The sequence below is a fragment of the Mesoplodon mirus genome, assembly GCF_964341445.2.
Source record: "Mesoplodon mirus genome assembly, chromosome: 4".
Lineage (NCBI taxonomy): Eukaryota > Metazoa > Chordata > Mammalia > Artiodactyla > Ziphiidae > Mesoplodon > Mesoplodon mirus.
Window position 1 is genome coordinate 156174848 of NC_138979.1, and position 140341 is coordinate 156315188.

General features: G+C 46.1%; 1 protein-coding gene across 4 annotated transcripts; it reads left to right on the forward strand.

Annotated features, from left to right (window-relative positions):
• The first annotated feature begins 27450 nt into the window (after nucleotides 1–27450).
• SUSD6 (sushi domain containing 6) lies at nucleotides 27451–121130 on the forward strand. Of its 4 annotated transcripts, XM_082618657.1 has the most exons (7): nucleotides 27451–27745; nucleotides 47008–47133; nucleotides 70392–70597; nucleotides 110029–110226; nucleotides 111201–111339; nucleotides 114845–115263; nucleotides 117216–121130. In XM_082618657.1, exons 3-7 carry the CDS (start codon nucleotides 70477–70479, stop codon nucleotides 117239–117241), a joined length of 903 nt encoding a protein of 300 aa, XP_082474783.1. In that variant the 5' UTR covers nucleotides 27451–27745; nucleotides 47008–47133; nucleotides 70392–70476; the 3' UTR covers nucleotides 117242–121130. The 4 variants fall into 4 exon arrangements, with proteins under 4 accessions (XP_082474783.1, XP_082474782.1, XP_082474785.1 ...); XM_082618656.1 differs by lacking the exon at nucleotides 47008–47133; XM_082618659.1 differs by lacking the exons at nucleotides 27451–27745; nucleotides 47008–47133 and adding an exon at nucleotides 27777–28122.
• The last annotated feature ends 19211 nt before the right edge of the window (nucleotides 121131–140341 follow it).

The following is a 140341-nucleotide window of genomic DNA, read 5'->3' on the forward strand; positions in this document are numbered from 1 at the left end:
GGAGCCTGTCTTCCTTGCTTTGGTACAGCCAGAGGTCAGAGTCCTGGGCAGCCCAGGGGATCAGGCTAGGACACGCAGGTGTTCTGTTGCCAGACAACACGACCCGGCCCAGCCCAGGGCAAAAGGTGAACTTGACATCAGCCCTGGGTGAGGTCAGCCAACAAATGGTCTGTGAGCCTCAAAAGGAAAAGAAAGATCACCAAGAACAGAACCAGGCTGCTTTCATTTCCTTTTCTTGACTAGGTTGGCCGATCAGGGCAACACTGGCAATCAAAGGCAAGGTCCTGGACATCCTTTGTGGATGGGATGGGGAAGCGTGTTCCCGGTCAGACTCCAGCCTTCTGCTGCCATCTCTAGTGGCAGTGCCCTCCCGAATGCTGTTCAAGGGTTTTATCCACAACTTGGCTGTAGACGGGGTGATCAAAGATGACACTAATCTGGGCAGAGAAATAATAAAAAATAACTAACTAGATTTATATGCCAGGAACTTTTCACCCTGTCACATAATTTTTACTTTTTAGTTAATGGTCATAGTCCTGGAGAAGTGGGGATTATTACAGTCCCCAGTAGGCAGATGAGGAAGCAGTTTTAGAGGGGCTAAGCAAAATGCCCAAGGTCACACAGCTAGCAAGTGGTGAGATGGGCTTGGAAAACCCTTTAAAGCTCACATCAGCACTGACAAACTGCATTCATTCATTTGTTCATTCATCCATCCATCCATCCATTGAACATACATTTATCGAGGTCCTTCCACGTGCAGTATGTGAGGTAAAGCAGACAAGATCCCGCTCTCTTGGAGCTTACATCCTAGTGGAGAGAACGGGTATAAAGGAGTAAACAAATTAAAAAGATGATTTCACAGAAGTGCTATAAAAAATGAAGTGGGATAAAAGGAGAGGGCCACTTCAGGTTGAATGGTCAGGGCAGGTGTCTCTGAGGAAGTGACATCTGTGCAAAAAGGAACCATGGTGGGGAGGACCTGGGGGAAGACTCCAAGGCGGAGCGGGTTTGGCACCTTTGAGAAACAGCACCAGACTTTACTGGGTACCAAGGGAGCTGTGATTCTGGACTGAGTTTCAAGAAATTGATTAGGATACGTGTAGAGTCTCGTACCTGGACTCAGCACAGCAGCTGCCTAAGTCCGGGAGACTGCCTAAACTGGGCTGGCATGAGAGAGGCTAGAGTCTCAGCTGATCTGGTAGAGTCAACATAATGTGAAGTTGCTCTGAGGAAAGAGGGGTAGAGTCGGGGGATGGGCCCTCTGCTCTTGGCACTGGTCAGACCCTGCCTGGACCCTCACAGACAAACCAGATTGTCTTACCTCGATGATGGCCACACTGGGGTAGTGAGCAGGATGGGCCAGAAAAACCATTTATCCCAGGTGGAGATGTCTGGGGCGGCATAAGAGCTGTTTCCAGAAAAACCTGGGGTCCATGGGAAGGAGTTTTAAGGGAATCCGATTTCTTTTTCTCTTTTCTTTTCTGCTGATAAAATGAATCTGTGCAGACATTCCCTAAAGTAGAAAAAAAGTATAAAGAAGGAAAAAAACCACTTTTAATTCCGTTATCCAGAGGTAATCATTGATAACATTTGCCATAACTCCTTGTAACACTTTTTCTAGGCTTTACAAGATGTAGTGAGAGCATACTGTGCAGACACACAATTTTGTTGATGCACGCATGTGTGTGTCTGTGTGTGCGTGTTTGTGTGTGTATACACGTCTAGAGAGCAGTGAAGCGGAGTGGTCAGAGGGTGGACTCTGGGGCCCTCGGCCCGGGCTTGAATCCTGGCTCTGCCCCTCATCTGATGTCTGACCGTGAGCAAAGCACTCCACCTCTTATCCCTGTTACCTCATTTGTAAGATGAGGATAATATTAGTATTTGCCACATAGAGTTGTTTGAGGTGTAAACTAGCTAATTACTTGTATACACTAAAAAGAGTGCCAGCACATACCAAAGTTACATAATGTTTGATAAATAAACACCACCCTTCTTTTGTTTAACCTTATGTCATAAACACTATACACTGGCATCAGATGTTTTATGTAAACGTTTACTGTCTGAATAAAATTCTATCACTTGGGCTTCCCTGGTGGCACAGTGGTTGAGAGTCTGCCTGCCGATGCAGGGGACACAGGTTCGTGCCCTGGTCCGGGAAGATCCCACATGCCGCGGAGTGGCTGGGCCCGTGAGCCATGGCCGCTGAGCCTGTGCGTCTGGAGCCTGTGCTCCGCAGCGGGAGAGGCCACAGCAGTGAGAGGCCCACGTACCACAAAAAAAAAAAAAAAAAAAAAAAAAAATTCCATCACTTATTTTTATCATCGTTTATTTAAACGCTCCCCTGTTAGACATCATTTATCTCTAATGTTTCACTATTTATAAATGTGCCAGTGATTGTGCCAATCATTTGGTCTATATTTTCAATTAGTTCATTTGGATAGAGTTACAGAAGTGGAATTACTGGGATAAAAGATGTGGACTTTTTGGGGTTTTTTACTTTTTATTGTATTAAATTTTTTATTTTTAGACGGGAAGATGTACAAGTAGTAAAAAAAAAAATTCAGACGGTATAAGAATATACAGTGAGAAGGAGGTCTACCTGAGACTCCTGTCTCCCAGTTTCCCACTCAGTGGCACCAAAATTGCTTTCTTGTGCATGTTTCCAGAGATGATGAGTGTAACATCAGATATATGTCTATATAACCCACATTTTTTTAGAAAACTAAAATTGGTATACTACAAACACATCTTGCCCTTTTTACATAGTATAAATTAGAGATGTTTTCTATCATTACATAAAGAACTTCCTCATTCATATTAATAGTTGCATAGTATTTCTTGTTAAGCATAGACAATAATTTAACTAGGGATATGGGTGTTTTAAAGGTATTTGATGCATATCAATGAATCAGCAGAAGTGAGCTCTGGTTTACAAGAGAGAAGTCCTATAACCCCGGCTAATTAGTGGAACCAGAATTAAAATCCAGATCACCTCAAAGCCATGCTATCTCTGCAAAGATGTTCAAAGACTAACAGTCCTGGAGAGGGAACCAGTTGTGGGAGAATGCCTTCCTCATGCCTCCCAGAGAAGATCTGACTGAAAACGACTCATGAGATGTAAGGACTTCCGTTTAAAAAAAAAAAAAAAATGTTCGGATACCATCCAGATAATTGAATCCTTAGAGCAGGTGCTTGCAATGCAGAGCGGAGGGCCCGTGGCTGTGTGAGAACGGGCTTGCTCTACCTAAAGGCACTCACGTTCAAACACATGTATAGACTATGTTGAGCAACGTCAGCTTGAGACCTTCAAGGTGGCAAAGAGATCAAACTGCAAAACAGAGCAAAAACAGCAAGCTCTGTGTGGGCATGTGGCTGGCTGTCTGGGTAGGTGGACACGACCTCCATCAGAACCCTGAGTATCTTTTCTGAGGTCTGAGTCTTCTTGCAAATCCTCTCAGGTGTAGAATGGAGAGGAAGCAATGCTGGTGAATGCCTTCCCCAAGTGGCAGGGAGAGTGGCCTACAGAGGACATTCCTGGGGGGACAGAGCCTATCTCGGTCCCATCCAGGGCCAGCTTCCTGGGCATGAGGCCTGTGCAGTCTCCCAGGGTCCCACATTTAGTATAGCTCTGCCCTTAGTTTAATGGTTTACTGTTTTCAACTTGAAATTCTTAATTTTTGACCAAGGGCCCCCAGATTTTTATCTTTGCTCTGGGCCCTGCAAATTATGTAGCCAATCCTGTCCCTCTCATTTATAGGAGAGTGGTGACACAATTTTTGGCTGCCTTAACCCTGCAAAGGCAAGACCGTGGATCTGCCTGGAAGGCTCCTAGGCCTCCTATCTTGGAGCAGAGTTGTGAGCGCAAGAGTGCTTTGCCTGGAGATAAAGGGGGAAGAGGGCGGGAGGAGGTGGACAAGAACCCTGGAAAGGTTTTGTGCCCTGCCCGCCCTGAAATCCCACCCACTTTCTTCGCCTCTTCACAAAGGTGAGGTACCCAGGGGAAGAATGTGGTCAGCAGCCAGCACACACCGATGCACTTAGGGTTTGAGCCTGGCTGTGTTTTGGTCTGATCCAAAACCTGAAGGGAAAGGGCTTGGGTGCCTGCTCTGGGCTGGACTCTGGGATAAGCACATTATATTGAAACATGCACTGTACAGACAATATTACATCTCTTTTACCAAGGATGAAACTGAGGCTCCATGGGGTTAAATAACTGGCACAAAATCTCAACAGTATAAAAGTATAACAAACAAGGAAGAGGAATCACTTCTAATCCCATGATTCAGAGGCAACCACCGATAATATTTGGTAATTTCTAAATTAGGAGCTATCTCTGGAAAGATACACAAAAGTCACTGCAATTGTCTCTGCGAAGAAGTGGTGGGAAACCGGTTTTACTTCTCACCTTGGTACCTTTTGAATTTTGTACCATGTACATGTAACATAAAAAAGTATTATTTTATATAAATAATAGTAAAGAGTAGGCTCTTTGAACTTTATAAGAAATAAATTAGAAGTCTTGTCATTTGGATTGTTTGGAGTATATAACATGTGGTTTCTTTTTAAATTAAGCTCATCCACAGTGTGCTTAAAGTGTGTTTATAAAACTTGCTTTAAATATAACCTCCCCGAAGCAGACCTCAATCTAAGCAGGCACTCCTGTGTCGTTTCAACGTGGCTCTGGGCATCATCATAAAAAGTCAGCTTCCCATAGGCCTCTTTTCCCTATGTGCTCACCTTAGAGTTAGAAAACCCATATTCCAGTTTTGGCTATCGCACTTATGGCTGTGTGACCTTGAGTGAGTTACTTAACTTCTCTAAGGAAGAAGAGCCTTGCTCTCTCCCTAAGTAAAATAAGGATACAGAGCCACAATTCCTCATTCATAACTGCAAAATCCCAGAAATTCTAAAAATTGAATTTTCCCCTAGGTTTGGCTATAAAAACTGGTTAGGTGATGAAATCTGACCTGGGCTGATGTGAGGCCATTTATAGTTTTATTTATCACACTTAATGTGACTCAAACATTTCACTATGGAAAAGTTAATGTGTGGGCTACATAGTGCTGTACCAGACCCCCAGTGGGGGTATTCTATAACACGCAGTATAAGCTCCATATCACCTTTATAAAATCCAAGGAATTCTGACTTCCAAAACACATCTAGCCCAACAGTGACAAGAAAGATAATGTATAAAAATAGCAGGGCAGATATTGCTAATTGCTTACCCAATATCCATTCTTATTGTCTTGCTTAATATAGAACCCGGATTGATTTTATTAAGCATAGAAATGTGCCCAGCTAAAGTACTGCTTTCCAGTCTTCCTTGCAAATAAAAGTGGGCAATGAGATGTAATTGGAAGTGGTTGGGTGGGGCTTCCAGGAAAACACCTCTTTTCTCCTGGCCTGTCTTCTTATTTATTTATTTATTGAAGAATAGTTGATTTACAATGTTGTGTTACTTTCTGGTGTATAGCAAAGTGATTCAATTATGCATATATGTATCTATTCTTTTTCATATACTTTTCCATTATGGTTTATTACAGGGCTCATAGTTCCCAGTGTTATACAGTAGGACCTTGTTTATTTTATATATAGTAGTTTGTATCTGCTAATCCCAAACTCCTAATTTATCCCTCCCCTACCTCTTTCCCCTTTGGTAACCATAAGTGTGTTTTTCATGTCTGTGGGTCTGTTTCTGTTTCATAAATAAGTTCATTTGTGTCATTTTTTAGATTCCACATATATAAGTGATATCATATGGTATTTGTCTTTCTCTTTCTGACTTACTTAATATGATAATCTCTGTGTCCATCCATGCTGCTGCAAATGGCATTATTTCATTCTTTTTTATGGCTGAGTAATATTCCACTGTGTATATGTACCACATCTTCTTTATCCATTCACCTGTTGATGGACACTTAGGTTGCTTCCATGTCTTGGGTATTGTAAAAAGTGCTGCTATGAACATTGAGGTGCATGTATCTTTTCAAATTATAGTTTTCTCCAGGTATGTGTCCTAGTCCATCTTCTTACTGCCTGAATATGGATGGGATGGCTGGAGCTACAGCAGCCATCTTGAGTGTGTTTAAGCTACAGTTTGACATCTTTTAAAGGTAATACTAACTGAAGCAATGGCCTAATAAAAAGTCTGAAGGCTTATAAGTGTCAAGAAAGTCTATAAGAGCACAAAAGAAGAGATGTGGTACCCATGGAGATGTTCTGATGATGTTAAGGACAGCCCAAAGGAAGGAGTGAGCTGGTATCCCCTCAGCTTCCATTTGAGCCTGAGTTCCTGCCATGGGAAAGAAGCACTCAGGAATCTTATTGGTGTTCAATTTTCCAACCAATGATGATAGTTTCAGGGAGAGAAGGATGAGGCCTCTAGGGTGGGAGTATAAGAGCCCAGGAGGGGCCCTTGGCCCCCTGGAGGACTTGCAGAAAATGATCAGTCAGTGGTGATGGGCTTTCATCTAATCCTGTTCCTGAACCCAACAAGTCCTGAGAGGGTCAGTCTTATGAGGGTTAGGGTGGGGTGAGGGTTGGGGGTTGCGAGAGCCTTGTCTCTGAGTGGTTCTGGGGAGGACGGCACGTCTGGAAGGCTAGAGTCAGAGGGTGGAGCCTGAGGCACGCTGCAGGACTGCTATGGTCGGGGGAAGCCTAAGACATGGTTCACAAAGTGAACACTCATTGCTTCCACAAAGGCTACCGAGGGGCCCACTGGGAAAGGACAGGAGGGCCCTTGGTGCTGGGACCGGGTAGAGGGGTCTAGAGGACCTTCTGCAGGGCTCTGAGACCAGAGAGACCATGGGGATGCTGGGACCCTGCGTTAGTTAATTGTTTGAGGTCATTGGATTGTTCATGATGTGGTTTTCTCTGCAAAATTCCTGTGACTTCTGTCCAATTACTTCTTGTTTTTGAGTATCTGTGTCATCACTTGTCACAAAAGCCTTGTCCTCTTCCAAGCCATAGTACAGAGCAATACTTTAGAATAATCTGTGAAGCTGGGGCACCCAGACAGCAGTACTGTAGACAGAGTGTCTTTGTTAATATGATTACAAAATATTGAAATGTCCCATAACTGGATGAAAAAGTGCATTCATAGATGCTTCTTAACTCCAAAAGATAAAACGGTGCATTCAGAGACATCCTTCGTAACTCCAAATTCCACGCTATACTGCTAGAACTGACAACTGTTTATGCCTGAAGGTTAGTATCAAAGTTGAATGGTGAAAGTGTAAGTCACATCTGTTGACTCCTCGGGGTTGTACAGAGCCTGCAGGTGCTGGGTGGAAGGTCCTGAGCAAGTGTGTGCAGGCCTTCCTGCCTTCTCATCTCTGGCCTCCTTCCTCCATCCCCAGCCCTTCCCAGCTCCATGGAGATCAAAGCTGCTCCCTCGGGCATACAAAGCCATTGCTGGAAAAGCCACAGCAATGCAGCAGCTCTTTGATGACTGGGGCTGGGAGTGGTGCCAGGCCAGAGATTTCGGAAGGGAAACCTTCCAAAGGCTGGATTAAGCCTCTGGAGCAGATGTTGCCTGTGGATCGCCAGCATTCAGAGAGCTGAGCGGGAGGTAGGCATGGATGGGGATTTGGCCGGCTCACAAAACTGTTGAGCAAAGCCCTGGAGACACTGTTCCAATGGACAGGCCGAGGGAGGGTCAGCTGTCAGGGTCCCCAGGAGAGCCCCGCTCAGTGCCTCAAGAGACTGGAATTGCAGTGACTCATTTCAGACAGAAAGAAAGGGCACAGAACAGGCATTCCTACGAGCACCTCCCCGATACCATGCCCACACGGTACTCCATGGATATTCCTCCTTCTTGCAGCTTTACACTCAGCCTCCCCGTTTGTAAAATGGGAACAACTTAATGCCTGAATTTTGCTTTCAGCAAAGGAGTCAGGCTTTGAGAAACAGTAGGAATAATGTAGGCACCATATCCATAAACCATGTGTTTTGTACACGGAGCCCAGAGCCTCAGACAGAGCTGATCTTGCCCTTTGGAATAAGTGAATGAGGGACCAGAGAGGTATGCCAACCGGAGGACATCTCTCTCCATGGGCATGTTATCATGCCTGAAATTCTACCACTGCCAGTCGGTGGAAGTGGGTGGCTGAGTCAGGTCAACAACGACCCAAAAGGTGAGGCCAGGAGGCCTAAAAAGATGTGGTGGAAGATACACTTTGCTGACAGTGCTCATCCGCTTAAGGGCAGCTTTGGGACAAAGACGTATTATTCAACCGTGTGCATTGGACTTGAAGTCAGGTAGACCATAGTTTGAATCCTGCTTCTGACAGTTACTGGCTGGGTGACTTTGAACTTGTTACTTGACTTCTCTGATTCCCCATTTCCCATCGCTAAAGCAGGGTATTGATTTCTGCCTCACAGGCTTGTGATTGTGAACACGCTCTCTTACTGAGACCTTGAGCACACGTGTAATTTATTAGCAGTGGCAGCCCCGAAGTGTCACTGGCATTGCCGGTGCCGGGACGTTCTGTTAGCCGAGGAGATTCTCTCTGCTGTGATTGTTCTTCTCAGCCCAAGACCCCTGCTTGTTCTGGGGCGGTTACTACAGAAGCTGTGGTGACATTCCCTGCAAGCTGTTGAGAGGCCGGCAGCTTGGATTTCACCAAAGCCTTAAAAGGTATTTACATTTTGAAGCTGGTTTCCCTTTGTCATATTTTTTCCATTTATTTTCAGCCTTAGGGAAAAGGTTTTCATCTTTCTGAAATTAATCTTTCTCTGGAAGTATTTCTTACCGCCAAGGAAGATCTAGGCCTGCCCCCAGACACATTTGCAAAGAGAGCAGGACAGAGAAGGAAGAGCTGGAGAAAAGTTGGAGTGAAGTCGGGAAAAGGAATGGTGTGAGAGTAGCAAATAGAGAAAGTGCAGGAAGTCAGAGGGCAGAGGAAGGGGGCCTTGAACCTGGAGGGTCTCTCCCTGAGTAACTGTGGGAACCAGCAGTCCCCATGGACATGCTTTCTCCCAGGGACTCCTGTCCCCACCAGAGCAGCCTGCTTGCATGGAGCTGTGCAGGGGATGCTTATGTGTAGATTCTAAAATCAACATCTCAGGACTTCCCTGGTGGCGCGGTGGTTAAGAATCCGCCTGCCAGTGCAGGGGACACGGGTTCGAGTCCTGGTCCGGGAAGACCCCACACGCTGAGGAGCAACTAAGCCCGTGTGCCACAACTACTGAGCCTGCACTCTAGAGCCTGCAAGTCACAACTACTGAGCCCATGTGCCACAACTTCTGAGGCCCGTGAGCCTAGAGCCCGTGCTCCACAACAAGAGAAGCCACTGCAATGAGAAGCCCGCACACCACAACGAAGAGTAGCCCCTGCTCACGGCAACTAGAGAAAGCCTGTGTGCAGCAACGAAGACCCAACTAAGCCAAAAATAAAATAAATTAAAAAGACACAAAACAAAACATCTCATTTGCCCTCAGGGTCTTCTAGCTCTCCTTTCCATATGCCCTCCTGCTGCCACTGAGAGGCCCATGGATCCTGCTGGTAACTGCTCTCACTAAGCCCCCTTTCATTCACTACCTATCACTACCCTTTGTGGGGTAGGCTTCCTGGGTGTGCCACCTGTGTGGTTATACCAGGTCCTATGCTCCAAAGAGCATTAAATCTGCCTTGGTTTTTTGTTTTTTGGCCGTGCCGTGCAGCTTGCAGGATCTCAGTTCCCCAGCCAGGGACTGAACGCAGGCCCCAGTAGTGAAAGCCTGGAATCCTAACCACTAGACCACCAGGGAACTCCCAAAATCTGCCTTGGTTAATGCTCTTCTTCTGTCTCCATCTTGAAATTCTTAATAATTTATCCTTTGAATTAGATAACTGTTTTGTAAGTGAAATCCAATGGATCAATGGAGCACACATGAGACAAGACAACAGATTGGGTAGGCAACAGGAACACAGAACAGTGGGCTTAGTGGCCCCACGTGCACATGCATGCCTGGCACAGTCTGGGGCACCACTGGGCTCCAACGTCGCTGGGCCAGACCTGGGCTCAGATTGGTGGCAGTGACAGTGGTGGCAGCAACAACCACAGGACTGGGGAGGGGCTCTACAGGAAGGCAGCACTAGATACCCCACTGGGAGGCCTACTTGTGTCCCTGGAGTCCATCCTTGCAGTGTCTGTACAAAAATTAACTCTTGGATCTGAGCTCCCAGACAGGAATTCCTGGCCTTCAGGCAGTAGATTTTGTCAGTAAATTATTACAAAATAAAAACATATATATAGACATTGTAATAGAGCATATCAGGGAATTATTAAAATTCTTCAAGGAGTTTAGAATCTTTAAAGACTACTGAAAAATTGCAAAGCAAGTATTCACAGGCTTAGAAAGAAGAATTAGATTTAAATCGAATTGTCTCATTCAATGAAGAAGAACACTGTATTCATATGAAGCTTGGATTAAACCAATCATTAACAAGCAAGACAATTTCAAAATTAATGTTTCTTGTAATTGAAGATACAATGAAAGAATGAAGAAATAGGTGTTTTAAATTATATGCAAAAGATGAAGCCACTTTCAGTTTCTTATATGACCTCAAGATACAGGAAATGTCAGAAGAAACATTAAAAGGCCATTGTGTAAGTTTACATTTAAAATCAAATTCAGACTTGCATGAAACTGATTTGTATGAAGAATTAAATCTGCCTAGAAAAATTTTTCCATGAGAATCTTCAGCTCTAAATGTACTAAAATTTATATTTTGAAATTATTTATCAGAAATGTATTCACAGCCCATAAAATACTCTTAACAGCTTCAGTAACAGTTGCATCAGCAGAAAGCTCCTTCTCAAAATAAAAAAATTATTGAAAATATTGCAATCTTACATTTGCCAAGAGCAACTAACATCACTCTCCATTATACTGATTGAGCATAAAGTTGCTAAAATTTTACAGTTTTATGACCTAATAAATGAATTTGCAGAAAAGCAAGCCAGAAAATTTTTATAATCAATCAAGATCTAACACTAATGAAGTATTATTATATACTGAATTATGTAAAATAAGTTACCAAAAATACATTTTTACAATTTGTGTGTTTATGTTGTTACTCATGTATCTCTATTACCCCTCGTAGATTCTACAAGTAATAAAAATATTTCAAAGGCAAAACCTTTATATTCTAGTACCTTTAGTGGCACATTTTTCCTGCTCTTTGAACAGGGGCTCCCACATTTTAATTTTGTACTGGACCCACAGATTATGCAGTCTGCCCTGCTCGGTACCTTGAAGGCTCTCTAAATTCCAGCAAAACCCATAGACATATAAACTCTTACATTTTTTTTTTCTTTTTTTGCGGTACGCGGGCCTCTCACTGTTGTGGCCTCTCCCGTTGCGGAGCACAGGCTCCGGACGCGCAGGCTCAGCGGCCATGGCTCACGGGCCCAGCCACTCCGCGGCACGTGGGATCTTCCTGGACCGGGGCACGAACCCGTGTCCGCTGCATCGGCAGGCGGACTCTCAACCATTGCGCCACCAGGGAAGCCCAACTCTTACATTTTAAGAGTTTCTCCAGACTCCAGAGCAGTGGTTCTCAACCAAGGGCGATTTTGTCCCTCAAGCAGGGGACATGTGGCAGTATCTGGAGACATTTTTTGTCGTCAAAACTAGGGGGCTGGTACTGGCATCTAGTGGGTGGAGGCCAGGGATGCTGCTCAGCATCCTACAATGTACAGGACAGGCCCACAACAAGGAGTTTCCCAGCCCACAATATCAATAGTGGGGCTGTTGAGAAACCCCGATCCAGTCTCCAAGTGTGATTCTGGACCAGCAGAACAGCATCCCTGGTGGGTTGTTTGAAAGGCAAACTCTCAGGCTCCATCTCAGACCTGCTAAATCAAAATCTGCATTTTCACAAGCTCCCCCAGGTGATTGGTGTGCACAGAAAAGTTTGAGAAGCGCCAAGCTAGGGGCTGTGAATCTCTTAACGGTGTATTTTAGACATGTGGGAGGAGCTGTCTCTGACGCTTCAGTCATGCCAGGTCAGGCCAGCCCTGCAGAGACCCTAAGGACCACACTGTTCCTGCCACTTTCTTCATGCTTCTTGTTCATCTCCCAAGCCCCAACCCCAGACGTGTGACGGGTAGGCCCAGGTGCAAGGACACCATGAGCAGCGTCTGGCGGCACCTCAGCCCAGGCACTCACTCGGATCTTGACCTCGTACCTCTGTCAAACAAGTACGCACAGAAAGACAGCAGGCTGGTCTCAGACCTCGGAACTTTCAAGTGCTGGCCTGACTCCAGCTGGTCCCAGGCCTCCCTCTGCTGCAGTGGGCCCGAGGGCTCTGCCCCATGCCTCCATGTCTTAGCGACTGGTCTGCAGGAATGCCCCTGCTTTCAGAGCACCGTTTCTTCCTCCAGTGACAGGTCCTTTCCCTCTTTATTTGCCTCCCGCTGAGGGTTCAAGGCTCACTCACCTGCCCATCCTGGAGGCTTTCCGTTTTCCTCAGGGTCCCCATAGCTACCAGCAGACAGATCTGTGACAGTGGCCCCAAGCTCCAGGGTCTTCAAGACAGGGAAGGTAAATGAGGGCCAGCTGGAGACTGTGGTATACGCAGAGCCCCCGACCAGACAAACACATGCAGGCCCAGCATGTACAAAGCTTTGGACTTTTAAAGAGAAGCAGGAAGTCTTGCTTTTTATGTGAAATCTTCTCCTTTTCCAATACTGGTGACTAAATAAAAAATTAAAACAAACTGAAGGCTGACCACATCCCTCTACAGGAGGCTAGAATCTCCGATAGACAATTTGCTAGTCTATGTGAACACTTACCATCCTATGTTGTCATTGTCTGTGGACATTTTTGTCTTCCCACTCAGCCTGGTGGCAACTTGAGGGTGGGACCTGGAAGAAAGTAGTCCTTAACACATATCTGGTGAGTGAACGAATGAATGAATGAATCAGTGGATGCTGCTGCTACTTCTTGTGCTACTTCTTGTGAGCCCTGGTCATCCGGTGGGTTTAAAGCCATGGTTCATTATGGGCAGTGTCACTTCCTAGGGGTTGTTTGGACACCTGTGAGGGTATTTTTGGTTGTTATGATGCTTAACAGCGCCATTGGCATTTAATGGGTGGGAGTGGTCAAAAGGACAAAAATAATATTTAAACACTTACTTTGTGCTCACTGTGTGCCAGGCTCTCTTCCAAGCACTTTATTGAAAAGAACTTATTTAATCTTTACAACAGTCTTACAAGCTAGGTACTGCCATCATACCCATTCCACAGACAGCAGGGTGGGTGGGGGGATGCCAGTAGGTCTGCAATGGACGGGACAGCCCTGCACGTCCAAGAACCACCCTGTGTTCCACAGCTTCTTGTTTGCCCCACTGGATGTTTATGCAGGAAAAAAAGCCCCTTTGTATAACAATCAGAAATACAGCAATCACAACAATTGCAGGAAGAGTGTGCTTTATTTTTCAGCACTTTACCAAGAGCTCACCATTTCAGAAAAATCATGCAACAGGCGGCAACAACACTCAAGGCATCTGAGTCACTAAAACTACATACCTACATCCATCTGTGTTTATGGTTACCAAAGTCATGGTGATTCTAGGGGCAAGCATTGGATTGATTTGTTTTGGTTTTTTTTAGTAAATTTTTTATTAACTAACTACATACTTCAAAGAAGTGAACAAATCATAAGAATATACCTTATGAACTTTTGCAAAACGAGCACTTGTGTAACCAGGACTCGGGTCAAGAAACAGAACGTTCTCAGCACCCCGGAAGTCCCCTCGTACTCTCTTCTACTCACAATGCCCCCCTAAAGGTAACTACCATCCTGACTTCTAACACCTTCCATTCATTTTGCCTATTTATCTTTGAACTTTATATAAATGGAATCATGTAGTGTATACTTCTTCTGTGTCTGGCTTCTTTCAGTCAAGATTATGTCCGTGAGGGCTTCCCTGGTGGCGCAGTGGTTGAGAGTCCGCCTGCCGATGCAGGGGACACGGGTTCGTGCCCTGGTCTGGGAAGATCCCACATGCCTCGGAGCAGCTGGGCCCGTGAGCCATGGCCGTTGAGCCTGCGCGTCCGGAGCCTGTGCTCCGCAACGGGGAGAGGCCACAACAGTGAGAGGCCCGCGTACCGCAAAAAAAAAAAGATTATGTCCGTGAGATACAGCCACATGTTGTGTGACTTGGAAGTTTGTTCATTCTTGTCACTGCATAGTATTCATTGTATGAACATACCACACGTGTTTATGCCTTCTGCTGTAGGTGGACTTTTGGGGTGTTCCAGTTTTTGGCTATTGCAAATAACGGTTCTGTTAATACTCTTTTTTTTTAACATCTTTATTGGAATATAATTGCTTTACAATGGTGTGTTAGTTTCTGCTTTATAACATAGTGAATCAGCTATACATATACATATATCCCCATATCTCCTCCCTCTTGCGTCTCCCTCCCACCTTCCCTATCCCACCCCTCTAGGTGGTCACAAATCACCGAGTTGATCTCCCTGTGCTATGTGGCTGCTTCCCCCTAGCTATCCATTTTACATTTGGTAGGTTCTCCCCTAGGTTCTTCATAACCATTTTTTTAAGACTCCATATATATGTATTAGCATACGGTATTTGTTTTTCTGTTTCTGACTTACTTCACTCTGTATGACAGACTCTAGGTCCATTCACGTCACTACAAATAACTCAATCTTGTTTCTTTTTATGGCTGAGTAATATTCTATTGTATATATGTGCCACACCTTCTTTATCCATTCATCTGTCAATGGACACTTAGGTTGTTTCCATGTCCTGGCTATTGTAAATAGAGCTGCAATGAACATTGTGGTACATGACTCTTTTTTTTTAAACATTTTTATTGGAGTATAATTGCTTTACAATCGTGTGTTAGTTTCTGCTTTATAACAAAGTGAATCAGCTATACATATACATATATCCCCATATCTCCTCCCTCTTGCGTCTCCCTCCCACCTTCCCTATCCCACCCCTCTAGGTGGTCACAAAGCACCGAGCTGATCTCCCTGTGCTATGCGGCTGCTTCCCACTAGCTATCTATTTTACATTTGGTAGTGTATATATGCACATGCCACTCTCTCACTTCATCACAGCTTACCATTCCCCTCCCGTGTCCTCAAGTCCATTCTCTACTAGGTCTGCATCTTTATTCCCATCCTGCCCCTAGGTTCTTCATGACCATTGTTTCTTTGTTTTTAGATTCCATATATATGTGTTAGCATACAGTATTTGTTTTTCTCTTTCTGAATTACTTCACTCTGTATGACAGACTCTAGGTCCATCCACCTCACTACAAATAACTCAATTTCATTTCTTTTTATGGCTGATTAACATTCCATTGTATATATGTGCCACATCTTCTTTATCCATTCATCTGTCAATGGGCATTTAGGTTGTTTCCATGTCCTGGCTATTGTAAATAGAGCTGCAATGAACATTGTGGTACATGACTTTTTTTGAATTATGGTTTTCTCAGGGTATATGCCCAGTAGTGGGATTGCTGGGTCGAATGGTAGTTCTATTATTAGTTTTTTAAGGAACCTCCATACTGTTCTCCATAGTAGCTGTATCAATTTACATTGCCACCAACAGTGGAAGAGGGTTCCCTTTTCTCCACACCCTCTCCAGCATTTATTGTTTGTAGATTTTTTGATGATGGCCATTCTGACTGGTGTGAGGTGATACCTCATTGTAGTTTTGATTTGCATTTCTCTAATGATTAGTGATGTTGAGCATCCTTTCATGTGTTTGTTGGCAATCTGTGTATCTTCCTTGGAGAAATGTCTATTTAGGTCTTCTGCCCATTTTTGGATTGGGTTGTTTGTTTTTTTGACACTGAGCTGCCTGAGCTGCTTGTATATTTTGGAGATTAATCCTTTGTCAGTTGCTTCATTGCAAATATTTTCTCCCATTCTGAGGGTTGTCTTTTCGTCTTGTTATGGTTTCCTTTGCTGTGCAAAAGCTTTTAAGTTTCATTAGTTCCCATTTGTTTATTTTTGTTTTTATTTCCATTTCTCTAGGAGGTGGGTCAAAAAGGATCTTGCTGTGATTTATGTCATAGAGTGTTCTTCCTATGTTTTCGTCTAAGAGTTTTATAGTGTCCAGTCTTACATTTAGGTCTTTAATCCATTTTGAGGTTATTTTTGTGCATGGTGTTAGGGAGTGTTCTAATTTCATTCTTTTACATGTAGCTGTCCAGTTTTCCCAGCACCACTTATTGAAGAGGCGGTCTTTTCTCCATTGTATATTATTGCCTCCTTTTTCAAAGATATGGTGACCATATGTGCATCGGTTTATCTCTGGGCTTTCTATCCTGTTCCATTGATCTGTATTTCTGTTTTTGTGCCAGTACCATACTATCTTGATTACTGTAGCTTTGTAGTATAGTCTGAAGTCAGGCAGCCTGATTCCTCCAGCTCTGTTTTTCTTTCTCAGGATTGCTTTGGCTATTCGGGGTCTTTTTTTTTTTTTTTTTGTGGTACGTGGGCCTCTCACTGTTGTGGCCCCTCCCGTTGCGGAGCGCAGGCTCCGGACGCACAGGCCCAGCGGCCATGGCTCACGGGCCCAGCCGCTCCGCGGCATGTGGGATCCTCCCAGACCGGGGCACGAACCCGCGTCCCCTGCATCGGCAGGCGGACTCTCAACCACTGCGCCACCAGGGAAGCCCTCGGGGTCTTTTTTGTTTCCATACAAATTGTGAAATTTTTTGTTCTAGTTCTGTGAAAAATGCCATTGGTAGTTTGATAGGGATTGCATTGAATCTGTAGATTGCTTTGGGTATTATAGTCATTTTCACAGTGTTGATTCTTCCAATCCAAGAACATGGTATATCTCTCCATCTGTTTGTATCATCGTTAATTTCTTTCACTAGTGTCTTATAGTTTTGTGCATACAGGTCTTTTGTCTCCTTTGGTAGGTTTATTCCTAGGTATTTTATTCTTTCTGTTGCAATGGTAAATGGGAGTGTTTCCTTAATTTCTCTTTCAGATTTTTCATCATTAGTGTATAAGAATGCAAGAGATTTCTGTGCATTAATTTTGTATCCTGCTACTTTACCAAATTCATTGATCAGCTCTAGTAGTTTTCTAGTAGCATCTTTAGGATTCTCTATTTATAGTATCATGTCATCTGCAAACAGTGACAGTTTTACTTCTTCTTTTCCAATTTGGATTCCTTTTATTTCTTTTTCTTCTCTGATTGCTGTGGCTAAAACTTCCAAAACTATGTTGAATAATAGTGGTGAGAGTGGGCAACCTTGTCTTGTTCCTGATCTTAGTGGAAATGCTTTCAGTTTTTCACCATTGAGAACAATGTTGGCTGTGGGTTTGTCATATATGGCCTTTATTATGTTGAGGTAAGTTCCCTCTATGCCTCCTTTCTGGAGGGGTTTTATCATAAATGGGTGTTGAATTTTGTCGAAAACTTTCTCTGCATCTATTGAGATGATCATATGGATTTTCTCCTTCAGTTTGTTAATATGGTTTATCACATTGATTGATTTGCATATATTGAAGAATCCTTGCATTCCTAGGATAAACCCCATTTGATCATGGTGTATGATCCTTTTAATGTACTATTGGATTCTGTTTGCTAGTATTTTGTTGAGGGTTTTTGCATCTATGTTCATCAGTGATATTGGCCTGTAGTTTTCTTTTTTTGTGACATCTTTGTCTGCCTTTTGGTGTCAGGGTGATGGTGGCCTTGTAGAATGAGTTTGGGAGTGTTCCTCCCTCTACTATATTTTGGAAGAGTTTAAGAAGGTTAGGTGTTAGCTCTTCTCTAAATGTTTGATAGAATTCGCCTGTGAAGCCATGTGGTCTTGGGGTTTTGTTTGTTGGAAGATTTTTTTTTAATCAATTAATTAATTAATTTTTGGCTGCATTTGGTCTTTGTTGCTGTGTGCGGGTTTTCTTTAGTGGCAGCAAGCAGGGGCTACTCTTCATTGCAGTGGCTTCTCTTGTGGTAGAGCATGGGCTCTAGACATGCGGGCTTCAGTAGTTGTGGCACATGGGCTCAGTAGTTGTGGTTCATGGGCTCTAGAGCGCAGGGTCAGTAATTGTGGTGCACGGGCTTAGTTGCTCCGGGGCATGTGGGATATTCCTGGACCAGGGCTCGAACCTTTGTCTCCTGCATTGGCAGGCGAATTCTTAACCACTGTGCCACCAGGGAAGTCCCTGTTGGAAGATTTTAAATCACAGTTTCAATTTCAGTGCTTGTGATTGGTCTGTTTATATTTTCTATCTTTTCCTGGTTCAGTCTCAGAAGGTTGTGCTTTTCTAAGAATTTGTCCATTTCTTCCAGGTTGTCCATTTTACTGGCATATTTTTGCTTGTAGTAATCTCTCATGATTCTTTGTGTTTCTTCAGTATCAGTTGTTACTTCTCTTTTTCATTTCTAATTCTGCTGATTTGAGTCTTCTCCCTTTTTTTCCTGATGAGTCTGGCTAATGGTTTATCAATTTCGTTTATCTTCTCAAGGAACCAGCTATTAGTTTTATTGATCTTTGCTATCATTTACTTCATTTCTTTTTCATTTGTTTTTGATCTGATCTTTATGATTTCTTTCCTTCTGCTAACTTTGGGGGGTTTTTGTTCTTCTTTCTCTTACTGCTTTAGGTGTAGGGCTGGGTTGTTTATTTGAGATGTTTCTTGTTTCTTGAGGTAGGATTGTATTGCTATAAACTTCCCTCTTAGAACTGCTTTTGCTGCATCCCATGGGTTTTGGGTCATTGTGTTTTCATTGTTATTTGTTTCTAGTTATTTTTTGATTTCCTCTTTGATTTCTTCAGTGATCTCTTGGTTATTTAGTAGTGTATTGTTTAGCCTCCATGTGTTTGTATTTTTTACAGATTTTTTCCTGTAATTGATATTTAGTCTCATAGCATTGTGGTAGGAAAAGATACTTGATACGATTTCAATTTTCTTAAATTTACCAAGGCTTGATTTGTGACCCAGGATATGATCTATCCTGGAGAATATTCCATCAGCACTTGAGAAGAAAGAGTATTCTGTTTTTTATGGATGGAATGTCCTATAAATATCAATTAAGTCCATCTTGTTTAATGTATCATTTAAAGCTTGTGTTTCCTTATTTATTTTCATTTTGGATGATCTGTCCATTGGTGAAAGTTGGGTGTTAAAGTCCCCTACTATTATTGTGTTGCTGTCTATTACCAGGGGAAATTAAAAGAAATATTCATAGTGCACCTCAGGGGAGGTGATGGAACTGACGTACTTTGGGGGCATCAAATCTTTTTCACACACATTCCCTGGTAAATGGAGAGTCTCTAGGGTCTGGCTGTCTCTTAGGGGTACCCCACATATTCTCTGCCCTCATTCATCTACTGGCTTTACTGTTGAGTGTATCTAACCCTAGGCCACCTATGCTGGGTTCACTGTTCCTACATGGCAGCTTCTGCAGACACACGTGCTGGTAAATGTTTAACAACTTGTTCTGGGAGTCAGGGTTGATTTGTAGTGTTTGCTAATTTCTGTGGTGTAAGTACTTCCACCATGTCTAATTTCAAGGTTTTAATGAGATGTTGTTGAACCTGGAATTGGGAAGAGATTCTAAGTAATATAATATTACACAGTATTTCCACCATACGTACACAATAGATGTAAATAGACTTGAAAGCATAGGTAAAAGCACAATGTAGTACAATTAGGAACTGATAAGTTTGGGTATTTATTACTTTAAAACATAATTTTTTTAGTGTAATGTTAATGCCATTATTTATTTATTTATTTTTATTGAAGTATAGTTGATGTATTACAATATTATATAAATTTCAGGTGTACAACAAAATGCTTCACAATTTTTAAAGATTATACTCTATTTATAGTTATTATAAAGTATTGACTATAATCCCTGTGCTCTACAATATATCCTTGTAGCCTATTTATTTTATACATAGTAGTTTGTATCTCTTAATCCCCTATGCCTATATTGCCTCTCTCTCCTTCCCTCTCCCCACTGGTAATCTCTAGTTTGTTCTCTATATCTGTGAGTCTGTTTCTTTTTTTGTTATAGTCACTAGTTAGCTTTATTTTTTAGATTCCACATATAAGTGATATCATACAGTATTTGTCTGACCTTTTTTCACTAAGCATAATACCCTCCAAGTCTATCCACATTGTTGCAAATGGAAAAATTTCATTCTTTTCCATGGCTGAGAAGGAATCCATTGTATTTAAATACCATATCTTCTTAGAGGGTCAAGAGGAACAAACTTCTAGTTATAAAATAAGTATGTCATGGGAATATAATATATAGCATGGTGACTGTAGTTAATAATATTGTATTGCATATTTTAAAGTTCTAAGAGAGTAAATCTTAAAAGTTCTCATCATGAGAAAAAAATTTTTGTAACTTTGTATGGTGACAAATGGTAATTAGACTTATTGCGATGATCATTGTGCAGTGTACACAAATATCAAATCATTATGTTGTACACTTGAAACTAATATAAAGTTATATGTCAATTATACCTCAATAAAAAATAAATCCACCTCTAGAAAAAAAAGTACCATATCTTCTTTATACATTCAACTGTTGAGGAATACTTAGGTTGCTTCCATATCTTGGCTGTTGTAAATAATGCTGCTCTGAACATTGGGGTGCATGTATCTTTTTGAATTAGTATTTTCATTTTTTTCTTCAGATAAATACCTAGGAGTGGGCTTGCTGGGTCATATGGTAGTTCTGTTTTCAGTTTTTTGAGAAATCTCCATACTGTTTTCCTGCACCAATTTACATTCTCCCAAAGCTAAAATTTATTTCGTTTTACATATATAATTTAATTTTTAATAAAGGCCATGTTTAACAACTGGGGCACAAAAATCTTGGGAATTTTATAGTTGGTTCTTGAGAGACAGCATGAGCAGGCTCCAGCACAACACTGCAGGTAACTGGCTCTGGTCTCCCTTTAAAAAAATCACATTTGGGGGACTTCCCTGGCAGTCCAGTGGTTAAGACTCTGTGCTCCCAATGCAGGGGGCACGGGTTCGATCCCTGGTCAGGGAACTAAGATCCCGCACGGCGAAGCCAAAAAAAATACCCCCACCAAAAAAAAAAAAATATCACATTTGTTTTTTGCAGTGCACGTTGCAGTTGCATTCTGTAGGAGGTAAGCAGGCCTGGCCCTGCTACTTAGTAACTGTAGCCTTGGCCTTATCTTTAACCTCTCAGTACCTCAGTTTCCTTCTACGAAATGCGGATAACAGTATTAGTACTAACTTCACAGGTTACTGCAGGGATTAAATGAGATCACGTAGGTAAAGCCATTAGCACGGTGCCTGGCAGACAGTATGGGGTACTTAGTAAATCGGCAGTGGCACCAGAGCTTCACAGCCCTGCCTCTGCCTCCCAGGCCCATCTGAAGGGAGGGGGCCACTCCATCCTCATCCACCTGCTGTCAGAGGTAGCAGAGCCAATCACACCACCAGCCTTCCCACCATTAAATCACTTGAAAATGAATGGTCAGGACAGACTTGAGAAAGAAAGGGAATGGGTGTCAAGTGACCAGGAGCAGCAAGGGTGGAGGGCCACTTGTGTCTGGAAGGACCTCAGGACACCACTGCCCCCAGGGCCTTCCTCCTTCCCTGCTGCCAGCCCCCCAGTGCCGCTGCCCAGCCCTCGGGCCAAGGCCAGGGAATCAGGATGGCTGGCACCTGTGCAGGCAGCATCTTGGCAGTTCCCATCTGAAGACACAGCAGGTAGATGCTCTCTTTGCTGCCTTGGCTTATCTTGAGTGTAAAATGGGGCTGATACTTTTACCCTGCTTACCTGGTCTGTGTCAGAGATACGGATGTCATCAAAGACTTGTCAGTGCTTCAGAACAACAGGAGGGGTTGGCTCATCCCCTTACACACGCCTGCTGACCGGGCAGCCTCAGGTATACTTTTTCCAGGGCTGGGCTCACGGTTGGGGTGAGCAGGGAATCACAGTTGCCGCTCTGGGAAGCCCCGCTCTGACCCCTGACCTCTGCAAAGCCCCCGGAGATCGGTGGCCAACACGGACTGGGCCACCAAGCCTGACTCTCACAGGTTCCTGACACGCTTGGGGACAGGTGCCACGGTTGGCGCACGCCCACCTGAGCTCAGGGTCTTCCTCCCCTGCAGTGGTACCTGCCCTTCATCTCTGCGTGCCCAGCCTTGCTAGCCCACCCACCTTGGATGCTGACTTGCTGTGGTGACGGTGGCTTGAATACCTCCACCTCCCCTGGGGTCAGATGGGTTTACTTGTTTACTTTGAAGGCTGCCCAAGGAATCTTTAATCAAAACAAGAAACCCCATGCTAATTCCCGCCTCAGGTTAGGCAAGCCAGAAGTCTGCTGCATGCCTCAACTTCCTTACAGGTAAAACTGGAGGATGATAATGTCTCACTTTATGGGGAGGATGTGTGGATAAAATGAGCTGGTGTGCGAGAAAGTCCTTTCAAAAAGATCAAGAAATATGTAAAGGGCTTCCCTGGTGGCGCAGTGGTTGAGAGTCTGCCTGCCGATGTAGGGGACACGGGTTCGTGCCCCGGTCCGGGAAGATCCCACATGCCGCAGAGCGGCTAGGCCTGTGAGCCATGGTCGCTGAGCCTGTGTGTCCAGAGCCTGTGCTCCGCAACGGGAGAGGCCACAACAGTGAGAGGCCCACGTACCGCGCAAAAAAAAAAAAAAAAAAAAAAAGAAATATGTAAAGACCATTTGGGTCATTATTTGCTCTTTTTAAAAATTGGGGACAGGAGAAGGCATATGATTTATTTGAAAAAGTGTGACTTTTTTTTTTTTTTTTAAACCTGGGACCTAGTAGTATCTGCCCAACAAATTAACAAATTAGGGCTTCACATTTCTTTTTCTTATGAGGTCTGGTTATTTTTTTTTTCCTTTTACTATTTATTTATTTATTTAGGCTGCACCAGGTCTTAGTTGCGGCATGCAGGATCTTCGTTGCAGCATGCAGGATCTTTAGTTGCGGCATGCGGACTCCTTAGTTGCGGCATGCAAACTCTTAGTTGCGACATGCGGGATCTAGTTCCCTGACCAGGTATCAAACCTGGGCCCCCTGCATTGGGAGCGCAAAGTCTTACCCACTGGACCACCAGGGAAGTCCCGAAAAAGTGTAACTTTTGGAACAGACGAGTGGATTCTGGTTTTGCAATGCTATGTAGTTTCTGATGTCACAGAAGTCTCTCAGAGACTGTTTCCTCACGTGTAAAGTGGTGTTGACAATATTTAACTTGAGGGTGTTGTCAAAATTAGTGGTTACATGTATAAAGTCCCTACCAAGTATCTGGTACACAGTAAGTGCACAATAAATAGTAGCTGTCATTCCTGCTGTTATATGTAATAGTGATAACAACAGAGATACCAAGTACAATTGACCCTCGAACGACACGGGTTTGCACTGCTTGGGTCCACTTACATGTGGATTTTTTCCAGTAAACATTACAGTACTATATGATCCCCATTGGTTGAACACAGGGATGTCAAACCGTGGATGCAGAGGAACTGCATAAAGGTGGATTGACTAAGTTACAAGCGGATTTCTGACTGCAGAGAGGTTGGTTCCCCTAACCCCACCCTGTTCAAGGGTCAAGGTACAAATTCTGAACCTTTTCTCGCTTTCGTTTTCCGGGAGCCATGCTCCTCTTTCCTGCCCTCTAAGTGGTAGAGGCACAAGCTCTTAGATTCCTGGGAGAGGGAGAAGGAATACCGTGCCCTCTGACTCATTCCATGGGAGTGACTGATTCTTCCTGTTTTGCCCAGGACTGTACTAGTTTTAGCACTGAAGTCCATGTCCCTGGAACGCCCTTTGCCCCAGGCAAACTGGCATGATTGATCACTCTACTCACCATCGACCTGGGTCTAGCCACCAAGCCATTTTCCAGTACCTAGATTTAGAGTATAAAGATTTGTACTGGGGGCTTCCCTGGTGGCGCAGTGGTTGAGAGTTCGCCTGCCAATGCAGGGGACACAGGTTCGTGCCCCGGTCCGGGAAGATCCCACATGCCGCACAGCGGCTGGGCCCGTGAGCCATGGCCGCTGAGCCTGCGCGTCCGGAGCCTGTGCTCCGCAACGGGAGAGGCCACAACAGTGAGAGGCCCTCGTACCGCAAAAAAAAAAAAAAAAAAAAAAAGATTTGTACTGGAAATCTGGATGGACCTAGGAATATTAGCTTGAAGAACCATCTTAAGCCCTTTTAGTACAAGGCAGGGGCTATATAAATAAGTGAAAATTAAAAAAATAGCACTGGCCTTAAAATTTATTATGCTAGGTGTAAGATACAAAAAAATCAATTATGAAGACCACATCTTGTAGGATTCCATATACAAAATGTCCAGTATAAGCCAATCTGTGGAAACAGAAAGTAGATTATTGGTTGCCTAGGGCAGGGGTTGGAGTGGGAGGAAATGGAGAGTGATAGCTAACGAGTATACAGTTTCTTTTGGGAATCATGAAAATGTGCTAAAATTGATTGTGGTAATGGTTGTACAGCTCTGTAAATATACTGAAAACCATTGAGTTGTACATTTCAAATATACAATTATATATTTAAACTGTGAGTAGTATGGTGTGTGAATTGTATCTCAGTAAAGCTGTTAAATTTTCAAAAATATTTACAAATTTTAAAACAATTTTTTAAATTGAAAAAAAATCAACTGTTCCTCCCACTTGAGAATCTCTAAACTTAAATTATTCTTAACTCTCATCTTGGGAATTATCTCTTTAATGACCTAAAAATATTTAACCTCCGCCAGGGAGTACCATCCCCATTTTGCAGGTGAGACGAGCAAGGCCCAGAGGCAGAATGTAACAGGGGCTTTTGCTCAGCTCTATAGAGGAGGCCAGTGGAACCTGGCAGGAGGGGATGTGGCGGGAGAGGAGAGGCTGGGGAGCCAGCATTTACAAAGGGAGAAAAGAGATTCACCCCTGACCCTGGCAATATAAAGCAGAAGGAAATATGTGCTAAACTGAGGATCATCCAAAATGCCACAGAAGAGCAGAAGGGAAGCTCTAGAAAGGTTGCAAAAGGTGACTGGGGAGGGCATTCCAGGCAGAGGAAACAGTGTGGGCATGGGCTCTGAAGTGTGAAAGTAGGTGGCTTGTTAGAGGCGTGCAGGTGGTGTGGGGAGGCTGGAGCGTGGGTATGTGGAGGGATGGAGAGGATCTGGGCCAGACTGTAGGGCGCACAAGACGGTCCAAGACATACTCCAAGTTTGATTTTGTTCTGTGGACACTGGGATGTCCAGGATAAGATTTTTAGATAGTAACAGATTTGCATAGGGTCTCAGACGCCATTTTACAATGTGAGGTAGAGGGTCTTGCATGAAGTCACCGATCAGTTAGTGGCCAAACTGACTGCAAACTGACTGCAGAACTAGGGGCTCCAATGCCTGGCCTAACCCATCTTCCATCATGCCAAGCTGCCTTCTAGGATGATTTGCCCGCTTTTCTTTTCTTCTTCTTTCATCTGTCTTCTCTAACTCCTCCCTAGCCCTTCCTTTGCTTCCAACCCCCTTGTTGCTTTCCTGGCCCTTGGGTCCGCCTGGGGTGTTCCTGCAGCCGACAGCAGGTTGGTGAACTCTGTTGCAGATCCAGGCAGATCTAATGTTTGCTTTCAACCCCCTTAGTGGTCTGGGCAGTGAGGCCCCAGTAGAGGAGGAAATGAGCAGGAAGGGAAGGTGTCCAGCTTCTGCAGTGAGTCTGGACCTAGGAGATGTTAGAAAACAAAATTCAACCAAGTAAATTTGAAGATCTAATTGGCTTTATTCAATGATTCAGGAATCAGGGAGCATCCCATCTAGCAACTAGAAGGGTGCTCAGAGGAGTTGTACAAAATGGAAGGATTTTATAGGAAGAAGGCTGGGACAAGGGAGCTATTATTAAAAGAAAAGAAAGGATCATTTTTAGGCCCGAAGGTCTTCTTTTTTTTTGGTGGGGGAGGAAGAGAACTGCCAAGGGTTCCATTATGCAAATTGCCTCTTCCTCCTCTGGGGAACGGAGAGGGTCCATGTGACAGCACCTCATTGGTGCTGACCAGAAGATTCCAAACTGGTCAAGATTACATTTATGGTGAAGGTCAAAACTGCAATTAGGTTAGGTAGTAAATCTAGGTTTGGTATCACGGGCTTTAGCACAAGTGACGCCATTTTGGGCCTGTGGGTTTTCTCTTTAACAGAACTCAAGGAGGAAAGAAGGCAGAACAAAGACAGGCTTATGGAAGAGGCAGCAGCAGCCATAGGTCCTGTGGGCCCCAGAATGGGAGGGTTTTCTTCGGATGGGTGTGTGTGCATGGTGGTGGGGTCGGGCGGGGCGGGGGTCGGCGTGACACCCTGCTTGCTTTGTTTGAGCTACCTCAAAAATTCAACCAAAAATTCAATTCAATTCACAGCACTCTTCCAGAGAACCTGCTAGAACTAGGCTATGTGAGAGGCCCTGAGAGGGTGTCCAAAGGGCATCAGAAAGGAGAGCCTGCCTTACCCAATCTGCAGCAGAGGCTTAAGTCTCTGGGTCCGAGCGCAGACTCTGGCACTGATTCTCAAGTAGGAACGCCTCAACATTAATGGAGCTCCTCTGAGACAGGCACTGTTCAAGGCCCTGGGCCACAAAGTCAAAACCGTTGTCATTAAGGGGTCACAAGCCCTGTAAATACATACAGAGGACGTATCTCCTAGGGCCGCAGTGGGATCACTTATAGATGCTGTAGCTATAAAGTCCACAAACTAGCATATGTTGGAAAATAGCCCCAGGAGGCAAGGCTCAGGATGGGAAATAAAGTTAGGCGTGTGGCGGGGTTCTAGCCCGGACTCTGCCAGTCCGCACTCTGAACTTCAGTTTTCTGAACCTTGAGATCCGTCGCGTGCTTTTAGTGTGCTGAGGAATCCCTTAGGAATGCTTTTTAAGGTAGATTCCAGAGTCCAATCGTAGCTTTTTCGAATCAGAATGGTGGGACGTGGGACTCTAAGTCTGCATTTTTACACCTGCACCCGGGGACAATTTTGAGGTTGGTAGGCTTTGCAACCTAGTTTGAGGAGTACCGCTTAATAGGGAGAAGTACCGCTTAGCGACAGGCCTGGCGAGGGATTCCTTAGCTAAGAAGGCAACAGGAATGAAAGCGCCTTGTCGACCGGAGAGCAAACCAATTCTTTGCAAATAATAGTAATCCAAATAATATCCGAATAATCCAAATAATAATACAATAATAATAGTAAAAGAACTGGAGAGTGCAGCGCAAAGGCACCTCAGTCTGAATCTGTACCACTACCCGGTCCACTCTAGCAGCGCTGGCGTGACGGTGCCTTTAAGAACACCCCCCGCCCACCCAGTCTCGCCTCCCGCGGGGCGTGCGGGCCGACCGCCGGCGCTTGCGTGCTTCCAGCCGTCGACCGGCCGGGGCTTCCCAGCGGGGCGGTCGCGGCAGCGCGACGCCGGCGCTGGTTGCGTGCGCGCCTGGCCCCGCCCCTCGCCCTCCCCTTCCCCTCCCCCTCCGCGGGCCTCCCCCGCCCGCGCGGTACAGCTGGGCCGGTGACTCGCGTACTGCTGCCGTTGCCTCCGCTACGGCCGCCGTGTTCCATTCTCCTAAGCCGGCGACATCCTCGTCCCCTGCCTCCCGCCTCCTCCTCCCGCAGCTCCAGCCAGACAAGGGCACACGGGGTCTCGCCAAGACCCAAGAGGGCTGCGGGCGCGCGCGGGCGGCGGAGCGGATCCCTGCGCCGCGGAAGCTGCGAGCGTTCGCCTCCCGGAGGTCGCCGCGCCGTTCCCCGGGTGAGTTGTCACCGCGGCCGTGGGGCGGAGGGGCCGGGCATTGTGTCACTGGCGCCCTCGGCCGGCTGTCAGGGGCGCAGGACCGGCGCACCGCCCGGGAGGGACGTTGGGGAGCCCGGACGGCCGCCCCGCGTCGGCTGCTCTCCGCGCTTCCTGCGCCGGCCCGGCTGTCACGCCGACGCCCGGCGGCGAGGCCGGTGCCGGCGTGGGCCGGGAGGGCGGCGGCGGGGAGCTGTGCCGAGGCCGGGAGGAAGACTGGCCGGCCGGCTTGCGGCCGGGAGCTTGGTGGCCGGAATCGGGGCGCGCCGCCCGGGCCTCGCCGGACGTGCGGCGTCGCGCTCCGGCTCGGAATTCACGGTGGAGACCACATTTTGCAGGTCGCTGGGAGGTAGTCACAGGCTGGCTGTCTTTAATACTGTTACTGCTTTTCCGTCAAGCCAACTAAAGCTGTGGGTCCTGTGCTGGGGCAGGGTTGGCTTAGCGATGGTGGACTTCCGAGGGCACCTTGGAGCCCGGGTGTGCGAGCGCCAGAGCTTTCTGGAGCCCCCGCGCCTCGTCTGGTCTTTAATCTCAAAAACTTTTCTTAGTATCCGAGCTGAGACGCACCGAAACCACTTCCTGTTTATGTATGTAGACTTTCTTTTTTCACTTCTGGGTTTTAGAGACAAATACTGGTGTCGGTCTGACCCTCCCACAGGGTTGTGACCGTGGGGCTGCTGAAGTGGGAGAAGTTACCTGTAAGGAGGTCAGGAGGGGGAGGTGGTTTTGGGGACTGTAAGACCCAGGAGAAAAGAGGCGTCGAGAACAAATCTCCAGCTGGTTTGAGGGAAGTTCAGCAGTGAGGCCTGATGCTGCTGTTCCCATAGAATGTCCCCTGGTGGCAGGCGGCTCGCTGGGCATTACTGCTCTTGCTAACTGGGCTTGTGTGTGCTCTGTACAGAGGTGCAGTGAAACTACCCAGTTCAATTAAACCGTAGGTATTTTACACCCTTTCTAGGTCTGCAGAGGTGACGAGTGTCTTTCCATCCTTTACACTGTTTAATTCACTTCTGTTCTTTTCATTGCTCTGATTTAAAAAATATGTATGAATGGGGTGAATGCATACATACACCTTTTCTGTTTTGGGAATTCCACACCCAAATTGTCACCATCTAGTGGAGGCTAGTAGAGACATGTGCTTGGCTTTGAGTTTTGAATTTTCTGGGCTTTCCATTTTTAGCTAGATGCATATTCAACCAGAAATGAAAATTTTCAGAGTTTGGGGCGTGGGGAGTACATCTACCTTCCCCTCAGTAGAGGAGATATTTAATAATGAAAAAATAATAGCAATAACAGGGGAAAGTTCTTGAGGACTTACTGTGAACTGAGTTTTGTGCCAAGAACTTTACTTTCTTGATCTCATTTACTAAACAACAAACTTTTGTGGTAGATTTTGTCATTATTCTCATTCTTTCAGATGAGAGCAAAGCCAAACAAATAACTTGCCCAAGGTCACAAAGGTATCTCATAGTAGAGCCCTCGCCCTGAACTACTAGATTATACTGTTAATTTCTAGTTTGCTTACCATTTGGTAAAATTGAAACTGGAGTCTTTCTAGACTCTTTCCAAAGCACTACTTGCTCAGGCTTTCTCAGATCATGTGCATCCTTATTTCTTTCTCCAAGGTACACATTTATGGTATGTTTGCACAACATTCGTGTGTTCATTCATTCTTTTTTTTTTATTTGGTACTCACAAGTATTTGTGATACAGACTATATGCCGGGCACTGTGCTAGGTATTGGGGTTACTGCAGTGAACAGGACAGAACCCTGCCATTTCTTACGGAGTTCATGGTTTTTAAGTCAATTTATTTTGGTTTATGTTGTTAATTTTCATTGGTGGCCATTTGCTGCTTAAGGAAGTCCTGACCAGTGCGTTAAATAGAGAACAATACTGATACCAGTCCTGATAAATAGAACTCCCTGTCCACAGGGTGGTCTTTTGGGTACTGTAGTAGAAATGGCATATGAAACCAAACCTTACCTACAGCTAGACGGGGACAGGTCCCTGAGTGCTCAGACTAGGACCTGCCTCTCCTCTGCCCTGCAGTGCTTAAACCCGAAGAGCAAACCCACTGTCACATGGCAGTTCAACTTATTTGCTGAGGCTTGCCTTCTCAAAGCCCAGAATGTGGGCAGATAGAAAGAAGAGGAAGAAAGGTAGAACGAGGTTTTACAGATGCAGGCTGGCAGATGAAGAGACCTCAGCACTTTGTCTGCTTTCCTGGCAGGTCTCCATTATGTGGTGACTGAACTTGTGCTCTTATGTAATGGTGCATCTCCTGGCAGGGGGTTTCCTCCTTGCCGTTCCCAGGGCAGCAATTCCTATAGCTACCTTCCTCCTCCATACACACACATATGCACCGTCCAAAGGGAATCATTCATCTGGCTTCTTAAAAGTAAGAACTTATTTCAACTTTATTGCTCCTCAGCGTTGTTTCACTTCCTCTATGCGTTTACATCCTCCAGAAAAAAACTTGCCATATGTTTTAAATCTTTCCTAGTACTCTCTTTCCGCATTCTTAGCTCTTCTGATAGCCAGGTAACTACTGGTATCTGTCTGTGGGCTCAGAGAATTACAGTATTTCTTTAAAAATTAGTGAGCCACGTAATCTTCCTCGTTTCCGTACCAAAACAAGTGAACTGGGGAGAATGTCTTTAGCAGAGCCTCTTGCAGGCAGGGAAGGAAGGCCAGAGAGCACATGTGCTTGTCTTCCCCTCTAGTTCCCCATTTCCTCAGGGACGATTCACTGAGAGGCAGCAACAGGGATGTGATTTCTGCTTACAGGCCTGAAATGCCTGCTTGGAGGCCTGAATGTCTGCAGACCCACTAGGCCCAGTTGTGTAACTGCCATGCATGAAGCGTTTTACTGAGCTCCTAAATGTGACATGTGATCTAGCGAAAGCTTCCAAGCAGGATTCGTTTTCCCTCTTTTCATCCACCTAGACAGTAAGGAAGTCTTGTGTAGAGTGCATTCCCTCAAGCAGTAGGAGAAAGATGGGAAGGAACAAGGAGAGGAAGAAGCCCAGTGCCTTTTTTTTTTTTTTTTTTAAACTTCGAAAGCAAATATTGCTGTGGTGCAGACTTGAGTGTTGAGGATTAGGACACCTGCTTGTATGATAATAGAGACTGTTTCCCCTGGTTTCTCCTCAAGATGGCTTAAGTCTAGGGGCCACCCACATATCCCACCGTGGTGAGGCTTCACTTAATGGGAATGGTTTTTAAAACATTAGTATTTTTAAGTTATGTTGCCACATTGCAGGAAACTTGGAAACTAGAGCAGTGAGAAGTGATACCTGTAATGTGGTAGGGCTGTTTCCCCATTGGTGGGAATGAAGGTTGCAGCTCAGGGTTGGGGCTGGGGGTGTGTGTGTGTGTGATGAGTACTTGAAGGTGCTAACAGCTGTGGATCTGAGACTAATGACAGTTTCAGGACAGCATGGGGGTGACCATCCTTGAGCATCAAGATGTGTTCACTCCTGCCCCGGCTAGGATTCAGGGCAGCAGCCGTTGTTCCCTTAGATGGCTGTAAGTTCCGTGTATCCGTGTGAAACCTTTATCTGAAAAAGTAGAGGTACTGGGGAAAGGGGCACCTCTTACAAGGGTTAGGTTTTAGTGGCAGAGCCTGTCGGGCACCTGTGGATGCTTCCTTTTTCTTGTGCTCACCTGTGTCTGTGATGCTGTTCCTTTTCTTTCCCTTTTAGTTCTTTGGCCTAGAAGCCAGCAGGATTCCTCTATTTGCTCTCTCATCCTCTGGTTCTTACCCGAGTGTGGAAGTCTCCAGTCTGTTGGTAGGCCTCTCAGTGGTGCCGAGTTGGGTCACTTCAGCTGTGAAAGGCCACCTGTGCTGCTGTCAGGGCTAGGGGACAGTTGAGTCTCCGTGAGGGACTCACGGAGCAGAAAATGCAATAGCAGAAAATGCAGTGATTGTGGTGAGAACTGAACGGGTTTCACAGACTCTCGTGTTGCCTGTGATGTATTCTCCCTCCCTGGCTCTTACATCTCAAAAAGGAAAATAGCCACACTTGAAGCATCTGAAGCCGCGTGCCAAGAATTCACGCAGTACTCCAGAGACAGGATATTACTGAAGCATTTTTCTCAAGCAGAAACAGATGTAGCTCCCTGTTTCTGTCGCCAGTGTTGGTGGACCCTTAAAATTACCTGATAGCAGTGTGCCCTTAAATGTATTCTCCCTTCCCACACACACGTACCATTATTATTATTTTTTTTTTGGCAGAGCCCCATTGCTTGATTTGGGGACAGGTAGCCTGGGATTCCTGATGATAGTAATAGGTTCTCAGTGGGTTTGCAGACGGCAGAGGTGGTGACTGACAATTCTTTATTACTCAGAAGAGGATCTTCTGTGGTGAAAGATTAAATGACTCAGGATTCTTTCCTCCTGTAGTTGGAGATTGGACACAAAACCTCAGAGGACAGACACAAATAGGGGCTTTTCCCAACTTCCCCTTTCTTTCTATCCTTTTTTAAGGAGGGGGAAAGTCTAATTTTTCCAAATCCAGCCTCCTGCCAGCAGTGACTTGCCTTCACCCACAAAAGTTTAAGAACAGAACATGAGTTGCCCTGTGTGTAGACTCTCCTTGCTGAAATTTTGGCTAGACTAGGCTTTGGTTTCTGACAAAGCCAGGAAAATGAAACTAGCTTCTGGGAATAGGAGAGGGGGAGTGTTTATCCCACTCTTCGTTCTTTGAGTTGTTCTTAGTTGATCTCAATAACTAAGTGGATGGAAGTTTAAAAAAGGGAACTTGAAAAAGAGAACAAGGTGGTTTTGCTTATTTTGCATTTTAAGTTGCAGTCAAGGCAAACTGAGGGAAGACTGACGGTTTTGTTTTGTTTTGTTTTTAATCATCAATACACTGGGACAAGATTACGGAAAGCTTGGGAAATAGAGCGGGGGAACCACTATGATTCTACCAACCTAACACAAACATCATTTCCATGTATTCTACTTTTTCTTTTAGTTGGTAGTCCTTGTAACATTCAATTATGTATTTTGTTTTTTTTTTTTCATTTAACGTTATAGCATAAACATTTTCCTATAATAACACATAGCCTTTATAATTATTTTTAGTGGCTTTATAAAATTCCATCAAATAGATCAGCTGTGATTTAAATACCCTCTCTCATACATCTAGATTATTTCTAAGTTTTCTCAAGGAGATTATTTTTTTGGAGGGGTGATTTTATTTTGTCATATGACATTTTTTAAAAACAGCTTTAAGACATAATTTATATATCATAAAGGTCATCCATTTAAAGTGTACAAGCAGTGGATTTTAGTATATTTACAGAGTTGTCCAGCGATCACCATAATCTATCTACTCTAATCTTAGAACAGTTTCATCACCCCCAAAAGAAACTCCATTAGTAGTCAGTCCCTATTCCTCTATAATCCCCCTAGCCCAGGGGCACCACTCATCCGCTCTCTATAGTTTACCTATTTGGACATTTCGTTTGAATAGAATCATACAATATGCGGTCTTTAATGATTGGCTTCTTTAACTTAGCCTGATGTTGCTGAGGTTTATCCATGTTGCAGCATATATCGCTACTTCATTCTGCTTTATTGCTGAATAATCTGTTGTTTAGATATATTACTGTATTTTGTTTATCCATTCATCAGCTGATGATCATTTGGGTTGTTTGTGTTTTTTGGTTATTTTGGATAATGCTGCCATGAACCCATGGGTTTCATGTAGACATATGTTCTCATTTCTCAGGGAGATATTTTAAAAGCTGCATCCATATTTCTACTTTGGAGTTAACGTTCTACTTGGTTATGTAGTTTGTTTGGGCAAGAACAGTATAGTGAAATCTCTTGGTCCTGTGGTGTTGAGGGTATTGCCCTGAATTAAGACAAGGTGCTACATACACATATACATATATATATATATATATATATATATATAGGTATATGTATGTATATATATACACGTGTGTGTGTGTGTGTGTGTGTGTGTGTGTGTGTATAGTGTTTAAGAGGTTTGAACTCTCCAGTAGCGTTGTTTCCAAATCTTTGGTGCGGAACTTTAAACAGTAGTGAGACTACTGGGCATATACCCTGAGAAAACCATAATTCAAAAAGAGACATGTACCAAAATGTTCATAGCAGCCCTATTTACAATAGCCCGGAGATGGAAACAACCTAAGTGTCCATCATCGGATGAATGGATAAAGAAGATGTGGCACATATATACAATGGAATATTACTCAGCCATAAAAAGAAATGAAATTGAGCTATTTGTAATGAGGTGGATAGACCTACAGTCTGTCATACAGAGTGAAGTAAGTCAGAAAGAGAAAGACAAATACTGTATGCTAACACATATATATGGAATTTAAGAAAAAAAATGTCATGAAGAACATAGGGGTAAGACAGGAATAAAGACACAGACCTACTAGAGAATGGACTTGAGGATATGGGGAGGGGGAAGGGTAAGCTGTGACAAAGTGAAAGAGCGGCATGGACATATATACACTACCAAACGTAAGGTAGATAGCTAGTGGGAAGCAGCCGCATAGCACAGGGAGATCAGCTCGGTGCCTTGTGGCCGCCTGGAGGGGTGGGATGGGGAGGGTGGGAGGGAGACGCAAGAGGGAGGGGATATGGAAACATATGTATATGTATAACTGATTAAATTTGTTATAAGGCAAAAAATTAAAAAAAAAAAAAAAAAACAGTAGTGAGAGCTGACAGATACATTAGTGCCTGGATTCAGTGCACATGTACTGCTTCTTTAAAAAAAGGGGGGGTGTGGTTTCAGCATGAAGCCTCAGTTGTGTCTTTTGGAGAGAGTGTTACCATGAACCCCACAGAGCCTTCCTTATCAATGTAACTTATAGTTCTCAGAAGTTTTCCCTTATGAAAAATTCCGTGCGAGGGTTCTGTGCACCTGCTTGGAGGCTGCTGCTAGACTGGGGAGTGGCATGCTTGCTGAATAGAGAGCCAGCCCGTGAGGCGGGGAGGGAGAGGGGCTGTGAGTGGGGTTTAAACGCAGGCCTGAGAAAGAATGTTCTTTAGAACGGCTCTTACGGCTCTTACTGGTGGACCTTAGTTGCACCCGAGGTTTAAAATACAGATCAGGCCAGACACAAAGAGGAACAGATGGTGCTGCGGGGAGTGTCACTTCCTCTACAGATTAATCTACCCCTGGGTGGTTTTACATCATAGCAGCCTCAGTACTGAAATAGTGCAGTGCCTCCTTTCACTCTTGTTCTAATTGGAATTCCTAGCATTTGGAACCAATAGCTGGTCTTGCTTTTCCTGCTCCTAGATCCCTCCCAGAAGCTCTTGAAAGTGTGCATGTGTAGGCCACCTAAGGGTCAGAGAGTCAAGATAGTTCTACCTCAGAAACACATGGGACACAGGGCTCATGCCCTTTGTCCAACAAGCCAGACAAAAACTAGGAAGTTGAATCGTCTTCCCCTGTACCTGTTTCAGGTTCCTTCACCTGGAGCAAGTCCAAGTACCAGTTTTTCCAGAAAGTTCCCTCGTGTGTGTGTGTGTGTGTGTGTGTGTGTAAATGTGTATGAATGCAGCCATAACTTCCCTGCCACTGTTCACTGCCAAAAGTTTTAGATTTGGAGTGGGCTCTACCTGTTAATACAAATTCTGTTCCCAAGTACTAGGAGTCTCAAAAGGCTGAGGAAGGAGACAGGACTCTTATCTGAAGATTTGAATGCTTGACTGTAGTATCCAGATGTTACCAAAACTTCTTGCACAGCAAGCCAAGCATGTGACCAGAGAGAGCTCATGAAATGCTAGGGTTGGGAGGATGGGACTCCGAGGATGGTCTCATTTTACAGCCTCACTTTATAGAATAGAAAAATGGGAAATGGTTGCTCAGAGCTCATTTTCCTAAGTGATGACAGGGCCAGGGGAGAAGCCAGGGCTGCAGATTCCTAGTCTGGTACTTTTTCTATCCTAGTGTGATCAACTTCTCTTCTCTGGGCCTGTTCCAGGAAAGGGGATTGGAGCCCAGAAGGGTATGTGGTTCATATCGTTAGGAACAAACTCCTATCCCTTCTGTGATTGTGGTTTTGAGTCTAATAGTGAAATTACAAAAGGGAATGAGTCTTTAAATTCAGTTCTTAAGAAGAACTGTTCTTACAATGGGAGTTGTGCTTAGGCTGGGCCTGCTTAACTCTTTTATCTCTGTACTGTGCTTCCTTACAATTTAGAAAACACCACCTGACTCCAGGCCAATGGGATGTGGTTCCTGAGTCATTTTCCCCTTTGGGTCTTGCTCACCCAGGTGGGACAGTGGCAGGTAGGTGCTGGTGGCATCCTAGGTGTAGTAGGACTGCCCAGTATTTGAGAACATGCTGTCTAGGATGGCTGGTGGCCCCTCCCTCCTAGCAGACCGAAACCCTTCACAACTGTGGTTCTGATATCCTCAGGTTTATTTCATGTGGGTCAGCCACCCTTCCAGATGCAGTGTGAACACACGTCTCTAACTGTGTCTCTAACCAGCCAGGAAGGAAATAGACTTCTTGGGTTGAGGTGTCATATATGCTAGCTTTCTCCATCCCAGAAAGCCAGTGAGCAGTTTGGTGTTCAGTGGGTGTTGTTCTTTCAGTTGGCATGCTCAGGACATTTTTAGAGAATTAACAAATGGTATGTTGGCTGGTGCACACTTTTATCAATCCTTGATTCTCATCCACTCCCAGGCAGACACTCTGCCACGGGAAGGCCATCTACCTCCTCGTTTCAGTCCTGTGAGAATTTTGCTTGTGACACAGCAGGATGGCAAGAAGAACAGGCTCTGGGTTGCGTAAGAGTTCATTGGTCCATCTTATTTTCCCCTTTACACGCGCCTTCAAGTTCTCATAATTTGTGAGCTGAAAATCTGGTTGGGCTGTGATGTCAGGCTGGTGGGAGGTGGGTAGAGGGTTGCTGCAGAGCAAATTGCCTTTCTCTGTAGAGCAAGCTCGGTCTAGGAGTTTGGTGTGAGGATTCCAGTTTTCCAGCTTTACTTAACTAGCCAGTTTTTAATGTGGGAATGTTTTCTGACCCTGGAGTGTTTTTTGGGGGGGTTTTTTGTTTTTAGTTTAGAGAGAAAAGCGGGTGTGAATTCAACAGTGAGAAATTGGGAGAAGGGAAATAGGTAGGATCAGTGGTGTGAGTTCCTTAGGGAATCTTTTTCTGTCCGTTTCCTTCAAGCCTCAATTTTAGATACGTTAATTTGTGTCTCTTCCTGATACATCTGGCTTTATAACTTGCTGGAGGCAGTAAAGGACCTCGTACACTACTGGTACAAGTAAGGGTCCCAATAAAAGCACATCCCCGTATGTTTTACCATCTGCGTGTAGGCTCAGGTTCTAGGCTGAGACTGGAGGTTCCCTGAGGTCAGTGACTGTCTCGTCCACTTCTTTCTACTCAGCTCCTGGGTTAATTGACTGGTTGAGAAGGATTGACCCGGTATAGAGGATTAAAGTAAAAAGGGTGAGAGGGCAAGGTGACCTTGAGTCCATAAGCCTTGATGACAAGGAATGTAAGAGTGGTATTATTGATGAAATTCTAAAAAGAAACATTTGGAGGGAGGCTTGGTTTGAGTGAAAAACAAATATAAACAAGGTGATAAAAAGCTGTTAACATTCACCAAGTTTACTCTGACTGGTGGCAGGAAAAGAAGACAGCTCAGGAACCATGGAGGTGGGAGGTGGGAGGAGGAGAAGGAAAGAGAGGGTATTGGCTGTTGTCCAAAATGTTTTAGCAAGGCCAGTCAAAAACAATCTATAGGAACCCTTATGAATTTTGATCCGAGACCAGAGAGTCACCCCTTCTAATTTTCAAGTGCAGGTCTTTGTTTCTGGAAAACTCTGTCATTCTTTTAAAAGCCTCAGGAGGCATCAGTCATACCCTAAAGCCAATTTACACGTGTGCATCTACTGGTTTGGCCTTTTTTACATATATGTATGTTATCCACTGTGAATCTGGTTGCAGGCAAGGAAGTAGTTAACACAGGATGGCTTGTTTCTGTTTGTTCTCCAGAACTGAGCTCTTCTGGGGGCGGTTCCTTGGCTCCTGGAATTACAAAATATAATTGTGTGGGTCATCTCATTTGAAGGTCTGTGAATGCTTTTGAAAAATCACATCTTTGAAAGAAGGGCTGCTCCCTGCAAACACTGACGGTTTTTCTTGGGATGTGTGTGTGAGTGACAGGGAATGAACCGATTCCAGAGCCTTTGGTGTTGGTAAAACTTTCTGTGGATGGTAACAAGTAGATGTTTGTTAAGCAGTGCATCTGAACTCATTTATTAATAGAACAAGTATTGGATGCTCTTTCCCATATAATCATCTCCCCACAGGGATTCTTTGCAGCACAGTATAACCAAGGTTTTGAATTGTTCTCCTGTGTTTTGGTTAATCTTTTCCCCTCATAGATGTCAAACCCCTTGAGGAGGGAAGGGGTGGTTTAAGTTTCCTCTTCATTTACTTATGTAGGTTGGGCATTCATATTAACAGCAATAAAGATTTATTTATTTTACAAAGTGCTTTCACATAAGAAATCAGATAATTACTGTGAGAAAGGTTTCAGTCCCATTTTACAAATGGGAAAGCCAAGGCCTTTGGTAACCAGTGGACATTTAGCATCCACTGTGCTTGTAAATAGGGATGCTGAGTCAGCCATGGCTGAGGCTGAATCAAACATTGGTATCCTGCTGGGAAATAGGGAAGTTCTTGGAATTGCAGACTTGATAAATTTTAACTTGTGCGTGGAAAGCAATGTAACAACCCCTTTCCTCGTCCCTACCCCCATCTCAGCATAGGTACTCTAAAGGTCGGTATGTTTTTGTGTACTGATGGGACAGAGATGTGAAAGTGTGTGTAATTAGAAAGGGCAAATTTCATCTCCTAACTAAGGAAAAAGCATTGCCATAGAGTCTGAGAAGGTTTTTACTTTTATTTTTTGGAGGAGCTGGGAGGCCACAGGGGCAAAACCCTGGTATCTAGAAACCCATGCAGTTTCCAGGTTATTAGAGGTCCATTTGGGGGTGAGCCAGAGCAGAACTTCTAAGTTCCTTGGGTTCTCAGGGCCCTGTGATGGGGATTTTGAGGGCTCTGCAGTCTGTATCAGTATCGTTGCAGTCTTGTTCTATCTTTCTGCAGGTGTGTTCTGACTCTAGGCACCAACTGTGGGTCGGGGCCTTCCTGAGATGCCCCCCACAGCTGTTTCCAAAGGCGGACTGTCTTCGCTTCAGTACTCCTAAGAGCTCCTGAAGAGTGTCCTTTTTTGCTGACGGGGGATCCAAGGTCTCCTGTAGGCCTGGCTTGACCTCCTCTTCCCCATTGTCCTGCCCTTACTTTCAGAGGCAGAAGATGAGCCTGTCTGGGCAGTGAGGAGGTTGGAGGTGAAGGTCCTGCCTCATCCAGGACAGCTTAGATTTGAAAAACACAAAGCAGTGCCAATGTTCCTGGGGCAGCGTGTGCTCGGACAGCCTGTCTGCTTTTTCCATTTGGTTGGGAAAGTGGAGAAGTGAGGCTGGCTGTGGGCCAGGCAGAGCTTCCCCCTTTCCTATGGTGAATGAAAATGGACGATTGTTTCAAGGAGTGGGTCCTGAGTGGGAGGCGGTGGAGGAGAGCGGGCCTTGGGATCAGACTCGCCTTGCTTCCCGTCTCGGCTCAGCCACTTCCCAGCTGTATGACCTTGAGCAAATTTAACCTCTCAGATGCTCAGTTCTATCGCTTGTAAAATGGCGATGATAATATTACCGCTACCTGTCTCTAGAGGGATAGCTACCAGAATATTAATGATTACCTGGGGTGGGAATTCTGGGGTGATAAAGGGTAACAGGAAACTATAACTTCTTCAACTTTCTTTTTGTTTCATTGAATTTTCACTATTGGCATGTATAACTTAAATAATTAAAATTATGTTGAAAAGTAACCCCTCATGGGATTGTTAGGAAAATCAAATAAAATGGGATAGTTAAAACACTAGGTTCAGTGTCTGACAAGTAAAAGATACTCATGGCAGTTTATTTGGGGAAGAAGTGGTATTAATTAGTATTTGACCCTTGCTTTTAGTAGTGTTAGATTTTCTGTCTGGCTTGTGTACTTTGGATAAGTTTCTTTGTTAAGCCCCAGTTCTTAAACTGAAAATGGGGGTTAACATCAGTATCTACTACATAGGGGGGTTTGGAGGAGACATGGAAAGCAACTAGCCTGGTACCTGGCCCATAGTAAGTGCTCAGTAAATATTATCTGTTATTGGCTATTATCCTCTCAGTTACCCTGGAAGTGAGGTGGGAGTGACGCCCACTTTAAAGTTACAGAATGTGAGGCACAGAGTAGTTTAGGACAAGTGTCCTGTCTTAAGGCCAAGGGCTGAGTTAGCAGCAGAAATGGTGATGCTGATGCTTGTGTGGCCTGTTGGCCCAGGTAGCAAACCAGGGAGGTCTCACCGATGGGCAAACACGAAGCACCAGCCAGGTGCTGGATGTGAAACATGCTGCTGGTCTGGACAGCGGAGATTATTGAGCGTCCGAGAAGGGGAGAGTCCAGTTTAGGGCCACATCCTTCCTCTTTCTGCCTTTCTAAGGCAGAGGGACCGCATCCAGATTGACAAAAGGGAGGGGCTTGTTTCCTCTTGCTTTTCTTTCACATCCTCCTGGCTTGTCAGGTGGTGGACTCCTGACCACTGCCCTTGTTGTGGGTTCAGTTTTCTCAGCTCCTCCAGTCTGGCCTTCTCTGTTAAACTGCCCTGCTGCTGGAGTCCACGCCCACAGCCTCCCAGCCCTCCTCCTTCTGTCCTGGAAGGCCAGCACAAGGACGCTCAGCTTCTCTGGGGTAGGCCTGTTTCCACACCACTTTGGTACTGCTGGTGGCTTCCTACCTGCTCCTCAGCTAGCTGCCTGTCTGTGCGGCTGAATGGGTGAGTAGAAGCCACACTTGGTGGGAAATCAGTTTTGAGCTTCGCTGTGGGCTCCTGTTCTGTGTATTCACATTTTGAGAAGAAAAAACGCTGAGTGATTTCTGCCCAGCATTGTTTTCAGAGAGTGAGAGATTCTCATCCCCAAACCCAGTTGTGAGGCCAGAGCTGATTATGCCCCAGTTTCTCACCTTCGGTTTGTACTGCATGCTTCTCACCCTTGCCTTCTCAGTTCTCTCTTTACCACATGTGCCTTGCTCCGTCTTCACAAGGGTCATGAAATACCAAAAATTGGTGAACAATACAGGCAATACAGTGCTTAAAGTTTTACCGACCCAGGTTTGCTTAGTGGACTAGAAGAAGGAGTGTGCCTATTTGAATATTTATTTATTTATTTGGCTGCATCGGGTCTTAGTTGTGGCACGCAGGATCTTTGTTGTGGCATGTGAGACCTTTCGTTGCGACGTGTGGGCATCTCTCTAGTTGTGGTGTGCAGACTCTAGAGTGCGCAGGCTCAGTAGTTGCAGCACGTGGGCTCTCTAGTTGTGGTGTGCGGGCTCCAGAGTGCATGGTCTCAGTAGTTGCAGCAGGCGGGCTTAGTTGCCCCACGGCATGTGGGATCTTAGTTCCCTGACCAGGGATCGAATCCACGTCCCCTGCGTTGGAAGGCGGGTTGTTGACCACTGGACCACCAGGGAAGTCCCAGGGGTGTGCATATTTGTACAGGCTCTTGATAGTTTTTATCCTGTTTTCGTGTGTTTCAAATACACCTTTTTCCATTTGTGTTTAGTGGTGGCTGGTGAACCTTGTAGTCCATTTTTCTTTGGGGTATATTCTTGCTGTAGGTGTTGGGTTCACATTTTATGCTTAATTCCCCATCAGGATCTGAAGGATAGGCCTGCTGTTGAGGCACCACAAACCAAGTCATTGCACCTTGAGACAAGTCTGCTCTGACTCCCAGGCTGCTTTCTTTTCCTTATTTATGGTGGCCTGAAGACCTCCATGAAGTGCATCAAAGTGTTTCCTGTTGGCTTGGCAAAAGGAAGGTACTTGGAGGAGCTTAAAGACCTCGTGGAGGGGACCCTCTTACTCTTAGCTAATTGAAAAATAAGACTCTTCAGTGGAGAAGCTGCCCTCCCACCTGGTTTATGAAAGCCCCTCTGAAACACAAGTTGTTCCTGCTGTTTGTCATGTTTCTGTAGTATTTATCGGGTTTTTGAAGACAGACTTGCTTCAATTAATTCTGGTTATAAGGGTGATGCCTGGAAGTTTTGGAGGAGGTACTTACAGAAGAGTCAAGCTCCGGGCTAATTTCAAGTCTAATCATGAACTAGCAGGAGCAGCCTTCGGGCCCCAGGGAGGGAGGGGTGGCCACTGCCTTGGAGCTGTCATGGAGGATGCCACCTTTTGGGAACCAAACTGTAGGCAGTTCCTGGCCTGTGTGAAGTTGTGCCTGGGGCTTATCAGAAATGAACCAGATGGTGTTTCTAGCAAATCTGGCAGATGTTCTTGCTGTCAGAATTGATTTAAAAATTTTACATGTAAATGTGGAATTATGGGAATTTTCCTTTTGGGGTTTTTAGTTGCATGTGGAAATGCTACCCTTACCTTACAGAGGCCTTTATTTATCTCCTGCTTCTGCCACAAGTGACTCTCAACTCCGTGTCCTCCCATCCGCTCTGGTTACTTTTCTCATTAAATGGGTCATTTGTGGTGGGGGGATAGAAGGTGACCAGTTCTCTCTTTATTGTAATTTGAAGGTTGCTGATGGGACCATGTGCCCAGAATGTGCCTGCTACACAGATAACATCGGGGACTAAAACGTTCCTCATTTGAGTCACTCCTTTGAGTTGAGACCTTTGGATGTAGCAGGTGTGATACCTAGAAAGAGTGACTGTATCAGGGTCACAGAGCCCAGGAAAGAAGGAAGAAGAAGAATCCCGTGGGGAGTGGGACAAGGCAGGAAGTATTGAGTGCACGCTCTGTGCCAGGCCCTGTGCGAGGCCTTGTACCTAGGAGGGCCTGTCTCCACTTCATGGATCAGAAAACCAAGCTCTGAAAAGTTAAGTACTGTAAGTAACTGTGTGCAGCCCGAACCAAGGTTGGGAGGATTCTGAAGCCTGTGTTGTTTTCATGGCAGATAAAATACATGTGCATTAGGAAGTTGTTGGCATGGAGGATGAGGTGGTGAGGGAGGCAGAAAACAAATGCCTGGAGAGCGGAGGACAGGGTCAGGTGGGGAGCTGCTGGGGGGCCGCTGGGGAGTGAGTGGTGCTGGGTGCAGGATGCGGAAAGGGGAGGTTGCTTAGCAAAGTGATCTGAAGTGGAAAAAAAAAAAGGGTTACGGTATCACTTTGAGGGGGTGTACCATTGGATGATGGCAGCTCTTCCCTGAAGGAAGTGCCATGGAGTTTGTTTGGGGTCTGGAGGGCCAGATAGACTCCGTCTTTAGGCCGGTGGCAGTCGGGCCCCACAGGAAGCCTTTTAATCCCTGGTGTTTATAGACTGGCCTGTACTCTACTCAAAAGCAACTCCCATTTCAGTTAGTGAAGGCAGCATTATTCGCCTTTGAAACACCGCATTTATGGATCCCCATTTGGCCCGGCGGGAGGGGCTGGGTAACGCCGTGTTGTATTATCCTGATTCCCTGCTGCCTTCGAGGTTGTGCAGGGACAGTTCTGCCATTTCCCTCTAAGTGACCTCTGGCTGCTCCCTCTCCTGCAGCTGCTCCTTTTCCTCTCGGGGATGAGGTGGGAGTCAGGACTAGGAAATTAGCCCTCTTGTCTCTGTATTCAGGGTAGCCAGGAATTCCCTAGAACAGGGACTCTGACTTGTTCCCCCGCTCCTTGCCTTAAGGCTGGGGTTGCTCTGTTTATAGCATGGCTAGCCCTTGCTGTAAGCCTTCAGTGCAGTTCAGCCTTGATTTACTGACGCCTGCTGGCATGTGTGTGGGGAGTGGTATCCAAAGATGACGGAGATGGGTCTCTGACCCAGTGACTGGGACTAATGAGCAAACAGCTCATGAGGAACAGGCCAGGTCAGTTCCTTTTCCTTATAGCAGGAAGCATCCATAAACTTCAAGTCCTGCCTCGCTTAAATGGTTATTGTGAGGGCTGATTGTAGTAATAGTGAATTGAGACTGCTTCGAAAATATAAAACTCTAGATTCATGCAAAACTTTCTTAGTATTGCAAGGTGGAGGCATAATAAAAGATAACACGTTTTGAGTGCTTTCTGTGTGCCAGGCATTGTTCCAAGTGATTTATATATATTAGTTTGTTTAATCTTCACAGCAACTTCGGAGTAGGTTGCTTATATTATACCCATTTTACAGTTGTGAGAATTGATGCCAAAAGAGGGTAAAAAAACACTTTCTAGGATGGCACAGCTGGTAGGCAGCAGCAGAAGCAGACAATCTGAAGTCTTGGCTGGACTGTGTGGCCCCTGTGAAGACGCTGAGGAAATCAGAGAATAGAGGGGGTCCCACCTCAAGGGGAGGCAACAGCCAGGACTTACCCTCAGAGACCAGAAAGGATCAGGGAAAGGTCACTGGTGCCCAAGAAAGCACTAGCATTTCTGTACAACTTAATCAAATTACCAAAACCGTTTCCGAACTTGGAGCCATCTTTCTTGGATAGTAATGCAATTGACATAGATAATTTAAGCCAGAGGAAGGACAAAACTGGTGAGCTCACATGTGTGGATGGACACTTACTAACTCTGACTAAAACACAGAGAGGCGAAACCTTAAAGCGAGTGCATCTTTATTCAGTTTACAAATGAGCGCAAAGACCTAGGCAACAAGCTTTGTGTTGGGACTTTGAAAAATCACACATTAAAAAAAAATAACTCTTCCTCACTCAGCCTTTTGGTGTTGAAGTTTCTATTAAGGATATCTGAATTTCGTCATTAATATGCAATGTTAACTGCATCTTTGGCAGTTATTTTTCAGAGGAATCAATCTCATTTTGGGGGGCAGCTTCTAGCCAGGTTATTTCAGATGTGGAAGATTAGGGGCACATGGCTTCCTCAGATGATGCAGGTCTGTAAAGAGAGCTTTGGGAATTGAAGTCTCTGAATTCCTGCTTCCCTCCACTCCATTCTATCAACAGCTTTCTTCACACGCGGTGCCTATGACTGAAAGTGATTATCTGTCTCATTAGCGGTTCAGGGGAATTAGCCATCAACATCTAATGACCTAGTTCTCAAATCCTGCAGTGGCTTCAGAAGTTTCCTAGAGGGGCTTCCCTGGTGGTGCAGCGGTTAAGAATCCGCCTGCTAATGCAGGGGACACTGGTTCAAGCCCTGGTCCGGAGAGATTGCCACGTGCTGCAGAGCAACTAAGCCCATGTGCCACAACTACTGAAGCCTGTGTGCCTAGAGCCTGTGCTCTGCAACAAGAGAAGCCGTCACAATGAGAAGCCTGCGCACCACAGCGAAGAGTAGCCCCCGCTCACCACAAGTAGAGAAAGCCCACGCGCAGCAACGAGGACCCAACGCAGCCAAAAAAATAAATAAATCAAAAAAAAAAAAGTTTCCTAGAATACCCCAAAGCAGTGTTTCTCAATATGTGCTTCAGAATCACCTGATCCACCCTCTACCTCAGGAATCCTTCCCTTGTTGGGGCCCTAGAGTTGGTCTGCATGTTAAAATACTTCCCTCTGCTTAGGTTCTGGAGTAGAGCTGGGAAGCCAAGTCCAAGCCCAGTCAAGAGGATGTAGAGCTGCAGGCAGCAGTATGAACCATCTTCAAAGCTTCCTGTTTTCTTTTTAGAGTGAATGGAAGCTTTGCCTCTTATTCCGTAACATATCCAGGATAATTTCAATATTTAAAATGAATTACATTATCTAACATGGAATTGATTTGAACCTCTAGCGAGATTATATGCTTTGGGGTCAGACTGCTTAGTTTGTAAACTTGCTATCTCTGTGACCTTGGACAAGTTATTTAACCACTGTCCAGAAATGGAGGTAGTAGTAGTACCTACCTTTTAAGGTTCTTGTGAAGATTAAATCAGATATTAGATGGAAAATGCTTAGATTCCTGTACAGTGATTAGACAGTCAGGTTCCAGGTAGTAATAACAATGTTGTTATTATTGTTATTGTTTTTATTATCCTGAGGTTTCATGTTACTGGGAGTATGGCCGCCCCAGTTACAGAGTAGAGTCCTGCAGGGTAACTAAACATCCCTCTCCCACTGACACAGCCAAGCCACTGGCTTATGAAAGGCCTTTTGCCAACCATAGGAAGCCTAAGCCAAGCACTGGGAAAAAGCTTTGTGATAACATATTCTCAGCATCCCAGTTTTAGTTCTCCAAGCCCCTGTGTGAAGGGTGTGGGTGACTGTTCTCAGGCAGTCAGGATATGTCACAGGTGGGAGGGAAGCACTTGTTTAGAAAATGTCAGAGAATCCACCAAGTTGTCTTAACCAATAACTGTTCTTCATTCAGTCTGCACTCTTTTTTCCCTCTTATTCTTGTTTAATGGTTAGGAAAGGGGGCTAAGTTGCACTTGCTCTTTGTAATGGTACACATGTCAAATTCATTTCCGCCATCAACTTAACTTGTTTTCAGAAAATTTAAGAAATCACAAGTTCTACTTGTCTCTTGAAGAAAGAATAGGAAATACAGGTTACTTGCAATCACGGAGGGAGAAAATCAGCCGTGATTTTTCCTTCCGGAGGTCACCACTGTTCACCTGTTACTGTGCTGCTTTTGTCTAGGATGATCAGGGATGGCAGTGGCTGGCAGGGTGTCAGGGTTCTGAGGAGGGGCCACCTTTTTGGGAGCCAAGCTGGCCTTCCTGTGGCTCAGAGCCTTGCACTGGGCAGCTCTACTTTGGGATGAGCACTTGGCCCGTCCTCAAGTGTCGTCTCCCCTAGAGAGCAGTTACTGTGGAAGGCCAGCTACTTGTTTCCATTGATTCTGGTTACTCCATGTGTTTGGGGCCCACTTCATGCTGATTCTGCCGTCCTGACTGTGTGCTCATTTTTCACGTAGCCAGGTGGGGTGGGATCTTGGGCCTCTCTTCTCTGTAGGAACTGGTACTGGCTCTCAAGGTTGATACTTTTCCATCTCTTGCCTCTGCCTTGCTAAATGTCGCTGGGGAGGCTCTGTCTAGGAGGAAAACTCACTGGGTAGGGAGAACACTGCCTCAAGGCTTTTAAAATGTAATGCTTCCTCCCCCTTTTCTCCTCTTCCCAGAATAAGAGCTGCCAATAAAACTTTAGGGCAGGATTATTGAGATGTGTTTATTACTGTTGTGATGGACAAAGGAATTGTCAACTCCTCATCGATCTCCTTTACCCCCTTGCAAATGGGAATTACAGGAAATCACAACTAGCATGAAGAACGGTGTGTGGATGGGAAGGATGGAGTGTGTGACCCTCATCCCAGAAATGGGCAGAATGGTGGAGCCGACTGACCTTAGCATTAGGCCAAAGCATGGGCTGAAGGTATGTCACCATCTGGGAACTGAAATCCGAGTCGTCCTGCTCTCTGACTTTGTGTCATCGTGACTCCCCTCTTATGAGCCCCTCCCGTCTAGTCAGTAACCAGCTCCTGCCATTTCTTTCTTCTGTAGGTGTCTGTCATCACCACTCTGGCCCAGACCTTATCATCCTGTCTGGCCTCCCAGGCTACTTTAGTCTCTCTTGCCAGGTTCATGTCCGGTTAACATTGTTCTTATCTCAAGTGAGACTAGGTAAGAGAATGCAGCCCTATGTGTGTGGGAGGTCATATTACCATCCCTTCCCATGGTGGCCGTGCTCCTTGAGGGCGAGGACCGAGTATTCTGGTCCCTCTCACATAGTAGGCCTTTAGTAAATGCCCGTTGAATTAGATTAGGTCATGTTTCCTGCTCGAGAACGTTCATTGGCTCCCCACTACCTACTGATCCAAAGCTGAATTTCTCTGCTTGTTTCTCATAGCTGTACAATCTGGCCTTATTGTAAGTATTTGGTTGAATACTTAATACTTCGCGGAATAACCAGAGTCTGCTATGTGATAGATACCAGGAAAACCGTAAGAATTGTGCCTTGCCCTGGACGGTCTCAGATGGATTTTTTTTTTTCTGTTCTTCCCTGATTCTTGACTTCTTTCCCCACCTCTACCTTCCTAATTTATCATGCTTACTTAAGCCTTCCAGCCCCAGAAGTTCTCTCTTTCTATCTCCATACTTATTCAGCACTCAAGGCTTTCAGGTCAGATCTCCCTTCCTTCCTTTTTACGGCCCTCTTTAATTGTCTTGGTTCAGATCCATTTCTGTATCTTTTTTTCTTTCCATGATTCTGTCCATAACTCTCAAGTAGTTGCTGTTCTTCCTTATTTTCTAAAATTCATACCTCACGAATTAGTGGTTGTGTGTGTGTGTGTGTGTGTGTTTTTTTTTTTTTTTTTTTTTGGCTGCACTGCGCAGCATGTGGGATCTTAGTTCCCAGACCAGGGATCGAACCCATGCCCCCTGCAGTGGAAGTGTGGAGTCTTAACCACTGGGCCACCAGGAAAGTCCCGACTCAGTGTTTTATTGCACCCACATAGACTACTGAAATAGATACCCTTGCCTTATTGTGTGCCTTGATTGTTTGCTGTCAGGGTAGGCAGCTTCTCCAGCTCCACTGAAAGTTCCTGGTGGGCCAGGCCCTGTGCTTTCTGTACGTTTTGCAAGCTTTATATAGAGGACCGTCAGGAAATGATGGTTCACAGAGTGGACAGAGGTGAAAGGTGATCTGACAGTGCCTGGGGGTGGGGTTCCTAGCGGGATTCTGGATGGCCTGGCGCAGAGCATGGGCTGGAGGCTGGAAGACCATCGAGGACTTGTAGGGCTCTGGACACCCCAGACCTGAGAAAACGGAAATGTCAGAAAGAGTCAGGCTTGTCCCCCAGGAGCTTGTCTCACTCTGAGATTCTCTTGAAAACCTGGCTCACATGGAAAATGTGTTCATCCTAGAAGTTGGCCGGTGTTCTTGGGGAATTGTGGTGAGGCCAGATGCACGTGTGACGAACCCTCTCAAAAGGAGGGCGTGAAAGGTGCCTGGCCACAGGGAAGCTTGTAGCTTAAGGGAACAGACCATTAGGGGCAACGGTGAGCAGACATGATTTGATTTATTTGTATTAATGGCGTTTGTATTGAGTCCTCTGGGAAGTTTAGGGATTTAAATATATTCTGTAAATATGTTTTTTTCTTTGCTTTGACACTGATGGGGCTTATGGCTTATGTTGCATTTTTCCTTCTAATAATAGCCTCTTGCATGAAATTAAAAGCAGTGTCTTCCTCTTCTGACTTGGGCAGAATTATAAGTGTAGCACTGACTCCCTGCCCTCCTTCCCCCACTCCCCTTTATTTCTCAGATCCAACTAGGACTGTGAAAACAGGTTAGTAACATTTATGGGCTGGGACCAGTTTCAGCCAGCTAAATTCCCTGTAATCCAGTCTAAATCTGAGGGGCACACCTAAACTTCCTGGAATTCTAGGTAGGAAGTGTGGTTACGGAGGCAAAGCCATTTAATTGTAGCTTGTATGAAAATAAAACCAGCTTGAATTCTCTTCTCACAAACTTTCTCTGAAACACTTCTTTAGATCTTTTATTTTTGGCAAATGGGTTTTGGGGTGGCAGCCTCATTACTTGTGATGGAGCTGTATAATGAGCCAGTGGGTGATTTCCCAGAATCCTGAGCCTTTGAAAACTGCTGTTCCTTTTGGGAAGTAAGAACTGCAGAAGCCAGGCTGCGCCTCTCAGATTTATAGCCTCTCCCCATTCTCTCTCCACTAGTCACTACTGTGGCTTCAGTCTGCCTAAGAACATAATGGCTTAAATTTGTTTAAATGTTTGTAGCAGTTTGGTAATGAAGTTTAGCCCTTTAATGATTATGGTGATGATGATAACAATAGACAGTAGCAGGTAGACTGAGTTGTGAACTGCTTCTTTTAAGGTTCCCAGGAAGAAAATCACTACCTCACTTTACATGTCAAGGTCTTAGTGTTGAGTAGGGGAGGCAGCATAGTGGAGTGTAGGGAAATCATCTGCCCACGGGTTACCCTTTAGACAAGTACTTTGAAGGAAGTTGTGTTTTTCTGTTTGGAATGGGCTGTGTTGCTTCTTCTGAGAAGCCTTTTAACAGTAGTATAATTGTTCCTCTGGAACTCCTAGCAGGGTTCTTTGTCTGCCCTCTCCCGGGTTTACAGCTGCTTTTTCTCCCTAGGGGAGCAGTCGTCTGTTTTAAAAAGCGAAGAGAGAAGACCAGAAGTTCTCTGAAACAGTGAGGTTTGGAAGTCAGAACTGCATTTGCCTTTCAGGAGGGCAGGTTCTAAAGGGGTGTGGTTTGGGCGGAAGTAAAGGAAGTAGTGTCCCCGTTCCCTACCCTTACTGCACACCCCACGCTCCTCTACCCAGAGCTTCCTTGTGGCGGCTGTGAAGGAGTTTGGGGTACAAGGTGCCCATTATGGCCCTTTGTTGTACTGGACCAAACATTGCTTTTCAGCTCCTGAGTAAGTCAGTTTTTCAGGCAGGTTACTTTCTGGCCCTGAATATCCATGTCCAGGGTCCTGGGCTGGTGTTGGCCCTAAAGGCCAGGATGAGCCTATGGTGATAGCACTGGAGTGTAGGGTCAGAAGCAGCATCTGAGGGCGTTTAGGGCAGGAAAGATTTCTGATCATTAGGATGCTTTCATTATACCAGTGCTTCAGGGCCTTGAAGCTGGCGTTTGCCAGGCATCTAGATGAGGTTAGTCAATCAGCTTGACCTCAATGCCCCTTAGCCTCTTTCCACCCAGTTTTTACCAGATAGCTGGTTGTGGACATGCATCTTTGTTTTATAAGAAGAGGAATTCTGCTTTGCAGTTGCATAACTGTGTCTTCTATTTAGGTTCTGTAGAGGGTTACATTTGAAAAGCTAATGAGTGTTTTCTTCCACTGGGTGCGCACACTGATCCAGAGTGGGCTGGAGGCTGGGGGACCGTTATGGAGCAAGTGCTGTTGAAGGTGGATACTGAGGTGACAGTAAGGGCAGCTGGTGTGCCGAAGCTCCAGTGGCCTGGCTCCCTGGCTGATGGCCCATCCCCCAGGGCTGGGTCAACTGAGGGGGCTTCGGCTTCCCTGAAATGACTGCTTCTTACAGCTAGGTTAGTGTGACCAGCCAGAGGAGAGGGTGGGTTTCCTGGGGAAGAGGGTGGGAGGGTCTTAATGAAGCCAGTCTGGTTTGGCAGTAACTCAGACTCGCCTCCGTTTCTGTGTTGGCTGATAATTCCCCTCAGCTCTCAGAGCAGCCCTTTTTCGCTTACACACACACACACACACACACACACACTTCTTGGAGACTAATCACACACACACACACACACACACACACACACTTCTTGGAGACTAATGCTGGACTTCCTACAGAATTACGAATGGGCAGCAGCCATTCCTTGGGGGCTCAGAATGGACAAGCACAGTGAACAGTGCTGGGGCTGGCACTCTGTCTGAGGGGGCTCAGTGGTTAGACTCTGATCGGGAGATATTTGGGGAACCTTGTTTATTAGTGAGAGTTGGGAGAACTTAGTTTGGTTCAGCCACTAACAAGCCCTTTGTCCCCCAGGGCAAGTCATAATTCGGCTCTAGGCCTCAGTTTTTCCCTCTTAACACGGATAGGTTGGACTTTAGGCTGTACTGTGTTAGGACCCCAAGACAGACCCATGAGTCTGCTCCTTGTAAAGAAGGTGACCAGAGGCAGCAAAGGTGGGTGCAAGAGAACCTTGGATAATGCTAGAGTTGTTTTTGAGGCTCATCCCACTGTGGCAGAGCATTGGGTGACATTGCTACCCCACCCCCAGGGTGCGTTTTCCAGAGGATGCGTCCACCTGGGTTTGGGCCTGGACCTTGCCCTGCTCCTCCCCAGCTTCAGCCGTGGGGGAGGGGCGGGCAGGCACGTGCAGATGGCTGTCTCTGCCAGCTGCCTGGGGCCGGGCCATCTGCTGCTTACGCCAGCGGGTGGGGTGAGGGGCGAGCAGCAGCCTAATCTCCTCCACTACACTGACTTCTCAGCGGAGTCCAGCCCCCCTGCCCCCCACATTCTCTCCTCTGTTCCAGCGCTCTGTCGTGCTACCCTTCAGCATGGTCTTGCTTTGTTCCAGCTGCCCCCACCCCCAGGAGAACCCTTGCTGCGTTTTTGTTTACTCTGTGTGTGTGCTTTGCCCTTTAGCCCGTGCCCCAAGAATCTTTCTGTAACGTAAGACAGCAGCAGCAGCAAAAAAAAAAAACTTCAGAAATGAAACTTTGGACCCCTGTTGGTCTCTGTTCAGATGCACATGATGAATCTCTTCCCATCAGAGTTTGTACCTTTGGGTTCACCTTCCCTTTTTCCATCCCTCCTCCTGGGGAATCTTTGAACAGCAGGGGTGGGCTGAATCACTCTCAGAAAAGCTCTAATTTGGCCTGTGCTTCAAGCCTAGCTTCTTTCTCCCCTTGTGTGGATGTAGGAAAGAGGCAAGGAGGAAGGAACCTGTCCCCATGACTCTTGGTGACTCTGGATTTGGAAGTTCTGAAGTGTGTGTGTGTGTGTGTGTGCGCACGCGCGTGCACGCATGTGTGTACATGTGCACAGGGTGTGCAAGGAGGTGGGGTTAGGATAGAATGTGGACAGAGTCTTGAAAGTCATCTTTACAAGTGAGGAGATGACAAAGCAGAGAATAGAAGGGCCGTATACCCGAAACCAGGACTTCTCAAACTTTAGCATAGGCGTCGCCTGGGGAATCTTATTAAAATGCAGATTCTAGTTCAGTAGATCAGGGATGAAGGCTGAGATTCCTGATAAACTCCCAGGCGATGCCGGTGCTACTCTTCAGTGGCCCTAGCCTCTTGCTCCTCCTCCAAACACTGGTGAAAAAGATTGACACGGGAAAGGCAGGAGGGAAGCTAGTAAGGACTTTCATATTTTAAACCTGAGGGCCCGGGCTGGACTTGCAGCCAGTGTTTGCAGAGCCCTTTCTGGGTTGCTCATACCTGAGCTCCAGGCTTGTCTGGACCTCCCCTTGGCTGGGTTCAGTTTCCACAATAGAAGAACCTCTGTCCTTCAGCGGGTGGATGTGCATACTCACGACTAAGCTGGATCCTTCCCCTTTCCCTTTGGCTCATGATAAGGCCAAAGCTAGCATTTCAAATAGAGCTGGAAGAACACTTAAGTCATCTTTTCCAACCTCTCTATTTTACAGAGGAGGAAATGGGCCCAGAATAGTTTTGTGACATGTCCAGCCAGTATCAAACAGCTAGTGGCAGAGATGGGGTGAAAACCCAGAAGTCTGAACCCTTAAGCTCCTCTCTCGAGGGCCTGTAAGCCTGCATTAGGGACAGCGGGAGGATCAGGGGACAGGTGGTAGGACTAGAGGCTTCCCAGTGGTGTGAGGGAATTTGCAAGACATGCACATCTACTGGCGTCTGCTGCAGCTCAGCACTGATCCACTCAGGCCAGGGTTCTCAGCTGCAGCACGGTTGACATTTGGAGCCAAATTCTTTGTTCTGGGGGCTGTCCTGTGCATTGTGGGATATTTAGTGGCATCCCTGACCTCTACCCTCTAGATGCCAATAGCACCCCCCAAGTTATGACCATCAAAATGCCTCCAAATGTTGCCAGAAACCCTGGGACTGGGGTGGAGTGTAAAAGTGTCCCCAGTTGAAAACCGCTAGTTCAGGCAGTCAAGTATTTTGGGAAGGATGGTCCCACTTGGACACCTATACTGGGTTTTTTTTGAGAGTGTGGTGGTCTCAGAGTTAACAAAGAAAACATAAAAAACAGATGGGGCCCCAGCTTTCTCAGGACCTTATAGTTTAGTGGGGAGACCAGACCAACCAATGCCCAGAACAGATAAATTGCCATTTTAATGGTCCCTCCAGGGTAAAACCCCAGGCTGGACTCTGAAGAATGGGATGCCAGCCCAGGTGCTTAATGAGGAGGAGACTGTGCTAGCCTGGGCTGGATCGCATAGCTAAGAATCGAGTAACTCATTCAGCTCTTGAGTTACTCTTACCTACTTCTCAAGGAGCATTCTTCCATTCTGAAAAAACCCTTTTATCTGAATCTGTAAAGGCCAGTCAGACACATTAACCAATAGAAGTGTACACCTGAGGAGAGGGAGGCCTCGTCAGGCCTGATGCTGGTGAGCTAATTCATTCCTTCATGAGATTTACTTTTTTATTTCTTGATTTTCTTCTGCTATGGGATGAATCCTCTGATAGACCTTTCTTGTCTCTTTTCCATTGTGTTAAGGAATATGACTACATAAGAGCTATAGTCTGTAATGTTCTGAGTACACAGGTATAAAATATGGGTAAAACATGGCTCTGTATGAACCTAAGAGTCTTTACCCCTTTTTACTCTTCATAGGGTACTGTACTTGCAAATGTTTATAAGGCCACTGAGCTTCCATCTTGTGCTCAGCACAGGCCTCCCTGAAAAATATTACTGCAGAGCACAAAAAGCATTCATGATGGGAACTTCATAGTTCTTGTCAACTTTTCCTTAACCAGTGTCAGACTGAATTTTTTCCCCAATGCTTTGAACATGATGCTCCATTGCCTCCTGGGTTGTGTTGTTTATAACAATAGACTTGCTGTAATTCTTTGTTCCTCTGAATGCATTGTCTCTCCTCCTACCCCCTCATGGCTGCTTTTAATATGTTCTCTAATGCTAATTTTCATCATTTTGATTACAGTGTACCTTGTGTTTTCTTTTTGTGCTGCTTCTTGGGATTTGATGAGCTTCTTGAATCTGTGGGTTTATAGTTTTCATCAAATTTAGAAAAATTGCAGCCATTGTTAAAAAACCATTTTTGTGCCTACCCATATGCCCTCCCCGTGCCCCAATTATATATATGTTAGGCTGCTTGATATTGTCAACACTTCTGACTGATGTTCTGTGTGTGTCACTTTGGACAGTTTCTATTGCTATGCTTTCAAGTTCATTAATTTTTTTCTTCTTCAGTGTCTAATCTGTTAATCCTGTCCTGTGTATTTTTCATTTCAGATATTTGTATTTTTCCCTCTAGAAGTTCAATTTGAGTCTTCTTTTTGTCTTCCATTTCTTTCCTCATCATGCTCATGCCTTCCTTTTTTCTCTTGAACACACAGAGTATATTTGTAATAGAGATTTGAATATCTTTGTCCACTAACTCTGTCATCTGTGTCATTTCCTTGTCCATTTCTATTGTTTGATTATTCTCCTCATGTGACCATATGTCATGGTTATAATTTCCTGCCTCTTTGCATGCCTGTTAAATTTTTTAAAAAAATAAGTCAATTTATTTATTTATTTTTGGCTGCATTGGGTTTGTTGCTGCGCATGGGCTTTCTCTAGTTGCGGCAAGCGGGGGCTACTCTTCGTTGCGGTGCGCGGGCTTCTCATTGTGGTGGCTTCTCGTTGCGGAGCACGGGCTCTAGGTGCGCGGGCTTCAGTAGTTGTGGCTCGCGGGCTCTAGAGCACAGGCTCAGTAGTTGTGACGCATGGGCTTAGTTGCTCCGCGGCAAGTGGGATCTTCCCAGACCCGGGCTCAAACCTGTGTCCCCTGCATTGGCAGGTGGATTCTCAGCCACTGCTCCACTAGGGAAGCCCTGCCTGTTAATTTTTGATTTGAAGCTAGACATAGTTGTGTGTTGGTGGGTGCTGGAACTTTTTGTATTCCTTTAAAAACTCTTCAGCTTTGTTTTCAGAAGCAATTCAGTTAGTACTTAGAATTGGTTTGATCCTTTCAAGGCTTGCTTTTCAGTTTGTTAGGGTGGGTCCAGAACAGCCTTTAGTCTAGGGCTAGGATGGTCCCACTGCTGCGGTCAAACCCTTCTGAAGATTCCTTCCAATGCCCTGTGGATTAGGAGATTTTTTCCACTTTGGCCGGTGGGAACATGTAAATTTCTGGCTCTGTGTGAGTGCTGGGGGTTATGCTGCCTGTTTCTTTCCTTTGGTTCTTTCCTCAGCCTTGCTAGTTTCCTCAAACACCTGCACAGATCAGCATACTGAGCCTCTGCAGGTCTCTGCACTTTTTTCTCTTTACAGCTCCCTCCTTTCAATTACTTTGCCCTGCACATTCTAGCTACCTTGGCTTCCCCAGATTCCCAACTCTGTCTCTTCAACTCATTGAAATTGTTGAACACTTTCAGGTTTTTTCTCCCTACTCTGTGACCTGAAGACTCCTTTAGGGGATTGGCTGGGGCACTAGAAGGACTCACTGCATTTCTTCCCCTTTTTTCAAGCATCACTGCCCTATGCTGCCTATTGTTGAATGTCTGCTACCCCAATTTCATATATAAGGAAACAGAGGCTCACAGCAGGTAAAACAGTACGCCTAGCACCCCTGAGAAGCAAGAGGCAGAATCAGGATTAGAATTCCCTTTTGTATGACACTAAAACTCACACTGTGATTGATTCTGTAATTAACCGTTTCATTTCCCTCTTCTGGCTCCAGCTTATTTCCCTGTTTTGTCCTTGACACTTTGGCTATATATCTCCAATGTGTTTTCACTTTTTTACCTCATTATAGTTATTTGTGTATGTATCTTATCTCTCCCAGTAGACTATAAACTCTTTAAAGGTATGAGCTTTCCCCCATCTTTGTACCTTTCGTGTGAAGCTAGGGTAAGTAGGTGCTCACTATATGTGTTGAACGAAGTCAGTAAGCTTCTTAAGAAACGTGTGTGTTGGGAATGAGGGAGATATCAGATTTCCTTATTAAGTTATGCTGTTTCTTTTCTTTTCTTTTTTATTTTTTAACATCTTTATTGGAGTATAATTGCTTTACAGTGTTGTATTAGCTTCTGCTGTAGAACAAAGTGAATCAGCTATATGCATATATATATCCCCATATCCCCTCCCTCTTGCATCTCCCTCCCACCCTCCTTATCCCACCCCTCTAGGTGGACACAAAGCACTGAGCTGATCTCCCTGTGCCATTCAGCTGCTTCCCACTAGCTGTCTATTTTCTATTTGGTAGTGTATATATGTCAGTGCTACTCTCTTACTTCATCCCAGCTTACCCTTCCCCCTCCCCGTGTCCTCAAGTCCATTCTCTGCATCTGTGTCTTTATTCCTGTCCTGCCCCTAGGTTCTTCAGAACCATTTTTTTTTTAGATTCCATATATATATGTTATGGTATTTGTTTTTTTCTTTTTGACTTACTTCACTCTGTATGACAGACTCTAGGTCCATCCACCTCACTACAAATAACTCTGTTTTGTTTCTTTTTATGGCTGAGTAATATTCCATTGTATGTATGTGCCGCATCATCTTTATCCATTCATCTGTCGATGGACACTTAGGTTGCTTCCATGTCCTGGCCATTGTAAATAGTGCTTCAATGAACATTGTGGTACATGACTCTTTTTGAATTATGGTTTTCTCAGGGTATATGCCCAATAGTGGGATTGCTGGGTCGTATGGTAGTTCTATTTTTAGTTTTTTAGGGAACCTCCATACTGTTCTCCATAGTGGCTGCATCAATTTACATTGCCACCAACAGTGGAAGAGGGTTCCCTTCTCTCCACACCCTCTCCAGCATTTATTGTTTGTAGATTTTTTGACGATGGCCATTCTGACTGGTGCAAGGTGATACCTCATTGTAGGTTTGATTTGCATTTCTCTAATGATTAATGATGTTGAGCATCTTTTCATGTGTTTGTTGGCAATCTGTATATCTTCTTTGGAGAAATGTCTATCTAGGTCTGCCCATTTTTGGATTGGGTTGTTTGTTTTTTTGATATTGAGCTGCCTGAGCTGCTTGTATATTTTGGAGATTAATCCTTTGTCAGTTGCTTCATTGCAAATATTTTCTCCCATTCTGAGGGTTGTCTTTTTGTCCTGTTTATGGTTTCCTTTGCTGTGCAAAAGCTTTTAAGTTTCGTTAGTTCCCATTTGTTTATTTTTGTTTTTATTTCCATTTCTCTAGGAGGTGGGTCAAAAAGGATCTTGCTGTGATTTATGTCACAGAGCATTCTTCCTATGTTTTCCTCTAAGAGTTTTATAGTGTCTGGCCTTACCTTTAGGTCTTTAATCTATTTTGAGTTTATTTTTGTATATGGTGCTAGGAAGTGTTCTAATTTCATTCTTTTACATGTAGCTGTCCAGTTTTCCCATCACCACTTATTTACGAGGCTGTCTTTTCTCCACTGTATACTACTCTTGCCTCCTTTGTCAAAAATAAGATGACCATATGTGCGTGGGTTTATCTCTGGTCTTTCTATCCTGTTCCATTGATCTGTATTTCTGCTTTTGTGCTAGTACCATACTGTCTTGATTACTGTAGGTTTGTAGTATAGTCTGCTGTTTCTTTCTTATCTGCTGTGTTTATCACAGTCTCTCTTAACGTCTTCTAAGATGATACCTGGACTTTATGAAGTTCTTCATTTGATACCTCTGCCTGAACTTTGACTACTTTGAGATAACTTTTGAGTCTGTATTTGGAGATTTAAGGGAGTATTCCTTCTTGTGAGTTAACCAGATTCCTTTCTTCTCTGGTCCTGACTTAGAACCCCACGTGGAGAGAACTGGAGATATGGTTGGAGCTAGACCTAGAGCATGCAGGCATTGGTGGAGGGGCTCTGTACAATGAGAGGGTCATGTAAGGGCAGAGGTGGTGCTGGGGCGTGGGACTAATCAAAGGGGAAGGAACAGTAGGCAAGTTCCTGCTTCTCATTTTTGCTTGGGGCCTTGCAGTCCAACCTTGACAACTTACAGGAAGTTTGGGTAATTTGTGAGGAGGAGGACGGGAAGAGTCATGGTTTGGTTATAAATTAGGAGGCTTCTTGGAACTTATACAAGATGGAGAACAATTTGGAGCCAGAAGGCAGTGTCTTGTTTGTTCTAAATGTGTACCTCACTGGGGCTGTTAAGCTTCAGTAGATGGAGGTGAAGAATATGCCTCTGGAATCCTGAACCTTAAGGGAAAATACTCGGCTGAAATTTGAGTAGAAAGGAGGGAAATGGCAGAAACCGAGACCATATTTATGGAGCACCTTAAGGCCTGAGAGACACTAAGTCCACTTCTCTGGCCCTGCCATTAGGTTGACTGTTTCTTCTCACTCATGAATCCTACAGAAGAGGTAGTAGTTTTGGAAAAGGGGTGATGGGGTGGAGAGGCTTTTGTTGTTGTTGAACATTAAGGAAGCAGGCAGGTCTTAAATATTCATCCCCAGCGTCTCCACAGCTTTGGCAACCATAGTGTGTATGTCTGGGTGCCCATTCGGAGGGACTCTCCATTGGGTTTGGGAGGAGGGTGTCTCGGAGCTATCTGGGCAGTTCCAGAAGCTTTAACTGAAATCCTTGGGTTAACTGAGAAAGTACAACTCGTAATATATTTGGAGCCAGAAGCCATCATCCAGTGTTTCTTCTCCCTTCTCTTCCAGCTCCACCCACCCCCAATTGTTTTGCCCTTATTGTATCTGCTTTCTCACTTTGAATTCATGTTAAAGTCAGCATGATCTGCCCTCACCACTCTAATAAATGTGCTCTTGAGGAGGTCCCTAGTGATATCCTAGTGGCCAGATGCAGTGGGTGTTTTTTAGTTCTTATTTACTGGACCTTTGCTGCATCTGCCACTGTGCCCCCTCACATCCTCCTTGAATCACTCTGTCCCTCCCTTGGCAGCTGTGATGCACAGGCTTCTGGTTTCCTTGTGCTTTTTGGAGTGTCTTTCATGGTCTCTCCTTCCTTGATACGCCACTTTAAAAAGTTAGTGTTCTCCCCAGGATTCTGGCTTGACTCTGTCCTCACTCATCTCTCTCACCTAGGTGAGCTCATCGTCTATTTTGCATGGTTTCAGCCATCACTTTCAGGCTAATCACTCCAGGGCAATACCCCAAGTTCGGAGCACTTTGCAGATTTTGATACTCATTTCTAACTTCCCTGCTAGACTTTTCTACCTGGATATCCTTGAAGTACGTACAATTCAACCCACCCCCAAATAACCTGAACTACATTCATCATATTCTTCACCAAAACCTGCTTGTCTACACCTGTGTTGTTTCCCTCCTGTGGTAGCTTCTACCATTCACACAGTCACAGGCCAAAAGCCTAGGTGTCGTCCTTTATCGTTTTCACTCATCCCATCCTATTAGTTTCTGGCATCTTCTACAGCCTTTGGCACATTATGGACCCTGAATGAATAAAAGAAAACGCTTATTAATTTCATCTGAATTTAACTACGGTTTAGTGCTTTGGCTTTGATAAATCCAGACATCTCTGATGACACTCGTAACTTTTGGGGAGGGGCATTTGATTTTTGACCACATTCAAATTATATTAAGGAGAAGGCACTTTTTTGTTTAAAACAGGAATACCTTGTGGGGGGATTAGTTATTATTAGAAGTGGGTGGATGAGCCACACGCTGTCTTTTCGGGCTCCCTAAGGAGCTGCTCGCAGTTAAAGATGAGGTGGATGCAGTCGGATTGCGCTGGCCCAGGAGGGTGTTGTCCTTCATGACCACGGGAGGAGAGGCAGCAGTTGTGGGTGCACTTGCCATGTGCTGTGGCGTTAATGTGAGTCCTAGATGGACGTTTCCCTTGGGGAGGGTAACATGCCCCCTTCACGCTCATTGATGGATTTCCTTAATTGTATTCTGGTGTTTCTAACATGAACATGGAGGATGTGTCAGTAACTGTCATGCTTCTCCAAGTTGATCTCCCTTCCTTTCCACCTCACCCCCCTAAAAAAAAAAAAAAAAAGAAAAGAAAAGAAGGGAAAAAAATAAAGAAAAGGAGAGAGTGACTTAAAGAATCATAGGATTTTGGAGCCAGAGGAGTTCTTCAAGCAGTGGTCATCTAGCTCAGCCCTCCCGTGTTCAGAGGATGATGACAGTACCGATAGCTGGTGATGACTATCACACCATTTTCGATGACTTGCTGGGTGCCAGACACTATACCAAGTGCTTCATGTATATTTCCCGTATGACACCTCAATAGCCCTGTGAGGTAGCTGCCGTTACTGCTATTTCATAGATGAGGAAACTGAGGTCCAGAAAGACTGGAGAACTGGATTGGGGTTAAGAGGATGCTGAAGCAGCTATTGTGCAGAGAGATGAAGCATCTTGCTTTTCCAAGGTCCGGGTTTCCAGTTAGAGGCAGAACGTGAGTAGAATCCAAATCCCCTGACCTTGAACTCAGTAAGCCTACATTTTTGTTTCCACCTGAGAATTCATTCTCTGTGGTCATTTTTGTCTCATCTCTCGCTCAGCCCCTTTTAATTACAGTGAAATTGAATGAAGTCGAGGAAAAAGTAGAGTTGGGGTTTTTGGTGACTTTTTACAGTTTATTTTTAAATAGGCAGCATTCCCAGACTGACTGGGAATCTAGCAGAAGGCCTGAGAACCAGGAAGTGACACAGACCTGTTTATACCCTTCCACTTGGGAGCCTTTGGAAAGCGATCCACAGAGACAGTAAAAAGTAAACACAACTGCTTCAACCAGTTTTCTTGGGCTTGCTATTTTTGACCTGGAGGAGGTGTTTCCTACACAGCTATGAGTACATACTTTGAAAACCAAAATCTAGCACTGAAACATCCCCTTGAGTGAAGGTATATAGACAGATATTTATTTCCTGTTACCAGACAGCAGCATTCAGTGACTCTTGGCAGACAAAATAATCACTTCATTTTTCCTCTCTCCCTCTGCCATCCTTTTGGTGAATTGTTCTTCCATTTCTTTTTTTTGTTTTTCTCTCTCTCTCTCTCTCTCTCTCTCTTTATAATTAGCACTGTGCATGCAGAACTGCCCCGGGAGCGCACTAAATCTGTGTGTGATCTTCAAGGTCCAGCTCAAAGCTTTCTCTGTCACCTCCCCCTACCCCCAACCAGAAGGCTTTGTTCTTATCTCCTCTGTGTTCTCATAGCACTTTTTAAAATTAAAAAACAAAACAGAAAGCAAAAACACAAACCCTTGTAACAGTTTTACAGTGTTTTATGTAGATAAACATGTAATTCCTCTCAGGTAGATTGTGAATTCCTTGAGAGTAAGAACTATGCCCCACTTCATCTCTGTGATCACCCAAGTCTTGCACTGAAGACAGCCAGTAAATATTTGCTGAATTGCAGTAGAGTCACTACAAACACCGAGCCCTAAGAAATCAGGTTTAGCAAATCAGCTTCCCAGACTTTATTTGCCAAGTGGGTATTGAAGCCTGCTCCACCCAGCTCTGATAGGAACCAAGCAGAGGGGTGTGATGACACATAGATGTAGCTCTGGGTCTAGGAACCAGTTACAGCCACTTCTGCCAAGCATCTGTTTTGCTACCTGGCAAAACTTCAGGATTTATATACCCTTTTCCCCTCCTGTTTTATATCTGCTGCTACTTTGCCATCTTGTATTTCCTATACAAATTATGGGTTTGGGGTTTATCTTTTTTTTCCCCCTTCCTGAACAAATAACTGTTGAGCACTTTGGGGCACAGAAAGCGGCGGGGTTGGTCCTCTGCAGGAATTTACCACCTGCAGTAAATGTAGCATACAACAGTTCAGTCACTGTGAGTGGGCCCTGGGGGAGGACATGATTGGCTCTCCCAGTCTTCCAGGCAGTGATGCTGTGTGTTCAGAAGAGCCTTCCATGCTTGTGGGCTCAATTGAAGAGTTTTCCCAGAGGAGGTGCAAATAAGCTTGACCTTGTATTTGGAAAAAAAGAACAGGGAGTCCTTTGCAGTAGGAAAGCAAGAGGAGGAAAGACTTCTAGGCCCCTTTGATTCCATTTATCTGTAAAATAGGCATGATGGCACGTATATAATGAGGTAATGAGTGTGTGTGTGTGTGTGTGTGTGTGTGTGTGTGTATATCTCAGACATGTAAGCTCTGTGCCCTTATCCTCTCCTGTAGCACACTCAGGCTAGAAAACCTCCTTGGTCCCTCTAGACACAAATATCACTTCAGTATAGTCACATACATGATTATTTAATTTTGGGGGAGGGAATGTTAAGTTCCTTAAAAATATATATTTTCCGAACTTCATGGGAGAGACCTTTGGAGGTTCATTTGTTTAACCTCTTGGCTCTTCTTTCATCTAAACTGACTGTGTTTCGAGCCTAGTCTGGGGGCATGTGTTTTCAGCCCAGCTGAAACAGTGCCCTTCGGGGGTCTAGTGGGGACTCAGTAACATCCTGTTAGAGCAGGAAGGGGCCTTCAACAGCACTGATTTGAGGGCCCAGTGTTCCAGACACTGTCCTGATCCTTCACGTTGATCCCATTTCCACTTCACGGCGGCCCAACAAGGTGGGTATTATTTATCCAGTTTGTAGATGGGAACTGAAAATAACTTGCCCTAGACCACCTAACTAATAATATCCAAGCAGACCAGAGATTCTGGCACAGCCTGCCAGAATCTTTCCACGGATCCAGGCTCTCTGAGAGAGAAGTACTTGAATTGTTTCGTTTTACTGACGAGTAAACAGAGGCATCAAGAGGCGAACTGATTGGTTCTAGTTTAGCCCATCAGTCTAGAGAAGAAGTGGTTTCCTGCCTTCACTGTTGGAAATTTATGGCCTGAGCCAAGTGCCTGTGAGCAGGCACTCTGCCTTTTCTCTCCTTTTTTCTGTCCTGTCTTGAGCCTGTCTTGTTTTGTTCTCTTGTGTCCTTCTCTCTTGCATTTCCTCTTTCTCTCTGGGCCCCTACAGCTCTGTAGTGATCCGTGTGTGTGTGTGTGTGTGTGTGTGTGTGTGTGTAGGCTGGGTTTTTTTTTGTCAGAGGTTTGTTATTTTTGGAAAGCACTTCAGGAACACTGTGTACGGATGGCCTATACAAATGTGCTGATGGATTGATTAGGCTCTAAATGGAAAAGTTGGAGTCTCCTGAGTTTGCTGCAGTGCAGAGGGAGATAGATTCTAGGATAGGTCTGGGGAGATGCAGGGGGAAAGGACTGCTCTGCGGAAAAAGGAGGGTGGATTTAACATTTCTTCCTTCTAGTCAGAACTTTTGTTGACCTATGTTTTCAGGAGAAATACTTCTGGGCTTCTCCTTTTCCCTAGAAGACATTCCAGATTTCTTAGAACTCAGAGGGCATTTGGGGATCATCCAGACCTACCCCGTGAGGACCAGGAAGAATGATTGGCTTGCCTGAGGCCAATCCGCTGTTGGTTGGTGGAGCTGGGACTTAAGGGCTGTCTCCTGCATTCAGATACATGCTGCAGTCATCCTGCTGCTAGGTTCTAGAAAAGAGATGCTGGAAACTATTGAGGAGAAGGTTTAGTGTGTCTGCTGGTGTCCCTGCTGCCTGAAGCCTGAGCAGTAGCGTAGGGGAAAACTGGGACAACAAGAGGATGTAGTGAGCCGTTCTGGGGAGTAAGACAAGAATACAAGGAATATTAAAGCAATTCAAAAAAGCCTCAAACACCTACCCTACCCTGGCTTCAGTGGTTTCTGAGAAAAGCTGAGGGTTATTTTTGTGATTTGTAGGGGGTAAATTTTTTTTTTTTAGGAATTTTATTTATTTACTTATTTATTTATTTTATTTGGTTGCGCCAGGTCTTAGTTGCGGCAGGCTCCTTAGTTGTGGCTCACTGGCTCCTTAGTTGCGGCATGCATGTGAGATCTAGTTCCCTGACCAGGGATCAAGCCCAGGCGCCCTGCATTGGGAGCGTGGAGTCTTAACCACTGTGCCACCAGGGAAGTCCCTGTAGGAGGCAAATTTTAACAAGAGTTTGATGTTTGTGTCCTTTGGGCTTTGGAGCTGGAGATGAAAAGGAAATGGATAAAGGAACTTATGGCTCTCAAGGATCTCAAAGTCCGATAGACAACTTCGTGCCTATTGAAGGACTCAGCTGCGGGTGGCACAAAAGAAAGGGGAAGATACAGAAGTTAGGAAGATTGGAAGGAGCCATTTATCCCCAGGGAGGAAAAAAGTAAACTGAAGACATCTAGAAGTAATACAGTTTTGTCATTTTGTCGGGGAGGAGTGGGAGGCACTAAGATCTGATACACATTTGGATACCTTTTGCTGCTGTGGTCCAGCCATTTCAGGGTGAGTGGGAGTGAAGAGGGGGGACGCTGCAGGGAGAAAGAGAGAGGTAAGGGAGGGCCTCCCAGCACCTTATTCCCTTGTCTTATTACACCCTCTGGGGAACTTTGGACTCCAGAGTTAGCACTTCTTACCTTTACAGTCTGAAATGTAATGGTTAAGTTCTGTTCCAACTTCATGAACTGTTCTTTGTCTCCCCGCATCACCTGGTAGTATTAATCAAAGGAACAGACTCTTATTCTAGATTCTCCCACCACAACCATCCCCTTTCCGGACTAGTCTGAGGCAAGAAAAGGATTTATGTTGGTTGTACCTGTCCAATTCCCTCTTGTAACTAATGGAGAGATGGCCATGGTTTAGGAAATAATCTGTCCTGAGTATGACATGTAAACGGAGGCTGAGCTCACAGAGATGTAGAGAAACTCACCTAGCCCCTGGGCGCCAAGTGTGGCTGAGTCAGGACCCTTTGCCTTCACAGAGGAGCGCTCAGTAGAGTGTGACATGACTGTGCCTCAGCAGGACTGTGACATTCTCCACCCGCAGGGATGGGGCCCCAGGGCAACCCAGACGCATGAGCTGTGGAGATGTGGGCCCTGCCCTGCGTGTCTAGGGGACTGGGTGCCCGGGCTGTTCCGTGGCTCCCCACTCGCAGCCCCTCCCCCAGCTGCCGCTGCCTCCCTAAGCTATGAGCCATTTTTCAAGGTGACTCTAAGGATACATTTCACCTTAGGCAGGCTTTTTGGTTAATCTGGAAGCATCTGTGGCAACAACAAGTAAGCAAATTGTGTGAGCTTTGAGCTCGTGTTACAGGTTCTTCTCAACACCAGAAGCCTGCCATGCTTATATCATCATCGTTTTTATGAGCGGTTCCTCAGATCACCCTCTGCTGTCTTGGCTCATAGGCTAAGACTGTAAATAGGAGGACCTGAGTCTTCTTACCAGTTTACAGAGCAAGCAGTCTTTTTTTTTTTTTTTTTTTTTTTGCGGTACACCGGCCTCTCACTGTTGTGGCCTCTCCCGTTGCGGAGCACAGGCTCTGGACACGCAGGCTCAGCGTTCATGGCTCACGGGCCCAGCCACTCCGTGGCATGTGGGATCTTCCCGGACCGGGGCACGAACCCACGTCCCCTGCATCGGCAGGCGGACTCTCAACCACTGTGCCACCAGGGAAGCCCAGCAAGCAGTCTTTTATATTTTGTCCCTTTTGAACCTCACTATAGACTGGTGAGATATTCACTGGTGAGATATTCAAAGCAAGCAACACCTCCATTTTACAGATGAGGAAACAGAGGCAGAGATGTGGGACGGTTCTTCCCCGAGTTCAGAGCTGTGGCTTAAGGGCAGTGTCCTTCCTCTTGGAGGATCACTCTGGACAGGAGACGAGTGTTCGTGACATCACATTCAGCAGAGCAGTCACTCAGCTTTTGATGTTTTGGGTTCACAGAGGTGGGGAAAGGCCAGATCCTGACCTGAAGGGGCTGGCAGTCTAGCTCCTGGGGGTCTCCCCTTGCCACAGGCTGTTGAGGCAGCGGCGTTGGTCCCAAGAAGGAAAGTCAGAAGGGCGAACGCAGACTTCCCATGACACTGCCCCACCCCGTGTTTTGGAAAAGCTGGAGGAAGAGATAGGTTATACAAAGAGAAGCGTGGATGCTCTGGAGAATTCTGTGATTGAGAGAGACCTTTGAGCTGTTTTGAGGTGTGAAAACGGAAGCCAGAGAAGAGTGGTATGAAGTGCATTTATAATGTTGAGCAGCCATCACCACCATCCGTCTCCATAACTCTTTTCATCTGGCAAAACGGAAACGCTATACGCATTAAACACTCACTCCCCATTCCCCCCTCCCCTTAGCCCCTGACATCCACCATTTTACTTTATCTCTAAATTATAATTTTTTTTAATCAGGGGAAGTGGTCACTAACACACCAGCGGAATACTGAAGCGAGATGAATTCTTTTTTTTTTTTTTAACTACGTTTTCGTCTGTGTGTTTCTCTAGGGGTAATAATGAATACTTAGTCTTAATTTGTTCTAAGTGTTCTTCTTTTCACTTGGTCTAAAGCCATGATTCAAGGGCAGGCTTTATTTTGTTTTTTTAAAATTCTGTGTTCTAAGTGGATTCTTTCTGAAAATGATTAGGTGTCATGAGACCCTTTCTTCATAGTAGCTGGGTTTTCCCATTTTGGGTGATATCCTGGGGCTGTGGGGATTCACTTTTCTCTGTACTATTTCTGAAGCACTAACCCTTGGCTCAGCCTTGCATATAAACATTCCTTGACTCTCCTCTGTTCATCTTTTCTCTTCTCTTTGCAGAGCCCCCGTTTCCATCACCCCATTTGTTTTGCACTTGATCAGGTCTTAGGCTTCATGGTGGAATCGGTCCCATGGCCCAGGTAGCTGCTTAAGCAGTAAGGGAGGAACCGGCTGTTTCTAGAAAACAAAACAGAACATGGGCTCATTTGTGTGCATCTCCTCCCCAGTCCCATACTGGCTCATCCCCCACAGTGTTCATGAGTTTGGCAGACGTTTGCTGCCCGCCTGTCAGGTGCCAGGCCCTGTGCTGGCTTATGAAGATTCCAAGTTGAGTAATTCACAGTCCCTGCCTTCAAGGAACTTTGAGCCTAGTGAGGTGAGACAGATAAACAGATACAATAACTTGATAGAGGTACAGTCAGAGTAGGGTGCTCAGGGCACTTTGGGAGTAAGGAGGGGGTTAGTTCTACTGGAGGCGGGTGTGACGTGTCAGAAAAGAATTCCTCCAGGAGATGACCCTTGTGCTGAGCCCTGACACTGACTGTATTCCTGGCAGAGAGAGCAGTCAGGTTTATTGGAGTGTCAGTCAGTTTGTTGAGGGAGGAGACAGGTGGCTTACAGGAATGCCTTGCTACATTAATTTTATTCTGTATTTTATCTGTCTGAAGAGGTAATGCATACACAAAGTACAACATTCAAGAAGGTGAAAAGGGAATACATACAGTGAAAAATAAGCTTTCTTCCCTGTTAGCCACTAGATTCCCTCGCTGACAGCACTTGGTAGCTACCAGTTTCTTGTGCATCAATTCCAGAGAGAGACTTACAGTGCATACAGGGGTGTGTGTGTGTGTGTGTGTGTGTGTGTGTGTGTGTGTGTGTGTGTGTGTGTGTCCTTTAAAAATACATGCATACACACACATAGTTTTCTTCACATACTAATTTTGGAAGTCATTCCATATTAGTACAGACTGAACTGCCCAGTTCTTTTTAAACCACTGCGTGGTATTCTATTATGTGGGTGTATGACAACTTATTTAACTAGTCACCCTTCAGTCTTGTGCTAGTACAAATAATGCACTGAATATCCTGCATATATATCATTGCACACGTGATTTCTCAGGACAGATGATAGAAGTAGAATTGATAGGTCAGAGAATGTGTGCATTTTGGGGACAGATATTGTCACACAGTTCTCCACAGAGCTCTATATTAATTATAAAATACGAAATGTAAGATTCTTTACCACTTGGTAAGCCCCCCACTGCGCCAGTCCTCTAAAATCCTTGCCAGAGAGATCTTCCTAAATGAATTTGGTGTTGTAACTTCCCTGTTTATAATCCTCATAAGCTTCATGTGGTCTTCAGGATAAAGTTTAAACTTAGCCTGGCCCCTGCCTCTAGCATCTGCCGGGAGCGCTGGGTTCCATTGCTCTGAACCACTTGTGCTTGGCGTCTCCATTTCCTTTTCCGGTAGACACATCCTTTAGCAATCTGCTTAGCATCCCCTCCTGTGGGTAATCTTTCCTCAGTCCTCCAGTCGGGCACGGAACACTCAGCGTCACCCCGATCCAGCCTCATCCATTCACTGCAGAAGTATTTGTTGTGCACGTGCTGTGCTGTGGCACGGGCAGGTGTCATCCTTGATGATCCATTGGTTCTTGCCTTGAGGGGATGATGACTGCCTGGTAGGGTTACCTGCTGTGGCTGCATGTACAAGGGCAGCACCAAGGACCCATTGCTAACTGGCTGGTGGCCCTGGGCATATCCTTTAACTTTTTGGACCTTGGTTTTGGCCTCTGTCAAAAGAGGAGGTGAAGCCTGATGACCTCCAAGGTCCTCGACTCTCAGATCTTATTAATAATTACGATAGCGACAGCCGCTGGTGTTTACTGAGGACTTGCTCAGTGCCAGGCACTGTGTCGAGCACTTTGATCCTACTCCTTACATCAGCCCTGTGAAGATGATGGTATGGTCACTGTCTCCATTTTGCAGATGAGAAAACTGAGGCTAAGAGAGGAATTTGGCCACAAGGTCATAGTAAAGGAAATAGATTTGAATTCTGGCATTCTGACTCTAGCATTCTTAGCCACAAAACTGTTTACACATTCCACACATTTACACATGGTTTTGTGTACTGTTTTGGGTCAGTCACAGACTCCACCCCTAGACCTCTCCATGAACCATCCCTGTTCTACAGCCATAAAGGCTCAAGTTGGAATCTGGGTAAAAACTGGGGACAGAGGACTGCTACAGTCCCAACTATTTGGGGGTAGTGGGTAAAGACCCGGCGGCTAGCTCTCTTCTTGAACCCCGGCTCATTCTCATTGAAGACCCTCATAGCTGCTTTTCCTTTGGACTGAGACAATTCTTATTGCTGTTTGAAGTAACTCTCTTCAGAAGGGGTGCATAGGCTTGAGTCAAGGCTTCATACATGGATTAAAGTCAGGTCTGGGTGTTATCCCTCAGGGGCATCCTTTATTAGGGTTGTAGATGGCAGACTCCTTTATCTATTTACATAAAGCCTTGTTGGAGAAGGAGGTGTATATGGAATTTAAAAAGGAAGTGTAACCTTATTGTTTGGAATACCTGTTATAAACTAGGATAAATGAAATCCCATTGGTTAACTAAAATATAATAGGCCTATATCATAATGTATCATCAACCCTTCTGCTTCCCTGAAGGCAAGTAGAAAAAAATCCTGAAAAGTCTTAATCCCTGATTTTATTATTATTTTTTTAAGGTACTGGTTCCTATTCTTCTTACATCTTTGTCTGAGCTAGAGTGGATGGTGGGGCTAATTAAGAGTTACAACCCGTTCTCCGCTCAATCATTGTCAAGTGTAGCCAACAAATGTGGGCTCTGGGGTCACAGGTGTGTTGGGTGAGCCTTGATTAATTAGTCCATTTTTGAGATTCGTGGCTGTCGAGTCAGAGCCAGATCCTCAGGGGCTCATCCAGACAAGCCCCGGGCCCTTAACTCCTTCTGCTGCATTCCTTCTCTCTAGGCGGTGTATTTCTCCCTTTAAGACATGTGTTCTCTCTTTTTTTTTTCTTTTCTTTTCTTTTTTCTTTTCGGTTAGTTGAACTTGCTCTGAGTCCGGTGGCAAAGGCAAAGCCAGAGTCTGGTGTAGCAGCTCTGAGTCAACAGCCATCTCTCTCCTCCTCTTTGCTCGAGCCTCCAAGGCAGGCAGCAGGGCAGAGCCACAGCAGTTTCTGAAAGCGCTGCCGAGCCTGACAGAGCTCCAGGTGAGCCGGCGCTTGTCTCCTTGTCCTGTCGCAAGGATCTGGCGCCAGGATGCTGACGCCGATGGCAGCTTGCTTGGGGCCTTGGCATTTCCCCAGGGAGGAGTTGGAAAACCGCTTATGTGCTTGTCTCTTCTCCTGGCAGTAGGGATTCAGTTGCTAGAATTCCTTCAACTTTGTATGTGATTATGGCTTCCTTACCGTAAAGTGCCTATTGTAACTAACATGGCTAAAGTTTTCACTTATGTCCTTGTTTTTGGTTTGTTTTTTATAGGTGAATCTACCCAGGGCTGACTTCAGTGTTTTTACTTCTGGCTTTTAAATTTTTTTCTTTTTAAAATAACTTGGACGGATGAAAGATGTGCCATGGCAGGATAGCACCAAAGAGCACCTCATTGTTTGCCGTGGCCTCCGTGGGACATGGAGTGTACCTTCTGCTGGTGATTCTTAGCACCCTCCTTGGAGACGGACTCGCCTCAGGTGAGCCCCGGCCTGCCTCCTGTGTGTGGGAGGGAGAAGACTCAATACCATTGTTTCTCCTGAAGGCTGGGAGAAGGGATTCTCTGTGGAGCCGTTAGCAGGGGAGCAGAGGGTGAGGGCTTCTGTTCTGTTGGTACAGCAGGGGGCCAGTTGAGGGTGTGGGACTGGTGGCTGAGGTGCCTAGTGAGCCAGCGGGGGGCGGGGGTGTAGGAGCCTGCGGGGATGATGTGACCACTCCCCTCCCCCGGCTGTAGTCACGGGTGGGACGGAGGTGTAGGATTCAGGGTGCGATGTGCAGGTACGGGTGCCGGCTTTGGAATCCACTGCCTGTTTTCAGAGCGCAGTCCTGCTACTTGCTGGCTCTGACCGAGAGCGAGTCTCTACTTCTGTAAGCCTCAGTTCCCTCACCTGTGCTAGATGGCAGAGTTGAGTAATTGTGACATAGACCATGTGGCCCCCAAAGCCTGAAATATGTACACTTTAAAATGTTTGACCCTTGGGCTTCCCTGGTGGCGCAGTGGTTGAGAGTCCGCCTGCTGATGCAGGGGACATGGGTTTGTGCCCCGGTCCGGGAAGATCCCACATGCCGCGGAGCGGCTGGGCCCGTGAGCCATGGCCGCTGGACCTGCACATCCGGAGCCTGTGCTCCGCAACGGGAGAGGTCACAGGAGTGAGAGGCCCGCGTATAGCAAAAAAAAAAAAAAAAATGTTTGACCCTTTATAGCAGAAGTTTGCCACCTTACCCCCAGCCCAGAACACACGGTGCTCAGTAAGAATGCCTATGAATGGAGTGGCTGTCAGAGTAGGAAGGAAGGAAGGACTGACTGGGCAGAGCTAGGTCGGACCTCAGAGGCTGTGCACTGGCCCAGGGCCTTAGGGCAGTGCCTGGACCACAACCTCGCCCAGTGCCTGGTGCGCTACCACCACCGTCCTCTTCCGGGGCTCTGCTGGGGAAGCGGTCCTGCTATGTTACCTGGCAGTATGAGGGCAGAGCATCTGCCTTCGGTGTCTGATGCCTTCAGCCTCTTTAGCTCCATTAAGCCATCCCCTGTACCGCCACTCTCTCTTTTATGGGCTTCCCCTCTTCCTCCTCCCATTCCCCACCCCATCTTCCAGCTACCCACACCTTCCCAACTTTCCATGCAAGGTCTGAAATCAATTATCAGGGATCGATGCTTCCAGACTGGCTGAATAAAGGGATTATTATTCTCCAGTATGGAAAAATGTATCTGTAGTGTGGGCTCAGACCAGGTTGGGAAAGTTGGCTCAGTTGTTTTCTTTCCCTCCCCCACCTGCAAAGAATCCTTCCTCCCCTGCCACCCCACTCCCTCTGCCCGATCTTTTTTACTCTCCATAAAACAAACGTACTGGCGCAGAGCAGGGTGCAGGCAGGGGAAGGGTTTCATCATTACTTCGATCCAGTGCACCAAGTTACGATGTTGTTCCCTCTCTCTGGTGTGGCTTCTGGGGGAAGGAGGGGCCCACTCCTTGGCCTGAGACCCAGAGCACACCTGTACGGCTGTGCCTTCCCTGAGCAACGTGCTGAGCAAGCTTGCCAAGAAACCAAGGCTCTCACATACTCTGAAGTCGAGGAAAGGCAATTCAGGTCAGGCAAGGTCTCCTCTTCCTTTTCCTGCATTTCTTATCTGCTCCTGTAGCTTCCCCTGAATACCCATTCCAGAGGCCTTTCGAAATGAGGCGCTTGTTACCCAGTGAGCTCTAGTAGATATGCTCGTGTGTCCCGGCACATTCGCGACGGTGAGAATCCCACGGGACAGAGGCCAGTGGGCACCCTCGGTGGGGCGTTGGCCTGCGCAGTCTCTGGTCATAAGTCCCACAGGCACCTCTAGTCTTGGCCATAATTGCTTAGGTTTAGAGAAAAGAATCATGTATGAAGAGGCACTTGAGAGTTCTGGGGTAAAGTTCTGGGAAAAGTTATGTATGTCATGTTCAAAGTTCAGTTTTCCATCCTGGTTCCTCTTATCTGCAGCCGGAGATTTGTAGTTATAACAGAGAAGTGGTTACGGAGGCGTCGGGTTCAGCTTGCCCCTTGGTCATGCCTGTAGCAGAGATGGAGAGAGTTATTGATAAAGTTCCCTTTTTCAGGGTGGCAAAAGGAAGCATATCTTATTCTTCACACCTGGTCACAGCCTGCAGGGGAAGACCAGATGTAAAAATAAGATCTGTGCTCATGCTACCCAACTTGCTTTTCTTGGGCTAGAGAGGAATTAGGATCCCAACTGTGTAGCAGCCTCTCCCAGATCTCTCTCCTCAAGAGATCTTAAGGTCACAGATCTCTTTACCTGTGACCTTAAGAAAGTTGCTGTGTGTTTGACCTTAGGTAAATCACTTGACCTCTTTTTGTGCCCGGTAAAACAGGAACAAGATACTTAAGGATGTTAGGTTGGTATTGTGTAATAAAAATGATTGGAAGGCACTTGACATATAAAAATGCTCAGCGTAATTCCTAAATAACAACAGCAGCAGGGGCGTTATTTGACCTCCTGTTGAGTCATGTTGGGCAAGAGACTTCCTGTGGATGACGTCCTCTGCTGTCTTTAAAAAACGAAGCTGGAGATGCAGAGTCACTTTTTGGGTTGGGGATGAGGGGTTGGGAGGAGATGTCAAACTTGACCAGTTGAGGAAGGATTGATTACTTCCGGAATCCCTTTTGCCTTCCGTGTTTGCATAGTTTGATGGTCTCAGCCTAGCTCATGTAGAAAGCTTTTAATTTCCACTCTCTCCCTGTTCTGAGCATATTTATTGAAAAAAACTTAGTATTTTACTTGTTTCTGATTTGTTTTTTCCTTTAAGATGTTGCCACGACACTTAGCGGCCACGTTAAACATCACACAAGCACCTAGGCAGAGAAGGCAGCCGTTTGCATTTCCGTGTGGCAGAGGGAGAAAGCCAGGCAGTTAGTGCTCACTGAAGATGGAAAATGGGGAGAGCTAGGCTCTCAGGGCATGATGTGGCTTTGGCCGCTAGCACTGCTACGGCAGAGAGAGGTGTTGGCAGGCGGCCTGGCTCACCTCACGGTCCCTGAAGGGACCTGGGGCCAGAGGTAACATACACTGAACTGGGAAGAGAGAACAGGTAGGGAAACGATGCGTATGGAGCATCACTTGTGTGTCGGGCTCTGTGTCATCACATGTAAAGTTCTCAGAGTGCCTGTGAGCTAGATGGTCATGTAACTGTTTGACAAGTGAGAAAATGAGGCAGAGTGAAGTTAGGGAACTTGGTCAGAGACACTCAGTCGTAGGCGGGGAAGCGGGCTTGGATTTGCGTGCAGTACGTCTGACTGTGTTGCCCATGCTCTGCTGAGAACTGTACTGCCTGTGCTGAGTGGCAGGCTTCTCTGAGACCTGTTTCTTGTGTTACTTTTGTTGGGGCACTCAGATCACCCTTCAGGGGGTAATTTTGACAGAGGAAGAGAGGCACCATCTGTTTTCTTCCATGGATATAGGATGCAGGAGTCATCTCTGGGTTACCGTGTTTACCTCTGTGGTTGTTTCTGTTCTTATCTACAGTGGCCCTTGGTGGTTTGGGTCCCAGTTTAGGCACAAGGTTTGCCAAGGCAGTTCTATTCTTGGAAAGGAACAATAGGGACCACAGCAAATTGTTTGCTAAATGTGGCTGTAGTTCCCAAAACATCCGCAGAGCATCTTCCTGTCAGCTGCAAACCCTGGCGACGTGATGTAATCTCTCCATGGTGTAATTACCTGTGACTATAAAAAGACTTGGGGATTGTGGTAGGAGGCTGGATGGGTCATTACAGAGCTTGCTGAACCCTGCCGTCATGAAAAGACATTGAGAAGTTACCCTCTGCAGGCTGATTGTTGTGCCATGTTTAGAACATTGCCAACGCATGGTACGAGCTTTGCACTGTAACTTTCGAACAAAAGAAGCCAGGAGTCCACCAGACTGAACACCTCAGTGGCTCTCATCTGGGTGAAAGCCCTCATTAGACACAGATTCCACCTACCAAACAAAGGTGCCCCACTACCGTATCCTTAATTGCAAGCTTAGAGGTTATCCTTACCTGCCCAACTCTTTGCACAAAAGGGGGTCACAGGGTGCTTAAAAAAAAAACAACTAGGGTTAGTGCTCAGAGTCTTTAATTATTCTAGGTAGGTTTTCAGATGAATTATTTGACCACCTCTTACCCACTGGAGGTTCCTTTCTTCTGCGTCACCCCAGCAGCATGAGCTTGCGAGGATGTGAGCAGCCCTCCCATTCCAGGTGGCTGGTACTGGTGTAGCTGGCTGCCTGGACTGGGGCCAGATCAGGAGTGACCTTGGCCCGCCTCGTGTTTAGCTCTGGGGCCCGGAGGGACAGCAGTGTTTAGAGACAACTTTGCCATGGTGTGGTGTGACTGAGGGGGGCGCTGGCCGCTGGTTTCTCCGAGCCGTGTTCACCCAGCGTACCTTCAGCCAACCTGAAGCGTGAACTCTGAATTCACTGGAAGATGAGGGTGAACACTGCCTCTACGCCTAGCTGCCTGTGTTACCTTGGATAATCTTCCAGACATCATTGTCGATGTTCCCTAGAACAGGGAAGACACTAGATAATCTTACTTAATACACTGTTGCGAGGATTAAATAAGATAGTATATATAAAGTACTTAGGACATTGACTGGCATACAAAGAAGTAATTCCTAGGTTTGAAGACCAGATTCTAGCACCAGCTGATACCAGTCTACACTTCTGACACCAAAGCTGATGAGCTCGGGTTGGAAGGAGCTCCTTGTTTCTTCCGTGTGTCTTGGATTCTCCTGGATTCAGTTCGGTACATCCTGAGCAGAGTTAGATACGTACTGCATGAGTTCTTCGTAGTTCACAGGTTCCTAATTCTCAAATGCCACATGTTGGCATCTCACGCATGCAGCCAAGCAGAAAAGAGGGGCCGTGGCCCTTTGCGATATTTGTGCAGCAAATCAGCTAGGACATCTCACAGTCAGCCCTTCCCTTCAGTGAGGCTGTCTTGTTGGCATCTCAGAGCTGGGATTCCTCAAAGGTGCTATTTGTTAGGAACTTTCAGTTTTTTTGAAACCTTAAAAATTTGAGAATGCCAAGGGTCTGTTCTTTTAAAGAGGTATTTCATTTCATCAGCACAGTGATGTATGATTGAAGGATTACATTTTAAAGAATTCCTAAACACATCCGTGAGAATCAACATTAGAATTAAAAAATAAGAGCTCTCTTCTCGTCTCTCCATTTTGGTAGTCCTTTTGCTTCCTCCTACTTAGCTATATTTGAGAGCATTTCTTCTTGTAAGAAGCTTTTTCCTTCCTAGATTCACTTGCTTCCCCAGAGACAAGGTTTTCCCCTTATTTAACTTCTTTAACTTGTTAGCTTTGCCAGTAGCCAGATCTTTTAAAAGTACAGCTGTTTAATCATTCAAAATTCTGGGAAGTAATGCAGGGAACACAAACAGATCCCCATCAAGGTTTATTCTTTGCAAAGCGTTTTTTCTTTTCAAATTTACAAAAGTATTTTAGGTGTTTCGACCAAGGAGGGGAAATGTGTTTCAGGAAGTTATGGCCAAGTACTCCCACAGGATTATAAAATAATTCTGCTCTAGCCTTTGTTATCCTGAGTAACTAGTGACACTTTAAGAAATACAGTGGGCCTGACGATCAGTTCTTCACGTGCAGTGGACACATGTCTCCCTGGGAGAGGGCGGGACCTGTGTGTTTATTGTCACTGGCTGGAGTTCTGACAGCTCAACCTTGTTGACTCTGGCAATGGTGGGAGGCTCAAGAGAATGTCGCTGGGATTGTCACACACCAGACAAGGACTGAGTGGGCGTGGGGAGCCACCTGTCAGTATTTGCCGAGCACTGATCTCGGCACAGCAAGGTGCGGGGGCCGACAGGAGAGAAGCCTTGGATGTTTCTGCTTCCTGGTTGGTCTCATTACTTTGGAGGCCGGATTGCAGAGGACCCAGTGGTGTCTTGAGTCAGTGCAGCCCCACTCGGGCTCCTGAAGACCATGCACGGTTGCCCCGAATTGCTAATTAATGGTCCATGAAGTTAGGTGGTGACATCAGTAGGTCGTGTGGCCCTCTGCTTTATACCTGTCACACAGTAGACCCCGTCAGTCTCTGATCTTTGAGTCTTCTGTACACAAGCCACTTGATCTTAGTTCGTGTTCTTTGTTCTTGGTTTTGTAAGTGTTTGCATATAAGCTCGTTGAAGGCAGAGACAAAGTCCTTTGTACTTTGTTATAACCAGGCCAGTGATCATCCCAGAGGGGGTCACTCCTGGCAGGATTGTGCAGGATCGTGGCCTATCCTGTGCGTGAGGATAAGCAGGACGAGTCCACGGCCCTGCGAGCAGCAGCAGCCTGGTCTGTGGTTCCCCATGAGATTCTGTCCACAGCCTTCTTGGGAGTGGAGAAGGATGTGAAAGTGTCTTCATGCCTCAGGGGATGCAGGTGGTGGGGCTCTTCTGAGAGGAAGGGAGTGGGACTGGGCAGGCTGCCCAGAAGAGTTCATCACAGAGTGTGCTAACTTTCAGCCCGAGTGAGGATCTTTGAACCCAGCGTGGGTCCCTTCAGGTGATGAAGAGGGAGGAAAGGAAGGCTTTCATTACCTACGGGGAGTGAAGTCATGTGGAAGAATGTATGTGAGAACTGTGCTGGCTCTAAAACTATACTGGCATTGGAGGGGGGGAAAGGCAGCTTGCATGGGTTTGGCTTCCCTTCCCCACCCACAGCTCCCTCTACCTCTGTCCCTAAAGTCAAGGCTAAGGGGACTTCTTACTCCCCTTTCCTGAACATTAACACCGTCAAGCCTATCCTCACGCTGTTCTTTCAGTGGCTAGATTCCTGTGGCTGGAATCCAGCCTCCCCTCCCTCCTCTACTTCACTTCATCCTTTAAGATCAAATTCAAAGTTACCTCCTCTGAGACACCACCCATCCCCTTACCACTAGAATTAATAGGGTCTGCAGGAAGGAGAGTAGGCTATGTGTGTGTTTGCTGAATGGAATTCGCAGGAGCTCTTTGGTCTCAGTCCTTTCTCTTGGGAGGATGTCCGAGAGTTTTTCCTATGAACAGGATTCCAACTCCTAGAATCTTAACTGTCTTTGATTATTTGAAGGGTTTGGGCGGCTCATTAAGACTTCAGCTTTGGGGAACCTGAACTCTCAGTTCTGCAGATCATGACACACAAACCCTATATGGACTTGTTCCAAACCCTAATGACCAGGGTTGCCAGGGTTGCTCTGGGACAGATTGGGTTTGGTGTTTTCATAAGCGGCATCAGCTCGCTTAGCAAATGTGTGTTGATACAAGGCAGGCAGGGAGGACGGCAGGAGATGGGTCATGCCGTAAGGGGCTTCCTGGGGCTGAGTACTGGACTGGCTCTTGTTGGAAGTTATCACGTCTAGTTGGTCTTCACAGTCAGCCTGTGAGAGGTGGGCGCTTGCAGCCAGGAGCAGTACTTTATTCCAGGAGGGATGCAGACGGGATGGTTCAGACTCTGATTTATCCACAGTTATTTGCTGAGCGCCTGCCGAGTGCTGCGACTGTGCCAGCTCCAGTTCTGTGACATACTTGCTGTGATCAGGGAAGTCATTGCTGCGCTGGAGTACACATGGGCGGGGCTCCTGATTCAGATAGGGGTGGTCGTAGAAGGCCTCTCTGAAGGAGAGGAGTGTACACCGAGACCTGGAGGCAAGTAGGGGGACAAGATGGCATAGTAAGGTTAAGAATGCAGTCTTGGGGCTTCCGTGGTGGCGCAGTGGTTGAGAGTCCGCCTGCCGATGCAGGGGACACGGGTTCTTGCCCCGGTCCGGGAAGATCCCACATGCCACAGAGCGGCTGGGCCCGTGAGCCATGACCGCTAAACCTGTGCGTCTGGAGCCTGTGCTCTGCAACACGGGAGAGGCCACAGCAGTGAGAGGCCCGCATACCGCAAAAAAAAAAAAAAAAAAAAGAATGCAGTCTCTTGGGCCAAGCAGGCTGGTTTGAATCCTAATTCTGCCACTAACATGTTGTCTAATTTTGAGCAAGTTTCTCAGTGTCCCTCAGTTTTCATATGTGTGAGATTGGGATAACATACTTACCATATAGGGTTGTGGTGTTACCATCATTATGTTACACTGTGTCACCTCAGCCAGCATGTTGGGGGCAGTCTGGAGGGAGGAGAAGGAGAGAGTTAGCTTCGTGTCTGCTGTGCTCACCTTGGCTCTTCCTTCCTTTGGAACTTGCAGTGTCACTTCTGTTGAAACTTTGGAAGTACAATATACTCTGTTCTCTAAACTGGTTTTCCTCTTACCCTGCTGGATGAATGAGTGGTCTCTTCTACTTTGGTGCAGTATTTTTTTTTTAAATTTATTAATTTATTTATTTTCGGCTGCGTTGGGTCTTCGTTGCTGCACGCGGGCTTTCTCTAGTTCTGGCGAGCGGGAGCTACTCCTCGATGTGGTGCACGGGCTCTAGGCACGCGGGCTTCAGTAGTCGTGGCGCACGGGCTTAGTTGCTCTGCGGCATGTGGGATCTTCCGGGTCCAGGGCTCAAAGCCGTGTCCCCTGCATTGGCAGGCAGATTCTTAACCACTGCGCCACCAGGGATGTCCCTGGTGGAGTATGTTTGGAAGCTGGGGTTTCAGAAAAGAAAAATGAAGTCTATCCTTAGCCTCAGAGTTCAGACATGGGGCTGAACATCACCAGAAGCACAGTTTGGGGGAAGTTCCCAGGGGGTAAGATGCTGGTGGAGGCAGGTAGGTGCCCTTCGTAGCTGGCTGTCAGAGCTGTGGAGGGGTAGGGGCGTGGAGGAGGAACAAGCTTGATGTGAAAGATCAAAGGGTTAAAGAAAAAAGCAAACACCAATTAATGGATTAAGGGTTGAATGAGTCTAAACAGGGAAATAAGGAGGGCTGGCAGAGGGTGTTGATTTTGGTACAAGTTGTGGAGAAGATGGGGATGAGAAGAATGGGCTCCTATTTGCCTGTGGGAACAGGAAGTGACTGGCCCAGTGAGGCTGCCCCTCCAGGGCGTCACTCAGGACAGGCCCTTCATCCTCTTACCTCAGGCCAGCCAACCCGCGGGAGGCGTGCGTGACAAGGATGGCTTATTGCAGCCAGTCTGATGCACTGCACAGGGTCCCCATGTGGATCTCTGCGTCGGGAATTCCATGGGGAAGTTCCTAATGCTCAGGAAGGGAGAAGAGAGGAGGAGCAGCAGCTGGCCACGGGCATGCGCGGGTGTCCAGGGCCCCTCAGCTGGGGTCAGGCCGGAGTGACTGGAGCTGTTGCGGTGAGGACTCTCTGTGATTTGATGTGTTCAGGGTGCAGAGAACCGCTGTGCCTTCCAGCAGAGATGTGTCTCCATTTTGGCCACGCAGCACGTGGGGATCTTACTTCCTCCACCAGGGATCAAAACTGTGTCCCCTGCAGTGGAAGCATGGAGTCTTAACCACTGGACCACCAGGGAAGTCCCAGTGTCTCGAGTTTCTTGAGAGAGGCTTTCAGCAGAGGAACCTGTTCTCCACGCTGTTGTTCTTAGCTTTGCAGTCCGTCTCAGTAACAGAAATTCTGTTACTAGTAATGGCAGACCCTGGCCTGCAGGAATAATTAAGAGTGTGAATGATAGGATTAGGTGAGATAAAGTTCTGGGTAAATAATAAAAGTCTATTCCAGTGGAAAGGATTATTATAGTGCTTTTTTTTTTTTTTTTTTAAAGAGAGTATCTCTTTTCTGAATTGCTCAAAGCACTTGGTTAACACTAACCAGTTAATCCTTCATCCATCCCTGGGCAGGAGGCTGGCATTTGATAGCCCCCTTTGTGCAGGAGATCAACTGAAGTTTCCAACAGAGCCCCAAATCTTGAGTCTGGAGCCCAAACCTATGGAGTCTAAAGCTTGGACCTCCAAATGTGAGAATGCCTCACTCCTGAGAGTAGAGAAGGTGAGAGGAGAAATGGATCTTTAAAAAAGTCTTTTTTTCACAGACATGGTCCTGTCAGACAACACTGTTGTAGTCAGGAATTTTAGAGGCCTAGAAATCTGACATCCATTTTCCTCTGGGAAGCCCCAGAGTCCCTACTAGGAATGAGGGCCTGGTATAAGCCAGAGAAGCAGAAGGCTAATTACGGCAGGTTTGGACACAGGTCCTGTTCTATGTAGGCTGTGGTTGGCGATACCTGAGGCACCAGATTCTGCACCACGGTACCTGCTCCCTGGCACACACCAGCGGAAACCCACTCACCACCCCGACGTGACCCAGTGTGTCAGGGCACCCACAGCGGGTGCCCGTTGTATCTGCGGGTCCCATGGTAACGCCCCATGGAGGTGGGGTCAGGCGAGGCCAGTTTTCCTGCAGAACAAGTACTGCAGCCTCCGTGGGGCAGGATGGCATCTGGGCGGATCAGAGTCACCTCAGCTCTCCAGTCAGGAAGAGGCCTGGGCCCTTTGGCCCACTGTCGTCCCTCCTGAAGTCTGGCCTCAGCAGTGTAGAGCTGGCGAAGGGAGGCTCCGTTTTGTTCACGTTACTAGGTCAGGCCCTTCAGGGTCCTCGAGATCTTTCTCCCCATGTCTGTGCTTTCCAGCCTCTGGTCACAGCTTCAAGGACAGTTTGTGTACCTTCTTTTACAAGACCTTGAACCTTGGAAACGGGGGAAGAGGATGCTGAGTTGGGAAGCTCCTCCCGCCTCCAGTGGCAGCTCCGTGGGCTCTTGGGCTTGAAGTTCAGGTCATTCAGCTGTGCCAGTTAAGTCACCTACTTGTGAGAGAAGCAACAGGCTGAAGCATGTACGTTATAAGCACCATTGGGTGTCAAATCTGAGTGTGTGTTAGAATCCCCTAGAGGGCCCAGATTGCTGGGCCCCACCTCCACCTCCAGTTTGCATCAGTATTTCTACTGAGTTCTTACAGGCTACTGCTGATGGTCTGGGGACCACACTGAGAATCACCGGTTTACAGTGGGGCTGAACAAGCCCACTTAACCCTTCCAGAGCAAATTTGATAAGGTGGAGACAGAGGGCTGGAGAGGTCGTGAACCTCTGGGGGGAGAGGAAGTTCAGAAATAGGATGCTGCAGGTGGACCAGCCTAACTTGACAACTGAGAAAAGGTTAAATGATTAAGGGAGGTGCTGGCAGACCTCTTAGCTTCACCAGTCTGGTTCTGGTCCTTGCCGACTACCCAGCAGAGAGGGAGGGACCAGGCCTGGTGAAGCCCTGGAGGCATCACCTTGGGCATCTCCTCCCTCCACTTCTTATTCTGCCCTCTTAGGCGGCGGTGAGCTCCGAAAGTCTGCATTTTAGAAAGTCTTGCCCCAGCTTGGGATCTGTTGTATGAAGAGCAGGGCCCTGAGCTGGGGTCCCGGGCCTCAGCCCCTGGACTGCCTCTAATGAGCAGTAACTGAAGGCCCCTCACTTTGCTCAGTGGTGAGGTAAGGGTTGGACCAGCTCTCCAGGGCCCTTTGAGCTTAGATACCGGATATTCTTTAATGCCTTCCCTGACAGCTTCCTCTTCAGGGTCAGGAACTTCTGCTTGCTTGTTACTTGTTTTTTAGTTTTTAATGTGTGTGAGAACTTCCATTGACACGCAGTACTGAACCAGAATCCCATCTGGAAAGTGAAACTAGAGAAGTTTGGAAATTGGAGTAACTTTTCTTTTTAGAGAGCCTCTGGGCTCTGCAGTTATGCTGCTTCCATAAAACTGTCTGCAGAGGAATGACTTAGCATCCTTGTTGGGTGCTGATCCCTTTACTCCAGATCATCACACTTGTCGACTGCAGTGTTTCCCAGGCTGTCTGGTCAGTTCTTATTTCCAGGTGCTCCCACATTCCCCACTGCCTGGCACAGTGCTCACGGTAGGCCTGTGAAAATATTTGCTCCTGGATGGAATAGAGGGATGTGTATCCATGTGCCTCTTTTCCTTTCCTTTGATTTCTCCCTGCTTAACTTCATGTAATTGTCCTTTTGCCCTCCTCTCTCCTCTTCCTCTGTGCTCATTTTAACTACTCTGCTCTGACAGAGCTAGCCGTTGATGTTTGTACGTTGTGTGTGTAGCGGTTGGGGTGTGCCTGGGGAGATCACAAAGGCCCTACATACGCCATCTGTGTGAGGGGCACATCCAGAGCTCCCCAGTCTTTTTCCTCTTCCCTTCTCTCTTTTTGCCCACTTTGTCTGGGGTAGCTGTGAGTTACAGAATGTTTTTGCCATCCTAGGGGAGTTTGCTGTTCTTCAGATTGAATTTGACCCCATTTACAGCCTTTATTTCCTGCTGTTTGTATTGGCAGACTAAAGGACTCCTGGCCTGGAGAAGATTAGCACATCCTGCCTCAGAACCATTGTCTGACCCTGTCTCTCCAGCCTCTGTCTGAAGGGGCAAATGAAAGATTTCCCAGCCTTGGCTAATTGTCACTTAGCCCCTCTGATCCTGCATGGGTGGCTTTCAGGCAGCTCAAGCACTGAGTAGCCTGAGGTCTGCTTTGAAACAGGGGAAGACTGAGGTTGATTTAATTCATTTTAAGTGAAATCACCAGCCTTTTGATGATTCCATTAATTTCCTCCCTTTTGAATACCCTCATGTTAGCAGTAATTGGAAATCCTGACTCTGTTTCTCATTTCCCCCCACTCCCCTGCTTTAATCTGAGGCAGCTGGATACTGCATGCTGCTTTTTCATTTACTGGAAGAGCAGTTTGAGGATGATTTTAACGACTGCCTTTGACAGTACTTTCAGAAGCTGAGGCTGTTGCTGTTCTTCAGTTTACACCCACTTGGGGGCCTAAGGCTCACTCACCGTGCTCACCGTGCTCCTATAAAACTCTACTTAGTTCTTGGAGTGCAGGTGGGAAGGGGTCACTGTGAGAATGCTCTCTTGTCCCAAGTTCTGTATGCAGGCTTTTCATCACTCAACATTTACAGACCTCCTGGGTGTGCCAGGCACGGTCTAGTTACTGAGTGTTTCCCTGCCCCTCCTCCCTGCCCTGGTGGAAGCACAGAGGCCTGAGTAGCTGAGGTTCCAGCAGGCAGACCGTGGGAATTGTCTCTAAGGCTTTCTCTGTGTGTTTTTATGGTAGGAATGCCTGTTTCAGTGTTTTTCCTTTCTTGGCTGTAAAGAGGAATAAATAATATGAACCACCTCCTGAGATCAGAGAAATACTGGGTAGCAATAGCTGTAACAGCTTACTACTGTTGGCAATTGACAGAATGTAAAGCACTTTCTTGTATATCATGTCATACTGGTGTCTTCACAATAACTTATCACAGCCAGTAAAGGGTAAAGCTGGATTTGAACCCAGGTCCTCCCTTTGCAAATGAAATAAATACTTTTTGTACTACATTGTGTGTGTGTGTGTGTGTGTGTGTTTCACACTGACTTTCCCATGCCATTGTCTTTAGGATTATTTCAACCACTGAAGTGTTAAGAAGCTATTATGTATGCACTGGGCCCTCTGCCAGAAACTGAGGTCCTCATAGTCTAATTGGGGAGAAAGATAAGACAGAATACACCTTGAGTGGTACAGCTACTGAGTGCTATTAGAAAGAAGAGAATTAACCCTGATGTCATCCAGGAAGGCTTCCAGAGAGCTGAGACTTAACGCTGGGCCTGGTGGGAAGGCAGGATCCAAACCAAGGGAGAGCTGGAAAGGGGAGTTTGGTATTTGGCCGCCTAGGACTCTGGGATACAGAAAAGGTGGTGAGGTGTGAGTCCTTCATCAGACTTAGAGAACTAACATCCTCTGGGGTGATGCTTTTCCAGCTTTACTGTGCTTTTAAAATCAGATTTGCATACCCCATGCCCACAAAGAACCATTCAGTCAGTCTGGAGTGCAGCCCAGCAATATGCATTCTTTAAAAGTTTTAAAATAATATCAGTCTCCCAGCCCTTCAGTTGTCTTTCCTGAACAGAAGAAAGCAAGGATGCAGGTTTCATTTGTTCCCTTCCAGAGGCAGAAGCTATTTAACGCACTGTTGCAGGTCGTGAGGGTGGCCTACCCTCTGAGAAACACTGTATTCCAAGGAAATGCCCTCCATGTTGCAGGAAGCATTAGGGGCTGGAGATCTGGGTTTTGACACTATAGAGGGCCCACTCCTGAGGACTTAAGTGTTTAGGATAAACTAAGGAGGAAAGGGAGGAGTGGTATTAAATGATGTAAGTGAAGTTGACTCTGACAGTGGCTGGGTCAGTCTGGCTGCTCTCTTGACTTGAAGGCAGGTGGTGGGGCCATTGAGGCTGAAGACCTTCAAAACAGTACATGCTCAGAGTTACTGCACGTGCCTCTGACTTTTAAGAAAAGCATTTTTACAGATGCTGTTTGGTATCTTAGCTTTCAGATGAGTTTTGGGGGTGGGAGCGGTCAGGGGTCAGTCAGTGGGTAGGTGGAGGAAACTTCTCTGGGATTGAGGGTCATATACATTGAGAGCCCTGGAAGAGGTAATCCAGTGTCTTCCATAGGAGTTGGCAGTCTTGGTGAATCTTAAGATTTCTGTCTGTATTTTGGGACCAAATGGGTGGTTGTAAAGAATTAGAAAACTTACCAACTTACTAAATACCTGTTAAGAAGTGATGTGCCTGGGCTTCCCTGGTGGCGCAGTGGTTGAGAGTCCGCCTGCCGATGCAGGGGACACGGGTTCGTGCCCCGGTCCGGGAAGATCCCACATGCTGCAGAGCAGCTGGGCCCGTGAGCCATGGTCACTGAGCCTGCGCATCCGGAGCCTGTGGTCCACAATGGGAGAGGCCACAACAGTGAGAGGCCCGCGTACCGAAAAAAAAAAAAAAAAAGAAGTGATGTGCCTGAGTTTTGGGGTGTTGTGAAATACCTATAGTAAATGTGCAATATGTTTCAGGTAGTAACCACTTTAAATCTATTATCCCATTCTTAGTTTTTCAATGAAAATTTTCAGACATTAAAAAAATACAGGGCTTCCCTGGTGGCGCAGTGGTTGAGAGTCCGCCTGCCGATGCAGGGGACACGGGTTCGTGCCCCGGTCCGGGAAGATCCCACATGCCGCGGAGCAGCTGGGCCCGTGAGCCATGGCCGCTGAGCCTGCGCGTCCGGAGCCTGTGCTTCGCAACGGGAGAGGCCACAACAGTGAGAGGCCCGCGTACCGCAAAAAAAAAAAAAAAAAAATACAGAGACTAACATACCTGGGTACTTACCACCCAGATTTAATATTTTGCCATGTTTGCTTTAGATCTTTTTCTCCAGAGATATAGCCAGTATGCTAAATCAATGTGTATCCTTCCAACCATGCCTTTGTTTTTACATACTTACACATGTATTTACATGCATTTTTTTTAAGGGCCCTCAGTCTGTGGAGGTTGAGTTTTAGTGGGGTGTGTTTTTTTTTTTTGTATTTTTTATATGACGTGTACAAGTTTTACATACTTATACATGCATTCCTAAGCAATATAGGATATCATTTTATGTTTTAAAATGCATGTTATCTTCTGTAGCCTCCTTTCTTTGTTCAACATTGTTTTTGAAATTTAGCCACGTTGATACATTTGTTTTACCTACAGTATAGCATTATTCCATTGTGTTAATATGCCAGAGTATTTGTAACCATTCTCTCATTAATGGATATACAGGTGACTTCAGTTTTTCATCGTTAGGAACATACTGCAAGGAACATCCTTGTACATGTGTCCTAAATATGTATACAAGATTTCTCTGGCATATACACGTAGCAGTGGAGTTGCTGGATTATTAGAAGTGTACAACTTCAGCTTTCTGTATATTGCCAAGTAGCTCTCCAGAGTAACTGTATGAGTTTTCACCACTAGTGACACATAAGAAAATTCTTAGTTCTCCACATGCTTTGCAACAGCTGGTATTGTTAGATATTAATTTCTGCCAATCTGATGGATATAAAATGGAATCTTTCCGTGGCTTGAATTTTGTATTTTCCTTGACTGTCTTCTCCCAGTTTGCAGATTATTTTAACTTTCTCTATGGCAGTGGTTCTCCAGGGTCGTTGGGGTCTTTTCAGGAGGCTGACAAGGTTGAAACTATTTTCATATTAATACTAAGATGCTATTTGCCTTTTTGCACTCATTCTTTCACAGGTGTGTCGTGGAGTTCCAGAGGCTACATGACATGTGTTGACACAATCACTCTGATGTTTATTATTGTTTTTATTTTTATTTACTTTTAAATTTTTATTTATTTGTTTGTTTATGGCTGCATTGGGTCTTCGTTGCTGCGCGCGGGCTTTTTCTAGTTGCGGTGAGTGGGGGCTACTCTTTGTTGTGGTGCGTGGGCTTCTCATTGCAGTGGTTTCTCTTGTTGTGGAGCACGGGCTCTAGGCGCACGGGCTTTAGTAGTTGTGGCACGCGGGCTCAGAAGTTGTGGCTTGCGGCCTCTAGAGCGCAGGCTCAGTAGTTGTGGCACGCAGGCTTAGTTGCTCTGTGGCATGTGTGATCTTCCTGGACCCAGGCTCGAACCTGTGTCCCCTGCATTGGCAGGTGGATTCTTAATCACTGCATCGCCAGGGAAGCCCTATTATTATTTTTAAATGAATTTATAAATCGTAAAAATTAGCTTTATTTTCAACTGTGGTATGTATTGATAGCTGTAACACACAGACAACTTTGGGGGTCCTCAGTAATTTTCGATAGTATAAGGGGGGCTTGCGAACAAGGGGTCTGAGAACCACTGCTACTTTATTCATTTTTTTTCTTCCTGGAATGTGTTTTCTTTTTTAAAATTAATTTTTATTAGAGTATAATTGATTTACAACATTGTGTTAGTTTCAGATGTACAGCAGAGTGGATCAGTTATACATATACACATGCCCACTCTCTTTTAGATTCTGTTCCCATATAGGTCACTACAGAGTATTGAGTAGAGTTCCCTTTGCCAGTAGGTCCTTATTAGTTATCTATTGTCCATATAGGAGTGTGTCTACGTGGAATGTTTTCTTCGACTTGCTTAAGAAATTCTGTCCAAATTTCATGAAGATGGGCTCATATTTTCTTCTAGAAGTTTAGGAATGTACTTTTGTGGGTGCTATCTGCCATTTCCCAGGCCCGTCAGCTGCTTAATTTTACACCTTCTCAAAACATTTGTATAGCCTGAATAGAACGTTTTCCACATCTACCTTTATAGTAGAATTCTTTTTGGCGGGGGGCGGGGGTGGTGGTGGGGGGGGTGGGAAGGGATGGAAGGATAGGCAGGGATTTAGTCACTTTTTCCAGACCCCTTTGTTCAAGATAGTCGCCAAGCATTTTGCAGAATACAGCAGTCACTCCTTGAGATGCTGTACATGCTCATTTTGGATCCTTGTGTTCATCACTAGTTCATTGCCAGCTTGCTGTCCAGAGGACCAGAATTCACTAGTGACAGGGATTCTGGAAGCACATCCCCTCTTTAAAGCCCCGGACATTTGAGTTCCTGTTAGAGAAGCACTAGCTTTCTTCTTCCTGGTTGTGTCTGGGCTGGGCTGGGCTGGGGGGGTGAGGGCAGTGGGTGGGCAGGCAGCCACCAGGTTAACTACAGTGAGGGGTATAGTGGTGGCCCCCTCCAAGAAAAAAATAACACTACTGACATCCCAGGCCTCATCACCTCTCACCAGACTCCTACTGATTTCTCTGTCTCCAGTGTATTCCCCACCTCCCTCCCCTCAAATCTGTCTTCCACCTTGCTGCCAGAATAACTTAAAATCTCAGACTTGGCGTGATACTTCTCCCCTTAAAACAAGCGAAAACAAATTCAGGTCTTGCTGTAAGGCTGCTCTTAAGGTCTGTACTCCCTAGCAACGCAACCCTCACCTGTGCTTTCTCTCCAGCCACTTCCCTAGCCTGTGCTCCGTCCTGGAACATCACCAGGCATTTTCTCATTCCCGTGACGCACCATCCAGTGTGCCCCCAGTGCCTCACTTATGCCGTTCCCTCCATCTCACATGTGGCTCCCCATCTGAGAGCTTTTCTGACTCTCAGTCCCCGCAAAACGCAAATATAAATCCTGAGAAGATGATCCCTTTTTCATCTTTGTCTCCGCACTGACTCAGCGTTTCCGATTAAAATGAAGACTTGGAGTTAATTTCTTTTAGTCTTTGTTTCACTTGTGGCTTCGTTAGGGGACAGCTGCTCCATCGCCATCCCTTCCCCACAAGTTCCTTCCCTATAAATTCTGTTTACCAGGTTGACTCCTGTTGTTATTTTGCATCCCAGTTCTTCAGTAGCTGCAAGAGAAGGGGTTTTCTTTTTTGTGGTTCAGGAGCTGAGGTAGACATCCTAATAAATTTTCTTCCAGCCTATCTTGCCTGCAGGAAGGGAATGCGCTGAACAGACGCATGAGAGCACCTAGTCCCTCGCTTTCCCTACCAACAATTTAGTTACTGCTTATTTTGAAAAATAATAAATTGACATGTATTTTAAATTGACTGGCATATTTTAAAAGTGATGCATGAGTTGTACGTATGCATGAATGCTGCCAGCGGAAAGGCCCCGCTCAGGGAAGGAATTCTGGATGGCGCTGTTTTCCCCATTCAGCCCCACCCAGCCTCCTGCCTCCCCTTCAGCGGCTTACAAAGTAAAATTTCACAAAACGCTCGAAATCTGTTAGAGATGCAGATTAGGTAGATTAACTTTTATTTTCTGAAAGAGCTTTGTAGCGGGAATCCACATGGGTACGGAGAAAGGGGGCTCCTGCTGGAAAGACTGCAGGCCTGCGTGCCTGCTGTAAGAGGTTGGGGTGGGTACCTGAGAAGGGATTCAAGTCCGAGACTGTAAGCTTGCAGGAGCCTTCTTCGCGTCGCTATTGTGTCTGAAAGAGTTGACTTTCTTTGGCAGCTTGTTTACGGCCCTTTCGTTGGTTCTTGAGAATGGTCACTAGGGAGGTTGGGAAAGTAAGACAGCAGGAGGGGAAGAGTTGTTCCTTGGCTTGTGTTGCTGATGAGCAGGGCAGAGCTAGGACTTGACGTGTTGCACGCTGCCTTCTGGTCCATGTAAACAGTCCAGGTGGACATGAACCCTCAAGTTCAGGGAGAGGGGGCTTATGCCAAAGAAGTGAGGTCTGAACACACAAATGCTGGTTACTAGGTATGGAAACATTAGGTCTTTATATGGATATGGACCCGAGAGGCTTCCTTTGTGGGTGACGCTTTTCTTCCTTCTTTTTTGAAGAGCACTGCCAATGTTGCTGTACTGTTTGATTAGTAGTAGCTTTGAAGATGAAATATGAGGAGAAGTTAGTTAAGCCTTGAAGATCAAGCACAGTGATAGGAATTGTCTCCTTCTATCCCAGTTTGCTCATGGCCCCTCCCCGGAAACGCAGACACTCTGCAATATGTGAGAAAACCATCCTGATAATCAAACCTAATGTATGAACTACAAAATCCACACACCCATTAAAAAAAAAAAGTGTGGTTATTTTTTTTTAATACTTACTTATTTTATTTATTTTTGGCTGTGGTGGGTCTTCGTTGCCGCGCGCGGGCTTTCTCTAGTTGCGGTGAACGGGGGCTACTCTTCGTTGCGGTGTGTGGGCTTCTCACTGCGGGGGCTTCTCTTGTTGCGGAGCACGGACTCTAGGTGCGCGGGCTTCAGTAGTTGTGGCGCACGGGCTTAGTTGCTCCGCGGCATGCGGGAGCTTCCTGGACCAGGGCTCGAATCCATGTCTCCCGCATTGGCAGGCCGATTCTTAACCACTGCGCCACCAGGGAAGTCCAAGAGTGTGGTTACTGAAAAAGGATTTTACCATCCACCAGAAGAGTCACTGTGCAGTTGTTTTGCACCATACGGCTTGCAGGATCTTAGTTCCCCCACCAGGAATTGAACCTGAGCCCTGGCAGTGAAAGCACCGAGTCCTAACCACTGGAACACCAGAGAATTCCCTGTGCAGTTGTTTTTAAGTAGAAGTGTTCCTGGTGTATGTGGAATACTGCATTAGCACCCAACTTCATAGGGTCATGTCTGTTGTTTAAGGTGTGTAAGAGGAAGAGAAGATGGTGGAGCCCCCAGTGGCACCTTGGACAGTGTGAAATGAGGCATTAGGTTGGGCCTCCAACTCTGAAAACTGCTGTGTTCTACATCTGGCCATGAGGATTTGCCTCCTTTTCCCCCGTGTGGCTTGTCTCCCCTGTTCCCGCACGGCAGGCTTCTTTGCCAAGGATGAGGAGCCTGGATGTCAAATCCTTTCTCTCTGCCCTGGCAAGAGAAGCTGTTCTATTTGTTTTCCAAGAAGCCTTCTGCACTTGGGGAATTTTTTCTTTTCTCTTATGGGAAGTTGCTTCATCATTTCCCAAAAATATACCACACCTCTTGTTTAAACAGGGTGCCCTTGAAGAGCTTTGGAGCCTGAAGCGGGGTGGGGGCATTGTGAAATCCTTTATTTGACGCTTTGATGCAAGCTGGAATGCTGGCTGTCTGCAGGCAGAAGTCTCCAAGTCTGCCAGGACTGGGTCCAGGAGTGGGGTGTGGGGAGGAGAGACTCCCTGAGAAGCAAGAGCTAGGGACTTTTTAAGCATTTAATCAGTCCACATTGTGAGAGGTATCAGCCCTTCTGGACACAAATTCCATCAGGTATTTGTTCAGTGCCTTCAATGTGCCCAGGCTGGTGAAGGTGGGTTCTCTGTTCTTTTGAGCTGCTCACGGTACCCTGGAGAGGCAAGACCAACTCCCACGTAGCAATGGTGAACAAAATGGTATGTAACTGTGGGCTAGTTTGTGTAGTCTTGGGCACTTTAGTTCAGAGAAAGGAAATTCCTGTAGAAGAAAGCACTAAGACCAGGCCTTGCACTGTGGGAGGGGTTTGAGTTGATGGAGGGAAAGGAAGGATATTGAGAGGAGGGGAAGAGCCAGAAGGCCCATCTGAGGCCATGAGTGTGGGCGAATAAGGCCAGTACGGGTAGCCTAGTGGGACCTGACGTTGGAGAAATGGGACAGACAGAATTGTGGAGAGCCTGGCGTATCCAAGAGAAACACAGACTTATATAGAAAGAAATTGGCAGACTTTCAAAGATTCTGAGAAGAGAGCATCATTAGGAAAAATGTGGTTTGGGGGAGTAGAGTACTAGCTGATCAGGGTGAGTTAGAATATGCCTCCAGGTGGGCAGTAGGAGAACCCCAGCTCCATCCACAGTTCTTGGAAGGAAGTTGTACTTGGGTCCTAGGAGGGAGGGGTGGCCTGGTAGAAGGCTTCTGTCTTGAGTGAGCACGGTCCCACAGTGTCTGTGGCCTCTGGCCTCCTGCAGCTCTCCCTGGCAGGGCACAGCAACTCAGGCCATGAGGTTAGTGCTGGCTGAGTAGGACCAGCCATTAGGTGCCAGCTCTAGTTGAGCTTTGACCAGGCCCACTGTGGAGGTGTGATGTGCCCAGTGGAGCCAAGCACAAGGTGCAGTGAGTTCCGTCCCTCCAGCTGGTCATTTTAGGATGTGATTGACCAGGGATGATTGCTCAGATCCAGGTGACACAAGTCACCTCATGCCTAATCAGGAGTAAAAGAGTGCTGTTTCCACAATCCTTGCCAGTGCTGAGTACTATTACCATCCCCTGTGCCTTGCACCCCCTTAACAACTTTAAATAAGGAATTTGGGTAACTTTGGATTATAAATAATATCAAAGAGTATCAGTCAGAAAGTGCTATTTTTAAAAAAAAATTATTTTATTTATTGATTTTTGGCTGCGCTGGGTCTTCATTGCTGCGCGTGGGCTTTCTCTAGTTGCGGCGAGCGGGGGCTACTCTTCGTTGCGGTGCGCGGGCTTCTCATCGCGGTGGCTTCTCTTGTTGCGGGGCACAGGCTCTAGGCACGCGGGCTTCGGTAGTTGTGGCTCGCGGGCTCAGTAGTTGTGGCTCGCGGGCTCTAGAGCGCAGGCTCAGTAGTTGTGGCGCACGGGCTTAGTTGTTCCGCGGCATGTGGGATCTTCCCGGACCAGGGCTTGAACCTGTGTCCCTCGCATTGGTGGGTGGATTCTTAACCACTGCGCCACCAGGGAAGCCCAGAAAGTGCTCTTCTTAATAGACTGTCTAGTAGCTGCTCTTCGAGAAAAATGGAAATTGAGAAAATAAATTTTTGTTGAGAGAGTTTGTATCAGTGGGGACAAACAAGTATAAACACGTTTTGCATATCACAAGATCTATTAATTTCCAGTAGAAAGAGGGAAAAGTAAATGATTGCCAAGGGAGGTACTGCCCAGTTCGCCTAAGTCAGAAAAGGAATCACAGTTTCCGTACCAGCTGCTGGGCCTGGGCCTGGCCTGCCACTCCCAGCTGACCCACCCCAAGCTCCCCAGCATGGACCCACAGCATGGCCAGGGCTGATGTCAAGTTTGCAGCCCTGGGAAGTGAGCATTTCCTCTTTGGGGATCATCCCAGCCTGTCACCAGGCCAGGGTGTAGGCCAGGCAGAGGCTCCGCTGCCAGCCTTGGCTCTCTCCACTGAGGGCTTTGGGGCCCTGGTGCAGGAGAGGTGCCGGGGCTTAGCCTAGAGCCTTGAAACTTCAGCTTTTACCTCATGTAAAAGACCAGTGCTTTCTTCCCCTTTTTGTGAAAACTAAGGCCCCAGATACTCTGTTTGGATTGCTGGTTAGATAAACTGCTAAAACCATTCTGAGTAATCACTTTGTTACAGTTGAGTAACAGGGTGGTCCCTAAAGCGAGGTTTGACTTTAGTGGCCCGGCCCACATTTGCAGAAGGCCCAGCTGTCTTTGCGTTTGTTTTTCTCTGTCCCTCTGAGGGGTGAGGCTAGCTGGGAAAATTGAGGGGATTGTTGGGGAGAAAGGAGGCCCAGAGTTCAGAATCAGTTGCTCTGCAACTTCTATGCTGTCTTGGGGTGTATGGTTTCATTTGGTTTTGTACAAGGGCTGCGAGTACAAATGGCGTAGCCCCAAAGGACTGCCCACCCATTTCTGTGGAGTCTTTGAAGCACATGGGTTCTGTCTCCCATAGGCCAAGTTGCTCCCGGCAGTGGGGAAGGAACTATTGTTCTGCTAACGTTATTTCACTGCGAGGTCTGACTGGAGGCATCTGCGAAGACTCGGGGTCCCTGATTGTGCGTGTGACAAGACCTTTTCCATCAACAAGGCAAAGAGGCCGGGGAAACCCAGGATGAGCTGTCATCCTGAGTAACAGGCCTGTGGCAGGTGCTGACTAGCTTGACTTCCCTTGGTGCTGTGCAAACCTCTGCACTCTGGCTGCAGTCCTGGCTTCTTTGTGAAGTGCAGGTGCGTGTGTTGCCGAGTGCCCGTGATACTTGGACACATTCCTCATTTGTATCGGGGCCTACCTAAGAATGTAGTTTCTTCAGGTTCACCAAAATGATTCCGGGCCTTTGGGGCTGGGGGAGTGAGGGGCGAGGGCTCCAAATTGGATGCCTCGTGAGGTAGTTCTGAAGCAGTGCTGAGCAGTCAGCTTTTAAACATTTGTCTTAGGAACAACCTGTACTTTGGCACATTGTAAATCGACACCCCGCTCACCTTTGGGTAATGAGTCTGGATTTTGGTGCAGCAGCTGAGAAGGAACCTCTGGGTGGTGGGTCTGCGGTGTGGCTGCCTGCCGGCCTGCAGCACACTCTGAGCAGCCTCGCTGACTCCACCTGTGCAGCCGTGTACGCTGTAATAGTAACTTGAATTTTTGGACGTTTATGCTCTAAGGGTGGTTGAAAATGGGAAAATGACATCACTGATGGTAGTTAGAAGAAGGGTGGGACTTCTAAAGTTGATATAATAGAGGAAAAGATTTTGAAACTCAATGAGCATGCCAGAGGTAGGGAATCATTAGTGTCAGTTGAACGCTTGCTGATTCTTAAGTCAACAGCCTTGCTCAGTTATGAAGAGGAAAGAAACACAGTTAAAGAATAGTGTAAAAAAAATGCCCAAATTATGTTGTCCAAGAGTGTAAAAGGCAGAGTGTAATTACCATCTTGTTTGGCTTTCTGAGAACACAACTTCCTTATAATATGTAAAACTGTTATTTAACTTTGGTGAGGGGGTCTTTTCAGGGAAATGGGGGGGGACTATCTAAAACCAGGTTCTGCAGTGACCAAGAATTGTGCAAAAACAAAACCCTTTTTTTAAATTAAAAAAAAATATATATATATATATATTATTTATTTATTTATTTATTTATTTTGGCTGCACTGGGTCTTAGTTGTGGCACGCAGAATCTTTAGTTGAAGCATGCATACAGGATCTAGTTTCCTGACCAGGGATTGAACCCAGGCCCCCTGCATTGGGAGCGTGGAGTCTTAGCCACTGGACCACCAAGGAAGTCCCACAAAACCCTTTCTGTAAATGTGCAAGGCCCTTCTGGGACTGAGTGTCCTTTGGAACACAGTCCATATTGATCTACTCTCTTGACGCATCAAAGCCTTTCCCCTTGCATTGTACTCATTTATATGCTAATTTCTGTCATCTTTTTTTTCTATTTAGATACTTTTAACCTATGATTTTTAAGCTGTCAGATGAGCTTTATTTATTTAAAAGGGTAGGCTGCTCAAACACTGCTAGCCTTCACTAACTGGGAAAGCCCCACGTTTGGAGAGGTAAGAGAAAACCAACCACCAAAAATAAACCACCTCCTGGGGCCTCCCTGGTGGCGCAGTGGTTGAGAGTCCGCCTGCCGATGCAGGGGATACGGGTTCGTGCCCCGGTCTGGGAGGATCCCATATGCCGCGGAGCGGCTGGGCCCGTGAGCCATGGCCGCTGGGCCTGCGCATCCGGAGCCTGTGCTCCGCAACGGGGGAGGCCACAGCACTGAGAGGCCCGCGTACCGCAAAAAGAAAAAAAATAAAATAAAATAAACCACCTCCTAGACTGTGAACTTTTTTATATTCTCCAGTCTCAGTCCCTGACTTTGCGGGTATAGAGTTTTATTATGTGTGTGCTTTAAACAACTAAGTTTTTAAGAAGAAATAGCCTACCTCCCACACCAGGGTACCATTATAATGGAAAGAGAAAAATCCCTTTAACTGTAGCAGTGCTGCGGGCTTCTCCGCGCCCGGCTGGCCACGGCACGGAGTTGATAAGCATCCAGTGTCTTTCAGACTTGCCATTACAACATGTTAATTACGAGAATTCAGCTGTGGCACCAGCTGGGGATGTCTGGCTCTGTGGAAGATTGCAATTAGATGCTTTATTTTCTATTTTCTTTTTCCCCTTTCAACTTTGGTGGAATGCCTTTGAGTAGGGGCTTTTAGTCTCAGCAGTATAAATACTTTAATGTGCCTAATTATGTAATCATACACTTACACTCCTCTGTGTACACACACATCATTTTATGGGTTTGTATCCCCCTTTCCAGGACACGGAACATCCAGCCCGCTCTTTGGTTGGTACGGTGGACTCAGACTCCGCCGTGCGTTGGGCAGGAAGGAGGGGAGGGCCGGAGGCAGTTAGGGGTTTTCCTCTGATGATGATCTGTCCCTTTGCTCCCTCTCCCCTTGACCCTCTCACTGATGAGTCCTTTATCTCTCAAATAATTAACATCTCCATAGTTTCCTAGCAAAGTCAAGGTAATTTAAATGAAATTGGGCTTTAGGATACTCTACCTTTGCATTAATTTGCAAGTACCGTCTTTCAAAGCGTGTAGTGTTATTTGTCCCCGTCCTCTGCTCCAGACAGGCATAGGGCAGGAGCCTGGACCCGAGAGTTCATGCGTGCAGGCACAATGGAACCCATTGATTTCTGGCATTCAGCTTGTGCAGACAGGTCCTGTGACCCCAGCTGTTAGACCAGGACCTGGGAGCAGCTGCTTTCTGAGATCCAGGCCTTCAGGGATAGGCCATCTGCTGCCATGCGAGAGAACGCTGGGAAAGAAATTGACCACAAGATGTCTTTGTACTCCTTTTCTCCGCTCTAGTCCCTCCAGTTTTCCCTGGCCCCCTTCACCTCGGCAAACTTAAGAAGCATGATGCATCTGCACTGGGAAACTCACGTGGTTTCCCCTTCTGTTCTTCTCCTGTGCCCACTCCACCGCACCAGCAGCCAGCTCCACTGAAAGATAGTTGCCAGGGTGGGCAGGGAGATGGAGACGGCTGGCTCCTTCAGCCGGATGAGTATCGTAGAGAAGGCTTTCTTTTTATTAGTAGTAACATGACTGTGCAGTTTGGGACTGGAAAGGTCCTAAAAATCTCGTTTTATGCAAGAGGAACCCAAGACCTTTTCATTCCTTAGCTATGTAGTCAGGGCCCTCCCTGTTCTGGCACCGGCCTGATTTTCTCCATTTCCAGCTATCTCCTGCTAAAACTGCTGCTTTCCACACACAGACACACAGACACACACACACACACACACAGACACACAGACACACACACACACACACCGCCTCTTCTTGCTCCTCTGCGTTTGCTGCCCATATGCCCTTACCTTCCCCCTTGCGTGTTCTTCCCCCTTCCTTTAGCCCAGTCACGATCCCATAGTCACAGTCTTTTATCCCATGGTCACAATCCTGTTTTTCCCTAGAATTGGAGTTCTGTTATCATTTCTTTCTTCCTTTCTGATCTCTTCCTCATTGGATTAATCTTTCTTTAGAACCTCTTATTGTAGCCCATAGTGATTTCTAACATGTGTCTATTGTGATTATTTATTAGACAGTAAGCTCCCAGAGGGTACACCTATATCTTTGCCATCTTCCCAACCCTCCTTCTCCCACTGCCGGCTATAGTGCTTTGGTGCTTAGTAAAAACTTGTTGAAAGAATGAATGGATACATGTAATCCCTACGTGAACTCTGGGGGATAAACAGCGTAGATGTTACTATTATTATAAGGTACTTGGGGCTCCTCATCTATCTCCCCAAAGAGTCTGAAGTCTCCTCAGGGACAGAACTGTGTATTATTTGCTCTTGAATTTCTAGCACCAACCTGGCACATTGGTAGTTGCTCATAGATATTTATTTGTTACATTGAGGAAGGCATTCCTATTAGGAGAGCGAAATCCAGAGAGAATAAGAACCAATGCTTGCAAATGTTTTTTACCTCTCTTCTGGGTGAAAGTCATTCTTTGGAATACAAAAGATTATCTACTGAGGCACAGAATGGGTGAGGCTACAGCAGGCAACATCTTCTGACCAGGAATCTCGACTGGTCAAAAGTGGCTTGCCAGGGTCAGGGGTCCAGAGACCGAGAGAGGCCAGGGGAGGTGACAGGAGCGTGGGCCTCAGTGTGACAAATAAAAGCATGGTTGAGACTCTGTCTCCAAAGCTTCCGTAATCTCTTTTGGGGTGGCTCTGTTTAATGATCAATGAGTCTTGACAATATGTCAGAGTCAGGCTAATAAATACTCAAGCTAAAATCAAAGGGGAGGCCAGTCCCAGATGTGTGAGAAAGCACCTTGGGGGCCAGGGGCCCTGCTTTGGACCTAACAGCGGGTTTGAGTGGATTCACAGGAGGTGAGAGGCTCTCCTGTCTTCCTTGCTGCCTGGGGGGGGAGGAAAGGGATCTGCCAGGAGTACCGTGGCTCCATCTGGTCCAGAAATTTAGAAAGATCCACAAGTTGAAAGTAGGGAAGAACAAAAAAACCTCTGGGCGGATTTGACTCCTCACTGCCTTTGGTCAGCTAATGATAGCGCAGGCTGATAAGTTCCCCTTCTAGGAGATGCAGAGGAAACCAAGAAGGCCTGACAAGCTCCTTTTCCTGTGCTGGTTATGTGAGACAGGGTGGTTTAAACAGATGAAGTGTTTAAAGAAGAGAATCCCATCCCCCACAGGACGGAGAAGACTCTCCAGATGAGTGGACTTTGTAACTTTTGACTCTATCTTCCCATGGTCCATTTGTCACAGTGTTCCTTATACTTGTTGGTTCAGAGGTGATAAAGACAAGACCCCTAGCCCTCGCTTCATTCCCCATGCCACCCACCCCCCCTCCAAAAAAACAGCTTTTCCCTTTTATATTTCCTTTAGTCTTGTGGTAGGGTCAGCCTGACACAAACCCCTACAGAATATACAGGGCTCACTTCGTGGCCTGCCTTAGACTCGTAGTGTGTTACTTGCACCTTGTCTGTCACAGGGAGACCCAGTCACATCTGTTTTTTCAGGAAAGATTATTCATGCCTCTACCCCTCAGTTACTGGTGAGTGTTTTTCAAAGAAGTGTGGTGCCTGCTGGTTTTAGGCCATCCCCCTAGCTGATTTCTGCCACCTCAGCTGATTTCTGCCACCGTCCGTGGGTAGAGTTTATTGATTGTTTCCTTTCATTCTTCGCAGTTGTGTGGGCCTCGGTAAGTAGCAGTGGCTTGTTGAGCACCCGGCATAAGCAAAATGCTGCCTGACTCACTGTTTGGAGGTACACGGCAGAGGCTGTTTATTTTGGGCTTTGGCAGAGCTGGCCCAGTGATCCTGTGTATTCCGGCAGGAGGGCAGCCCTCTGTCTACTCTAGCTCGTGTCCCTGTTCTGCATTTAGTGGCAAGCTTCCTTTCATATATCCCTCTTGGAAGGCTTGTGTCCCCAGCTGAAAATGCCCCCATACCCTCTCCCACTTGCAGCTTTGGGATCTGTACTCCTTAAATAGCTCCATTGTTTGTAATGCTCAGAGCTTAGTGAAGGACCCTGTCTTGCCTTCCCCCCACCACTTCTCTGGAAAAAATGGGGCCCCACTTGAGATACGAGCTGAGTCCTCTGGGCACAAGCAAACTCACCAGTCCACATTCTTCTCCAAACAGGAATTACTATAACATGTGTCAGATGGACCCCACCCCCATGCTATACTTTTGTAGGTCTTGGCGTTAAGTTTTTCTGGTGGCATCTGTAGACAGGGAGCTTCCCTATAATGGGGAGAAAGGCAAGCCAGAGTTTGAATCCAGACTCTACTACTGGGTGGCTCTGTAACCTCAGGCCACTACTAAATTGTTCAGAGCCTCACTTTCCTTCCTCATAGGACGGGAGAATTAATTAGGATGGCAACTTTAAGTGCCTAGTGTAGCGCCTGGTGATAAGTGTTAATTCCCTTAGTCACTTCTACCCTGTTGGACAACAGAGATCTCTAAATTTATTTTAAACTTAAACTTGTGTTTCTTGAAGGCCTACTGTGTGTGCCTGGCACCAGACTTGGCATGAAGCATTTCCCTTAGATGGCAGGATTGGAAATGAAACCACAGCTCTGAGCTTTGTACCCAAGAGTCCAACCCTGTTGTAAACTCCAAGCCCGACTCCTAAGTTAATTATCACTCGCTCATCAGTTATCCTTCTGAGGTTGGACAGTGCCTTAAGCAGCTGACTGGGGCCTTCCTCCAGAGGACCAGCCTGCGTCCTCCTGGAGGTGAGGAATTCTGAGGGCGAGAGCCGACTCACGTGCAACTTCCTTAGATGATAGGATGAAGGAGATGAGACCAGGAAGTAGCAATTGCTGATGAGGAAAAAAATAAACATCTGCTTTCTCTTAACCCTTTAACCCTTTAACCACCACTCTCAAGGGAACACAGTATCATTTGTTAATGCCTGTGGAATGGCCTGGCTCCCTACCTCTGCTTGTGTCCCAACATCCTGGGGGCGGGGCGGCAGACAATTGTGGGCGCTGCTCTGTAGGTCACTACATTGGGGGGGGGGCAGGCTTTAGATGCTGTACAGCCCAGGCCTGGAACAGCAGGAGAAGGAGAGTGGTCCTCCTGCCTGCCCGTTTTATAGCAGTCATACAGTGTAGGGGTGGGGTAGGGCGTGCAGTCCCAGCTGACAGCATGTCCCCCAAGTCCCTGAGCTGTGAGAACAAGAGGGGGTGAAGGGGCAACAGGCCATATGGAGGCCATTTGTCAGCCAAGAGCAGCCCGGTCTCTGCTGAGAAGTGGGGAAGGGGCTGGCATATTACTGAGCTGGAGGCAGAGGGAGCAAAGCAAGCCCCTCCAGAGTATTCATCCTTCTCTGCTCTCTGCCTGTCCTCTCTCCAGATAACCAGAAATTTCTGAAGCAGTCCTTTCTCTTCTCTTTGCCAGAGTCTTTGCCCTACCCCATTCCAAAAGCCAGAGGTAGGAATTTAGTTTACAATGTGAAAAGAAATGTGAAGAATTTACCCGTGCCTACTGTGTGCCAGTAGGCACACATCACACATGATGCAAGACAGTTTCAGGTCCACAGTTTCATCTGTCCCCTCACACACTTTACGGAGGTGGGTATTGGCTGTCCAGGAGTAGGGCTCAGAAGAGCTCAGGCAGTGGACAGGGTTGCAGGGCAGGCCCCTAGGTCAAACCCAGATTCATCCATCAGACCGTGCTCTGACTCTTTGTGGCCCCTGGTCCTGGTTGGCTGGGAGAATATTTTCACCGGTAGATGCCAACTTAGAGAACATGAGATGTGCTGTGCAGAGGGAGTCTCTTTGCTGTGAAACCGTGCAGCTCAGATTGGGACTTGAACCCATGTGCCAGGACTCGAACCCAGCCTAAACCGAGATTGGGACTTGAACCCAAGGTCTTTTAATTGAGATCACACACCTGGTTTCAGGACTTAATGAAGCTCAGGTTCTTGATGTCTTGTTGCAGAAAGAATTCAGTGAGAGACAAAGTGATAGGTAAGAAGTGGGTTTATTTAGAGAGAAACACACTCCACAGGCAGAGAGTGGGCCATCTCAGAAGGCGAGAGGCTCCGGAAATATGGGGTGGTTAGTTTTTATGGGTGGGGTAATTTCATAGGCCAATGAGTGGGAGGATTATTCCAACTATTTCTGGGGGAAGGGGCGGGGATTTCCAGGAATTGGGCCACCGCCCACTTTTTGACCTATGATGGTTGGCCTCAACTGTCATGGCGCTAGTGGGTGTACCATTTAGCTAATGCATTACAATGAGCGTATAATGAGGCTCAAGGTCCACTGGAAGTGGAATCTTCCGCCTTCGTGGATCTGGTTAGTTCTAACCAGTTTTGTCTTGTCCTATGGCTATGTCATTCTTTTAAAGGTTGTGCCCTACCCCCTTCCCTCCTGTTTCAGCTGTTACCTGCTCCTGACTTATCTCAAATCGGAAACCATGTGACCCTTTGCATTTAAAAACAAGGTAGTGCCTTGAAATGTGGGCAAAATTTTCCAAGTCAAGTCAGCTTTCTACTAAGCGTCTACTCTCTGCCAGATTCTGTGCTGAGTTCTGGGAATACAAGAATCAGAACAGGAAGCAGAACACATGCTTGCCCTACAGCTTGGGTAGGTGGGTGGGTTAATGGAGAGGTGGGGGAAGGACTGACCTGTGAGAAAATAATTGCAGAGACAACAATACAGTGATGTTTATAGAGAGGTGTGAAGATGTTAGGGGAAAACAGAGGAGGAGGAATAAAGCTGCTGTCTGTTGAACACGTGGAGTGTGACAGGCCCTTTACCGGGTACTTTACCTGCATGATTGTGATGGATCTGCACAGCGCCCCTGTGAGGTACATACCTTTAGTGTCCCCATTTTACAAATGAGGGAACTGGTGCGTAGGAAGATCTGCCTGAGCCCACGTGGTGGGAAACTGTCAGAGCGGTACACACCCCGGGTGCTCTCACTGTAGGCTCAGGCTGGTAATCTCTACCCTGTGCTGCTTAGTTCTCTTTGGGACAGTGTCCTGGAGGAGGCGACCTTGGAACTGAGTCTTGAAAGATGGGCTGGGTTTCAGTTGACCCCGTTGTAGTTTCAGGTCAGGGTTTCCAGGCAGAGGATTAGCACTTCTTCTTTCAGAATGACTAGGGACTTTGATGGCTACTTCCAGGTGACAAGAGTTTTTATGTTTGGGGCAGGGTTCAATAAAGAAAATGTTCTTCCTTCTTGTGGGCTCTGACCTGCTGGCTGGCATGTCCCCTCTCCTGTGAGGTGGGGGGAGTGAGGGACTCAGGCCTAAGACAAGAGAGGGACAGGCTCTGAAGCCGGACCCACTTGTGAGCTGCCAGGCCCCCGGAGCAGGGCTTGGGCTGGGCCCCTCTCAGGCAGGTGGTGCTGGGGGCCTGCGAGGAGCTGTGGGGACAGCCTAAGCCGTGGTGGTTTCTGCCGCTGAGCCTCCATCCCGGCTCCAGGGCCACACCCTGGGAAGGGCTTGAGCACCCTGCAGCTGGCCCTCCTCCCGGCATGTGGAAAGTTCTCATGAGAAAAGGGATCCTGGCTGGACAATGGGCTTCCTGTCTGACTGCTGGGAAGGTTTGTCTTAGAGGAGAGGAAGGTTGCAAATGGCATGAGAAATCCTCTCTTCCCTCTCGCTGCAGCCTGTTTTAGACTTTTGACTATTTGAGTGGGGTCAGGAAGGCAGAAAGCCAGGGAAAGCCATGGACGGAAGCAGCCCTTGGTTCTCTCTTGAGTTAACTGACCTCTGCCTGCCTGGTTCTCTGACCTCACCACGTGCCCAAGGTAGAAATCTGCCCTGATGCTGGATGCAGGAGCTCTGCACAGACAGGATGCTTTTCCTGGAGCCTCTCACACCCTGTGCTCAGTTCAAGACTGCGGTGGCTGTAGGGCTTTTATGAAGGAATCTCGGGAGGTGGTGAGGCTGGCCGTCCACCCAGCTTACACAGATTTGCCAATGGCAGACTCGGAGGCCATCTGGTTCAGTGCATGCGTGTACTGAAACTGAGTCCCAGAGAGACCAGTGTCCACGGGCAGCACCCAGATTTGTCTTTGTCACTGGGCTCCTCTCTCTGTGGCTCCCTTTCCAAGATGCGGGTGTGGGAGGAGAAGCTGGGCTCAGCACCCTGCTGCTGCCCAGGGAGTGCCGTGGAGTGGGACGCCACCCCTCCCGGCTTCAAATCCTGACTCCGCCTCTTACCCGCTGGGTGACGTTGAGCAAGTTTCTTAACCTCTCTCACTCAATTTGCTTACCTGTATAATGTTACAATAATGTTTCTTACAGGGTTTCTGTGAAGCTTAAATGAGTTAAACATGTAAAGTGCTTAGACTGGTACTTGGCATATAGTCGATGGTCAGTGACTAGGAGCTATAATTACTGAGATTTCTAAAGGAGGCCTCAGAAGGAACCTTTAGACTGTAGTCAGATGTGATACCCCATCCCCCCTTGCATTTGTCTGGAATGCCCAGTACCAGCTTTCTGGGGAGGCTTTCTTGAGGAGAATCATCTCCCCTTTGAACTAGCAAGCTCACACCTTTCACAGAGAGGCTAGATGTTCCAAAGGCCCTAGGCCTAGTCCATCGGGGGAGGAGCCACAGAATGGAGCCTGGTGTCCTGCCCTCCTCTGCAGGCCCACCTTGGCTTCATGGTCAGGCCTGCAGCTCAGGAGCCAGAGCGCCTGTTGAGTCATTTAGAGATGTGTGGCTTGGAGCAAATGACTCAACTCAGCTAAGCCTCATTGTTCTTATCTAGAAAATGGAGAAAATATAGTACCTGCTTCGTGTAAAGAGAGAGCTCAGAAGAGTGCCTGGCACATGTAATAACGCTGTTTGCAATTATTATTTTCCTTGTATTATGTGCAAAAAGAAATCTGCACGTTTGAATGCCCTTTTTTTTTTTTTTTTTTTTTTTTTCTGTTTTTGCCTTGCTTTTTCTCTGGCTTTCTCTGTTCCTAGCAAACCATTGAGGGCTAGAAGTAGAAATTGGACCTTCATATATCAAGAAAGGGCTTTGAGAGCAAGCACATAAACAGTGCTTTAAAAAACAACCTGGGGGCTTCCCTGGTGGCGCAGTGGTTGAGAATCTGCCTGCCAATGCGGGGGACACAGGTTCGAGCCCTGGTCTAGGAAGATCCCACATGCCGCGGAGCAACTAGGCCCGTGAGCCACAATTACTGAGCCTGCGCGTCTGGAGCCTGTGCTCCACAACAAGAGAGGCCGCGATAGTGAGAGGCCCGCGCACCGCGATGAAGAGTGGCCCCCACTTGCCACAACTAGAGAAAGCCCTCGCACAGAAACGAAGACCCAACACAGCCATAAATTAATTAATTAATTAATTAAAAAATAAAATAAAATAAAATAAAAAACAACCTGAAGGGGACCCCCAGTGCTCCATGGTGTCTTCATCTGCTGTTAGCCTCCTGTCTCACACTCAGTTGTGTGGTCTGAACCCTTCCCACTGTTCTCAGATCCCTAGCATCTGTGCTGTCCTGTATAATGGCCACTAGCCCCAGGTGGCTATTGAGAACTTGAAATGCGATTAGTGTGGCTTGAGATGTGCTGTGTTGACTTACTATGAAGAAAAGAATAGAAAATATCGCATTAATAAATTTTTATATTGATTATGCATTGAGCTATCAAAACTGTATTTTGCATATATTGGTTAAATAAAATATATTATTAAAATGAATTTCACCAGTTGTACATTTTTAATGTGGCCACTAAAGAAAATTTAAAATCACCTGTGTGGCCACATCATAGTTCTGTTGGACAGTATTGTGCTAGGTGGGTGCTTTCCATCCATTCCTTCCTCCCCTTTCTCCCGTTTCTCTTTGCCTGGGCTCTCACCTTCCTCTGGTCGCCAGCGGTTCTCAGATGAACAGAAAAGATGTCCCTACCCAGAGGGTCACCCCAGGCCAATAGAAGAGCTCACCTTTGAACACTTCCTTCTTTCATTTACATCAGAGCTGGCTGTGCATGTGTCCGTGTCCTGTAGACTGTAAACTTTCTGAGGGCCTGGTCCTGTCTCCTTTACTCCTGTGGCCCTGCTAGAACGTCTTGTGAGGAGAGGCTCGCTCTAACTGTTTGATGGAGTTACAGCCACACAGGGACACGTCTGATAATGCCTCAGCCGTGTCCCTGATGACCACAGCTGCCGTGTTGGTGTGCTGGGTTTGGGGGAACCACTTCCTTCTCCCCTGAGTTCCCAGGGAAGCTTTTCTCTGGCCATCCTTTGAACACCTTCCCTGAGCACCTGTTTCTCTGTGCTCAGTTGTGTTCTCAATGCCAGTGCACTGGTTTTGGTGTAAAACGACATTATTTCAAACCTGCAAGTGAACACTGACACAGTTTCTTAAGCCCTCAGGCCCCGTGTGTGGGAGTATAGTGTTTTCTTGATAAGTGACATCAGATGGACACCTCTTAGGTTGAGTCTTTTTAACTGCACTAGGTGTTTACATGTCTGCTTCCTCTCCTCAAGCTGATCTTCACACTCCCTATGCCCCACACCTCATTTTAAAGGGGCTCAAGTATTTGTTCAGTTTGTTAAACTGAACACTTTGACCCCAGGGCCATTCCTGGAGCTTGTTTTGATTCCCTTGTTATGGAATCTTATAAGACTTTGTTTTGTCTTTAATTTGTCTCTTCCTGCTAAAAGTCTGGTCCCCAAAACGGCAAAAGCAAAACACATTTAGAAGTGCTGACTGGGGGTTCTTGTTGGTTTCTGCTAATGGTTTTAGGCTGTGGGGACTCTGGGTTAGAAGTATCAGCCAGATCGCTTTGCATCTCCTCTGTCTGCACCCTCACCAGCTGGTCACATGGTCTCTCGCTCAATGACTGCTGTGCTCCAGGCACTCTGAGGGGCCCCCTGGAGAATTACCTCGCTGCTTCCTGTGCTCACTGGAGGCCTAAGTGGGTGTAAGAGATAACGGAAAGCGGAGAAGGAAGCTAAGGAGAGCTAATTGATTTTTTTCTGTAAAATTTCCATCTTCTGGCTTTCTCCCTCTCTTTTTAAAATTTCGCAGCTTTGCCAAATCAGATGAGTTCATTGTCTTCTTGGGGCTAGGAACAGGGCTAGAAACTCCCCCTGCGGACCTGGGGTTGTCAGAGAGCAAGCCCGATTAGGTCAGCCTCTTGCCCAGAACAGGGGCTTCCGGAAGCCACTGAATGGTTTATTTGCTCTTCCTGATGTTCTTCCCGTTCCTGTGAACCCCAGGCGTCACTGAGAGGGTCCTCTCCAACACCTGCTCTTTGCCATGGCTCTCCCACTGTGCTCTTTGATTGGGCAAGAGGGCCGTATTTTTTTCCTTATGTTCTTGGCGTCTTAAAACAATCTTGCCTTTTTCCGACTTTTCCTTCTAAGGCCTCCTTATTTCTTCCTCGGACCTGGGGCAGTCCCTTTGTGACGCTGAACCTAATGTACTCTAGTTTGTTTCCTTTGTATGATCCTCATAGACAAACATAAAAGAGCTTCTGTCCAGTTTATTTCACCATGCAAGGGTTGCTCTACTGCTGACCTACTCTAAAAGCTCTCTCCTCTTCTGTCCATCTTATATCAAATGCATCCCCTCTTGTAATTCTGCCCATCGAATATAGTATAAACACCTCCTGTGGCAGCCAAGGCCCCTCTACAAGATGGTTTATCATTGTATTTTATTTATCTATTTATTTATTCGGCCAAATTTTCTTATGCAACCAAGCTAACCTAGGCTACTTGATGCTCTCTGGGCTTAATCTACACTGTCCTACTTTGGTGCATTAGCTTCAAACCACCACCTCCTTTCCTGCTGAAATCAAGCCCCATTGGAAACGCCACTTCCTCCACGAGCTGTTCCCAGCCGTTCCCCACACAAGGTTGGTCTCTCCTGCTCTGAGCTCCCTCTCTTGTGACACTAATCCCTTTCTTTGACGTGTATTAGAATAAATCTTTGTGGAGTATCTTTGGAGAGAGGCACTGAGTTGACTAGGAAAGGAGAAGGGCTTACTTTCCACATTCACCCTCTTACTTTTTGGATTTTGTACCATGTATATATTTCCTATGATTTTTTTTTCTATGAAGGTATTATTTGCATAACAAAGGACCCAGTCTATAAAACGTTAGAAGAAGATATTGGAGAGTATGTTTAGGAAAATGTCCTTACCCAAGACACAAAACCCAGAAGCCATGAAGAAAACCACTTTTAAAATATATGTGTCGGGACTTCCCTGGTGACGCAGTGGTTAAGACTCCATGCTCCCAGTGCGGGGGGCCCGGGTTTGATCCCTGGTCAGGGAACTAGATCCCACATGCGTGCCGCAACTAAGAGTTCGCATGCCACAGCTAAGGAGCCAGCGAGCCGCAACTAAGGAGCCCACCTACCACAACTAAGACCTGCTGCAACCAACCTAATTAATTAATTAATTAAAAAATATATGTGTGGACTTACTTGTCATACCCCTATTTGGCTACAAGTACCTGAAGTGCTTATCTTTCTATCCTTTTTCAGAGCATAGCACAGTGATCCCTACACGGTAATCAGTAAATATTAGTTGAATTGAAATAGAATTGTTAGTCGCCTCTCTGTAGACCTCATTTTTTGCACATATAAAATGGGTACCAGGTGATGTCCAGGGCCCCTCTCAGAGATTCCGTGAAGATGTGGGCTTTATGGGCAGAAGTACCCAGCAGAGCGGGAATGGTTTTAGAATCAGCAGCCCTTCCCCTGGGACTGTCTTCCCTAGCACCCTGGACCTGTAAGTGGGTCCTGCCTGTTTTCGGTAGCTGCCCCCCGGGTGCTCATCATTAATTACCCCGAGGAAATGAACCAATTAGACACAACCCAAGGAGAGCCGGGAGCATCTGTGGCAGGCTTGTTGCCCTGAACAAAAGAGGGTAAGTGTAAAGGGTAAAGCAGTCTGCTGAGGTTCCTTTGGAAATCCAGCTGGGCAACTCTTTGAACTACTTGGCCAGAGTTTAGAGAGGCACCAGAAGGAATGTGATGCCTGTGTCTCCCTCCTGCTCAAGACCTGGTGGGTGGGCGAGGTGGGTGGTGTGGGAAGAGCCTAGAGGAGGAGGAGGTGTGTGCTTAGAGGGGACTGAGGGGGCTTACTGAGGCTCATCTGCCGGTTTCAGCGACGCTGCCCAGACTTCTCTGGATCCCTGTGGACCTACCCTAGGGTTTTAATAGCTTTAAATATGGAGTCTTTTCTCCCAGTCTCAGTGATCAGCAGCCCAAGGGCAGGGAGCCACCGTCTCTTTTTCGACTTAGTATCCACCCCACAGCCTGGCTGGCAGTCATCTTGCTTAATAGCAGGTTGAAGGGAAGTGGTATTTGGTGAGAGAGTGGTGGCTGGTCCCATGAAGGGAGAGCACCTTATCTCAGACAGTCAGAGACTCCAGATCTGTTAGAGGAAGTGAAGAAAAGAAACCCAGCAGTTCTTATTCTCATACTGATGTCCTTGTGGTAGTCACAATGGGGACAGGGTATTCGTCAGCAAAATCCAATGTCCTCTAGAGACTTTCATCTTTCCTGCCTTGGTAAGGCTTGTGGTAAGTTGAAGTTTGTGGGTGCCTGGCCACCTGCCAGCATGTCTTCTCCCCCAGCCCAGCCTTCCTCACAGTGATCCCATAGTGCCCCTCCTGTCCCCTCCTATTTTTGCTAGGCATACCCCATGATCCATTGCCCGGGGACTTCAGTTCTGTAGTGTCTGTCCAGGCTCAGAAGGGGAGGCTGCCTTCTCCCTGGGCTGCTCAGGCCTTCCGGCTCCTCTGCTGTATGACTGCAACTTACCTATACACCAGCGTTCCCACCACACTTAGGCACCACTTGCCATCTCCCTAACTGACCTGTTCAGAGGGGCGGCAACCTTGACATATACGCACTCCTTAAAGGCCCGCTCACTCCCGGGGTGAAAGCCGTGTCTGCTGGTGGGAAGAGCACAGGTGTTAGAATGGGAAGCCCTGGCTCTGCTCTCAGGTCTGCCTGACTTGGCTAAAAGTCATTTAACTTCTGTGGGCCAGTGTCCTCATCTTCAAAGGGAGAAAGGATAACTACCTCACGGAGTTGTCAGAGGAATAAATAAGATAGGAGGTCAGTGAAGGCGCTTTTAAAACTAAACAGTCCTACCTGAATGAAAAATAATGGGCATTACTGTGGGATAGAGATGAGTGATGCCAGTGACCGCTCTAGTCAGGGAATGGGTGGTGCACGGGGGCTTGGGAAGCCTCCCAGGAAATGCATCAGAAATCCCCTCTGATGCCAAGAAGTCACATTTTTATTATGCGGAGGAATCCTTTCTGGTACTGTTGTTGGAAACAAGGCTAATGTTTCCCCTGTGCAGGTTACCGGTGTTTTATCACCTGTCACTCTGATTCGTTGTGTATTTCAGTAAGTTTTATTAAAACCACATTATGCAAATGCATTATTTCATTCTTTTTTATTGGCTGAGTAATATTCCATTGTACATATGTACCATGGATGGCCCTGGAGATTATCATACTAAGTGAAGTAAGTCAGAGAAAGAGAAAGACAAATATATATCACTTTTATGTGAAATCTAAAAAAAAAAAAAATACAAATGAACTTATCTACAAAACAGAAACAGACTCACAGACTTAGAGAATGCACTTATGGTTACCGGGGGGAAGGGTGGCAGGGGGAGGGATAGACTGGGAGTTAAAAAAAAAAAGAATACACAATTTGTAATCATAAAAAAACAAAATGCTGAAAAAAAACCCCACATGCACTAGATCTCTGTAAGTTCAGCTTTGTCGAAGTCTACTGTTCAGTGATGAATGCAGTTGTCCTGAGGTGCAGTGCTGGGGAGGGAGGGTGAGGGGAAGTGCTGCAAGCGGCCAAGCTTCCCCTGTTGCCAGGGCGCCTCCCTCTGTCATTGGCACCCTGAACTCGCAGGGTTTGGCCAGCTGCCTTTCCAAGGGGCCGGCTGTTTGCTCCTGGTGTGTTTCCTGCCGAAGCCCTCAGAGCTGCCCCTCTTTGTCGCTGATGGCAGTCTCGCTGGAAAACCTCACCACTGTACCTCTGCTCTCTCTGTCTTTGCAGTGTGTTCCCTGCCCCCGGAGCCAGAGAATGGTGGCTACATCTGCCACCCCCGGCCCTGTAGAGACCCCCTGAACTCGGGCAGCGTCATCGAGTACCTGTGTGCTGAAGGCTACATGTTGAAGGGTGATTACAAATACCTGACGTGTAAGAATGGCGAGTGGAAGCCAGCCATGGAGATCAGCTGCCATCTCAACGAGGGTCAGTTTGGCAGATGAGAGAGGGGTGCTGCTGGGCTTCTGCTTGCTTCTAACCCCGGGAAGTGGTGCCCGCTCCCTCTGGAGCGCCCTGTGCTGTGGGGCAGCATGGCCCTTCTGATGCTCTGCAGCCTCCCTTCCTGTGGGATTTCATGTCTCTGTGAAAGACATTTGGATTGCTGGTGCGTGTCCCAGTGCATTTCAGCCGAGCCACCGAGGCATCTGCTGTGCTATGTAAAGTCCCTTTGATGCGCCGGATCTCTTGTTTGCCTAGCCCAGTGCCGGCGACCTTTGACTGTGTTCTGCTAACCCATGAGCACGGTGCGAGCCCCTTTTGTAGTGTCTCTTTTATATGATTTTTCCTTGAATGGAAGTGGACTGTTTTGTTACGGAGCTGCAGTCCAGCTGGCCAGAAGACCTATCCCCCTCCACCTCCTCCTGTCATGCATGACAGGAAATCCAGCTGCCTGCGGGAAAGTGTGTCATGCAGCCATCTTTGTGCTTTCACACGAGCTTCAAGACCGTGACACCCCAGAGAAGGGTGGGGACAGGCCTGAGGTTTACAACTAAAGCTGCAGGATCTTAGAACAGATTGTTATTACCGCCCTGTTCTTATCAGTGTTCCTGCCACATGGGTGGGACTTCAGATGGTGGAGTGATGTGTGCACTTGGATGGTTCATGTCTTCCAGCCTGCTATTGAGGACAGGGTCAGATGGGGTTTATAAAGGTAAGATCTCTAGGGGTAAGTGAGTCTAGGTGTTGGATGGTCCTCAGAGGTCCAAGGTGAAGGGAATTTTAGATTCAGGAACAGAATAGGGAAATGTCCCCTCTGCACCGTTACTCCAAAAGTGGCCCTGGCCATACGTCGCGTGTCTCAGCGTGGCACTGTGCAGGGGGCCCTTGACAGGGTCAGCTGTGGGGCTCGCGTTCCGTGTGTCAGGGTACACAACACGTCTGACGATGGCTTGTCCCCGTAGACAAAGACGCCCGCGCGTCGCTCGGGGTCCCCACGCTGTCCATCGTGGCCTCCACCGCCAGCTCCGTGGCGCTCATCCTCCTCCTCCTCGTGCTGTTTGTACTGCTGCAGCCGAAGCTGAAGTCGTTCCATCACAGCAGGTGGGCCAGTGGCGGCGGGCGGCACGGTGGAGGCTGGCCTTTGGCCGGCAGACGGGTGCTGGTGGGCCTGCTGGCCTCTGCTGGTCTGTGTGCACCCAGGGAAAGGGGAGGGCCCTGCCGTGTGTTCAACTTCCAGATGTGCCTGGCACTGTGCTTTTGCTTTGCGTACATTGTCCTCATCCTCACAGGATCGTTGCAGATTAGGAAACTGAGGCTCAGAGCGGTTAAGTCATTCACTCAGGGTCCTCCCTCTAGGTGATGACAGAGGTGAGACTTAAACCCCAGTCTGTCCACCTCTAGTGGCATGTTATTTCCCCTACATCAGTGGCTCCCAAAGTGTGGTCCCAGCAGTATCAGCATCACCTGGGAACGTGTTAGGAATGCAGGTTTTCAGGCCCCACCCCAGACCAACAGAATGAGAAACTCTGTTTCTCAGGCCCTCCAAGCGTTTCTGATGCAGACTCATGTTTGTGAGCCACTGCCCTGTCTCCCTGTTCCCCTCTCCTGGGTGCACGTAGAGGCACCTGTGGGAAAGTAAAAACAAACGCCAGCACCTGGGCCTCCATCCCCATGAGTTCTGACTTATTTAGTTTGGGCTGGGCGCCTGGCATTAGTGTTTTAAAAAGCTCCCAACGTGGTTCTGACGTGCAGCTAGGATTGGCAAGCCCTGCACTATACCGCACTAGAAACCGAGGAAGTGGTTTTCCTGCCTACCTTTGTCACTTTCCTTTTTCCAGGTGAGTGCACCAGCCACAAATCATCCCAGACTGGATAGGTGAGGTTGGGGTGGGGATGGCCAATGGTGGGGACCTGGCCCCCGGTGGGTCCCTCATGGTGGGCTCTCCCAGGCTGGCGTGGCCCCCTTACCTGCTTGGGTTGCCCTGGCCCTTCCTCGGTCCCTCCGAAGAAAACAGTTTATGTCCATCCACACCCCTTCCTCAGTGACTGTTGTCAGGCGCTGGCACGAAGGAACAGACTAAACTGCATTAAATAAAATGCTCCTGATCGGAATGCACAGACAAGGACCAGTTTAATATCTGTGTACCGTGTGTGTGATTCTTCTTTCTTCTTGTTATTTTGTTTTGTTTGGGGCAGGGGGTAGCAGCTATTTTTAAGGGTAGTTAATCAGTAGACTAGAGAAGATTTGGAAGGGACTGTTTATTGGAAAGAATTGGCTACTGCCACGTCCAGTCAACTCGAGCTGTTCCTCATTTCATCCAAATTAGGGATCGTTTTCCCCTGGTAGTTAACTAGTCAGTGTGTTCAAAGTAACTGATTCTGCCTAAGTGGAAGGGAGATTTGGGTTTCATTAGAGACCCTGTTTAAATGTTGTACATCTATTACTTTTTTTTTTTTTCTTTTTTTTTTTTTTTGAGGTACGCGGGCCCCTCACTGTTGTGGCCTCTCCCGTTGCAGAGCACAGGCTCCGGACGCGCAGGCTCAGCGGCCATGGCTCACGGGCCCAGCCGCTCCGCGGCATGTGGGATCTTCCTGGACCGGGGCACGAACCCGTGTCCCCTGCCTCGGCAGGCGGATTCTCAACCACTGTGCCACCAGGGAAGCCCCTATCTATTACTTTTTAAACAAACAAACAAACAAAAAATGTTATTTTGAATAACGAAAGTTAAGCACATGCCAGAGTGCACTCTGTTTTCGGATGCTACCCTGCCATCAAAGTTTCCCTTCTTTCCAGAAACGTCTGAGCACTTTTTTGAGTGCCACTTCTGTCATCCTCACTGTGTGTGTGCCATTTGAACTGGGTAGTACAGATTTTTATCTGCAAGTACAGGTGAGGAAACTGAGAACGAATAAAACAGTCCAGCAATAATAATATGGTCCAGCCATAGACCTTATGTGTCTCCTGGTGTGACACACAGAAGAGGACACGACATCACAGACAGTGCTGTGGCGTGTAGTGTTCTAGGCCAAGATTGGCCTGACTCTAATCCCAGGGAAATGATTAGACAGGTCCAAATCATGGAACATTCTAGGAGACAGCTGGCTTGGACTTTATAAAAAACATCAGTGTCTTGAAAGAAAACGATAGTGGACTGTTCTAGATTAAAAGAGATGCAAGAGACAGGACAACTAAGTGCAATGCATGATCCATAATTGGATTGTGGATGAAAACAAGACAGCAGCTGAAGCAGATGTATTTTTGGGTAGTTGGGAACATTTGTATTACGGTATTTATACCAATGTTATTTCCAGGATGTAAATGCTGTTGTAGTTACATAGGAAAAGAGGTTCTTGGGAGGTGTGTGCTAACTACTGTCTTAATTAGTAAGAAATAACTTATTTTCAGAATGGTTCAGGAATTCCCTGGTGGTCTAATGGTTAGGATTCTGCCCTTCCGCTGCCGGGGGCCTGGGTTCAATCTGTGGCCTGGGAACTAAGATCCTGCAAGCCTCACAGTGGCCAAAAAAAAAAAAAAAGTGCGTGTATAAAAGTAATCCAGAAAAGAAGTATTTACATGGATAAATCTCCCAAACGTAATGTTATAATGTTGAGTTAAATACAAAGCCACACACACACACACACACACACACACACACACACACACACACACACACTCTTATTGTCTTTCCCACTCATATAAAGATCAAAAATACGCAGAAATTAACTGGTGCTGAAGGATTCATGTTTAGGCAGTAAAATTACTAAAATAAAAGTCAAAGGAACGATTTTCATGAGAGTCAGGATCGTGGTTACTTTTGGTGGTGAGGCGATAGGAATAGACACGGCGGGGGTGGGGTAGGTGGTGCCAGCAGCGTTCTGTTTCTTGACCCAGCTAGGGCTTGTATGCCAGGTTACCTCTGGAATAAATCAGCTGTACATTTTTCGATGTTTGTCTAATATTTGTGTCATAATTCACATATTTTTTAAGTTTACGAAGTTAAAAAAATTAAAGGCAAGCAAAGTGGCTGAGTCAAAAGAATAAAATTCTTCAGTTTTTGAGTCCAGTGTCCCATTTCAAGACCACGGTGCTGCTTTTCCTCCTCCTCTTTTTAAAAGGAGCTTTATGGAGATGTCATTTACATACCATACAGTATACCCGCTTGAAGTGCGCAGGCAGGGGTGTATTCACGGGTATTTGTAGCCGTCATTCTCCCACTTTCCTATCTTAGCTGTGCTGAGTGAATGGCTTTATTTCTGGGTCTCTAGCTTCCTAGTTTTTGCACAGGACCAGAGGGCTAGGTGCCTGTGTACCCAGAGGTTAAGAACACAGTCTTTGGAAGCAGGTGGAATGGATTCACATCCTAGCTTCCTCCCTTACCAGCTGTGCGACTGGGTAGGTTACTTAACTACTCTGAGCCTCATCTGCATTCTTGGTGAATCTACCTGAAAGGACTCAGGTGAGGACTCAGTGGGGTAAAGTGTGTAAAGCCCTAAGTGCCATGCCGAGTACATAGTAAGTGGTCAGAAACGGTTGGTGTTGTTGATATTGTGATATTTACCTGTGTGTGTATTCTGATTCTTCCTTTGTCCTTTCCTACGGATGCAGGCGTGACCAGGGGGTGTCCGGGGACCAGGTGTCCATCATGGTGGATGGAGTCCAGGTTGCGCTGCCATCGTATGAGGAGGCTGTGTACGGAAGTTCCGGTCACTGTGTGCCGCCCGCTGACCCCAGAGTGCAGATTGTGCTGTCAGAAGGGTCTGGGCCCAGTGGGAGGAGTGGGCCAAGGGAGCAGCAGCTGCAGGACCAGGGGGCCTGTTCCTCCACAGGCGGAGAGGAGGAGGCCCCGGGCCAGTCTGGACTGTGTGAAGCCCGGGGCTCTCGGGGCTCGGAGACTGTGATGGTGCATCAGGCAGCCCCCTCTTCCTGGGTGGCGGGCTCAGGGAACAGCCGAGTGGCACACAAAGAAGCCCCAGATTCAGAGAACAGTGACATACAAAGCCTCACGTCGGAGGACTACACAGATGGTAGGTGCTCTGTGCTGATCGATCGTAAGTTATTATCTGCTCAGGGTCCTTGCTGGGAGTGAGGAAGGACTGTGAACCTTTCTGATAATTGGTGTATCTGGCGGCAAAGAAAGATAGTACCTGGGGGATTATCCTACAGAATAGAATTTTACCCTCGGAGCCCCAGGTAGGCCTTTGGGCTCTGTACAGGGAGGCTTTTCACTGTTGTCTGTGAATTTTAATAGGTTTGGAGTCTCCGAAACTATTCATGGCCTCAGGGATATGCTAAATCAAAGGGTAGACAGCCGGTTGGAGGTGGAGTGGGGCCTGTCCTCTTGTCATAATTTTTATGTTCCTGAAAGAACAGGAATGACAAGAAGGTGTGGGGTCTTATGACAGAGGAAACTGGAGCCTGCCTCTCCCAGAGCATTCCAGCTGCTTCATTTTAAACAGGAGCATGCCAGGTCCCGTGCTAGTTGGTTTTCTTGCACTGTGTCAGTCAAACCTCACAGTGATCCTGAGAAGTGGGTATTATTACCAGCCCCATTTTACAGATAGGGATACTGAGGCTCAAAGAGGTTAAGTCACTTGCCCATTGGTAGGTGGCTGAGCTGGGATTTGAAGCCGAGGGATCTGCTCCCAAACTTGCGTTATAGCCCCATGGTGCCATGCTGCCTCCCAGGTCACTCCAGGTCCTTTGTGGCAAACCAGCCAGAGAACAAAATTGCCCCCTCCTGACACCTCTGCCTTTACCGGAGCCTGGAGAGTCGAACATTGGGATTGACTCTGTCACTTTAAAAAACATCTTTATGTAAAATCCAACTGTGGTTCAGGATGCAGACCGAATCTAGATGTTTCCCTTTAGAAAGTTGAGGACTTCTATACTTACCAACCCCCCCAGTAAAAGAGCCTTAGAGAAAACTGTTTCCTGGGAGTCCTGGGCACAGTTAATGTGTGTGGTTTAGAATATCTGAAAGCAAAGAAGTTGGAAATTCTTAAGTGCAGATCAGGTGTAGGGTTTCCTCATTGTCAGCAGCATGCCTCCTTTTTTCTTGGTGGGATATAGAGCTAGGAAGGGGCCATTAAATAGGTGGCCAGGGTTTAAAGGTGGAAGCCAGTGACCCCCTGGGCAGCCAGCTTTACATATTGTGTGTCTGCACGTATTGACACAAGCCTCAGCCCATATCCCTCCTAAGGAGCCAAGGTGGTGCCAGCTCTTCTCCCTTCTCCTCCTTGCTCCCTTGGTTTGTTCCATGTATTGAACAAGCGTTTTTCAGAGCCCGTCTTGTGCCAGGTGCTGGATTAGGTTTCAGGTGTGATGGATGGAAGGAACTGTGAAACACGCTCTCTGCTCACATGGATTGTCAGTCAGTTGGGAAGATGGAGCCTATACTTGAGAAAAAATGGAACCAAGAATGGTGGGGTCCATGTCAGAATGAGGAGTGCAAAAAACAAGACACACAGGTTATCGAGTCGGTTACAGGCTAAGCCTGAGCTGTCTGGGGCTGACAGTACTGAAGGAAGCCAGGCCCTTAAGGTGTCAGTCTAAGTCGGGTGACAGATGAGTCAACTAAGACCCAGAGACGGGGAGTGATTTACTCAGTATCACACAGCTGGAGGATGGCTTGAAGGAGGAGGTGAGACTTACCAGGGCTCAGGAGCCTCATAGGGCAAGAATAAGGATAGAAAGAGAAGCAACTAAAACATCGGAGTTAAAGCAGAGAAGAGGGTTCAAGGTGGTAGGACCAGAAGGGGTTTGAATAGCCGACTGAATGTTCAGATTTTGTCACACAGGCAGAGGGAGAGATGAGCAAGGAAGGCCTAGAAAAGGGTGAGGGATTTAGGCTACCTAGAAGCCTGTGTGTAGGGCATTTTATGTCTTTAAACATGGGGTCCCTGCGACGGGGTCGGGTGTGCTGCAGAGTCACTCACACGGGCTAACCACTGTGCTCTCCGTCCTCCTCTGCCCGCAGATATCCCACTGTTGAAAGAAGCATGAGGGCTGCCGCTGGCTTCTCTCCTCTCTGCCCTCCCTCCCTCTCCCTGTGGGTTTGAGCACCACGTACTCCAGCTGCCCTGCCCGGATACCTGAGCTGCCACCTGTGTATCTGTGTATCTCTGTATCTCTGAGGGCCTGCAGGCCCACCTTGGCTGGAAACTCAAGGAAGATTCTCACCATCTGCCTGCTGGACAGCTGGAGGAGCTGGCTTTTTGCCTGGCCCAGCCTTCCCGGCTGTGTCGGGGACATCGTTGAATGTGCTGGATTGAGCCCTTCCTTCCCCCGAGCCCTCCGGGTCCGCTCCAGCGAGCGAGCGCTTGGGCGGCAGCCCCCGTGGGCCCGAGAGCGCTGCGTTTACTTGTGCCTTCCTCCCGCCCGTCCAGTGTCCCTGTCATGCGGGCTTGTTGCTGCCCTGCAAGCCTTGGTGGCGGCACTCTGCCACACAGGGGTCCGGGCCTGGGTCTGGCCTGTTTCCTTTGGGGGCTGGCACCGCTGCCCTTAGCAGGAGCAGGTCCGAGAGTGGCTCGAGTTGGGGCAAGAGTGTGGCTCCCTTGGCCTACCCTTGGTGGACGCTGGGGGCGCGTTGCTTGGCCGAGCAGGGAGGCCGTGTAAAGTCATGCCAGAGCTGTTCCAGCGCCCAGCTCTGTAGCTCAGAGGTGCCAGCACCTGGCCCTGTCAAGTTTCCAAGAAGCATCCAGAAGATCCCAAGGGAGGGGAGGACGGTGGCTGATAATGATCGTCTTCCGCATATGCAAGTTCTCACTTCCTACTTCCAGCATCTGGCCTTCCTGGCCTCCGTCTTTTCTCTTTCCCTGGAGCATAGCGGGGAGTTGCATGCGGCCTCCTGGGTTTGATCCTGCGAAGCTCCGGCTTCCTTGCTGGCCGAGGCCTGAGGCGAATCATCCACGGGACGGGAGTGTTGCTGAGATGCCATGGGATGCCCGTCTGGTCACTGGCAGTTGGGGCCAGTTGCCCTGTTCTGGGTTCCTGGTGAGGGAAGGAGGCCTGAGAGGCGCCGGCCGACCGTGTCCCCAGGCAGCTGCAGGCAGCTCCGCCCCGGTCCTGAGGGTCCTCCTCACCACAGTCACGTGCCTTAGTAACTGTGCCCAGGAAGCATCCTGCTGCTTGCCTCGCTGCTGCTTCTTCTCGTTCCGCCCTCCCCTGCCGCCCCTCCACTCGTCACAGCTGGCAGACGACTCCCTGGTCTTCCCGGCACCGGGAGGGCCCAAGACACAGTGGGCACACCGCCCCCCCCCCCGCTTGTTGGTAGAGATGGTTTGGAAGAAGTCTGGCTCCGGGGCCCTGCTGGGGCCGCTCCCTTGGCTGAGTGTCCCCTGCTGACAGGGCTGCTGCTTCTTCAGGAGATGTGGCACCACGGAGCGCGTGTTAACTGTTTTGTTTCGGAAGCACCGCGCCTCCGCTCCTTCCCCCAGCCTCTGTCTGGGGTGGTGAAAATAGTAGAGCCCGATGTGTTTTCAGTTCCTGACCTAACAGGGTAGCTCGGGGGCGGCTGCGGGTGGCCTCCAAGAGGAGAGGAACGAATGGCCCGCCCTCAGCCTCCCGCCTCCACTCTCACACACGCACTTTACTCCGGGCTCTGCCGGGGGCTCGCCGCCCCTGTAGTCTTCCCTCTGGCTCAGGTGAGGGCAGCGCCTGCGTGCCGTCGGGCTCCTCCCCGCGGGAGCCCTCGCATGCTGTGCCCTCAGCCCTGGCCCGAGAGCCGGAGGGAGGGAGACCGAACGGAGCAGGGCTGTCCTTGGCCTCAGAAGAGGCCGTTTTCGGAGATGTGCCTGCTGGCCGTTGCTGGCATGGGGCCCATCTGGAGGGCAGGGTCCCCGGCCCCGCCGCTTCACCCTGCACAGGTTCCGTTCCACCCACCGGCTGCCCTTGTCTTCCTCCAAAAGAGATCAGGGACCAGTGGGGGCCGGGGGGAGGCATCCAAAGTCTCATTGCTGAGCCTGCAGCTTTCGTTTCCCAATCTTCCAACACCTGAATTCTAGTCTAGAATCTTTCTTTAAATGGAAGCTCTTACCTTTTTTTATCTAATTACTCTGGGTTTTTCACCCAAGAGATTGCACTTTTTGTTTGCGGTATATTCAGCCACAGAGGTGACCGGCCTGGCCCTTGAAAAAAGAAAAGCCTGCCTTCTGAACCCTTCTTCCACTTTGCCTGCCCGCCCTGGGGATCACAAGCCCAGACTTGCCACCCGGTAGGGAAGAGAGAAAAGTCAGGAACCTCCCCTCCACGTTCCCCATGTCACTGGCTTTGCTGGGGCCTCTCGGAGTCCCCTGGCCTGTGGGTGCAGAGCCAGCCTCAGTGCTGCTGACGCCCACAACGGCTTGCCACAGCGAGTTCTCTGCTCCCACGTCAGCCGTGCGCTGCTGTTTCTAGAGCTTCTGGCCTCTGTCCCTTGCGAAGGATCAGGGCCCCCCACAGCTGCCTTGGAGTGGGGCCTGGCTGAGAGACAAGGTGGTGCTGGGGAGTCCTGGAGCAGGTGGGGAAAACTGCCCATGGTCTGGCTTCCCGGGCTCCCCTCCAGGGGAGTCCAGCAGAGGACTCGCCCAGGAGAACAGTTGGCACCAAAGGACATTTAAAAAGGGGTGTTTTGTTTTGTTTGTTTGTTTTGCGTACATGAGCTGACTCAGTGCAGGTTTTATATCCTGGCAACTTGCAGTCACATTCCAGTGACTTTCAAGGGCCCGTATATGGTGAAAATTACTTAAAATTTCCATCCCTTTCAATGCCTTAGTTCATCACGTAGGCTCTATCTTTTGCCATTTTTGAGTTTCGTGTGCTATGCTCCCCTTCACTGGGTGTGAACCGTGAAATGGGCCGAGTCCTGGCCACTTTGTGAGTTCTTTTGGTTTTATAAGGTATTTCAATGTACATCCTACTAACACTCCATTTGCAAACAGAACTCATGTTGTCATCCCCATTCTTCCTGCCCTCCTCCTCTCCCCCTCCCCCAGCTTTAAAGCTCTGGAGAAGCTGGATGGCAAGACAGACAAAGGTACACTTTTCCTGCTAAGTTAGTGGTGGCACAGGAATCCTAGCACTCGGCCTTTCCCCTCCCCATCCCAGAGGAGCTCAAACCACTTGCTTTCTACATAACAATGTCACTTCCATTCCCAGGGAACATCTTTACATAGAGAATGGAAAATGCTGCAAATATTTCTAGATCCTTGCCTGTTCCCCCCCTCCCCCCGCCCCCCACCTTGAGAATAACGGGCCCAGGAGGGAAGGGACACAGGCTTGACAGCTTAATTCCAGATGTGCTTGCTGAGGATAGAGGCTGGGAGCGTCTCTCATGGAGCCTGCTAGGGCTCCTGGCTCTCAGCATAGGGCCTGTCGTTACTGGTGTCCGGTGAGGGGCTCCGAGAGGATTTTGTCTGACAGATGGGTGCACCGAGTGGTAGAGTAGCCAGTTCCCCGGAGAGGGAAAGGCAGGCTCAGCTTTCCTGGGAAGCGACCCCTCTTAACCACCAGTTGGAAATCTAGTAGAATTTTGAATGAGAACCCCAAGGCTGAGCCCTCTGCTAGGAGCTGGGGAAGATGCAGGGGCAAAGCACTCAGATGGCCAAGCAGGGAGGAGAGAGGGACGAGGAGGGTCGCCTGGCAGCCCACCACACCCTGCCCAGGCTTCTCATCACACCACTATGGAATCTCTGCAATGGTTTCACATGACACACGCATCATTGACTGTGCAGGATGTCAATCAGTTTGGGTTTGCTTTATTTTATTTTATATATATATTTTTTGGTATCCTGTACATTGCAGTGGGTGTGAAGATAGTATTTTAATATTTGTACAAAGTTTAATTTAATTTTAATTGTTCTATGTATATAACTGCATTTCTAAATAATAATAATTAAAAAAAAGTTCTTATGAAGGCAGTTGTGAGAGATGTCATCCTTCCAGAAAGTTTTTGCAGCAGCCCTCCTATGGGCAGGAGCTCGTGAAGGGATGAAGCGCTAGCTCTGGGGAGAGAGGTACCTGGTAAGAGGAGACAGGATGAAGGTACAGGGAAGGGAGACCACAAACATAAGTGGAAATACATCATTTCTCTCTTTTTTTTAGTGCTCTTAGTGTGCCCCTCACTGTGCTCAAGCTGGGATTTGGCAGTGAGCAAGACCGTGAGTTTGGGGCCTGCATGGAATTCCTAACGTCTCAGGGAAGCAGACAGTCACAACACTATGCAGTGATGGCTGTGATCACCGAAGTTATGTTGGGGGACAGTCAGAAACACCTTTTGGATGAAATGCCACGTGAGCTGAGATGCGAAGGGCCGGAAGAGTGAGGCTGCGGAGCAGGACACGGGGGGGCGGGGTGTGTGTGTGTGTGTGTGTGTGTGTGTAGGCAGCAGAAAAGCGTGTGTGTGTGTGTGTGTGTGTGTGTGTGTGTGTGTGTGTGTGAAGGCAGCAGAAAAGCACATTTAGTTTGAGAAACTGAAAGGAGTCTAGGGCCGCCGCAGGCAGGGCTAAGGGCAGAGTGGCTCAGGACGGGCTGAGCGAGGTAAGCAGAGGCCAGTGGTAGGAGGCCCCGGCCAGCCAAGCTGAGAAGTTTCACTTCATCCTAAGGGCAACAAGTGCCTTAATGGTTTTAAGTAATAGAATGACTTAGTAAGCTCTGTTTTTTTTATTTTTATTTATTTTTTTAATTTTTAAAAATTTTTTGGAAGCTATCTCCGTCTCTTAAGAAGAATGAATTTAGGGGGATATAACAAGTACCTGGAGACCGTGTAAGAAGTTGTTGGTCTTGTGGGAAATAAGGCAGTTTGAGCAGCTAGGTGAACAGCAACACCATCCTCTGAGATGGGGAAATGGAAGGCACAGTTTGGGGAGGGGAAATGATGGAGATCTAGAGATGAAAGGGCAGGGGACATAGAGGTGAAGAGGTCATCATTGCCAGGTAGGAGAGGCCGACAGTACTCGAGCAGTTGCAACAGGTAGTAAAGTAAAGGGTGTGAGTAGAGAGATGTACAGGGATTGAAAACCAGGCCACCCTTAAATTTGCCCTCGGGGTAATGGTCAGGATGTGTTTCTCTAACAGTGTCAGGTGGGAAAACATTCTAGGGGCATCTGTGCCAAACACCCAGTCTCAACCTCAGAGCACCAGTCCTCAGAAGGGTCCGCACAGACATCACTGACATTAATTGCAAGGAGAGGAAGAGAAGAGTATTGTACCAATAAGAGTAATGGTGATAAAAGCTGATCGTTAAAAAGCACTTACTCAGTACCAGGCAGGCTTCTAAGTACTCCATGTGTATAAACTCATGGAACCCACACAGCAGCTCTACAAGGCGGGTACCATCCCTGCCCAGAGCCCCAGACGATATAGAATGAAAGTGAGGCCTAAAGAGGTGAACTAACTCGCCCAAAGCGGAGCCAGGATTGAATTCAAACCCAGATGCCCGGAGCAATCCCCTGCCCTGGCCCGTTCCTACCCCATCAGGCTCTTGCTTGCCTCTCCAGGACCTCACCCCCTTCTTTCTGCCTTTCAGAGTCTCTGTCTCACCAGTGAGCTTCAGGTAGAGGAAAAACACTAATTTGGGGGCAGGGAAATGGCACACTGCTCACGAGGATAATAAACTACTCTCATCTCAAAGGATGGGACGTACCCATCACGGTGTCAGGAGGAGGCATTTAAACTATGCAGAAATGTGATAAGACATAAATTCACAAAGCGGTGGGAGTTGTTCCTCTACAAGAAAAACCCCAGGAAAGATTGCTTGTTTCAGTGAGAGGTAAGTCGTCTCTGTCGTTGGGAAATAGGTGCAGAAACACGTCCCATCAGGTAAGGTATGCTGGGTAGTCTTGTCAAAACGGGGTCAACCGCAGGCTTGCGGCCTTTCTCTTGATGACAGATGAGGGGGACAAAGGCAACAGCCCGCAAAACCTGCAGAGCTGCTGGGGGAAGGGCTGTCTTTGAAGTGGTTGCCTCAGGTTGGAAAGTGGATGGAAGGAGAGCAGAAGAATTTCCTGCCCTGCTGCTGAACCCCTGCTTCCCAATTTGGAAAGTGGAGACCCCTAGACAAGAACAAAAGTAGTAACAGTCTCCAGTGCAGGGCTCTCTCAGACTACTTAAAATATCTTGCAGTATGCCAAAGTAACACATAGGCATTTGAGAAAATTTAAAAAGGACATTACAATCACCCATAATTCCACCTCTTGCTGGCAATGTTGTTCTAATCTCATAAAATTTATTGACTTCATTTTTAATGGTTGTATAGTTTTCTGTCGTATTGGTAATTTGGACTTTTAGGTTGCCAAAATTTTTTTTTAATTCTTATAACCAGTGGTTTGATAGTATTTTAAATTATTTCTCTGGCATAAACTACTGGAGATGAAACTGCTAGATCAGAAGAAACACATTTTAGAGTCTTTTGATATATCTCAAATTGCCCACCAAGGAAGTTATTCCAAATTATGTTGTCATTGGCAGTGTTCATTTTCCTAAACAACCTCACCAGCATGGGGAGTTATCATTTTTAAAAATATGCCAGTTGACAGAAAATGGTGCTTTGATTCACACTTGTATCATTATTCCTGAAGTTGAATTTTAAAATATAATTTGCTTACTCTTTGTAACAAAGACATATATTGAAAACTGTCCAAGTTTGACGTCCGAGACATCCATGTTTGAGATGAAATATCAAAACCGCGATTCCTCTTCTAAATTAAATAATGCATTATATATAGAGAAAAAGATGGATGATAGATAAATTCCTGAGGAAAAGAATTAATCTGAATCTGGGCAAGACATGACACGTTCCCAAGACAGGCCCGGGTTGCTGCTCTAAGCTCTGCGGTGGTAGAGGAGGATCACAGGGCTTGGGGACCATCCCGTCCCACGCCCAGAGGTGAACAGCTGTTTGGCATTTCAGATTTCCCATGATGCCCTACGGCCCCCAGAAAAGGAAATTTCACATCATAGGAATGTCCTGAGCAGCCCATCTGGGGCAGCTTGAACTGTCCCTGAGCCTGGGGTGGCAGACGATTCCCAACTTGGCAGAAAATTGAGGAGGTTTTGGCAAGTGTGGACTTCCCCACGGCAGAGCTTCCTGTGGGAGCAGGTAGTCCAGCCTCCAACAAAGGCAGCCTGCTTGCAGGTTTAGCCTGCTGGCTGGGGCTGAACATCTGGGGTGATTTGGGGTGTGTAAAGGAAGGACTTCGGCTCCACACAAACACACCAAGCATGGGGGCTGCTCTGGCTTCTGGGGTGGCCTCTTGAAGCCCTTCAACATCGGCTCCAAAGACTTTTAGAGACTTTGGTGCTGTAGCCTTTCTATGGGATGGCCATTCCCACTCCTGCTCTAATCATTTGTTCATTCATTCATTTGCTAATTAAGTCAACCAAAAAAAAATTTTTTTTTTTTTTTTAGGATTCGCTTTACACAAAGTCTGATACTAGATTCCAGGGGCACAGCAGTGAATAAGACTCAGTCTTTGCCCTCTAAGAGTTTGCAGACTAACAGGGGAGAAAAGAGATTAAATAGCTGCCTGAAACTTAAGGCAGAACTTAAAGAAAGAAATCTAATGGAGCACCAGCCAAGTGCCTGGGGAGTGAAGAGGGATGAGTTCATTTCTTTGGGGGACGAGCAGAGACTCCCTAGGGAAGGTGCCATTTTTGCATCGTGAAGGATGAATTGTGTTTTAACACTACAGGTAGGGCAGTAAGTCAACAAGGAGCTGTGGAAACAACAAGGTCCTCCATTATAACACAGGGAACTATATTCAATGTCCTATGATAAACCATAATGGAAAAGAATATGAAAAAAAGAATGTACATATGTATAACTGAATCACTTTGCTGTATAGCAGAAAATAACATCACATTATAAATCAACTATAGTTCAATTTTTTTTAATATTAAAACTGAAAAAAAAAACAACAACAACCAAACAAAAAACCCAAGGAGCTGTGGGGTGGGAAGTATGAAGAAGAGGACTCTCCAGACTGTAGAGACCTGGGAGTGTAAATTGGTACATTCTCTGTGGAGAGCAATTTGGCAACAACCATCAAATTACAGTGCAGCTCCTCTTCCCTTCTCTTACTGAACAATTCAATTCTAATGCCATTAAGTGGGGGCAGAGTTGCATATATCAGAATGGGAAACAGAACAAACACAATGAACCCTGCAGTGTCAGATTGGAATGGTAGGTTTTCATGGTTTCAATCTACATAAATAGATATAGAAATATAGATGTAATGCATGTATGCATGTACACACACACACACACACACACACACACACACACACCAATATTCCCTAGCTCTTTCCAGAGGGTTTGGGAGCAGTGACACTTCAATAGCAGCGAGCACATCTAGAGTTCAGATCTTGGCATTTAAATACTGTTTTCCACTAAAAGGAACCAGGGCTTCTTGGAGAAATGGCTGTTTCCAGAGCCCAGGCAGGAAGACAACTAGATGAGCCTGCAATATTTTGTTGTATTGAGCAATAAAAGTACTCAAGAAATGATGGGTACATGTCCAAAGGACTCCCACTTGGGGCTTCTACTGACCAAATCAGGAACAATATGAGCATCAAAGTAAAGTGATGATAATATAATAGATTATAATCCATTGAATAAGATAGGAGACCATGAGTCCATATAGATAAACAGAAGCCTGGTAGACATTACTTCATCTAGGGGGACAAATCAAAATCATGCACTGCCTGATAGAATGCAGTAAGAGAACCCAGCATCACTTCCATAACATGCCCTGAAATGCAACCTAAATCTAATCATGAAAAAATGAGACAAACCCAAATTGAGTGATATTTTACAAAATAACTGGCCTGTAGTCCTCAAAATGCCAGGGTCGTACAAGTCAAGGAAACACTGAGGAATTGTTCCAGAGAAATGCAAGGCATGATTCTAAATTAGATGCTTTTGCCATAAAAGATGTTATTGGGACAACAGGCAAAACCTGAACGGAGTGTGAGGATTAGATGGTAGTAATGTATCCGTGTTAATTTCTTGTTCTGTTAGTTATATTGAGGTTATGCAGGGGCATGTCCTTGTTCATAGGAAATACATGTTAAAGGGGATCCGAAAACATACTCCCCACATGGTTCAGGAAACTTTCTGTAAATTTGTTTCTAAATAAAATTATTTACTTAAATTAAAGAATATTACAATACACTCTTTGACCTAGAAATTCTACTTGCAGGAATTTTTCTGAAAGATATCCTCGCATAATACATGGAAAATCAAAAGTATACAAGCTATTCATTGCAGTTGTCTAATAAAGCCAAAATTTGAAAATAACAAATAATCATCAACATAGGCTGGTTAAATACATATGATACATCTGAACATAAAATGAATACAGGAAAAAAAAGAGAATAAAATAGCTCTGGACTAATCTGCAGGATACACTTGTTAAAAAAAAAAAAGCCAGGTACAGAAGAGGGTGCTGGAACGCTATCATTTGTGTACAAAAAAGGATTTTTAAAATGTGTCAATGTACATCCTTTTCTATGCACAGAGGATCATTCCAGATATGGTCAGCATTGAGCGCCTCTGGGGACAGAGCATGACTTGGGAGGAAGGGTCATTTTCTACACCTTTTGTACTTTTGAATTTTGCAGCAAGTGAATATATTACCTGCTCAAAATTATTTCTTAAAAAAACAAAATGCATGATACCTAGGTACAGAGAAAATATTCACAAAGAATTTTTGCAAATGTATCTGATCTTTTCTCTTGTTACAAATTAGTAATTTGCCTTCTGGGAAGGGACACACAGCTCCCCAAAGAGCTTTGCTTAAGAACAATAAACAGTGTTCATTGCCTGTTATTTCCACCTGCCTTCCTGGAGAAAATAAAAATTGTGGCTTGGAATCCTTCATGTTATGAACTGAATTGTGTCCACCCCCATGAATGCATATGTTGAAGTCCTAACTCCCAGTACCTTGGAATGTGACTGAAATTGGAGATAGCATCTTTAAAGTGGTAATTAAGTTAAAATGAGGTCATTAGGGTGGGTCCTAATCCAATATGACTGATGTCCTCATAAGAAGAGGGAATTTGGACACACATATACAGAAGGAAGACGATGTGGAGACACAGGGAGAAGATGGCCACCCACAAGTCAAGGAGAGCCTCCTGGGACAGGTCCTTCCCTCACAGCTCTTGGAAGGAACCAACCCTGCCGACACCTTGATCTTGGACTTCCAGCCTCCAGAACTGAGACAATGAATTTCTGTTGTTTAAGCCACCTGGTCTGTGGTACTTTGTTACAGCAACCCCAGCAAATTAATGTAACATTCAATTTCCAAAGGGGGCTCTGACCAAGGCTCTCTCCCACAGTGACGTATCCAGGGGGCAGACAGCGTGGAGGAAGCTAGTGAGGGAAATAGCTAGAAAGATATGACAGCACCAGCTGGAGCAGGACTTTGACTGCCGTCTTAAGGATTTGGATGTGATTCCCTAGGCAAGTGGGAGCCAAAGCAGGATTTTGAAGAGCAGAAGGACAGGCTCTGAGTATATTAGAAAAGAACTTGGTGGACAATAAATGAGAGTGGAAACCTAACCAGGAGGCCACTGCAGGCATCCTGGTGAGAGAAGGAAGAGCAGCCCTCGGATGATTAGACCAGAAGGTGGGCTTGAGTTAGTGTGGAAGAAATGAGACCATTGCTCACATATTTGGGAAGATCGTTCAGGTTAAGAGGTCTGAGGTCTCTGTGGTTGACTCTACTGTATAGAAAGGAATAAAAAACAGAAAGGTCAAAAAGACTGTACAGGTCTTTTGAACAACATGGGTTTGAACTGTGCTGGTCCATTTATACATGGATTTTTTTCAATAGTAAATACCACGGTACTACATGAGTTGAATCCACAGATGCAGAACCTTGGATATGGACATTGGACTGTAAAGTTATACTCAGATTTTCCACTACTGGGTGTGGGTACCCCTAACCCCTATGTTGTTCAAGGGTCAACCGTACATCTCTATGGTGGAGGAGAAAAAGAGGAAGAACAGAGAAATGCACAAAGGGCTTTGATTGGAAAGAGGGAACGTAGGGAGCTGTGCAAAGGGTCCTGGAGTATGGGGCTGAGGCACCAGGACCCAGGGGAGGGTTCATCAGACTTGTCCAGGGGGAGAATCAAAGCCTGTTCTAGGGAATTGCTTCTGGGGTGAAAAAGAAGTGGTTGGCCTCCCATAGGAACATGTAGGGGAGCTCAAAGGACCAGAACACAGCCCACCTGGGAGGGCAAAACCCAGGGAGGTGGGGAGGTGAGGGCAATAATTCGGCTCCTCTGATTTCTCCCCACAGCAGCTCAAGCTCAGAGGCTGGGAAGGACAGTTTGCAGGTGAAAGCATCTGACTTCCTCCCTCTGATAGAACAAAAGCCAACTCTTTGGGAAGAACTTAAAATGTTGATGTCTGTTCCTTGTCTTGGCCTTGGGAGCTCAGCCCACAGTGAGGGAGCCGGGATGGCTCAGCCTGCTGGCGCCACCTAATGTCAGACTAGACACCAGTCCTCTGCTGGTCAGAGAAGGGAGGCTTAGGCCAGGCGGCTGGGATAAACTGGAAAGCTGAGATGCAGCCTGCAGCAGAGTTTTGGGCACCTGTGGCCTCCTGGGGCGGTGGAGAGGGAATGTGACCAGGAGTTCATGGGCAACGACCCTGGGACTCTGCATTAGTTTACTAGAGCTGCAGTAACAAGTCACCACGAACCAGATGGCTTAAAGCAACAGAAATTTATTCTCTCACAGCTCTGGGGGCTAGCAGTCCAAAATCAAGGCGTCAGCAGGGTCTGTCTCCTTCTGAGAGCTCTAGGGGGAGAATCTTTCCTTGCCTCTCCCTGGCTTCTAGTGGCTGCCAGCAATCTTTGTCGCTTGTTGTTTTACAGATGCATCCCTCCTATCTCTGCCTCCATCTTCCCTGTGTCTGTGTCCAAATGTCCCTCTATTTCCGCCAGTCATCAGATTAGGATCTACCTGATCCTCATCTTAACCAGATGATATCTGCAAAGACCCTATTTCCAAGCAAGGTCACATTCACAGGTATTGGGGGTTAGGACTTGAACGTATCATTCTGGGAAACGCAATTCAACCTACAACAGACTCCTTTCACCCAGCAGATTTTCCCTGAGCGTCTGCAAAGTGCCAGACCGGTGCTGGGGGCTGCGCTTGTGGAGCTGAAGGTGTGGACACTGCTGGGTCCTGGAGGTTTTCGTGTGTGTCTCTTTAATAGTCTTGTCACTGATCGGTGGCCTCCTGGTTCACCCCTGACTCCTCAGCGCCCAGCAGGGCAGGTCCAGAGACTCATTATTTCACTGAAGTAGGAGAAGAAGATGGAGGAAGGGCAGGAGAGAGGAAAGAAGCGCTGCAGGAAGGATGAGGAGGGAGACAGCACCGGGGAAAATAGGGGGGATAGTGCAGGACCACCGGCTAGAGCTTTGCAGAGCAGCTGACATTTAATCTGGGACTTGAGTTTGCTCAGCAGAAAGAAGGTGAGCAGGGGAGGGGCCTTCTGGACGGAGCTAAAATTGTGAGCCATGGCCTAGAAGCCTGAAAGAGGCTGTGATTTTGGGGAGCAGGGGGGGCGTTTGGTGTGGCTGGAAGGGAGGGTGTGTGTGTGGGGATGTGCTGCCCAGTGGCATGGGCCTGGTGACTGCTCTATGGTAGAGGGCTGGGAGGGACATTCTCATGACTTTAAATGCTACCCTGTAGGTGGAGGGGCACCCTAGGAGATTTTAAAGCATGCTCTAGGTGTCATAATTATCAGGGGTAGAGACTGAAGCAGGGAGAGACTCGTGAAAAAGGGGGTCCAGAGGGCCTCCTAGATAAAAAGGGAAATTTCCAATCACAGAACTGCCTTCACTTTCTGACAGTCCCTAGGCCAGAATAAAACCATGTTGCCTTGAAACTTACCTCAAATACTTAACACAAGCTTCCAGAACAAGCCCCTGGTAGCATCTTCTTCCTGAGGTGTGCAAGCTCCTTCACGGCAGCAAATACCAAGAAACCCCTTGTGTGTGACTTTAGGTGCATTCTCTCATAGGCTGGCTGTCATAGGCTAGCATAGCTAAGTGTCTTTTAATTCCTAGTTTGCTGTTAATAATGAATGTTTAATTTTATCCAATGCTTTTACTGATAGAAAAGATAAGATGTAACGTGTTTTTCTTTAATCTGTTAATGTAATGCATTACACTGAATAGTGATAGAATTGATTGCTATTAAACCATCCTCATATCCTTGCTAAACTCAACTTGATTATGATAAGAGCATGTAGCCTTCCGTATGTGCCTGTTTTAAAATACACTGCTGTTTTTGTTTAATTGGCATCTACTGCCAATTGAAAATTGTCACTCGTGTGCCTGTGTGTCTTAAAATACACCGCAGTTTTTGTCTAATTGGCATCTACTGCCAATTAAAAATTGTCGCTCGCCATCTGGTTCTGCAAGACTCAAGTCACTAGCCCCTGCCGTCCCTGACCCTCAATACACCCTGAAAGGAGTTCGGGGTGGAGATCAGGAATGAGGTCCTCTGTGCTCTGAGAAAAGCTGGCAGAACAGGCCTTCAGATACTTAGATATTTTCAGGAGATTTTATGAGCTCAATTTCTTGCATCTTCTCATATCTAGAAAAAGACTATAATTGTTAACAGAGGCATCTGTTCCTCGTGACTAGCAGCGACCTTTGGCCGAAATGTGTTTTTGGCTGCACATACCCCCTTCACTAAGATCATATATATACTGACGCCCTCCCCCTCCTCTTCAGAGCAGTTCCTCAGGGCTATCTGAGAGGCTGTCTCCCAGACTGTAGTCCTTATCTGGCACCAAATAAAACTTCACTCACAACTCTCATGTTGTGCTTTTTTTTTTTTTTTTCAGTTGGCATATATTCGTAAGTGAAAACGGTATGAAAATTTCTTTTCTTGTCCCTGTTTGCTACCAGAGCTGTACTAACCCCATGGAACAATATTTTGTTGACTTCCCTCTTTTTTAATTTTCTGAAACTGTAGACTACAGAGTTTATTGTTTCTTAACCATTGGATAAAACTGACCTATAGGGCTTCCCTGGTGGTGCAGTGGTTGAGAGTCCGCCTGCTGTTGCAGGGGACGCGGGTTCATGCCCCGGTCTGGGAAGATCCCACATGCCGCGGAGCGGCTGGGCCCGTGAGCCATGGCCGCTGGACCTGCGCATCTGGAGCCTGTGCTCCGCAGCGGGAGAGGCCACAACAATGAGAGGCCCACGTACCGCAAAAGAAAACAAACAAGCAAACAAACAAAAAACTGACCTATAAAACCATATGTGCAATTTCCTGAATGATTATTGATTTAATTTGATTTTCCATTTTATTGAGATAATTTTGGTGATTTTCTTCTGTAAAGTTATCTACCTAAATATATGTTTTCCAAATTTGTTGGCATATAGTGTTTTATTTTTTTAAAATTTTACTATCTGTCATCATGTACCCTTTATTTTTTTCTGTTTATTAAATTACAACAAGCATATTGTTTAAAACACAAAGAAGGCAAGTAATAATGGAAAAAGTCATCTGCCTTGCCTCCCCCTCCCCACACCCACTTCTGCTCCCCAGAGGCTCAGTATATAACCATTCCTGCTTTTGTACTCCTGGTGTTTACCTCTCCCTCTCTCCCACCCCTCTAAATAGATCACTCATACTGACATTTATTACTTACCTACTTTATTTTTATTTTTTTTCAATTTTATTTATTTTTTTATACAGCAGGTTCTTATTAGTTATCCATTTTATACATATTAGTGTATACATGTCAATCCCAATCTCCCAGTTCATCACACCATCACCGCCCCCACCCCGCCACTTTCACCCCCTTGGTGTCCATACATTTGTTCTCTACATCTGTGTCTCAATTTCTGCCCTGCAAACCGGTTCATCTGTACCATTTTTCTAGGTTCCACATATATGCATCAATATACAATATTCGTTTTTCTCTTTCTGACTTACTTCACTCTGTATGACAGTCTCTAGATCCATCCACGTCTCAACAAATGACTCAATTTCATTACTTTTCATGGCTGAGTAATATTCCATTCTATATATGTACCATTTCTTCTTTATCCATTCATCTGTCGATGGGCATTTAGGTTGCTTCCATGACCTGGCTATTGTAAATAGTGCTGCAATGAACATTGGGGTGCATGTGTCTTTTCGAATTATGGTTTTCTCAGGGTATATGCCCACTAAAGGGATTGTTGGGTCATATGGTAATTCTATTTTTAGTTTTTTAAGGAATCCGCATACTGTTCCCCATAGTGGCTATATCAATTTACATTCCCACCAACAGTGCAAGAGGTTTCCCTTTTCTCCACACCCTCTCCAGCATTTGTTGTTTATAGATTTTCTGATGATGCCCATTCTAACCGATGTGAGGTGATACCTCACTGAGGTTTTGATTTGCATTTCTCTAATAATCAGTGATGTTGAGCAGCTTTTCGTGTGCTTCCTAGCCATCTGTATGCCTTCTTTGGAGAAATGTCTGTTTAGGTCTTCTACCCATTTTTGGATTGGGTTGTTTGTTTTTTTAATATTGAGCTGCATGAGCTGTTTATATATTTTGGAGATTAATCCTTTGTCTGTTGATTCATTTGCAAATATTTTCTCCCATTCTGAGGGTTGTCTTTTCATCTTGTTTGTAGTTTCCTTTGCTGTGCAAAAACTTTTAAGTTTCATTAGGTCCCATTTGTTTATTTTTGTTTTTATTACCATTACTATAGGAGGTGGATCAAAAAAGATCTTGCTGTGATTTATGTCAAAGAGTGTTCTTCCTATGTTTTCCTCAAAAAGTTTTATAGTGTCTGGTCCTACATTTAGGTCTCTAATCCATTTTGAGTTCAGGGAGTGTTCTAATTTCATTCTTTTACATGTAGCTGTCCAGTTTTCCCAGCACCACTTATTGAAGAGACTGTCTTTTCTCCATTGTATATCCTTGCCTCCTTTGTCATAGATTAGTTGACCATAGGTGTGTGGGTTTATCTCTGGGCTTTCTATCCTGTTCCATTGATCTATATTTCTGTTTTTGTGCCAGCACCATATTTTCTTGATTATTGTAGCTTTGTAGTATAGTCTGAAGTCAGGGAGTCTGATTCCTCCAGCTCCATTTTTTTCTCTCAAGACCACTTTGGCTATCCGGGGTCTTTTGTGTCTCCATACAAATTTTAAGATGTTTTGTTCTAGTTCCATAAAAAATGCCATTGGTAATTTGATAGGGATTGCATTGAATCTGTAGATAGCTTTGGGTAGTATAGTCATTTTCACAATATTGATTTTTCCAATACAGGAACATGGGATTTCTCTCCATCTGTTGGTATCATCTTTAATTTCTTTCATCAGTGTCTTATAGTTTTCTGCATACAGGTCTTTTGTCTCCCTAGGTAGATTTATTCCTAGGTATTTTATTCTTTTTGTTGCAGTGGTAAATGGGAGTGTTTCCTTAATTTCTCTTTCAGATTTTTCATCATTAGTGTATAAGAATGCAAGAGATTTCTGTGCATTAATTTTGTATCCTGCAACTTTACCAAATTCATTGATTAGCTCTAGTAGTTTTCTGGTGGCATCTTTAGGATTCTCTATGTATAGTATCATGTCATCTGCCAACAGTGACAGTTTTACTTCTTCTTTTCCAATTTGTATTTCTTTTATTTCTTTTCCTTCTCTAATTGCCGTGGCTACGACTTCCACAACCATGTTGAATAATAGTGGTGAGGGTGGACATCCTTGTCTTGTTCCTGATCTTAGAGGAAATGCTTTCAGTTTTTTCACCATTGAGAATGATGTTTGCTGTGGGTTTGTTGTATATGGCCTTTATTATGTTGAGGTAGGTTCCCTCTATGCCCACTTTCTGGAGAGTTTTTATCATAAATGGGTGTTGAAATTTGTCAAAAGCTTTTTCTGCATCTATTGAGATGATCATATGGTTTTTCTTCTTCAATTTGTTAATATGGTGTATCACATTCATTGATTTGCATATATTGAAGAATCCTTGCATTCCCCTGATAAATCCCACTTGATCATGGTGTATGATCCTTTTAATGTGTTGTTGGATTCTGTTTGCTAGCATTTTGTTGAGGATTTTTGCATCTATATTCATGAGTGATATTGGTCTGTAATTTTCTTTTTTTGTAGTATCTTTCTCTGGTTTTGGTATCAGAGTGATGGTGGCCTCAGAGAATGAGTTTGGGAGTGTTCCTTCCTCTGCAATGTTTGGAAGAGTTTGAGAAGGATGGGTGTTAGCTCTTCTCCAAATGTTTGATAGAATTCACCTGTGAAGCCATCGGGTCCTGGGCTTTTGTTTGTTGGAAGATTTTTAATCACAGTTTCAATTTCATTACTTGTGATTGGTCTGTTCATATTTTCTATTTCTTCCTGGTTCAGTCTTGGAAGGTTATACCTTTCTAAGAGTTTGTCCATTTCTTCCAGGTTATCCGTTTTATTGGCATAGAGTTGCTTGTAGTAGTCTCTTAGGATGCTTTGTATTTCTGTGGTGTCTGTTGTAACTTCTCCTTTTTCATTTCTAATTTTGATTTGAGTCCTCTCCCTCTTTTTCTTGATGAGTCTGGCTAAAGTTTTATCAATTTTGTTTATCTTCTCAAAGAAACAGCTTTTAGTTTTATTGGTCTTTGCTATTGTTTTCTTTGTTTCTATTTCATTTATTTGTCCTCTGATATTTATGATTTCTTTCCTTCTGTTAACTTTGGGTTTTGTTTGTTCTTCTCTCTCTAGTTCCTTTAGATGTAAGGTTAGATTGTTTATTTGAGATGTTTCTTGTTTCTTGAGGTAGGATTGTATTGCTATAAACTTCCCTCTTAGAACTGCTTTTGCTGCATCCCATAGGTTTTGGATCGTCATGTTTTCATTGTCATTTGTGTCTAGGTATTTTTTGATTTCCTCTTTGATTTCTTCAGTGATCTCTTGGTTATTTAGTAACGTATTGTTTAGCCTCCATGTGTTTGTGTTTTTTACGTTTTTTTCTCTGTAATTGATTTCTAATCTCATAGCATTGTGGTCAGAAAAGATGCTTGATATGATTTCAGTTTTCTTAAATTTACTGAGGCTTCATTTGTGACCCAAGATGTGATCTATCCTGCAGAATGTTCCATGTGCACTTGAGGAGAAATTGTAATCTGCTCTTTTTGGATGAATCTGCTCTGTCCTATAAATATCAATTAAATCTATCTGGTCTATTGTGTCATTTAAAGCTTGTGTTTCCTTATTAATTTTCTGTTTGGATGATCTGTCCATTGCTGTAAATGAGATGTTAAAATCCCCCACTATTATTATGTTACTGTCGATTTCCTCTTTTATAGCTGTTAACAGTTGCCTTATGTATTGAGGTGCTCCTATGTTGGGTGCATATATATATATAATCGTTATATCTTCTTCTTGGATTGATCCCTTGATCATTATGTAGTGTCCTTCCTTGTCTCTTGTAACATTCTTTATTTTAAAGTCTATTTTATCTGATATGAGTATTGCTACTCCAACTTTCTTTTGATTTCCATTTGCATGGAATATCTTTCTCCATCCCCTCACTTTCAGTCTGTGTGTGTCCCTAGGTCTGAAGTGGGTCTCTTTTAGACAGCATATATATGGGTCTTGGTTTGTATCCATTAGTGAGCCTGAGTCTTTTGGTTGGAGCATTTAATCCATTCACGTTTAAGGTAACTATCAATATGTATGTTCCTATTACCATTTTCTTAATTGTTTTGGGTTTGTTTTTGTAGGTCCTTTTCTTCTCTTGTGTTTCCCACTTAGAGAAGTTCCTTTAGCATTTGTTGTAGAGCTGGTTTAGTGGTGCTGAATTCTTTTAGCTTTTGCTTGTCTGTATAGCTTTTGATTTCTCCATCGAATCTGAATGAGCTCCTTGTCAGGTAGATTAATCTTGGTTGTAGGTTCTTCCCTTTCATCACTTTAAATATGTCATGCCACTCCCTTCTGGCTTGTGGAGTTTCTCCTGAGAAATCAACTGTTAACCTTATGGGAGTTCCCTTGTATGTTATTTGTTGTTTTTCCCTTGCTGCTTTCAATAATTTTTCTTTTTCTTTAATTTTTGCCAATTTGATTACTATGTGTCTCGGCGTGTTTCTCCTTGGATTTATCCTGTATGGGACTCTGCGCTTCCTGGACTTGGGTGGCTATTTCCTTTCCCATGTGAGGGAAGTTTTCGACTATAATCTCTTCAAATATTTTCTCGGGTCCTTTCTCTCTCTCTTCTCCTTCTGGGACCCCTATAATGCAAATGTTGTTGCGTTTAATGTTGTCCCAGAGGTCTCTTAGGCTGTCTTCATTTCTTTTCATTCTTTTTTCTTTAACCTGTTCTGTGGCAGTGAATTCCACCATTCTGTCTTCCAGGTCACTTATCCATTCTTCTGCCTCAGTTATTCTGCTATTGATTCCTTCTCTTGCGTTTTTCATTCCAGTTATTGTATTGTTCATCTCTGTTTGTTTGTTCTTTAATTCTTCTAGGTCTTTGTTAAACATTTCTTGCATCTTCTCGATCTTTGCCTCCATTCTTTTTCCGAGGTCCTGGATCACCTTCACTGTCATTATTTTGAATTCTTTTTCTGGAAGGTTGCCTATCTCCACTTCATTTAGTTATTTTTCTGGGGTTTTACCTTGTTCCTTCATCTGGTGCATAGCCCTCTGCCTTTTCATCTTGTCTATCTTTCTGTGAATGTGGTTTTTGTTCCACAGGCTGCAGGATTGTCCATCATGTACCCTTTAATATTTCTCAATTCCTAAAATTGTTTACTTGTGTGACTTTCACTTTTTTCTTGAGCAATCTCTCCAGAGGCTTGTTATTAGTGTTATCTGTCTTAGTCAATTTTATTGACTAAGTCAGGTTTTATTATATATTATATATATATTGACATAGTCAGGTTTATTAACATCTACTTTTTTTACAGTGAAATTCACCCTTTTTCATTTTTAGTTTTGACACTCATACAATCATGTAATCACCATCATAATCAGAACTGTTCCATCACCCACTAAGGTTCCTTTGTATTCCTTTGTAACCACCCCTCTCCCACCCTGGCCCTCGGCAACCACTGATCTGTTTTCTGTCTTTATTAAAATTTTGCTTTTACAGAATGTCATATAAATAGAACCATGCATTATGTAGCCTTTTGAGTTTGACTTTTTTACTTAGCATAATGCATTTGATTTTTGTCCATATTGTTATGGGTATCAGTAAGTCCTTCCTTTTTATTGTCAAATAGCATTCCATAGTACGGACATACCAGTTTTTTAATTCATTCACCAGTCAAAGGACATTTGAGTTGTTTGCATTTTTGACTAATGAAGTTGAGCATCTTTTCATGTGCTTATTCACTATTTGTCTTTTCTGGTAAAGTGTCCATTCAAATATTTTGCCCATTTAAAAAACTGGGTTGTTTTCTTATTAAGTTTTGAGACTTATTTTCTATTCTGGATACAAGTCCTTTTTCAGATATGTATTTTGCAAATATTTGCTCCTTGGTTTTTTATTGTTGTTTTGTTGTTTTCTTTCTTAACAGTATTTTTCTTTTTTCTTTTTTTTTTTTTTTTTTGCGGTACGCGGGCCTCCCACCGCTGTGGCCTCTCCCATTGCGGAGCACAGGCTCCAGACGCGCAGGCTCAGCGGCCATGGCTCACGGGCCTAGCTGCTCTGCGGCATGTGGGATCCTCCCGGACCGGGGCATGAACCCGTGTCCCCCGCATCGGCAGGCGGACTCTCAACCACTGCGCCACCAGGGAAGCCCAACAGTATTTTTCAAAGAGCAGAAGTTTCCAATTTAAATGAAGTTCATAAGTTAAAAAAATAAATTAATAACCAGCTTGGAGGTTTGTCAATCTCTCTCTCTTGTTTTTTTTTTTTTTGCTTTCTATTTCATTAATTTATTGTTATTGTCTCTTTTAAAATTTTCCTTCTTTGGTCTTAATTTAGGTTTATTCTGTATTTCTGTTTGGCTTCATGTATTGAGCACAACTTACTTATTTTAATTCATTTTTCAGTAAATGCATTTAAGCCTACACATTTCCCTCTATATACCACTTTAGCTACATTTCAAAAGATTCGATTAGTAGTATTTCCATTGTTCAGTTCTTACTAAGTGTCATTTCCCCTTTAACCATGAGTTATTTGAGAGTAAATTTTTAAGTTTTCAAATATGGATTAAAAACACTTTGTTTTAATTATTGGTTTTAAATTTAATTGCATTGTGTTTAGTAGAAACAGTGATTAGTATAACAGATTACTTGAACTATCTTGAGATTTTCTTTGTGACCTTATAACTGGTGAGCATTTATGATGCTTTTTTCACCCTTGAAATAATGTATGCCTCTATTTTTTGGTGCAAGGTTCTGTATTCAAGCAAAATACTTTGAATGATACCATAAGTTCTTAACTATTAGCTAATAGTATTATTATTTTCTATTTTATAATTTTTTTTCTGCTTGATCTATCCATTTCTGAGAAAGGCTGTTAGGATCTCCCACTAGGCCTTGTGATTTGTCAATTTCTTTTTATAATTATGTCAGTTTTTGCTTTCTAAAACTTAAGGCCATCTTATTAATTATCTATTACTGTGTCATAAATTACCCCCCAAACTTAATGGCTTAAAACAACAATACACATTTACAGTCTCACAGTTTTTGAGTCTGGGATTCAGAAATGGCTTAGTTTCGTGATCCTGGTTTGGGGTCTCTCATGAGTTTGCCAATCTCAGCTGGGGCAACTGTCCTCCGAAGGTGAGCCTAGGTCTTGAGGACCTACTTCCAAGCTCATGCATGTGATTGGCAGGTTGGTGCATCAGTCTCCCCCCATGTGGACATCTTTCGGGCTGCTGGAGTGTCCACGTGACATGGCAGGTGGCCTTCCCCAGAGCAAGAGTGTGCAACACAGAAGCTGTGATGTCTTTTATGATGTGGCTTTCGGAACCACATACCCCACCATATTCTACTCATCAGAAGTGAGCTGCTAAGTTCAGCCCATATTCAGGGCAGGGGAGTTAGGCTCCACCTTTGAAGGGAAGAGTGTTAAAGAATTTGTGTGCATATTTAACAACGGTTCAGCTGTTATTCAGTCTACCCAGGCTTATGATGTCCTCTTCTTCTTTTTTTTTTTGGCTGCACCACGCGGCATGCAGGGATCTTACCCCGACCATGGATCAAACCCGCGCCTCCTGCAGTGGAAGTGTGGAGTCTTAACCGCTGGACTGCCAGGGAAGTCCCAATGTCCTCTTTTCTTAATGGAGTATTGCTTTATTATGTACTTTTCCTCTTCATCCCCTATTAATTTTTTTAACACCATATAGTTTATTTGTTTATGTTAGGTTGCTAAGCCAGCTTTTCATCCCTTTATTTTCAAATTTTCTTTCCAGTTTTGTTGTAGGTCTCTCTCGTGAGTAGCATGTTATTGGATTTGTAAGACTATGATCTGGTAAGTTCTTTTAGTATTTGAATTTATTATGTTTATCTTCCTTAAAAGTATTAATGCATTTGGACTTATGTCTAATATCTTATTTTGTATTACCCTTTTATTGTTCTTCACTTTTACTTTTTCTACTTTCTTTTGGATTGAAAATGTTATCAGTTTTCTATAACCTCTATTTTTCCCTTGTCTAGTTGGGAAGCCATAAAATAGTATTTCCATTCTTTAGAGGTCACCAAACTTTTTTGAAAAAAAAAAGGAAATTATTATATCCATCCACCAAATATTTCACAGACCATTGCCTGTCTTGAGATTTTAAAAAACTCTACTTTCTTTATACATTTCTAATTTTATTGCTTTGTCATCAAAGTACAGTCTGCACGGTAAAGATCCTTTGGAATTTGTAGAGGCTTCCTTTATGACTTACTATGTTGTTTTAAAGGTTGCATATCTCAAAAAGTATGTGTATTCCTTTTTTTCCAGGTTCAGAGTGCTATATATAGCTAATAGCTCAGTCTATTAATTGTATTGCTTGGGCATAGAGGAGTGTGGTAATATTTCAAAGTACAATAGTTTACTTACCTATTTCTCCCTGAAGTTTTGTCAGTTGTTGCTTGCCCTGTGCCAAGAGGCTCTCCTGCACCATCACAGACACAAGCCACATTGGTTTTTCAGTGTGTTTATTTAAC

Excerpts from the sequence above, each read along its gene's own strand:
- SUSD6 (XM_082618657.1), top strand. The coding sequence starts at position 70,477 with ATGTGCCATGGCAGGATAGCACCAAAGAGCACCTCATTGTTTGCCGTG. Across the intron at positions 70,598-110,028 it reads TGGAGACGGACTCGCCTCAG|TGTGTTCCCTGCCCCCGGAG; the intron begins GTGAGCCCCGGC and ends CTGTCTTTGCAG. Across the intron at positions 110,227-111,200 it reads CAGCTGCCATCTCAACGAGG|ACAAAGACGCCCGCGCGTCG; the intron begins GTCAGTTTGGCA and ends TTGTCCCCGTAG.